This window comes from Lampetra planeri, chromosome 40, assembly GCF_965212315.1.
Source record: "Lampetra planeri chromosome 40, kcLamPlan1.2.h2, whole genome shotgun sequence".
NCBI lineage: Eukaryota > Metazoa > Chordata > Hyperoartia > Petromyzontiformes > Petromyzontidae > Lampetra > Lampetra planeri.
Window position 1 is genome coordinate 5,187,333 of NC_136146.1, and position 140,580 is coordinate 5,327,912.

General features: G+C 56.9%; 4 protein-coding genes across 7 annotated transcripts; 3 read left to right on the forward strand and 1 right to left on the reverse strand.

Annotated features, from left to right (window-relative positions):
* The first annotated feature begins 2,635 nt into the window (after window positions 1-2,635).
* On the forward strand, window positions 2,636-83,302 carry LOC144731775 (receptor-type tyrosine-protein phosphatase gamma-like). Of its 3 annotated transcripts, none has more exons than XM_078612997.1 (31): window positions 2,636-4,245; window positions 13,602-13,706; window positions 43,206-43,385; window positions 44,119-44,267; window positions 46,887-46,982; window positions 50,368-50,434; window positions 56,129-56,286; window positions 57,066-57,210; window positions 60,733-60,950; window positions 61,910-62,039; window positions 62,914-62,969; window positions 66,236-66,485; window positions 67,954-68,136; window positions 69,350-69,661; window positions 70,330-70,459; window positions 70,691-70,782; window positions 71,838-71,929; window positions 72,910-73,006; window positions 73,240-73,322; window positions 74,462-74,596; window positions 75,273-75,407; window positions 76,095-76,273; window positions 76,656-76,791; window positions 77,152-77,328; window positions 77,930-78,023; window positions 78,126-78,202; window positions 78,362-78,490; window positions 78,895-79,041; window positions 79,171-79,313; window positions 79,592-79,727; window positions 80,404-83,302. In XM_078612997.1, exons 1-31 carry the CDS (start codon window positions 4,137-4,139, stop codon window positions 80,542-80,544), a joined length of 4,281 nt encoding a protein of 1,426 aa, XP_078469123.1. In that variant the 5' UTR covers window positions 2,636-4,136; the 3' UTR covers window positions 80,545-83,302. The 3 variants fall into 3 exon arrangements, with proteins under 3 accessions (XP_078469123.1, XP_078469125.1, XP_078469126.1); XM_078612999.1 differs by having other exon boundaries at window positions 76,107-76,273; XM_078613000.1 differs by lacking the exon at window positions 13,602-13,706.
* Window positions 83,303-83,785: 483 nt separating this feature from the next.
* On the reverse strand, window positions 83,786-90,821 carry CEP15 (centrosomal protein 15). The gene is made up of 4 exons (XM_078613001.1): window positions 89,295-90,821; window positions 86,919-87,042; window positions 85,081-85,155; window positions 83,786-84,113 (listed from the first exon to the last, which is right to left on the reverse strand). The coding sequence occupies exons 1-4, from the start codon at window positions 89,345-89,347 to the stop codon at window positions 83,991-83,993; spliced, it is 375 nt and encodes a 124-aa protein (XP_078469127.1). The 5' UTR covers window positions 89,348-90,821; the 3' UTR covers window positions 83,786-83,990.
* Window positions 90,822-93,501: 2,680 nt separating this feature from the next.
* Window positions 93,502-106,228, forward strand: NOL8 (nucleolar protein 8). Its single transcript, XM_078612861.1, is given in 15 exon segments — window positions 93,502-93,743; window positions 96,484-96,546; window positions 96,997-97,023; window positions 97,026-97,074; window positions 97,582-97,750; window positions 98,648-98,716; window positions 99,670-101,019; window positions 101,143-101,334; window positions 101,579-101,666; window positions 102,294-102,414; window positions 103,054-103,331; window positions 104,057-104,174; window positions 104,656-104,720; window positions 105,173-105,255; window positions 105,593-106,228. Coding segments are annotated over 15 exon segments (2,904 nt in total). The 5' UTR covers window positions 93,502-93,577; the 3' UTR covers window positions 105,659-106,228.
* A 3,673-nt stretch (window positions 106,229-109,901) lies between these two features.
* LOC144731777 (uncharacterized) lies at window positions 109,902-137,668 on the forward strand. 2 transcript variants are annotated; one of them, XM_078613002.1, is made up of 14 exons: window positions 109,902-110,763; window positions 121,318-121,375; window positions 121,941-122,032; window positions 123,137-123,293; window positions 124,134-124,223; window positions 125,156-125,218; window positions 125,306-125,448; window positions 126,911-126,985; window positions 128,151-128,253; window positions 129,141-129,260; window positions 130,163-130,238; window positions 130,397-130,964; window positions 132,497-134,893; window positions 135,330-137,668. In XM_078613002.1, exons 1-14 carry the CDS (start codon window positions 110,351-110,353, stop codon window positions 135,424-135,426), a joined length of 4,452 nt encoding a protein of 1,483 aa, XP_078469128.1. In that variant the 5' UTR covers window positions 109,902-110,350; the 3' UTR covers window positions 135,427-137,668. The 2 variants fall into 2 exon arrangements, with proteins under 2 accessions (XP_078469128.1, XP_078469129.1); XM_078613003.1 differs by having other exon boundaries at window positions 110,683-110,763; window positions 121,266-121,375.
* Window positions 137,669-140,580: the final 2,912 nt, after the last annotated feature.

Genomic DNA, 140,580 nt, shown 5'->3' on the forward strand with positions numbered 1-140,580 from the left:
ATGATTCGGGTATAGGATCAGGGTTATAATTAGGGTTAAGTTTAAGGTTTGTGCCGCAGGGTCAAGGATTATGATTCGGGTATAGGATCAGGGTTATAATTAGGTTTACGTTTAAGGTTTGGGCCGCAGGGTCAATGATTATGATTCGGGAATAGGATCAGGGTTATAATTAGGGTTACGTTTAAGGTTTGTGCCGCAGGGTCAAGGTGAGGGTTAAAGTCAAGGTGAGAGAAGCCCTCTCGTCCCCCCAGTCGGAGATGGAGGGTTGCCCTCTGGATGAAGGCCTTCACTGTGCCAAGAGGGGGTTGTTTGACCATACTTCACGAAGCTCGTTATTGTTGGCTGGGGGAAGGGGAGATCGGGCCTCGGTCAGATTCAAATATCACTCACCTCCTGATGTCAGCCATGGCCGGGAATCGAATTCAAGCGGCCGGGTTCATAGCGCAGCGTGCTAACAGTTGCACCACCGCTCTACCCCCCCCCCCCCAATGCCCCCTCGACTCTCTCCTCCCCGCTCACAATCCACCTCCCCCGCCGCCTTCATAATTAATTACAATCGCGCTGATTTACAGCGGCTCCCGATCATAGCGCCTGACGTTATATTTTACACGTAATTGTATTTTACATTTAATAATGTGTTCACGTTTAATACTTAATCACGAGCCAGGTTTAAGCAACACCTGGAGCAGGCTGCCTGCCGTTGCCGGGTTGGAGGAGCTCTGCACGTAGCCGCCACTCACAGCATCTTACCCCTCCACATTAGCACGGAGGGCTACGTAGGGTGCGAAAGAAGTTTAACACACTGTACATACACAGGCATGGGTGAGCTGAGGCGGGGAGTGGGGGGACCCCCCCACGACCCACGACTTCACTTCACTCGAACCGCACCTGGGGGTTATTCTTTGGTTTTTCGGTAAAGTCACGTATAAAGATAAAATAATAAATGAAATAATAGCATACGACGTTTCGATTGCAACACAAGCAATCATCATCAGGTATAAATGGAATAGCAACAAAAAATCTAACCAGAAAACTATAGACAGACATATAAGCAGACAGATATCACCAAGATACATAGAGAGAGTAACACAGGTACAGAGAGGGAGATCGTCTCTGTGTTACTCTCTCTATGTATCTTGGTGATATCTGTCTGCTTATATGTCTGTCTATAGTTTTCTGGTTAGATTTTTTGTTGCTATTTCATTTATACCTGATGATGATTGCTTGTGTTGCAATCGAAACGTCGTATGCTATCATTTAATTTATTATTTTATCTTTATACGTGACTTTACCGAAAAAAACTAAGAATAATTCCTGCAGTCACGAAAGCTCCAAAATTAAGATCGCACCTGGGGGGTCAGATATTCCATTCCCTCTCACCGCATCCGATAGTGTGCCCTGTCAACTACATCATTCCAATCTGTCACCGTCATGTCTGATACAGCTTGTGTCAAGCGCCTCGAGTGAAGGCGCCCTAAGCAGGACCAGCCATGATCGACACACTGCTGGATGAAGGGCTCAACTCACCGCCACCCCTCGCGATGTGACAATCCCCCTGCCCCTGCTCTACACACGAGAGCTGAACTAATTTCTCGGGACGACTGGAGGAGCGTCCACCCTGGAGATGGAGCTTACCTCCTGGTCGAGGAGGAACGACACAATAGTGAAATGTATCGTCCTGTAACGATATTAAAGCCCATTCACGGCCTTGCCAGTACAGCAAATAACAACATTAGACAATCCGCCTCCACATCTCTCAGTTGATGTGCCATGAAGAAGGGCCAATGCCCGAAACGTCACCGATTACATTTTTTATTTTGTTGTGATTCTGCACCCACTGGCCAAAGTAGCTAATTTATGAGCTGAGATGTAGTAACGCGTGGGGTTCATAGAGGTGTTGCCGCTCGCCTCTGCTTATTCGTCTTTGCGTCTCCAATTAAAAGTAATATATGCATCGAGATGTGTATATATCGACGACAACGTGTAATGTTCAGTCGAATTAAAGTTGTGAGCTGGAATTCGGTAGAAGCTTCCGGAGGCGGCAGGTTGGGCCCAAAAAAACTCGCTCCCGCCAAAACCGAAACTTTAGCGCCGCCTTCCGCATCTCCATTGGTCCGCTCGCCACACGTGACCACGAGCAGGTGGGCGAGTCCATCTTGGGCTCGTTAGTAGGGGGGGAGCAAGGGAAGTTTACAAATAATTCTGGATTTGAAGCTTTCGTGACTGCAAGGATTCATAATCTTAGGTTTTTTCGGTAAAGTCACGTAGGTAAAAAATTAATAAAAGTAAAATAAAATATTTTTACCTACGTGACTTTACCGAAAAAACCTAAGAATAAGTTTACAAATAATTAAATCAAGTCGCGTTCACATTCACGCATCGCTGTTTCGTGTACGGTTCGCGCTCCGCGTTCGCAACAAATCTAAAGTAATGATTACTTCCCTTTCAATGATTTGCGATTTTTTTTAAAAAGAAGCTTTATAAACCTTCGTATTATTTGTACGAACTGGAATCTTAGTGGTAATATTCGGGGGCGGGGGGGGGGGGACTATTCGAACCCCCACCACCCCCCGTTTACTGACGGAGTGGACTATGCGAGGGGAGGGGCATCGGGGAAGGGGGCGAGGCCACGAGCGCTCGGGCAGAGCGGAGTGGGAGACCGGGCGCGAGTGATCAGCCCGGGAACCACGGGGACCTCGGAACTACGGGGGCCTCGGAACCACGGGGACCTCGGAACCACGGGGACCTGGGACCACGAGCTCCGGGGACCTGGGGACTCCGGGGATCTGGGGATTACGAGCTCCGGGGATCTGGGACCACGAACTCCGGGGATCTGGTGACTACGAGCTCCTTGGACGCAGAGCTTCGGGGAACTGGGACCACGAGCTCTTTGGCACTGGGGCCACGAGGAGCTGGAGACCACGAGGACCGGGGAACCACGACCTCTGGGGAACCACGTGTCAAGGGGGGCTGGGACCACCACGGGGACCTGTGGACCACAGGGACTTGGGACCTCGAGCATCGGGTACCTGAGCCCACGAGTTCTGGCGACCTGGGACCACGAGGACTTGGATCCAGAAGGGGCCTGGTACTTGAGATCTGGGACCGCGGGTGCTTGTGAGGCCACGCGGATCTGGGGACACGGGTGCCTGGCACAACGACAAGTTGGGACCAAGAGGACGTGGGACCCTGAGGGTCACGGGGGTTACAAGGACCCGGGGTATGTGTAAGACCTGTGACGGAAAAGGAGACTGTGGGTTCTGATCGCTACGGGGACCAGGGTCTGATATTTCTCAGGTCACGGCCCACTGGACCAAAGAGATTGTGGACTGAACAACTTGGGACCCTCATGTCGACATGAGCCGGAAGATCTGGAAATTCTGGAGAGCAAGTACCTGGCACGTGATTTACTAATAACTTAGAAACGTGTAATACAGGTTGGGACATTTTGACTTTTGAAGACCCAAACGACTTTGGAGCTATCGGAAGGACGTGGTCAGCTGGCTCGTGAAGTCCCAGACACCCTGGCAAAGCTGAAGAGCTCGGAGCCTTGACGGCGTGAAGACCTAACTCATAAGGGTTAACGGCGATGCCAATTATCTTCCCAGTAAATCCTCGCCGAGTCTCAAGACTTCATTCGAGGAGGCTCCTGCCACGTTGAGATGTTTGGCCAATCCCACGAGCGATTTGGGATTCGTGTGGCAGAAAATCCACCACCCACGAGGAGGTGACACGACGATTGGCACGGGGATATTCAATAATCCATAGCTTGAGTGTCCATCTCCTGGCCATCTCCTGGCCATCTCCTGGCCATCTTGCAACCGAAGAGTCGAATGACATTCAAATAGCATCGGGAACTATGGAACTAAAAGACCAGGAGCCTTGAAGACTTGGTTACCGAAAAGAAGAGGGAATTTAAACCCTGCAATATTGAGGAGCGTGGAATTGAAAGACCAATAACTTTTTTTTTTAGATCCGTACAACTGGAAAGGCGAAAGAGGATTCGTGACGTGAATTTCCCAGAATCTGGGACCCCTTTGATGGCTTGAGGCCCCCAAAATCGCCGGACGACTTTGGGACCAAAAGCAACGTCTGGTAACCTTTTGAGGAGGAACCCGCTCGGAAGCAACCAGGTGATGATGATGATGCTGCTGCGGGGTTCGGCGGGCAAGGGGACGACGCCGCCGGCTCTCCCGGGACCCCGGCTGCTGGTGGCGGGGCTCATCTTGGCGAGACTCGCGCCGTGTGAGTTGCCATCAGCGGCTGCAGTCCACACACACACACCAAAGATAAACACAAAGACCCCCCCGTGTAGCCTTAGCAGACTGGAGGGCAAGTGCTGTTAGCGAGCACCTTTGAAGGTCGGCACGGCACACGAGGGGTGGCCAGCACCACGCCCGGCCGTGTTTGTTTCCCCAGTGGCGATGTTTACTCATTTGAGGCTGAGTCGACCTAGGGGAGGCCCGGGACCGGTTCAGATAATCGTCACCGGTGTTGGCCGTGAGCGGGAACCGAACACATCCCTTTCTGCACTATGTGATGATGATAGTGGTGATGGTTTTCACCGCTCTATTACTGCTCACTTCGAATGCTGTAGCAACGTTTAGGGCTCGTGGTACGGCTGTTGAGGCTGGAAGTTGTTGTGGTGGAGGTGGGGGAGTTGTGGTGGGGGTGGGGGGTTGTAGTGGGGGGGTTGTGGTGGGGGTGGGGGGGTTGTGGTGGGGGGGTTGTGGTGGGGGTGGGGGGGTTGTGGGGGTGGGTTGTGGCGCAGATTTGTTCCGAGTTGTGGCGTGAGCGTGTCGGTCCCATGGTCGAGTTGCGAGGCCAGGCTCATCATGTTGGTGCATTAGTACGCCCGTTTAGGCCCCCCCCCATGTAGTAGGGCCCCCCCATGTAGTAGGTACGCAACAATCTGTCAACTTGACCCCCCCCCCTCCCTGTACGCATGCGGACTTTCTACCCCCCCCCCCGAATCCTATAGAACGGCCGATATTTAATCCACGCAGAAACGATCAAGGACTAATAATATTGACGCGTTTAAGCAAACGGATAGTCCACCCTGCCGGGATATCTGACTCCTGTGAAGGCCACTGTAGACAAATTATAGGTGCTCACTAACAACACTTGCCCCAACATTTAAGGCTATACGGGGGATCTTTTCCTTTGTAAGTGGGGAGTAGTGGGGCAGTGGTTAGAGCTCGTGGTGGTGGTGGTCTGCAGGCCATGGTGTTGAGGCAGAAGTGTCGTGGTTGTGCTGCGGTGGTTGTGGTGGTTGTGCTGGTTGTGGTTGGTTGTGGTGTTCAGGCTCGGGTGTGCGACGTTGTGCCTAACTGGTGAAGTGTGCTCATGGCTTCGTGTCGATGTTGCGCTGCGGTTGGAGTGTTCAGTCTGGGGTTGGTGTTGACCAAGGGGGGGGGGGGGTGGATGCGAGGGTGTTTGTGTGTGTGGCTGTGTGTGTGTGGCTGTGTGTGTGTGGCTGTGTGTGTGTGGCTGTGTGTGTGTGGCTGTGTGTGTGTGGCTGTGTGTGTGGCTGTGTGTGACTGTGTGTGTGTGGCTGTGTGTGACTGTGTGTATGGCTGTGTGTGTGTGGCTGTGTGTGACTATGTGTGTGTGTGTGGCTATGCAGCTGTGTAGCTGTGTGTGGTGTGTTTGACCCTGTTTATATGGCAGTGTTGTGTGTTTTTGTTTACGTGTTGCTGTGTGTGTGGCTATGTGTGTGTGTGGCTATGCAGCGGTGTGGCTGTGTGTGGTGTGTTTGACCCTGTTTATATGGCAGTGTTGTGTGTTTTTGTTTACGTGTTGCTGTGTGTGTGGCTATGTGTGTGTGGCTATGCAGCTGTGTGGCTGTGTGTGGTGTGTTTGACCCTGTTTATATGGCAGTGTTGTGTGTGTTTGTTTACGTGTTGCTGTGTGTGTGGCTGTAGGGTGTGTTTTTGGCTCTGTGTGTAGCTGTGGCTGTGTGTTTTGCTGTGTGTGTGTGGTGTGTTTGACCTTGTTTATATGGCAGTGTTGTGTGTTTGTGTTTACATGTTGCTGTGTGTGTGGCTGTACGGTGTGTTTTTGGATCTGAGTGTGTTGCTTTGGGGAGCGGTAATGTAGCGGTTAGCGCACTGGGCTATGAATCTGGCGACCCGAGTTAGATTCCCGCTCACGGGCAACAACGGTGACGATTATATTATTTTTACCGGTCCTGGGCCTCCCCTAGGTCGACTCAACCTCAAACGAGTACCTGATGCGGTGTGTAAACATCGCCACTCGGGAGACAAAGGCTGTCGGGCGTGGTGCTGGCCACCCACCCCCTCGTGTGCCGTTCCCGTCTTCATAGGTGCTCCCTAACAACACTTGCCCCAACATTTAAGGCTATACAGGGCCTTTGTAAGTGGGGAGTGGTGGTGCAGTGGTTTGCACACTCCTCCACGAACCCGGCACGCGCGAGTTCGATTCCTGCACACGACCGTGAACAGTCGTGAGCGAATTTTTGAACCGGTCCTGGACCCCTCTCCCCTAGGTCCATTCAGCCATAAAACGAGCGCCTGGCACGGTGTGTCCACAATACTGGGGGGGGGGCAGAGTCGGCCGGACGTGGTTTTGACCGTCCTATTTTCCGTTCCGGCATTAATATGTGCTCGCAAGCAGCACTTGCCCCAATAGTCTGTTTAAAGGCTATCCGGGGGGGGGGATCTATGCCTCCTGTGTCTAAAGTCTGCGGGCAGCAGTGGTTTTAAGGGACTAAGCTGTGAACCCGGTGACGCGTGACATTAATTAAACACCGTCCCTGTGCTCGCGAGCATCCAGGACCTTCTTAGCTGTGGATGGGCAGGCCCGGGTAAAGCTGCGTGGCCACGAATCGGAGCCATTCCGTGTTCACCTTGGGGGTGGCGACAGGGATGTCCTCTGCCACCCTCAGGATACCCTGACTGGGCTTTGCGATGCAGAGGTCCGCCGGTTCAGTCCCCCGGCGAGGCAGATGAAACGATGGCGAAAGTTTGTGAAGTTGCCCACACCGCCTGCGTCCAAGTGGGTGCACCCCAGTTGGTGCGGCGGGGTGAAGGGTGGGTACTCCCTGTGGGAGAAGTTGGGCAAACTACCCTCTAGTCCAGTGCTCTTCATTGCAAGGCCCGTGGCCCACTCGTGGCCTTTAGTGCGGCCCCCGACAATACACAAATTGTGAAAACACACCCCTCCCCATCATCATCCTGCTGTCAAATCCCCAATGGTTTCAAATGTGTGGTGGCCCTCGCATTGATGATGCCTTATCGGCGAAAGTGACCCCCCCCCGCTCGGAAAATTAGTGAAGAACAATGCTGTAGAAGGGGTTCTCTCTCTAGAGCTTCCTCTGCCAGCAGTGGCGTGTGAACAAGCAGTTGCATGGGTTCCTCCAGATAATAAGACACAATGAGGATGATCAATGCCCTGGCGCTGTCAAGGGATGGGCTCCCCGCCCCCCCCCAATGGTTAACTCGTGCTATCGGTGTGTGCTGATCACAAGCTAATTGTTCGCTCCCTCTGAGAAGGAAGGAGTGAGCAGCTGCTAAAACCGGGGGAGCGTGCCGCGAAGAGGTGGGGCGTCATTATCTTCGTCGGCTCCACAAAATAAAAAAACCCAAACACCTCCAGTGGGTTCCCTGTTTCATCTCCCCAGCCGCTCGGCTCCTCCCCCCATTCAGTTGTGGCGGCAGCGCAGCCTTAGACGGGTAACGTGGTGTGGTTTTATGGTAAACTTCACCCCTGCGGGAGACAAAGGTGGCCTGGCGTGGTGCTGGTCACCCTACCCCCTCGTGCGCCGTTCTCGGCCTTGTTAAGTGCTCACGAACACCACTTGCCCCCAACACCCTGTGATGGGCTATACGGGGGCTTTTTTCGATTTAAAACTTTCGTGACTGCAGGGATTCATCTTCTTGGTTCTTTCGGTAAAGTCACGTAGAAGGGAAGTAATAAAATAATAAAAATAAAACATAATGAAATAATTCTCACGACGTTTCGGCCTCTTCACCTGAGGACGGCTGCTTGCGTTGTGGCCGAAACGTCGTGAGAATTATTTTATTATGTTTTATTTTTATTATTTTATTACTTCCCTTCTACGTGACTTTACCGAAAGAACCAAGATGATATACGGGGGCTCTTTGTCTTTTGTGTGTGTGGCTGTGTGTGGCTGAGATGCTTACTAACAGCACTTGCCCCAATAGCCATTGGAGGATCCTCGGGGAACTTTATCTTTGTGTGTTTGGGACTATATATTTTTTTGTGACTGTGTGTGATTGTGTGTGACTGGCTGTGTGTGTAAAACGCTATACGCATAGCTGTGTGTGGCTGACTGTGCGTATGTGATAGTGTGGCTGTGTGTATGTCTCTTATCTGTATGTATGAATATGTGTGTGTGAGAGAGACCGTGTGACTATGTGGCTGTGCTTGTGAGACTACAAGTGTGTCTTTTGTCTGTGTGTAGGTGGAAGTCTGTGTGGGGTGTGGTTAGTGCAACGGTTAGCATGATTTGCAGCGACCCCAGCGACCCGAGTTCGATTCCTGCTCACGGCCAACACCAGTGACGATTATATGAATCAGTCTTGGACCTCCCCTAGGTCGACTTAGCCTCAAATAAGTACCTGGTGTGTTGTGTAAACATTGCTACTGGGGAGACAAAGGCGGCTGGGCATGATGTCGTGCCGGCCTTAATAGGTGCTCGCTAACAGCACATGCCCCAACAGTCTGTTCAGGCTATACGACGGGGGATCTTTGTGTGTGTGTGTGCCAGTCGTTAGATCAACGCGCTACTAATTCCTGCTCTCAGGCAACATCGGTGACAAATATCTAAATTGTTGCTGGGACCTCCGCTCGGTCAACTCGGCCTTAAAGGAATGCCTGGCACGATTCGTATCCATCAGCACTTGGGAAGAAACGAGGGTGAGACAAGGAACGCAGCCAGTCGTGGTGCCAGCAGTACATTCCCCTCGTGTGCCGGCCCTCAGAGGTGTTTGTGAACAACACTCGTCCGTTAAAGGCTACACGGGGGGGAATCTTGGTCCGGGTTACGGAACAGCGCACAAGTGACCGGTTGCGAGAGCTGGCATCTGCGTCGCCACCATCCTGACATTTTAATCCATGGGGTGGAGCGTGTGTTTGGTTGAATTTCACCAATTACCCCTAACGAGCAGTAATTGATGACATGGGCAGCCACTTCCCCTTCTGCCCGGGAGAGGAGTATCTACTCATCAGGCAGCAGTGTGGCAAGGCGGTGGGGGCGCACTGCGTCTCGGCGTTGTTGCTTCCTGAATAGTCGTGCGGAGCAGAGGAACGCGCGGATTAGCGCAGCCCTTCCCTTTTCCTGCGGTACGCGTAGCGCTTGGGGCTACGCGCGACGTCGCCAGGGTGGAGCATGCGGTGTGGCCCGTGGGATTCCTCGTATGCCGTGCTGCTCTGCATCTAATTTGCGGCATCGAATTCTGTACAGTAAATTTTTTTTTTAACTATAAACTAATTTTATTTTACAGGGTAAGGCCTACTGAGCTTATGTAGCTCTTGTTCAGAAGCGACCTGGCCACATATGAGAACTTAATGAAGTGGCTTTTCACGTGGAAATGTATAGCAGCCAAATACTCGAAACGCATGTTGTTTCTAAATGCGGAGAAACATCTACGTGATCACGGGGAGAACATGTGAACTTCAAATATATTGGCGTCAGGGTCGGGATTGAACCCACGACCTCTGGCATACCAGGCGAGGTAGTTAACATTTCGCCACTGGACTTGAAAAAGACAGAATTTGTCCAAGACAGAAAGGCACCCCACAAATAATCCTTGCGCCGTTTGTGTGCTAATCACGTCTGGTAGGGGATTGCACTACGGGCAAAACTTTTGGAAGCTTCTGGATTAGAAAGCGTACTTGGGTTAAAAATGAGTTGTTGTTCAGTGAGTGGGCTAGGGCAGAACGTGTGATGGTTACCCAGAGGTCAAGAGTAATGGCTTAGGGTCATCCAATGGATGGAAAGCGCCCGCAAGAACGTCTTAACCAATGGAGATGGAGCGATGAAATCAGTTCGCGTGCAGGTGCCAGGTGGATCGCCACTATCACAGGATTCGTGAAGTATGGCGGTGGTGGTGGCTCTTGGGTGGAGGGAGGCCTTCATCTGGGAGTTTATTGCCAAAGCAATAAACTCGTGTAGTAATGGGGTTTTCACTTTACCCTGCAGCCACGAGAGGCGCTACCATTCAGAAGAGATTCATGAGGAACTGTGTTCTCTGACGATTCATCGCATTGGGAGGAGGGCGAGAATTCATTAAACTCCTAATGTCAGGAGAGTAAGGGTGTAATTGGCAATTCACTTTAACGATTAAATTGACATTGTGTGTGTGAATCCATAACGAATCTGGGCTGTGTGTGTGCTGGGCAGCGCAACGACACCCATCGTTGTACTGTACTGCGGTTCGATGCTCCTGCGTCGACGCTCATCCCGCCTTTACCAGCAACCCTGCGCTCGCCAAAAAACTCGGCACGTTTGCCAACAAAACTAAACTTTTATTATTTACCAGGTGAAGCTCGCAGTGCTATGAAGAATTAGGGCCGTTGCACGACACGACGGCTGCTGTATATTTTTTCCTTCTCAGACCACACACACGCGGTGGGGTTATTGACGAATGTGCCGAGCGTTATTTTCTTAGGTTTTTTCGGTAAAGTCACGTAGCTAAAAAATAAAAATTAATAAAAGTTAAATAAAAATAAAATAAAAAATCACGACGTTTCGGAGGCAACACAAGCTTCCGTCTTCAGGTGGAACCGTCACAGCACGCTTGCTGTATCAAGTGAGATACAGCAAGCGTGCTGTAAAGATACAGCAATCGTGCTGTGACGGTTCCACCTGAAGACGGAAGCTTGTGTTGTCTCCGAAACGTCGTGGTTTTTTATTTTATTTTTATTTTACTTTTATTAATTTTTATTTTTTAGCTACGTGACTTTACCGAAAAAACCGAAGAATATGAATCCTTGCAGTCACGAAAGCTTCAAATCTATAAGTGCCAAGCATTACCATTGCTTCCCGTGCTTGTGCACGGCTGCCAACGCAGCAGCAGCGCCGTCGCCAAATACAACGGCAGCGTCGAGCGCGGTGAAGTACGGTCAGGTTTACCCCTAAACGACGACCCATGCGCGCGCTGTGCGGTGTGGGGGGGGGGGGCCCTCACCCGGCAGCGGACGGGCAAAGGGGGCGAGCGTGCCAAACGTCTCGGCGCAGAACCCTCGCGAGTGCGGGCCTCGGGACTAGACGGCGAGGCGCTGCCGAGTCAGTCCGGCGCTTCGTCGTCGCCGCCGCCGCCGCTGGAGCGCGCCCCCCCCCCCCCGCCGCACGTCTGCGTGACAAGAGGCAAGTGGGGCAGGTAAAATATGCAGGAGAGTTGCCGTGGAGATGAGACCTATGTAGAGTGGCAGCAGCGGTGCGGGGCTGACCTTGGTTTTGATCTCTCGTTCGCGCGCCGCCACACGCTGTGGCTGTGGGGCTGCTGCAGCTGTCGTTGCTGGTGGTGTTGTTGCTTAACCGGTCCTGGGCCTCCCCTAGGTCGACTCGGTCTCAAATGAGTACCTGGTGCGGTATGTAAATATCGCCACTGGGGAGACGAAGGCGGCCGGGCGTGGTGTTGGCCACCCACCCCCTCGTGTGCTGTGCCGGCCTTCTCTAGGTGCTCGCTAACAGCACTTGCCCCAACAGTCTGTTAAGGCTACACGGGGGATCTTTGGTGCTGGTGTTGCTGGTGGTGTTGCTGCTCTTGTCGCCATGCCTGGTATAAAAGGTGCTCCATTCATTGGCTACCACATTCTGATAAGCTCCCCCCCCCTCTCCTGCCCCCTCAACTTGCATTTAAGGGATTACATCTTGAATCCTTGCCTCACTTGATGCAGCAAATCTGGCTGTGATGGTCCCACCTGATGGCGGAGACTTGTGTTGCCTCCGAAACGTCGTGATTTTTTTTTCTTGTTTTATGTTTATTAATTTTAATTTCATTTTTTACCTACGTGACTTTACCGAAAGAACTAAGAGTAAGGTGCTCACAAACAGTACTTGACCCAAGCTGTCTTTTTGGCTAATTGGCAATTGTTCTCTGTTTTATTTGAGTGTATGTCTGCATATGTGTGTGTGTGTGCGTCTACGTATTTAAATGCGATATTTGTATGTGTACAGTGTTGTATACTTGTGTGTGCGTGTGCTGACCCAGCGTTAAATGAGCGCATGGTGTGTGAACATCAACACTGGGGAGACAAAGGTGGCCGGGCGTATTACTGTCAACCCACCTCCCTGTCAGACTTCATACGTGCTCGATAACAGCACTTGGCCCAACATACTTAAAATGGTTTACGGGGAAGCTTTGTCTTTTAGTCTGTGTGGGAGGCGGTGGTTTGCTGGTGGATTATAGTGTGTTGCACTGTGAACCCGGAAACCCGATTGCTGGCCGTCGCTGTAATATCAGCTGCGAGTGATTTCGGAAACGGACCCGGGACTCCCTTAGGTTGACTTGGCCTGAAATGAGTGTAAACAACAGCACTGGGAAGATGAATACGGCAGGGCGTGGTTCCGAGCGCACCACCCACTCTTGTACTTTGCCAGCCTTAATAGGTGCTCGCTAATAGCACATGCCCCAACATGTTGTTAAAGCCTCGATTGGGGATGTGTTGGTGGAGTGGCGGTGCAGTGCTTAGCGCACAAGGTTAAGAACCCAGCCACATTAGTTCTGTTCCCGGCCACGGCAATTATCAGTGGCGAATAACTCAATTGGAGCGACACAGCCTTACATGAATACTTTGTGGTGTGTATTTATGTCCTACGGTTGGACTAACCCTCGCCATAGGAATGTGGATTTTCCACTACGAGCTGTGCAGGGTTGTAACAGGAGATGCTTCACAAGTGCCTCGATAATTTGATCGGCTAATCACCGTGATGATTTTTTGACTTTTGTACTTTTGAGCTTGTGTGTGTGTGGTGAGCGGTGGCACAGTCGTTATCACACTGCACCATGAAATTGATGATCTGAGTTAAATTTCTCCTCATGACCCATAATAGTGGCACATATTTTATCCAGTCTTGGCCACCCACCCCTCCTGTCCCATTCCAGCCTTCATAGGTGTTGGCCAACAGAATTTTCCCGAACAGTCTGTTCAAGGCCATACAGGGGGTCTTTGTCTTTGTCGCGAGCGTGTTATGTGTGGAGTGATGGCTTGTGCTGTCTGCGTGTGTGCTTACGCCAGTATGTGGTTGTTGTGCATGTGGGTACGTGTCTCATGTGTTGCGTGTCTCTCTTTCAGTTTGTAGGCTCTCTGTTGTCAGTTTATGGGTCTCTGTTTGATTTTATGGATCTCTCTGTGTGAGTCGATAGGGCCCTGTACGACTCTGTAGGTCTCTGTAGAGTCTATCTAATGCCAGATGGTGCAGAGAGACTGTCAGGGTAGAGCTTGGAGGTGGCTGTGCTTCTCCTGTGCTGTGCAGCAGCTGTGGCATCTGGCGGGGAGGGTGCAAACGCGGCGGTCGCGACGAGGTGCGGCGGCGGTGGCACCTCATTGGGGGATCTTTGTCTCTCTCGTGCTGACGAGTGTTTGTTCGTGACCGCGCGTGTGCGCCGCAGGGAGCGACGCGCGTAGCTGCCTGCACAGCAGCACGGGGGAGTACGGCAGCGAGGCGCCTCCCGTGAGCGGTGCCGGCGACGTCGGGGCCTACTGGTCCTACTCCGGTGAGGCACTCCCCCCTGCCCCCCTTTCTCACGTGAACCCATTGTCCCCCGCCCCCTCCCCCCCCCTACTGGACCCACGCACCAGGCAGCACGCAATTAAGTTTGACGTCGATCAGAGACGCCGCTGGGAATGGAAGTGAAGCGCTCAGCTTGGCGGAGGGCACGCATGCCCATCTGTGTGTGTGTGCGTGCGTGCTACTCGCTAACCGCACTTGTCCGAATAGTCTGTTAAGGCTACACGGGGGATTTTTGTCTTTTCTTTGTGTGCCCGTGTGTAATAAGGGACTCGATCCTGGTTCTGTCTCCGTCGTCCTTTATTCGGGTTCTTAAACTTTTCCCGCACGGCCCTCGCTCAGAGCTCTCCCCTTGGCAGCTCCGTAGCTGCCCTCGCTCCCGTAGCCTCCACACCTCTGCAGCTCCGCTGCAGACCCCCTGTGCAGTCCTCCGGCTGCCCTCACTGCAGCTCCATCGCTGCCCTCACTGCAGCTCCACCGCTGCTCGTCGTTCCTCCGTGCTTGGTCACCGCTGGCCGACGGTGCCAAGTCTTACCCTCCGTGTATGTGGCGATCTCGCCACTCCTCGACCTCCGCCATGCGTGGCCTCACTCTAACTCTGTCTCCCACACTCTCCCGTCTCTTCCGGTATCTCTCCCTTAAGACCTCACCCCTCTCTCTCACGTGACCTAACTCCTCCCCCCATGACGTCATATCCGCGAAGCCGTTTACGCCCGCATTACACCACCCTCCCCCGTAGAGAAAATCCAGCCGACCTCGGCTGAACAATAACGAGACAAGTAATGCGAGCGAACACAACCATCACACATTCAAGGACAACGAAGCATACAATCAATATAACAACAACAAACACAACAGTAAAATTTAACGAAATGTAAGGGACTTTGAGCGCGTTCGGGTCGCCGGTCCGTCCCGGATGGGCGGCGGCCCTCCTGCAGACCGGGAACGTGACGGGGTTTTAGGAGCGACAGGATGAAGTCCTCCTGTCGCTATTGGAGGCCCGTCAACGTCCCGGTCCCGTGTCCCTGAAGGCCCAGCGTCGGGGGTGCGTCGCGATCGTGTCTGCGACGGGGTCGGAAGGGCGGCGGGGCTCGGAGTCCCCGCAGCCATGGTAGGCACACCCCGAGCAGAGTCTCCTGTCTCCAGCAATGTCACGGCCGGCTTGTCTGTAAAAGGCACGGCAGGCGCTCTTGCAAGGTCAACAGGCACAGGCAAGGATGAGTCGGCAGCCACAGACCCCGGCAAGGCAACATCGGGAGATGACGCATCGTCTCGAGGGGCCACATATGGTTTCAAGCGCGACGTGTGAACGAACCAACGCCGAGATCCAAACCGAACACGCGCAGACTGTGGGTTGGGAACCTCGATGAGGCGGACCGGCCCTTGCCATGGTTTGTGTAGGTCACCCCACAGAGACGATCACCCCTCTCTGTTACCTGTGTTGCTCCCGCTATGTATCTTGGTGATATCTGTCTGCTAATATGTCTGTCTATAGTTTTCTGGTTAGATTTTATGTCGCTATTTCATTATACCTGATGATGATTGCTTGTGTTGCAATCGAAACGTCGTATTCTATTATTTAATTTAATTTATTATTTTATCTTTAGACGTGACTTAACCGAAAGAACCAAATAATAATGGTTTGTGTAATTTAGGAGAGGTACCTGGCCGCACCTGCGGGCAATGGAGCCAGGCCATGTCCCCCACCTTCCAGGGGCACTCCCCGTTCGAGCGTCGAGCACACCGCTCGTTCCGGGCCTGGGCTTTGGCAGTAGCCATGCGGGGCCCCTCCCGTGCCTCAGTAACCCGGCGAACGGTATCCCGAATGTAATCAGGAAGAGGCTTAGCAGGTCCCCTCACTCCAGTTCCCAACTGCACATCCATTGGCGGCACGTTCTCGCGACCATACATAAGGAAAAACGGCGAATATCCTGTAGCCGCATGTGGCGTCATTCGGTATGCCGAAAGTACCCCAGGGATATGCAAATCCCAATCCGACTGTTTCTCACTCACGGTGTGACACAACATGGCGGACAATGTCCGATTTAGCCGTTCAACCATACCATCCGTTTGCGGATGGTAGGGAGATGTCCGTATCTTTTTAGTTCCAAGAGCCGCGCACACCTCCCCCAACAATTTAGAAGAAAAATTACGGCCTTGGTCTGTGAGGAGCCTCTCCGGCGCCCCCTTGTCCATAACGTACCCGAATAGAAAGGCGTCTGTGATAGACGCCGCTGACTGGTCAGGCAAAGGCCAGGCCATCGGCCAGCGGGAGAGGTACTCTACCCCAACTAGCAAGTATTTATTTCCCTTAGCGGATGGCGGGAAGGGTCCCAAAATGTCCAACGCCACCAATTCGTTAACTCTAGACACCTGAATAGACTGTATGGGCGGCACATATGGTTGTTTAGGTGGTTTTCGCCGGGCACAATCGGGACACGCGCGAACGTGACCGACGACATCCGTTGTCATGCCGTGCCAAAAATAGTCTCGCTGCAGCGTCAATAGGGTCTTCTGCACCCCCAGATGTAAAAGCGTGTCCCCATGCAGAGTCCTAATCAACTCGTACTGCAAGGATGCCGGTACAACCAGACGCCAGCGTTCCTGTAATCCTTCCCTCCACATCAGCAGACCATCGCGGAGAGCGGTTTCCGGCATACCCCCCGTACCCAGTCCCCCACTCTTCTTCGCAGTCCGATTCCGTAACGAGACCAATGAACCATCCATCATTTGTTCCCGAATCCACACAGCCCTTGGAAGATTCAGAATCCCATCAGCCGGTCCCGGCTCCTTTGGAGCTTCAGGCACATCGACCGCCAACGCAACAGGCTGAGGGGGTTGCTGAATCGGCGCACATCTGTGCGTCCCCGACGCGCACGCGCAAGGGGATCGCTGCGACAACCTAGAAAGCGCGTCCGCATTCGCGTGACGCACCCCCTTTCGATGGTGAATTTGGAAGGAAAATTCTTGCAGCGTGTCCAACCACCGCGCCAACTGGCCGGATGGTTGGTCCATCTTAAGAGCATACTGCAAGGCCGCATGATCCGTGCGAACAATAAACGAACGACCGTAGAGATACGGTCGAAATTGGCGGAGAAAGAAAACAATAGCCAAAAGTTCCCTGCGTGTGACGCAGTAGCGAGTTTCTGCGGAAGACAAAACCCGGCTACCATACGCCACCACGCGTTCCACACCACCTTTTGATTGAGACAACACGGCCCCAATGCCCGTGTCACTCGCATCCGTATCCAGAATGAAGGGGTGATCGAAATCAGGATAATCTAACGTCGGTGCCGTAGCCAGTCGATCGCGCAGGCCCTGAAACGCCGCCTCTTCCGGCGGTCCCCAAGCAAATTTCCTTCCTTTACCCGTAAGGAGGTGCAAGGGCCTCGCGATCGTCGCGAAATCCGGAACAAACCTCCGATAGTATGAGGCAAACCCCAAAAAGCGACGTACATCCCCCACCGTGGCCGGGGTCGGCCAGTCACGGACGCATGCTGTCTTGTCCGGATCCGTGGCCACCCCGTCCGCACTTACGATATGCCCCAAATAGTGCACGGACCATTGCAGTAGGTGACATTTCTTAGGCTTAAATTTCAAATTTGCGGAACGCATCCTGGCGAACACCGCCTCCAACCGCAGTAAATGCTCATCAAATGTGCGGCTGAAGACGATAATATCATCTAAATATATCAGACATGTCTCCCACTGCAACCCCGTTAACACCAACTCCATCAACCTTTGAAATGTGGCAGGGTCAGCATTCAGCCCCATCGGAAGACAATTAAATTGGAATAACCCCTGCGGCGTACGGAAAGCAGTCTTCTCCCGCGAGGGCTCGTCAAAGGGAAGCTGCCAGAATTCCGAAGAGAGATCTAGCGTTGAAAATAACTTCGCCCCCGACAAGGCATCGAGGGAGTCGTCCATACGCGGCAGGGGGTACGCATCTGCCACAGACACTTTATTCAACTTACGAAAGTCGACACAAAAGCGCAATTTGCCATCCTTCTTTTTAACCAAAACAACAGGCGCGCCCCATGGGCTGTTAGATGGAGATATTATGTCCGCAGCCAACATGTCATCCACTGCCCCTCGAACCTGATCTCGCTCCGCCGGACTCATCCGATGCGAGTTCAACCGAATAGGGGCAGCGTCCCCTGTGTCAATATGATGGTAAAGCAACGAGGTGCGTCCCAAGTCCAAATCGTCGGAGCTAAACACATCAGAATAACTCAATAATAATTTACGAAGCGCACAACGTTGTTCACCGGAAAGGGAAGAATTTTCCCCACACAATTCGGCGATCCAGCGATTATCAGCGGCACCAGGACCTGAAACACCACTAACCACGACCTGGCTGCCCAGATGATCTTGTGCCATAAACGCCGTAGTGGCATGTGCCACAACCGTACCAGCCGGCACACACACATTCTCGGAACTTCCATTAAGCACCTGCAGAAACGGCTGCTGGTCATGCCGGACAATAGTTTGCGCCCCAACGAGCGCTGCTCCGCCCGTTATAGAGGCGGACGGCGACAACAAAATCCCAATTGCACCCTGACGACCAGGTACAGGCTTCCGATATCGCAAGGGGATAAGCATCTGTGAGCCAGGTGGAATATCAACAGATACCTCGGACAGCGCCTGCACCTGAGCGACCGGAGCAGGTCGCCCCCAGGGAGACGGTAGAAATGTAATTTTTCGGCCACCCGGTAATTCAATGCAGTTTTGATTAATTCGAATTAGAATGGGCATCTTGGCCAGGAAGTCAGTTCCCAACAAGCAAGGAACCGCGAGGGACCTCGAAATTAACACAATTCCCGAGGCCGACACTCCTCCGATAGATATTGTAGCGTCCACCTGGCCCACAATGCCCATGCTACCCCCGTTGGTAGCGACGCAAGAATCGTAAACCGGACGCACGGCCTCAGGTGGGATGTTCAACAGATGGAAAATGACATCCGATATAATGGTCGCGGACGCCCCGGAATCCACTAACACACGTACGTCCACCCGTTGTATAGAACCAGGTACGGTGGACGAACCAGTAGCGGCCGCGACGACCCGCCGTGCCAATTTACGCCGCTGCGTTACCGAGCGACGTGGCCCAGTCGATGGTTTCCCCCCGTTATTAACAACACCCGGATCGCACGACAACGGTGATGAGTGAGGTGTCAAGCCTTGCCGGGTGTCTGGTGCGCACCGACTTGCCTGTCCTGGAGGATCCTTCCGTGGCACGTCCGCTGACGAGGCCTCCTGCTGGGGCGAACCCGGGACGCGGGCCCAGCAGTCCCTGGCGTAATGGCCTTTACGGCTGCAGCGGAAGCAGTCGATGTTGTTACGCCGCGCCGCAGGCACCCCGTCCCGACGCTCCCGTGGCGGTGGCGCAGATCGCGGCCCCGGCGTTCTGCGGGCCGACCACTGCGCAGAGGCGGCTGTCAGCTCCTGCGGGCCCCCCCCGTCAGGAACGTACACCGCCTTCTTGGGATCCCAACCCGCGGCACCTCCCTCGACGATGGGCCCCCCCGTCCACGCCGTGACTTGCTTCCAACGGCGCAGGTTGAACTGGGCATCAAGACATTTAGCGGCCGCCCGGGACGTAAGCTTTTCGTGGCCACACACCGGCATAGGAATCCCCAAATCCCGGGACAGCTCGAGCATCTTACCCAAGATGAGAGGTTCGAGCAGGTCAGGCTCCGTCTCCGGGTATGCAGCCATGGCCAACTCCATTACCGCACCCCTGTATGCCACCGGCGACTCCTCGGGTGCTCGCTGACGTTGAACAAACCGGTGATGAGCATCATCCGGTGGCTCATATGCATCTGCCATCTCGTTGAAAACACCTCAATGTTTTCTTCTTCTCCGCCTTGATGGAGCGGAAGAATCTCACTGACTCGTCATCGAGAAGAGTCGGTAAAACCTCCAACACCTCAGCGTCCATCCACCTCGCTGAGCGTACCGCCGCCAGAAATCTGCAGGCGAAAGCACTCCAATCGCCCCCGATGGAGAATTCTTTGACGGTCGTGAGATGACGACTGCGACTCCTTGTTGCACCGTCCTCCTCCGATGACTCACCAGGCGGCATATTCAAAATGGCGTCGCATCGCCGCGTGTTCAAGATGGCGGCCTCTCGCCGCGGAGAGCGCAAGATGGCGGCTTCCCGCCGTTCTTCTCCTGCCACGCCCAAGATGGCGTCTTCTTGCCGCGTGGTCAATGGCGCCGACAGCGGAGGCAAGGCAGCGACCTGCAGACCTCCATCGGCTCCCCCCAACGCCGTCCTCGGCGTGACGAGCTCGCACAATTGCGCGAGCACGATTTTCAGCGTCTCCAGCTGCGCCGCCATCTGCCTCCATCGCCAATCCGCGTCCACAGGTGCAGACGGGTCCACCGACGCGGCGACCTCTTGGACTCCCGGACCCGCACTTGTTCCCGCACGGATCTCCTCCTCCATCGCAGGTAGGTCGATCGCCCGAGGAAGGTCGTCGTCGTCGGATGTTGTAGCAGACGATGGCGCAGGAATATTCTTTCTTCTGAGCTGTTTTGACATGCCGTTTCACTTCTGACACCAGTGTAATAAGGGACTCGATCCTGGTTCTGTCTCCGTCGTCCTTTATTCGGGTTCTTACACTTTTCCCGCACGGCCCTCGCTCAGAGCTCTCCCTTTGGCAGCTCCGTAGCTGCCCTCGCTCCCGTAGCCTCCACACCTTTGCAGCTCAGCTGCAGACCCCCTGTGCAGTCCTCCGGCTGCCCTCACTGCAGCTCCATCGCTGCCCTCACTGCAGCTCCACCGCTGCTCGTCGTTCCTCCGTGCTTGGTCACCGCTGGCCGACGGTGCCAAGTCTTACCCTCCGTGTATGTGGCGATCTCGCCACTCCTCGACCTCCGCCCTGCGTGGCCTCACTCTAACTCTGTCTCCCACACTCTCCCGTCTCTTCCGGTATCTCTCCCTTAAGACCTCACCCCTCTCTCTCACGTGGCCTAACTCCTCCCCCCATGACGTCATATCCGCGAAGCCGTTTACGCCCGCATTACACGTGTATGCGTGCGTGTGTCGGCGAACCTTTGGCACTTCACGTGGCCTCAAGGTGCACCTAGCCTGGCGATGTCACCGCCATTTAGTGGCAAACGGCAATTGTTGTCGTGCGTGCGGAGAGGCGCGAGCAGGGCGGGGGACACCGCACGGAAAGTGAAAACGTTGCGTATGGCGATGGGCGAGCAGATTAGGGGTGGAGAGTGTCAGCCGGCCGATCGCAAGTGTCCCCACCGTACCGCTCGCCAGCTAGCCAGCCGATCGCCAGTGCCCTCACCGTAATGCTCACCACTAGCAGGCCGATCGCCCGTGCCCTCACCGTAAAGATCACCAACTAGCCGGCCGATCACTAGCTGGGTATGTGGGGGCCCACAGTGAACGTGGTGGGTGTGGGGGGCCCATAGCAGGGTCTGGCGAGTGACTGGGGGGCCTCGGTGGACATGTTGTGGTGTGGGGCCCACACGCGGACCCTGGACAAATCTCGTGAGGTGCGACTGCATCCCAGGTCTCTCGAGCAGAAGCTGCTGCCGCCACCGCCGCCACCACCCCCCCCCCCACTGCCCCCCCCACTGCCCCCCCCACCTTCCGTGCCGCCTCTTTGCAGACCGTGAAGAAGCGCTGACACGACACCAATTAGGGTCTGTGTTTGCCGATCGTTATCAAGCTGATCCGCGGAGCCGGAGCCACCACCTCGTGCTACGGTGGTGAGGGTGGTGGTGGCGGCAGTGAGAGCGGTGAGGGTGGTGTAGGCGAGGGAGCGGGCGGTGTGTGTGGCGAGCGGGTCTGAAGCGGTTAGCGCTACGCTGCGCTACGAATCCAGCGACCCGAGTTCCATTCCCACTCACAGCCAACACCAGTGACGATTATCTGAACCGGTCCTGGGCCTCCCCTAGGTCGACTCAGCCTCAATTGAGTACCGAGTGCGATGTGTAACCATCGCCACTGGGGATACAAAAGCGGCCGGGGTAGTGCTGTCCACGCACGCCCTTCATGTGCCGTTCCGGCCTTCATAGGTGCTCACGAGCAACACTTGCCCCAACAGTCTGTTAGGGCTATATGGGGGATCTTTGTCTTAGCACAGGACAGGTAAAACGAAGAAAATTGTCACAGTAGGGAGCACAGTTGGTGCATCTGTCAGTCATCTCAGGCAGTCAAACTATGGAACCTGGATCTGTCCCGTCACCTGACAGCAGTGAGCCTTCGGTGTGTGCGTGTCACACACGGAGCTGTTAACGCGCTGCGCTAAGAACCTGGCGCCCCGAGTTCGATTCCCGCTCGCGGCCGACACCAGTGACGAATGTCTGAACCGATCCTGGGCCTCGCCTAGGTCGGCTCAGATATAAATGAGCACCTGGTGCGCTGCGCACCACCCGCTCCCGCGCCGTGCCGGCTGTCATCGGTACTCGCCCAGAGCAATTGCCCCACCGGCATGCGTGGGCTACTCGGAGGATCTTTTCTTTTTGTGCCGCGTGGCACGTGGTGGCGGCGACGTGATGAATGGCGGTGCGCCGCTCGCCGTGCCGAGGTCCGTCTTGTCGCTCCCGGCGGCAACGGATTAAACTGCGGGGGAGGGGGTGGAAGGGGGGGGGTGAGGGGAGTGGTGGGGGTCACTGGGTGCAGGCGTAGCTCCCACCCACGCCGTTACTCTATCATACGTCTGTATAACCGGTAACTGCACGAAAACAAAACGGTAAATGCGGTTACCAGTTTGCTGCACGAATGGCAATTGTCGGGTGCGTTGGTTACCGTCGCTCGGGGCTTGCACTGCGGAGGGTGCCGGTTCGAGTCCGTCTCTCGGCGCGGGAGCTGAAACAGTGGGGCTAAATGTGTTGAACGGGTTGCGTTCATTATTGTAATCGGTTACCGGATCCTGACTTCTAGAACCGGTGACCGATTCCAGATTACGTGACTGATTCCGGAATTAGTGAATAAAAATTCCGATTCTTACTTAGGCCCTTCCCCCCTATTAGCCTCCCCATAGCCCTCATCCAGCCCGGTGTGCAATGTCGTCGCGTCCCACCGTCGTCGCGTCCCACCGTCGTCACGTCCCACCGTCGTCGCGTGGCCGCCGCGACCGGTCGACGCCCTGCTCACGGCTCTGCCGTGCGGTGTTTTGTGCGCCATTGTCATTTCCTGTAGACGTTCACAAGTGTGACCTCTCCACGCACACTAATTAACGTGCATGTTTAATCTCGTGCACATCCGCTGACTTGCAGAGCACAGGCGAAGCAGTTTTTTTTTCCTCCTCTCTGTGATTTTGGTCCAGTGTTACCTACCTGTGTGCGATGGTGCAACAATGATTCTCTCTCTACGTTGTTCCCATACCCCACCCTTGACATCACCGCCTGTGCCCGCAGTCCCCCAGCGGGTCGGACGTGCGATGTTGTACGTTAGCGCGGTAATACCGTCGTTAACGCATCCAGACCAGAAGCCTCAATGATGAGTCTTCAAGACACGTTTTCAGGAGGGTCCTGCATGGGCGATGTTTTGCCAGTTCGTTTTTCGGGAGAGCCTGCCTGGCTTGGCGTGAGTGGAAACCGAAGAACCCTGGCCCCCAGTGGCGTTGGGAGTGTCACAAATCTCTGCGTAATCCACGAACCCTAGCCTCCTCCATGTGCTATCTCTCAAGGGACACCTGGTGGCTGGAGGTGCAAGGGGGGTTGAGGAGCACTCCGGCAGGACCCACGTCCCTCCTCACCACCCCTCACTCGTCTCCCGCACTCTCCACCTCCGAGCACACCGCCCTCCCTGCTTCTCACCACCTCCCCCTCTCCCCCTCACTCATCACTTGCACCTATCTGTCTGTTCCCTCCACTTTCGCCTCTGCCCCCCCTCTCCCTCCCCTTTTCACTCTCTCCTCGCTCTCTCGCCTCAACTCTCCGTTCAGTATTACTCTATCTGACTCTTATCTTATTTGTGCTCCCCACCTTCCTCCCTCTTCCTGCGCTCCAGGGTCTGTCTGCCCCCACCATCTTGCTCCCTCCTACTCCTCCCTCCTCTCCTACTCCCACCACCTCCGCACCTTTGCCGATTGCTGATAAGGTGATGCCGCAGGCGCACGTGTGTGTCTGTGTGTTGGCTGCGGGGAGCGTTGGCGCAGTGGTTATTCCTCTGCACTACGAACCTGGCAACTTCATTTTGATCCCCGCCCCACCAATGGCTGAAATTGGTGCTGATTATTTGAACCGGGCATGGGACAGGCATAGGTTGACTCAGCCTTGAAAAAGTTCCTCTTTAGGGGTGTCAACATTGGTTAATGGGGAGGCAAAGGTGCTTGCTAACAGGCTACAAGCGGAGCTTTGTCGCGTGGCCCTGGGAGGTACTAAAATGGCAAATTCATGAAAATACAGACCGGGTCTGGGGGGGGCTGAGTCTGAGGGCATGTGTGTGATGGAGAGTGTGTGTGTGTGTGTGAGGGAGGGTGTGTGTGATGGAGTGTGTGTGTGTGTGTGATGGAGTGTGTGTGTGTAATGGAGAGTGTGTGTGTGAGGGATGAAGGGTGTGTGTGTGAGGGATGGGGAGGGTGTGTGTGTGTGTGAGGAATCGAGCGTGCCTTGACTTTGCATTCGCCCTAAGCCTTTTCCGGCGGCTTTTTCTGCCCCGCGCACCCCTTCCCCACATCTCCCGCCCCAACCAACTTGGCGATAATGGCTGGAGAAATTAATTACGGCGCGTGGAGCTTAATTAAGACATCGGCGCTCGTAAAACCACGGCTCGCAGCCACGACGCCGAGCCTCGCTCCCAATTAGCGACGATGATGCGCGCATGGCGGGTCGGCTCGTTAAGGCGCGGAGATGAATAAAGATGGCGCTCGCCGTCTGCGTGCGTGATTGAGGCCTCGGGGCAGAAGTAGCGGCCCCCCTCCCCTCCCCGTGCGGCGCCAGCGGCAGCTGCCGTTGGGCCCTACTATACCGCCCTCTCTGTACGGGTGTCCGCCCTTAGGTGTGGCTAGAATCCATCTCGGAGAATTAAAAACATCAGTTGGTCTGTCAAGCCACGCAAACATTACTTTTGTATGCAGAGCGGGTGGGAAAGTGCTGCTCCCATGCTGTGTGGATTGAAGGTCACTTGAAGGGACAATATTCGCGATAATAATCGTCGTGTTTAGTTGCGTACAGCGGTGGCGGCGTTCGTGCAGAACGCGTCTCACAATCACGAACCGGAAGGCAGCAGTAGGGCGGTGAGCCGGCGCTACCAACAGTTGCCCAAGCTCTGCAGTCCTCGATACATTAAGATGTTTTCAGCAAATTGTTGAGTGTTCATTATACACGTGTGGAGGAAACTAGAGCACCCGGACAAAACCCACAGGTCCGAGGGGCCAACACTCGATCCCGTACAGAACGGATAGATGGTATTCCGTACTTTTCCGTACCGCCCGCCTTCTCCTAGCGATCCAGGATACGCATCCTCATCGGCGCCCACAGTAAGGGAGTGTGGAACAGATCGATATTAGTCCTCACTTTGCTGTACTGATTTTTGGCGAGCCAGGGTAAGGGCACCCGGACGCCTACGGGAAGGGAGCTTCACAGTAATAGTGGGGCCATCCACCAACCCTCGCCGCTGTCTCCACGACAGCGCTGGACCAGAGCCAGCCATGTGCAGCATCGCCGCCACCGCCCGGGGATCTCAGAGGTAGCTCTGTGATTTCCACTTCTGTGGGCCGTTTTTTGGCAAGGTGGGTTAAACCGCTCGCTGCGAGAGATCCGAATAGATTCTTCGTCCCGAGATGAGACGCTGACATCGCAATCGGGATAAAACTGGGGAAACGTGGAAAATAAATATTTGAAAAAATGATGTCACGCACTCGCCCCCGATCTCTCGGCTTCTCTCACGCTCACCACCCGTCCGCCCCGCACGCTCTCCCCCGTGCGCCCCGTGTGACGGCACAATCAATAATTCACAGCTCGCCCATGAGAGCCATTATTTGTAATAATGCGAGGGGCATTGTAATGTTTTGAGAGGAGGTATTTGTAACAATGAGAGGGACATTGGAACGTTTTGAGAGGAGGTATTTGTAACGCTGTGAGAGAGGCAGTGTAATGGGTTGAGAGCATGTGTCTATAGCAGTGTGAGGGGTATTGTATTGTTTTGAGAGGAGGTATCTGTAACAATATGAGGGGTATTGCAATGTGTTGAGAGGAGGTATTATTGATAGTTACGTGAGAGGTGGTATTCGTAATAATCCTCAGCACCTGAGGGTTTTGCACGGCAATGTGAGCTTAGCCACAGAGCCTCCTCGCGGAGTGTCTCCCTCGCGGAGCCTCCCCGTCGCGGAGCGTCCCCCTCGCGGAGCGTCCCCCTCGTGGAGCGTCCCCCTCGTGGAGCGTCCCCCTCGTGGAGCGTCCCCCTCGTGGAGCGTCCCTCTCGTGGAGCGTCCCTCTCGTGGAGCGTCCCCCTCAGGGAGCATCCTTGCGGAGCGTCCTCCTCGTGGAGCGTCCCTCTCGTGGAGCGTCCCCCTAGTGGAGCGTCCCCCTCGTGGAGTGTCCCTCTCGTGGAGCGTCCACGTTGGGGAGCATCCTCCTTGCGGAGCGTCCTCCACGTGGAGCGTCCCTCTCGTGGAGCGTCCTCCTTGCGGAGCCTCCCCCTAGCGGAGCGTCCCTCTCGTGGAGCGTCCTCCTTGCGGAGCCTCCCCCTCGCGGAGTGTCCCCCTCCCAGAGCTATCGTCACGCGAACAGTCCACATCGATAAACATTCACACTAAGAACGTCTTTGTGTATCTCTATGTAACTTCATGGATCTCTGTCACTCTTTGTGTATCTCTATGTAACTTCATGGATCTCCACGTAAATACGTGGATCTCTATGTATCTTCATGGATCTCTATGTAAATACGTGGATCTCTATGTAAATACGTGTATCTCTATGTAACTCTAACTGCAAGGCACATTAACTGCCAACGACGGTACAGGGCTGTGGTCTTCCTTGTAACAGAGCTTCTTATCTCTATGCGGCCGCCCCAGCTGAGATAAGCCTGAGTCTTGGGGATACGTTTATCTAGCAGCGGATAGACCATGGCTGATGACAATGATGGTGCTGGGGTGACGGGGGGGTGACAGCGCCGCCACCATTGCGGCCCCCACCCACGAAGCTCCTCCCCCCTCCCTCCCCCTTTTCTTCATCCTCATTAAAGCGAAGGGAACCTCACCGTGCCGGCCCTCATCATGTCACTGTTTAACCTGAAACCCTTTAATATTCATACGGGGTAAATATTAATGAGCCGAGCGGGAGGCGCTGCTGGCTGGCATCTGCACTGATTTATCGCTCCCGTCCCTCTCTGCGCCACGCCGCCTCCGCCGCCGAAATACATCTCCCCGCCCGCCGCTCGTTAATTATGCCACGTCCCTGGGTGCTCGCGCTAGGTCGAGCGGTCGGGTGAGGGCAAGGTCATCGAGCCGGAGTCGCGGTTCGAGGTTGTTGGCGTTCGGTGAGGGTCAATGTCGTGGTTCGACAGGGAGCCGAATTAGTGTCACCCGTAGGGGGTAGCGGTGTGTAAGCTGTGTAGGGTGTGCGTGTGAGTGGGTAGAGGTGCGTGTGCGTACGTATGTACGTTGAACTTCTTCCGCACCGAACATAGCCGACCGTGGGTGGAGTCCAGGCTTGGGACTTTCCTCTGCCTTGCACCGACCGCCTCTCTGTCTACTATAACCATGCTCAGAGACTCTCTTAGAGACCCGTACATAGTTTGACGGGATCGGAAATATGGTGTGGGTCGCTGGTAGCCTCGAGTTTGTGGCACGTGACTAGTAGCCACAGCCATGGTGGATGTGGTGTACTGGGAGCAGATCTATTTTTCGGGATCTTGGGAGTTAGGAATAAACTAAAACTCAACTAGAAACTTATTTTTATTTCCCCAGGGAAGCCCCACCGAGCTCTTTTTCAGAAGCAACCTGGCCACAAATGACAGCTCAACGAAGTGGCTTATCATGTGGAAATTTATAGCAGCCAAATACTCTAAATGCATGTTGATTCTAAATGTGGAGGGAAAAACCGGAGGTCCCGGAGAAAAATCCCTGCGGCCACGGGGAGAGAGACACGCAAACTCCAAATATACAGCAGCAGGCGTCAGAATTGGGATCAAACCCACGACCTCCTGTAGACCAGGCGAGGTAGTTAACATCTCCCCACCGAATAAGTGGCATGTGACCAGCAAGAGGTCCACTGGATGTGGTGTGCCTGGAGCTCTTGGCCGTGGGCTTTGCATCCATATCTGGGGCCAGCTCCGCTGGGCAGGTAGCCGTGGGTCCAGACAATGAACAAAAATCTATGGAGCGTATCGATAGCATTTACACATGGGGAGACGCTCCACCGATTTGCTGACGATGCGTGGTCATTACAACAACCGGCGGGAAAGGAATTAGGGAAAGAGAGCCGCTGCGCACAATAGCCTCTTGCTGCCAGGCCGCCACGAGCTCCAAGTCAATAAACCGGAGCAGAACAAAAAGCCCGTGGCCTTGAGAACGTCACGCGGCGCCCACGTGACCCAGCAACGTGGGCTTGGATCATCGCAGGAGCGTGAACGACGGTGGCAAGCCAGCACCGGACAATTATCATTGTCATTCCCGTTGCTCCACTCGTGCACCCAGGAAAGACTCATCGAGTCCCGTGACTCTGTTCGCCAGAACGACCCTGTGCAAGTTGTGGGGGGGGGGGGGCTAATCGTTCTATATAATTTATTATTCCAATTGTGTGATCCTCACATTTGGCAAATTTGGACTGGATGATGACGATTGAGTCCAGGTCGAGGGGTCAGGTGTCTGTCCAGGTTAGCGCGGGTTTGGTTTGTGGTTGTTCGCGTTAAGAGCTGTGAGTCTCGGCGCACTGCCGACTGTGTTTTTGTGTGTACGCTTGACTGCGCAGGGCTTTCACGGTTGTGCTGCATGTGCCGGTCGGTTCCCCGATGAAACTCCGTGGAACAACTGGAAAATGCCTCGGACAGATTGTGTAGTTCGGCCACTCGGGAGCCTCCGCGCGGGTTAAAACGTCGCAGGAAAGAAGTTTCGTCCTCGCTGTGTCGATACGAGCATCCGTCACCGCCGCCGTATTGATGCCAGCCGTCGACACATCTCGAGATATTTGTCAAAACTCGTTATTCTTAAAGCTTGCACTTTTCGCTCATGCGCGAGGCAAGAGAGCTCACACAATGAATGGTTTGATATTCCTGGGCGGTGGAGCGTGGAGCTCAGCAGCAGCTGCCGAGAGAGAGAAAGCGGAGGGGAGGAGGAAGTCTTGAAGAAAAAAAAATATAATAATGCGTCCTGAGCCTTTATCGGAAGAAAGCATGTACGATAGTTTTGTCGGAGCTGTAAACGGTGACCGATTTTGCCGGCTTTGATGCGAGTCCCAGCAGCGGTGGCTGTGACAGTTGTGATGATGGCGGTCGTGACGGTGGTGGGGGGTGATGGCTCTGGTGGCGGCAGCGATGGTGATGGTGGTATCGGCGGCGGGTGATTGTGGTGGTGGCGTTGGTGGCGGTGGCGGCTGTGGTGGCGGTGATGGTGGCAGCAGTGACGGCAGGAACAGTGGCGGCGGCGTCCTGATGACCCGGCAGATGCGCCGTCTCCTGCTGCCGTGAGCGTGTAGCAGTAGCTGGCTAGCGATAACGTCCTTGCGTCTCTGACAAGATCTCCCCGCCATGCCAATTGTTTTTCTTGCTGTCCTCACCGTGAGCTTGGGGAGTCCACAGTTGGGCTCCCCAGGGTCTGTGCTTTGTAGTCGAGGTGCAACGAATTGGGCAAGATTATTTATTGTAAGAACTTGGTAAAAAGAAACGATAATGATGATGATGGGAGGAGGGAATTTTTAAGTGGAGGGAAGAAGCAAAAAGAGAAGCGGTGTGACCTGCAGTGTGGTGAGTGAGTGAGTGAATGAGTGAGTGTATGAGAGGGTGAGCGAGTGAAAGGGCGGGTGAGTGTTGTGAGAGGGTGAGTGAGTGCGTTGTTGTGGCTGATAACAGCCCTCCACCCACGTGGAGGATTCGGTGGAGGACTCTGTGGAAGCGACCGAGTCCCCCACGTGGGTGGAGGACTCAGCTGGGTCGTCCACGCCGGTGGAGGAATAAACGGATGTGGAATTACAAGAGAAGAAAGGAGAGTTTTTAATTGAATCGTGACCCTGAGACGTGACAATGCGAGGCGCCGCCTGCGGGGGGGGGGGGCTCCACGCAGCCCTCCCCCTCTCTGGCTCCCCGGTGGGGTTAATAATCTGCCGTAATTGTACAAAGGAGGGGACTGTGTTTGCCCCAGATGATATCTTACAATTTTAAGATAATGCCGAGCGGGCTGATCCCTTTTTGTCCGCGACGCCGTTTAATTTCCCTCATGGCCGAGCGTGCGCCGTAAAAGCGCTTTGGGGAAAAAAATTAGCGAGAAATTAAAATGAGAAGTGAATTTGGACAACTGTGAGTGAGTGACTGTGTGCGTGCGGGGGGGGGGGGGCTGTGTGTGTGATAAGCCACTGGGTTGAGACGTAATTTGTGGCCTGGTCGCTTATGAAAAATAACTTCATACCTCAGTGGGCTTTACCTGGTAAGATAAAAAAAAAATAGTTTTATTTGTATATTTTTTTAAGTGAATTGTTTACCTCATATTGTATTTTTGTATTGTTGTAACATTCTTACCCCGTGCCCCTACAGAACATGCATGAAAAAGAGCTTTATAGCTCATCGGATTCCTCCAATGTAACTAAATATTCAGATTCTGTAATTCCACCTCCTCGATGGTTGCCAGTCACTAACGCTGTGGTGCGCTGTGAGCGGCGTTGCCATTGGGGGGACGGCTGATACTAACCAGCCGTGGCCCCTCTGGATAGAGTCATCCTGTTGGGTGACTTCAATGCCCAAGTGGGTCATGACGCAGCCACCTGTGCTGGAGTGATTGGAAGGCACGGGCCAGATCAGATCAATAACATCCGCAGGCGGAGGCTTGCAGACTTATGTGCAGCCAAATGAGCTTGTAATCACCAACACGCTGTCCCAACATCATGGATGCATGCCAAGTCCAAGCAAGAACATCTTCTGAATTACATAGTGACGGAACAGCGAAAGTGGGCCCATGTCCACAACACCAAGATCAACGATGGAGTTGATTTTCCCACTAACCATCGGATTGTCAGCGCAACACTGTGGCAGCTGCCTGTCACTCCATATGAAGCTCCGAGTCTTCTCGGCCACAGTTATGCTCTCCCTTCGCTATGCCTGCAACACGTGGACCCCTTTAAAGGAATATATGCGCCAATTTTAAACATTCAGGCTGGCCTGCCTAAGATCCATCCTGGTTTTAACCAGGCTGGTTTGTGTGTGAGGAGCTCACAGGTCCTTGAGAGCTTTGGACACAGTCCCATCGGTGAGCTCTTCTGGCAGGCGAGGCTGTATTGACTGGGTCATGTAGCCCGCATGCTTAGCCACCGCTTGGACACGGCACGAGCTGGAGAAGAGATGGATTGATGCGGTACGGGAGGATGATGACTTGCCAAAGACTGGTACCAGAGGTGTCGAGATCGGCCTTTATGGAGAACCCGACTGGGCAGTTGGAGGGAGTCGTCCTCCAATAATGGAGGATAGAGGAGCAACGCTCACAACAATGAGCAGAGTGCCGGGCTGCTAAAATGCAGCAAGTTGGCACAACAGAGGGCACTGGTGGTGCGTCGGCCAGTCATGTCAGGCAACACCCATGGAAACCGGGTCTGTCCCGTGACCTCCTGTCAGCAGTGAGCCTTTGACACTTGGCGTGTATTCAAAGTACACCTGGCCTGGCAGAAGTGCTGTGGTGACATCGCCGCCACTTCGTTGCGAATTGCGGCTGTCATTGCTGGAGGGGCGGTGTCGGGGGGGTGCTGTGCGTGACCCAACAACTTCCCTTAGCGGGCACCACTTTAGGATGTCGCCCGTAGACCGTGGGGCCTGGGCGTTCAAGTTTGGCCAAACCGGAGCCTGGTCCAGCTCAGTAATTAGAATCACAGTCTGTGTGTGGGTGTGGTTAGGGCGAGGGTGGTGTCTCTCTGGGTTCACTTGATATGCATCTGGTTTGGGTCATGTGTGTGTCATTGTCTAGGGGTTAGAGTTCGGCTAGTGGGTGGCTATGGTTAGGGTGGTGTGTGTCGAGTTAGGGTGGTGTGTGTGTGTGTGTGTCGAGTTAGGGTGGTGTGTGTGTGTGTGTCGAGTTAGGGTGGTGTGTGTGTGTGTAGTTAGGGTGGTGTGTGTGTCGAGTTAGGGTGGTGTGTGTGTGTGTCGAGTTAGGGTGGTGTGTGTGTGTGTGTGTCTAGTTAGGGTGGTGTGTGTGTCTAGTTAGGGTGGTGTGGGGTTAGAGTTTGGGTGGTGTGGGTCTCGTCAGAGGTGGTGTGTTTGTGTGTGGTTAGGGTTAGAATTAGGCTAGTATGTGGTTGTGGTTATGGTGGGCTGTGTGTCTATGGTTAGAATTGTGTATGGTTGTGGTGGTGATAGTTAGGGTGGTGTGTGGTGGGGGTCACCGTCGTGTGTGTTCATGTGGTGGGGGTCACCGTCGTGTGTGTGTTCATGTGGTGGGGGTCACCGTCGTGTGTGTTCATGTGGTGGGGGTCACCGTCGTGCGTGTGTTCATGTGGTGGGGGTCACCGTTGTTCGTGTGTTCATGTGGTGGGGGTCACCGTCGTTCGTGTGTTCATGTGGTGGGGGTCACCGTCGTGCGTGTGTTCATGTGGTAGGGGTCACCGTCGTGCGTGGCGTTCACGTGGTGGGGGTCACCGTCGTGTGTGGCGTTCATGTGTTTTGTCTTTGGACTTGCATACGTGTCGGTATGTCTGCGTTCACGTTCACTGGCGGCTGCGGTTGTGTTTCGGCCCTGCGGCACGCGCGCACGTCCGCTCGTGGTTAATCGTGGTGACCGCCTGGCCGCCGGGGTGGCGGGACAGGCGGACGCGAGGGGGGGGGGCGTGCCCGCGATAAGGAACCCCCAGCTCGTTTTTGTTAAACGCCTCGCTATTTATTTGCCCGCGCGCTTCCTGTGCGAGGCGCTGCCCTTCCTGGCCTCGCTGCCTGTAATCAAAACATCGCATGCGGCGCGATCGTCAATCACGGCGCCGCCCGCCGGCTCGCCCCCCTCCACCAACCAGGCCCCCCACCACCAACCAAGCCCCCCGCCACCAACCAGGCCCCCCTCCATCAACCAGGCCCCCCACCACCAACCAGGCCCCCCACCACCAACCACGCCCCCCACCACCAACCAAGCCCCCCACCACCAACCAGGCCCCCCACCACCAACCAGGCCCCCCACCACCAACCAAGCCCCCCACCACCAACCAGGCCCCCCACCACCAACCAGGCCCCCCACCACCAACCAGGCCCCCCGCCACCAACCAGGCCCCCCGCCACCAACCAGGCCCCCCGCCACCAACCAGGCCCCCCGCCACCAACCAGGCCCCCCACCACCAACCAAGCCCCCCGCCACCAACCAGGCCCCCCACCACCAACCAAGCCCCCCACCACCAAACAGGCCCCCCACCACCAAACAGGCCCCCCGCGTGCCCATGTCGTCGTTTTAGCCCCGCGAGGAGGAACCCTCCTGGGTAGCTACGCCCAGGGATCCCCTACCTCCTCCACCCCCTCGCGACCCCCGTCGCATGTGCTCACACGTCTTGTCCGGACGACTCGGGGTCAAGAGGTCGTTGTGGAGCTTGAGTGTGATGCGACCTCGCAAGTCATCGTTTCCTCCGCTCGACGAATTGGATAGCGTGACGACAGTTGGGGGGTGGGGTGAGTTTGGAGAACGTCTCTCGGCTGTTCCGCGCCCGCACGTGTGCCGCTGGACGAGTGGTGGTGATGGCCGGTGACATCGCCGGCTTCATCAGCTGCGTCGTGCCCGGCTGGGTGTGGCTTGTCGGGGTTTCCAGCTTTCCAGAGGCAGAATATCGACCACAAAACAAGTAGCCGATTTCAATTTTTGAGTCGGCTGTTTTGGTTAACCTGCTACCCGTCCCGTACGGTACTCGTCCTGGCTAGTGGTGTGAGTGCGGGTCCCGTGATGCGAGTTCCGTGATGCGAGTGTGGTTGGGGGGATACAAACCCCTGTACCCACCAACATTGATCCCCACACTCTCCCCCAACTCCTGGACACCTACACCCACTCATCCTTACAACATCGCCGCCACTCAGACACTCACGCCGACACTCACACCGACACTCATCCATACAGTTACCAACTACACCCGGACACTCACCCTTACACTCACCCCTTGCAAACAAAAACACTTGCCCCCACACTCACCCTCACGCTCACCCTGTGAGCAGTGAGGGCAGGGTGGGGGGGGGCTCGAGGGGTCCCCCGTGTGGGAGGCAGCGATGCACATCCCCTTGGCAGTGACTCCCACGGAACTTTGTTTATGTTCGGGGGCTCCTGAGTGGGGTGGAGGCTGTGGGGTGTGGCGGTGGGGGGGGGTTCTGGGATGGTATTAATAGACACAGGGCTTCCTGTCTCTCGCCAGCTCTTGCTGCATGGTAGAGACAGAGGAGGGAGAGAGAGCAGAGAGAGATGGGGGAGGGGAGAGCGAGAGGGGAGAGAGAGTAGAGAGATGGATATGTGAGAGGAGGGGAGAGCGCAGAGAGAGCGAAGAGTAGTGTGGAGAGAGAGCAGCAGAGAGAGGGGAGAGGAGCGGGGAAAGCGAGCACAGAGGGGGGTGAGAGAGAGGTGGGAGAGGTAGAAAGGGAGTAATGTGGAGGGGTGGGGAGTGCAAAGAGAGGGGATGGAGAGAGTGGAGATCTGCGAGAGGGAGAGGGGATATTGGAGAGTGCTGGGACAGGAGAGAGGATGGAGGGAGAGCGATGGAGGGGGGAGCCATCGGCAGCCTCACCGGTGCCTCGTCTCGAGCCGCTGAGTGGGATTGTAGGGGGCGGCAGGTGGGGGGGCCTCTCCCGTGATTTATTATTTTACTTAAAGAGGAAGAGAATATGCAATATACACAGGCACAGACGCTCACTAGACCCAGATCCCCCATGTAGCCTCAACGGACTTTTGGAGAAAGTTCTGTTAACGAGCACCTACACACTCTCACACGCACGCTCGCACAAATGCACGCACACCCTTACACGCACACACACCACGCGCTCATGCGTGCACACGCTCACACGTTCGGCGGTGTGAATTTGGCGGCGAGTGTTTGCCGGTGTGTATTTGGCGGTCTGAATATTATCGTTGTGTGCTGACAGTGTATGGGTGTGTGTGCGCTCGTGTGCGGGGATGGTGGCGCAGCGGTTAACACAACTGCGCTATAAACTCGGCGAACTGTGTTTGATTCATGCTAACGGCCAACATCAGCGGCGAATATCTGAACCAGTCCTGGGCCTCCCCTGGGTGAACTGAGCCTTAAATGTGTACCCATGCACAGTGCGTAAACAGCGCTGGGGAGACCGAGGCGGCCGGACGTGGTGGTCCCGGCCACCCCACCCCCTCGCGTGCCGTGCCGGCCTTCATAGGTGCTACACGCTAACAGCACTTGCCCCCCCCACAGCCTGTCGAGGCGATGGCGGGGCGGATCGTTGTCTGTGGTGTATATTTCACGGTGTGTGTGTACGCGCCGCGTGTTTGCCGATGCGTGTGCCTCATGCAGTGCGCCTCTTGAGTGCGCCGAGCCTTCCCTCTGTGCGCCGCCGCTGCCTCCTCCGCCGGCGCTGTCATGGTTTAATGACCCGTTCGTCTCCCCACTGCTCACCGCAGGCGGTGAATCTCCCGGCTAGCGAGCCGTGAAAAAGGTGGACAATGCCGGTTCGGCGGGGGGTGGGGGTGGGGTGGTGGTGACTGCCGGCTTAGAGCGGTCGGGCTGGCTTCTGATGGATGGCTGCCCCCAGGGAATTGGGTGGCGGTGTAGGCGGTAGCAGTGGTGGTGGTCGTAGAAGTGAAGGTGACGGTTGTGGTGGTGGTGGCGGTCGGTAGTGATGGTGGCGACGGTGATGGTGGTGTCAGTGAAGACGTTGGCGGTGATGGTGGCAGGCTTTGTTCCAGTTGCATTTGCGGTGTGGTTGTTGCGGCAGTGGTGGTGGTCATGGTGGTACGAGTGACGACGAAGGCGGCGGCGTTGGCGATTGTGTTTGCGGTGCGCCCATGGCGGTGGTGCCGGCGGCGGTAGCAGCGGCGGCAGCGCTTGGCACGGCGTGTGGGAACGCGGCCGCGGTGCGGGAGCCTTGAGCCCCCGCGTCTCCATTCCAGCAGCAGCAGCAGCTGTGTGCTGCATTTTCTTTTGTTGGCCATTGGCCGCTCGAGCTTTCGCTAAACGCGGGCTGCGGGCGGAACAAAGCCCTCGGGATTCTGGGGTCTAGGGCGGGGGGGGGCAGCACGGGAGAGGAGCGGAAATGGCAGTTTTCAGAAATATCTCAACTCCCACGGATAATTCTGCCCGTGTTCCCATTTTTTTGCCGTGAATCGTTTGTGCGCCAGTTTAATCTCCCCGCCACGCAGTCGGCCGGAACTGGGCCAATCCCCTGCCTTGGGACGCCGCGCGTTTCTCCCGTCCTCGTTCCCTCCGTCTCTCTCTGCCGCTCAGGTGGGCAGCTCTCGCCTATGTGGCCTCCTCGCCCGACCTCGCCCGACTTCACCGGTCCTCACCCCGCCCCTGTGAGAGGTCGTGGATAATAGGGGGTGAATTTGGCGATGAAGTCCTCTTATCCCTAAAAAATGTAGCGGATCATGGGAAGCCATTCCCCAATGCAGATATTAGGATGAATAGGGGGGTAAGGATAATAGGAGTTTTTGCTTTCCCGACAGCTCCCGCGGATAATAGTGGTTGTGGATCATAGGGGTCACGGATAATCGGGTGAGAAGAGTTGCACGCTTGTAACACTGACAGCCCGACACTCACCTCGCCCATTGAGGGCTAATGGGCACTGGGGGGAGGGTGTGCATCAATTAGCACCTCCCTTGGCAATTCAATTAATAGAGCAGCTCCAGCATTCTTTGTAAATGTCAGGCACGGGGCTGGGGGCTTGCTGAAGCCTGTCTCGACGACATCACAAGTTACGTTCTGACGATTGGAGTCGGGGGAATTAAGAGAATGAACACGAACGCACGGCGAGTCATAACCGTGGCGGAGCCGTAGCGCTTTCGTCCCCCCCCGCGTTGCCCCCCGTTTCCGGGGGTTGCTGTTCGAACCGAGGAGCCGCCCTGGTTGTCGCCGTGCAATTTGGCTACGCGCCGTTCGCCTCATTCGCAGCGGATGTTGAAGATTATCCCCCGGATTTTACAAAAGTTTGAAATTAAAAAAACACGCCAAAAGACTCAATTGGGATTCCAAACGTGCAGCAGCAGCATCAGCAGCATCAGCAGCATCAATCATCGCCCCCTACCGGCAGCAGCCTGATGCCCCAGGTCACTCTTCTTGCAAATGAGACTCATGTCTTGGTCTCTTGAGGTCTCACCGGGTGGAACAAAACCAACCTGAAACTTGATGTCACACTCGCTGGCGACACGGTCGCCGTAACGAGCGACGCAAGGAGGCTGCCGAGCGGCGGTTAGACCATCGCTGATGGCAGTGATGGCAGTGATGGTGACGATGCCAATCGCTCTGCCGGGAAAGTCTCAAGACTGTCATGGCCGGGCCCTGCTTTGGGATGTTTGGACGATGTGGAAAATTAGCGTTTGGCTTCCTGTGGGAGGAGGAGCGGGTCGCGATCACGGGGCAGATATCGGCCGTCATCGCTCCACGTGGCTTGCGCCCCCTCCCCAATGGCGTCAGATCGCGGAAGCTAAGCGGAATTGGGCCTGGTCAGTGCTTGCACGCTTGACTCGTCAGAGCTTTCCAGGTGCTGTAGGTCTGCTCACCTCTCTCTGCGAGGTGTGGGCCAGGAGGTGGTGGTGCTGAGTGTCTCCCCCTCGTGCTACAGCAGCGGGACGCTGGGTCTTCTCCGGGTTCTCCGGTTTCCTCCTCCCACCGCACGAGGCCAAACTCGCGTTCTCGGAATCGTCTTTTTGTCCACACTGGAGGGACGGTCGCTCCCGGGGATCTCGGAGGTAGCTCTGCCATGTCCGCTTCTGCGAGCCGTTCTCGAACGCGGGAGGGCGTGTCGCCGCCGCCTTCGTCTAGTGACGACGCGGCGCTGATTGAGCGATCGGGATAACGGTGGGGGGCTTGGGCCGGGGGGTGGGGGTGTGGTGGGGGGAGGTGGGGCAAGTAAAATAAATAAATAAACAGCTGCCCATGGAGGCGGTGATGCCATCACTCCGCCGCCTCCCGCGGGAGGCAGCTCGTGCGGCGTAAATCAGCGCCGCGCGACCGTGCATCAGGGAGGCCCCCCCCCCCCGCGCGCTCCCACGCAGCAATCGGAGGCGACGCACGCTGTCACTCAGCCCTCGGTGCAACGCACGCACACACACTAAATCCCCCCCTGTAACCTGCACACTCCGGGAGCAAGTGCTGTTCGCGAGCGGCGGTGAAGGCCAGCTCAGCGCGCCTACGAGGGGGTTCGTGTGGCCGGAACCGTACCTGGAACCGCGCCCCGGCCGCCTTTGTCTCCCCAGTGCTAATGGTTACACACTGCAGTAGGCACCCATTTAAGGTTGAGTCAACCTAGGAGAGCCCCAAGGCCAGCATGCACACAAAGCGTGCACACAAATGCACAAGACTGCAAGCCTTCACTCAACACATACAACAAGCACACACACTGATGTAAATATATAGACTGAAACACTCACACAAAGGGCACGTAAGCACAGACTCAGACACACAAGACCACATAAAACACACGTGAAAATTTACACTCGTGAACACATACCATATACAATACCAACCATCACTCAATACAATATCAACCATCACTCGACACACAAACCATAGACAAAGTTCCAACATGTGGCCTTTAACAGACTGTTGGGGCAAGTGCTTTTAGCGAGTAGTTCCTATGAAGGCCACTGCACCAGGTACTTATTTGATACCTAGCGGAGGCCTTGGACTGGTTCAGATAATCGTCACTGGTGTTGAGTGGGAATTGAACTCTGTTCGCCCGGTTTGTATCGCAGTGCGCTAACCGCTACACCACCACTCCCCACTACACCCGCACAGATAAACGCACGGGCGCACGCACGTACGGACAGACGCACGTACATACAGATGTACGTGCGTACGGAACGGGCACGTACGTGCGTGCGGGCCCTAATGGAGTGGACAAGGCGAGGAGAAAAAGGAATGGGTTTGAGATTAATTCCGCGCTGGGGGTTTGTTATCGGGGCGGCAGAGCGCCACTGACAGCGGCCTCCAAATTGTCGGGGTTATCGCTGCGTGCGGTACTCCTCCACGCCGGCGTGTGGTGGTACCGCACCCACGCACGGCCGGCCTGCTGATGATGATGCTGATGCCGCTGCTGCTGATGGTGGTGGTGGCGGCGAAGATCCTGCTGATGCTTCTAATGCTGCTTATGCCAATGCAGATGCTGCTGACGATGATGACGATGTCTATGCTCCTGCTGCTGCTCCTAGAGATGCTGTTGCTAATGCTGCTGCTTGATGACGGTGATGCTTCTGATGATGATGCTAATTGCGCTGCTATTGTTGCTTCCACTGATGATACTGCTCTTTCCACTGCTGATGCTCTTGCTGATTCCGCTGATGCTACTGATGATGATGCTCCTGCTGAAACTGCTGCCTCCCATTACTGCTGCTGCTGTTGACCCTTGGCGTCATCCACCGGACGCGGTGTGGGTGGCGAGCGTGGTGGTGATGGTCGATGGAAAGTTCGGCGAGAATTCATTTGGGACGACTCGCCGTTTGGCCCCGGTTTCGCGACCCTCGCGTTAAACCAACGTTGACTCGCGCGCCGAGCCGACTGCCCGATGACATCTGGCCTTTGAGGCCGATCGTTAATAATTATTAATTAGCGATCTCAACTTGACGAGATCGCCAGGGACACGGAGCGACGGGATTGGCCAAACCGGACGGATCGTCTCAACCGATGGAACCACCGTGAGAGATGGAGGCGGTTTGGGGATGGAGGTGGCCTTTGTCCGACAGTCTGTTGATCACGGCTCGTTACGGTGACTGTCGAGATTTGATGTGTATTGTGCACGCTCACGCAACTGCTCGCAGTCGGCTCGTTTGTTTTGACTCTGAACTTGAAACGACGACGACGGTGAACACGCAAGTCGCGTCCTTTGAGCCAGCAACTCCCTGGCGGTAGCCGATTAACAGAGATTTCACCGCAGGGGCTGGCGTGAGTGGGGCTGGGGTGGCGTGGCTGGAGCGGTGTGGGGCAAGGGGAGCGTGGTGGAGCTAGAGTGGTGGGGCTAAGTGGCAGAGGTGTGGACTCGAGTCATGTGACTTGGACTCGAGTCAGACTCGAGTCATGAATTTGATGACTTGCGACTCGACTTGGACTTGCATAACAATGACTTTGTCCCACCTATGAGATGTGGACTCGAGTCATGTGACTTGGACTCGAGTCAGACTCGAGTCATGAATTTGATGACTTGCGACTCGACTTGGACTTGCATAACAATGACTTTGTCCCACCTCTGCTAAGTGGAGCTGGAGTGTGGTGGGGGTGGTGTGGTAGGGTGAAATGAGGGGGGGGTTGTGTGGTGTGATGGAGTTGGGGGGGGGGCTGGCGTGGGGGTGCGGTGTGGTACGGGCGCCCGATGGCCGAGGCCGTCATCCGGTGGGATTCCTCGTTTGTGTTCCTGTTTTCCGTCGAAGCTAGAAGCAGTGATGGACGGAGATGGAGTGGGGGGGGGGGGCGCTCCCCCCACCCACCCCAACAACCAGACCCCAAAGCCTCAAACACCCCCCCCCAGACCCCACAACGATTCCGAGAGGCTGTCTCGATCCCAGCCACGCGATTGACTGTGGTGGTTCAAGAGTTGAACAGCGAAGCCGGGAGCATTAGCGCAGGCACAATGATCATGATGATGATACGAATCTTTATTTAGAGAACGTCTTCCATGCCAAGAGATTCAAGGACACTAGATAAGTTCAGATAAAACAAACACACTCACAGAGAGAAAATCTGTAAACACACTCATTAAATTATAAGGGGAAGGGGGTTGGGGAATGAATAGAATGATAAAATAATCGTAAGATGCTCAAATACATTTCGGGAGAATTAGGCCCCAAGCCTCGATGCAAAGAGTACTGTAGCCATCACGAGTGCTCTCCGGAGCGGCGAGTACTCACTGCGTACTCACAGAGCCGGTGAGGGCCGTGTGAGCTTCCGCGCGGGCTGGGCCGCGAGTCTCCGTGCGTGGCGGGAGCCTCCTCCCCTCCGAGCCGCGCGTTGACCCCGGGGTTCTGTAATCTGCCACGACGGGGATTCAATATTAGCGCCTCGTTATCAGACCGTGGCCCGCGCCCCGCGCCGACACGCCGTGTGTACCTGCTGGCGCCGAGCTGTGTGCGTGCGGCGCCGCGGTTGTCTCGTGCGGTGTGCTGGGGCCGGCCGGAGTGGTGAGGCCGAGTAGCGTGGAGGGGAGCCGGCTGAAGAGTGTGTTGGGTGGGGAGCGGGACCCTGACAGCGTGATGGGGAGGGATTCGGAGAGTACGGTGGGGCTGGGTAGAGTGGTGGGGATGGGGAGAGAGTGGTGGGGCAGGACAGCGTGGTGGGGATGGGGAGAGAGTGGTGGGGCAGAACAGTGTGGTGGGGCTGGGGAGAGAGTGGTGGGGTAGGCCAGTGTGGTGGGGCTGGGGAGAGAGTGGTGGGGTAGGCCAGTGTGGTGGGGCTGGGGAGAGAGTGGTGGGGCAGGCCAGTGTGGTGGGGCTGGGGAGAGAGTGGTGGGGCAGGCCAGTGTGGTGGGGCTGGGGAGAGAGTGGTGGGGCAGAACAGTGTGGTGGGGCTGGGGAGAGAGTGGTGGGGCAGGACAGTGTGGTGGGGCTGGGGAGAGAGTGGTGGGGCAGAACAGTGTGGTGGGGATGGGGAGAGAGTGGTGGGGCAGAACAGCGTGGTGGGGCTGGGGAGAGAGTGGTGGGGCAGGACAGCGTGGTGGGGCTGGGGAGAGAGTGGTGGGGCAGAACAGTGTGGTGGGGCTGGGGAGAGAGTGGTGGGGCAGAACAGTGTGGTGGGGCTGGGGAGAGAGTGGTGGGGCAGGACAGTGTGGTGGGGATGGGGAGAGTGGTGGGGCAGGACAGTGTGGTGGGGATGGGGAGAGTGGTGGGGCAGGACAGTGTAGTGGGGATGGGGAGAGTGGTGGGGCAGGACAGCGTGGTGGGGCTGGGGAGAGTGTGGTGGGGCAGGACAGCGTGGTGGGGCTGGGGAGAGTGTGGTGGGGCAGAACAGCGTGGTGGGGCTGGGGAGAGAGTGGTGGGGCAGGCCAGTGTGGTGGGGCTGGGGAGAGAGTGGTGGGGCAGGCCAGTGTGGTGGGGCTGGGGAGAGAGTGGTGGGGCAGGACAGTGTGGTGGGGCCGGTATTGCGAGGTGTGGCTGGGGAGCGTGGTGGAGCGAGTGGTTGTGTTTAGCCAGGTGTGCTCGTGTGGTCGATGTGCTCTGGCGTGGCGGTTTGCCGGTGGTGCCGCTGGCCCCATGCCAGGCGGGCGTGGAGTTTGGTTCTGGGAGGTTGACTTTGTTGAACGGGTTTTGTTGTTGATTTTCGGTTCCAGATTAAATTCCGGGTTTGCTGTTGGTGCCGTGCAGAACGCTCACGGCAAGCAGTGGCACTTTACTGCCACGTTCACACTCTTTATGAATACAAATTGCCTTGACTTTTGGGAAACGTTGCGTTTCATTTATTTACAGAAACACGGGTGGACAGGTTCCAACGTGAGCCTATGGGTCTCTATTTGAGTGTATGGGTCTCTATGCAAGTCTATCGGTCTCGGTGGAAGTGAGTGGTAACCGGGCTGAGACTCATCAGCTGGCTGCGCTTGAGACCCCCGGTTTCATCACAGGTTTCATCACAGGTTTAATCACAGGTTTAATCACAGGTTTAATCACAGGTTTAATCACAGGTAATTGCCCAGACCTGGAGTCAAACCCAGAATCTCCGTGGTGTCGGCTCGGCTTCACTGACCCGGCCCGCGCCTTCTCGCTGCACGCCCCTTGGTTCTGGGTGGACGCTTGTCTTGATTTTTTAAAGGAATCGTCCTCTCGTTCAAAGTAGCCGCTGTCCTGGGCCAGCCGCTTCAAATTAAAAGCCCTGATTGCGGAATGGTTTGGCCTCTCCGGACACCGCATTCGCGTGCCGTGAGCCCGTCTCCCCCGTGCCGCGAGATGTTCCTCTCTATCCCATTTGGTTTTCTATCTCGGAGGGGGCAATATGGGCCGTTCCGCATACACACGTGGGGTGGGGGAGGTGCGGGGATGTTTTGTTGTCCTGGTCACAGATGTCACCCCCAGCCGCCAACAGGGCCCCCTAATCCCCTGTCCACCACCGCCCCTCCCCGCTCCTCGCCTTGTTCAACTTGTCATGCTTGCTGTGTCTCCCACTCTCCCATCCTCTCCGCCTCTCTCTCTTTCTCTCTCCCTCACATCCACATGAATTCCTCCCTCCCCCTAACATCTGCAAACCCTCTGTGTCTTCACAGGTGAATTTGGGCCTTTTAATTGGGCCGGAAGTTACCCAGAATGCAACGCATCGCGCCAGTCGCCCATAGACATCTCGACAGTGGCGGCCACACCCAGCGCAGTGCATTCTGGGATGGTACTGGAGGGATGGAAGAGGAGAACACCGCGGCAGCTGCTCCTGAGGAATTCTGGGAAGAGCGGTGAGGCTCAGAGGCATCTCACGGGGAGAGGGAGGAATGAGTGAGAGTCTGTTTTGGGTTGGTGGGGGGAGCGGTAGTGGAGAGATTAGCGCGCTGCACTTCAAACCCAGCGACCCAAGTTCGATTCCCGCTCACGGCCAACACCGGTGACGTCTTATCTGAACCAGCCGTGGGCCTCCCCTAGGTTGACTCAGCCTGAAATAAGTATCTGGTGTGGTGTGTAAACAACGCCGCTGGGGAGACAAAGGCGGTTGGGCGTGGTGTTGGCCACCCACCCCCTCGTGTGCCGTGCCGGCCGTAATTGATGTTCACTAACCGCACTTGCCCCTACAGTCTGTTAAAGGCTATATGAGAGATTGTGTGTGAGTGTGTGAGAGTTTGTGTGAGCACGCCCGAATGACGTGTGACCGCGAGCGCGTGCACACATCGTTCGCACGGGGCGAGGACCAGACGTCCGCCCGTACCGAGAGAGAGAGAGAGCTCCCTAACGGTCTACTTGGTAATGCTCTCTGTCTCGCCTCGTCCCCACCTACAAACCGAGACACGGCGACATGGGACGGTGGGGCATACGGTCTGTGACCCCCGTGTGACCCCTGGCGACCTGTTCCCGGTGCTCGTTGTTGTCATCATTATGATGGTGGTCCGGGGTCCTGATGATTTTGTTCCGGGCCGTGCAGCGGTGTTGCAAATCTCGTGTGCCTTCTTTTGTGACCCCGTGCGACCCCCATGGCAGTGGAGGTGGCGCTGGCGGGGGATTACTTTGTGAGCAGCGGGGCGCTGCCCGGGCGGTTCCGCGCCGCCCAGCTCTCCTTCCACTGGGGGCGCTGCAACGACACGCAAGGCTCGGAGCACCGGCTCGATGGACAGGCCTACCCGCTCGAGGTGGGGGCCGGGCGAGCGGCGGGGGCTAGCAGTGGCTACAGGTTGTGGGGTTAGCAATGGGGGCTGGTGGAATTCTGGTTAGTGGCCGTGGGTCTAGTGGCGGTGGGTCTAGTGGCGGTGGGACGTGGACCAGCAGCAGGGCTGGTGTGCTGCCCGAGGACAGGTAACAAGGAGAGGTCACGGCAGTAACGTGCCTCCCCCCCCCTTCATTTCCTCACCTCCATTTTTCATGAGCTCTGCAGAGCGGGCGGCCGGCTCGGCTCTGAGAGAGAGAGAAATCGATTCCTCACGAACGCTCTGCTCGCTCGCTCACTCTCACACACACCCATCCACACACCCGCTCACACCCCCGCTCACACCCCGCTCGCTCTCATTCACCCGCTCACTCACACACCCGCTCACACACACACTCACATATGCCCCCCACACACGCGCTCACATTCTGTGCTCTCACGCACTCCCGCTTGCTTACAGTCCCGCCCGCCCGTCTGCCTCCAGCTCCTTTAATATTTCATATTGTTCACCGTCGCCGCCTCCCGCTCCTCCCGCTTGTAAACCCTCGTTAACCGCTCGTAACCACGGTGCCGGGCCAGGGGTGACAGCCCAGGCACGGTTATGTCCCCCGTTCTTCTTGTGGCCGCCGAGTGAATGGTTGCTTGCTGGCGTGAGTAGTGCGTTGCGGTTGTGCTGAGTGTGGTGTGTGGGGATGGTGAAGTTGGTCTGTGGGGAGTGTGGGTGGTGGTTTACGTGGCATCTGTTGGCGTGTGGTTGGTGTATGTGGTGTGTCGTGCGGTGAGCGAGGAAAGTGTGTGGTATATGTGTGGTGTACGTGTGGTTTACATGTGGGGAGTGGTGTATTTGTGGTGTGTGGTGTGGTGAGTGAGGAGAGTGTGTGGCATGGTGAGTGAGGAGAGTGTGTGGTGTGGTGAGTGAGGAGAGTGTGTGGTGAGTGAGGAGAGTGTGTGGTGTGGTGAGTGAGGAGAGTGTGTGGTGAGGGGCATGTGGAGGGGACCCGGGGTGTGGCTGTGTATGAAACCATGGCTGCGGATTTTCGTTTCCTCGCATTGTGAATTCATTGGACGGGATCCGCACGAGGGGGGTGTGGGAGGTCGGGCAGCAGCCGGTGGTGCCCAGCGGGGTCCTCAGGGCCCCCCCGTGCTGCGAGTGACGATTCATCGCTTCATCAGTTGACGTGTTCATTCACATACTCTGGCCTCTTTTTCCACTTATGATGCTAGCAGTGGGTCGGGCTACCTGGGTAGTTGGTGGAGCTACTTGGGTAGTGGGTGGAGCTACTTGGGTAGTGGGTGGAGCTACTTGGGTAGTGGGTGGAGCTACTTGGGTAGTGGGTGGAGCTACCTGGGTAGTGGGTGGAGCTACTTGGGTAGTGGGTCGGGCTACCTGGGTAGTGGGTGGAGCTACTTGGGTAGTGGTTGGAGCTACTTGGGTAGTGGGTGGAGCTACTTGGGTAGTGGGTGGAGCTACTTGGGTAGTGGGTGGAGCTACCTGGGCAGTGGGTCGGGCTACCTGGGTAGTTGGTGGAGCTACTTGGGTAGTGGGTGGAGCTACTTGGGTAGTGGGTGGAGCTACTTGGGTAGTGGGTGGAGCTACTTGGGTAGTGGGTGGAGCTACTTGGGTAGTGGGTGGAGCTACTTGGGTAGTGGGTGGAGCTACATGAGTAGTGGGTGGAGCTACTTGGGTAGTGGGTGGAGCTACTTGGGTAGTGGGTGGAGCTACATGAGTAGTGGGTGGAGCTACTTGGGTAGTGGGTGGAGCTACTTGGGTAGTGGGTGGAGCTACTTGGGTAGTGGGTGGAGCTACTTGGGTAGTGGGTGGAGCTACATGGGTAGTGGGTGGAGCTACTTGGGTAGTGGGTGGAGCTACTTGGGTAGTGGGTGGAGCTACATGAGTAGTGGGTGGAGCTACATGGGCAGTGGGTGGAGCTACTTGGGCAGTGGGTGGAGCTACTTGGGTAGTGGGTGGAGCTACTTGGGTAGTGGGTGGAGCTACTTGGGTAGTGGGTGGAGCTACTTGGGTAGTGGGTGGAGCTACATGAGTAGTGGGTGGAGCTACTTGGTTAGTGGGTGGAGCTACTTGGGTAGTGGGCGAGGCCTAGATCACAAATACAGGGACTCCTCTACTTACGAATATTCGACGTACGAACTTTCAGAGATTCGAACAAACCTGTTCTAATATCCAGTTGCCTGTTCAGACCGAGAGTCGTAAGTTCAACCGCCGCGCAATCGATGGCAGTGGTGGCATCTACATCTGCAGAACATGAAGAATCAGTGGCATCTACAGGCGATGATACAACTTTTAAAGCGATTCCCGTGTTTAGTGTACACGCCGTACAACATGTTTGGAATCGACAGGAGTAAAGTTGGACTTGCGAACAAATCGAGTTGTGAACAGACCTCTGGAACCAAACTCGTTCGTAAGTACAGGAGTCGCTGTAGTGATGAGGCCACTCTTTGTGTGGGCAGCGCTTGACTGGGCACGGCTATGTGAAAGTGGGATGGGCCAACCGAGGGAGGGAGGGGTTGCCTTCTCACCACTTGTCCAGGTTGAGCCTCCCAGACGTGTGACGCAGCTTCACTCGCTGCCGTGTGTCTCCTACAGATGCAGGTGCTGCTGTACCGGCCCAACACCTCCCAGAGCCTGGAGCAGGCCATCGCCAGTGGGGACAGCATGGCCGCAATCGCCATCCTCTTCCAGGTGGGGCGGGTAACAGGGTAAAGGGGGAATGAGGTCGTGAGGTGATTGGATGTCTGGGTGAAATCTGACTAGCATGGTTGGCTATGTATGGTGTGAAAGAAATTCAACATATATACATATTTAGTGTTCTTCACAGAGGCACACACTTGACTTGGAGGCAATACGTTTATCATAACACCCCAACAGGGTAACTGCATAAACGTACACTTGGTTAACTAGACCACAACAGGGTAACTACATAACCGGGTCCGTCAGTAACATTCTGACTGACCCACGATGCCGAGCGAAGACCAAAGATCGAAGAGATGTGGCGCCGAGGGTGGATTCCAGAGGACAGCCCCGATGGGGGCTCGGGACTCGGCCTTTATCGGCCCTTCCAGATCCTTCCCCAAGGCTCTGGCCCCTACCTCACGTGTCCTTTTCTCCCCCTTTGGGCCCCCCTTGCCACCTCGTCCGGTCACGTGGCCTCTCGGGGTCACCCAGACTGTCACGTCCTCACCCAACCTCTCTCTCGCTGTCACCAGGACTAGGGTCCCCTTCCATGGCATCCCCACTCTGGGGCCCGAGAGAGGCCCGAGACGCACAGCTCCACTCCTGTGACGGTAGCTGGCGCTAGCCGCCATAGTGACCCCATTTATGTCACTGCACATACATAACCAGCGAGTGAGCTAACTAGTTAGCCAATTAACAGATAACCGGATAGGAGGGTAACAGGGTAATGTGGTGATCGGCTAGTGGGGTAACTTGGTAACAAGGTAACACATAACTGGGTAGTGGGGCTACTGGTGAATGGGGTAACGGGTTGATGAGAACTCGGGTAACAGAGCAACAAGGTAAATCGATGACTGAGCAACTGGGTAATGGAGGTGCATTGCTAAAGGGGTACCTGGGTAATGGGGTAACCTGGTAATCGGGTAACCGGATAATGGAGTACCTTGGTAAAGGGGTACCCAGATAATGGGATAACTGGATTGGCCATTCACTCTCCCCCTCGCAGTTTGTCTCATTTGCGCCGCCCGTCCCGGTCGCTTGGTCCCATCCTGGTGCACCGCACGTCCCGGTTGTACCGCCCCGTCCGCCTGTGTGGCCACTGGCTCTCCTGCTCCCATCCACGCGTGGCGCTAATGGGCTATCGATTCGGCTCTCATTTGTTTGTGTGTGTGCATGCGCAGTGCTTATGTCTTTATGTGCCACCTGTGAGTTATGGCGAGAGGGAGACCGCCGCAGTGGGTGTCTGGGTCAATAGCAATCATAACCACAACCACCACAACAACAACAACTATTACAGGCATTATTTATCCAGGAGAGCCTCGCCGGGTGTCATTGCCAAGGCCACGTCCTATAATGGGGTCCCGAGCCCCAGGCCCCAGGCCGTAGTCAGGGTCAGGGCCTGCTTCTGTAGGATCCCTGTGGAAGCATTTTGCACGGACGGAGCGATACCAGTCCACGCGGCATGGCGTTCGCCAGCGCACACCAGTTCCCCTTGGCCTTGTCATTGTGACGGGTGTTGTTTTGCGTTCTCGCGTTTGCCGTCATCCCAGTTGCGAATGGAGTGCCTCTGCCAACACAAGTTAGCCCTCCGCGGGCTGACCGTCATAGCTGTTGCGCTTCACCACGTTCAGAACCCGCACGCGCGCTGTCAATCCCACAGTGATTAGCGAGAGTTGCTGTCAATTAACTTGGGAAACGTGCGCGGCGCTGATTTAATATCCAATCGCGACTTGTTTAAAACTAAAATTATTGCGCTTGCCGTTTCATAAATATTTAATCAGGAGATCAAATATTTACTGGAATGAAACGGATGGCGATAACAGCCGTTACATAACGGTGTTATGCAAAACGAGCGACGCGTCGATAGTGGGTTGTATATCTGTACAACGTGACCCAGATGGACTGGGTCATCTCATGCACTGCGTCATGCAGCACCACCACACTGCAGGCCACAACAACACACCCGCTCACTCACTCGCCCACTCACACACTAGCTCATTCACTCGCCCCTCCACCACTCACTCGCCCACCCACTTTCTCACCCAGTCACCACACTACAGGTCTCAACGCCTCTCTTTCCATCGTGCCGGTCTGTTTGGGAACCCCCTCCGATCATCGTCTCTTTCCCCCCCACGCTCTCAGAACAGCGACCTCCAACCTCGCTCACTCCAACAATCAAGAGACGGCGTCAACACCCTTCATCTATTGCAACATCCACAGTGCCGGTTGTTGCTGGCCACTTGCCATTTTTGGCCTTCGGGGCCTGTGCTCAGCCACAGGGGGGGATACGACGTTGTTGCGGCGACCCTACGGGGCTGGGCGTGTGTGTGTCTGTCGGCGACCCTACGGGGCTGGGCGTGTGTGTGTGTGTCTGTCGGCGACCCTACGGGGCTGGGCGTGTGTGTGTGTCTGTCGGCGACCCTACGGGGCTGGGCGTGTGTGTGTGTCTGTCGGCGACCCTACGGGGCTGGGCGTGTGTGTGTCTCTCATCCGGACGTGGAGGTCCATGACCTCGAGAGTCTGTGGTGATGGCGGTGGCGGCAGTGCCAGACTCGGCCACGCGGGGAGGTCTGCGACGAGGGGAAATTGTCAAAGACGGCCCCCCGGTGTAATTCCACGCCACTGCTGGTGGAGGGAAGAGGAATGTCGTCGGGGAGAGAGAGGGGGGGCAGGGGAGAGACGGGACCCTTTTCGACACACGGCGAGAGAGAAGCGCACCGGTGTGGGAGGGACGTGGGAGTCCGGGAGATGGACAGCGAGCGAATGTGTCTGTGCGTGCCGTGCGCGTGTCATAACTCAGCCTGAGTGAGCGGACTTGTCACGGGTGTCACCCGCGCGTTGTTCCTCATCGCGAAGCGGGAGACGTTGTTGCCGCATCTCGCCGGCCGGCGCTGTCAGCTGTCGCCCCGGGTCGCGCCGTGCCAACTCCTGCATCTCAAACCGAATTCTCGTCCGGGCATTCCGTATGTCACGCGTGCCACGTGTGTGTGTCACGGTTAGCACGCTGCGATGTGAACCCAACGATCCGAGTTCATTTCCCGCTCAAGGTCAACACCAGTCACGAATATCTGAATCGGTCCTGGGCCTCCCTTAGGTAGACTCAGCCTCAAATGAGTACCTGGTGCGATGTGTAAACATCGCCACTGGGGAGACAAAGGCGGCCGGGCGTGGTTTTGGCTACCCCACCCCCTCGTATGCTGCGTCGGCCTTTATAGGTGCTATCTTACAGCACTTGCTCACAAATAGCATTTGCCCCCTTAGCCTGTGCAGGATATCGAGGCAATCTTTGACCGCGTGTGTGCGTGCGCATGTGTGCACTTGAATACGGTTTCCTTTACCCCATATTGCATACTGCGCGTTTGACCTTTGACCCGTGTGGGTGTTGCTGGTGCAGGTGCGTGATGAGGATAACCCCGCGCTGGACCCCATCACCAATGGGCTGGCGCACGTGGCTCATTACGGTGCGTATCCCTCCGTCGGCATCTCTTGCGTGGCGAGCGACGAGAACTCCTTCCTCCAGTGCCCGGGAGTTATGATAATAACGTAGATATACGTTTGTCCGTCCGTTCGCTTGTTATCCGTCTATCTTTCCATTCCTCCCCACCGTCCGTTCGTTGCTCTGTCCTTAATTGTATCTGTCCAAATTCGTAAATCTTATCAGTTCATCCGTACATCTGGAAATTAAGTGTCTGTCTGTTCATTTGTAAAATTCTATCCCTCGCTCCGTCCGTCGACGATATGAGCATCGAAATCATGCGAGTGTGTGGGGATCAACGTTTTTTTTTCATAGTTGACCTCCTCGGACGACTGGTAGGCCACCGTTGACCGCAGCGTCAAACTTACATTTAGTTGATTCCCGAATGGAGCCCGCACCCTCGTTTATCAAATCACAACGGAGACGGCACTTTATCCTGAATAATATCGTTCGCGAAAGCCCACGCGTTAAAAAATAATTACCGGTCTTATGCGCACAAGTGCAGATTCCGTCCGCTCGGTAGTGAAACGCTGCGCTGACTTCCGGCGGGGGGAGCAGCAGCCTGGTGTGCTCGTCAGAGCCGGGATAGTTAATCTTGTGTCGTTTTTAGCGCAATCGATCATCACTTGTAAATGAAGGAAACGAGTTTAAAGATCGATGGTGGGTTTAGCGCACGGGTGTCGGGTCTCTCTAGCCGGACTGCCTTTTGTTGTTGTAACTTTCTGACCTGCCCCAACCAGACATCTGTGAAGTCGAGCTTCATAGCGGGGGTGCGCACTAGTGCTGCCCCCACTCCCATAGTGCTGCCCCCCGCGTGCTGCCCCCATCCTCGTAGTGCTGCCCTCCCCCCCCCCCACCCGTGGTTACCACGCCGCTCCTGCCCTTCTCTTGCGTCCCTCGTTAATCGTCACGGCAACGTGGGAAAGAGGAGGATCCGTCCCAGCTGCTTCATCCATCTGCTGCCTCCTCCTGTGCCCCTACTTTGGCAGAATTGTCACTTTACCCTTCACACAATGGCCCACACCGCACCCACAACACACCGCTGGTGATCCACACCGCACCATCGACCCACGCCACACCCCACTACGCACCATAGGCCCACACCACACTCCACCATAGACCCACAACCACACCATAGACCCACAACCACACCCCCACACCGCACCATAGACCCACACTCCACACCGCAGTAAACAGGGCGGTTAACAGGTTAATGGGTTAACGGGTTATTGGGTTAACGGGTTATTGGGTTAACGGGTTAACAGGTTAACGGATTAACCGACGCTGCCACGATTTGTGGCGCGCGTCCCATAACCATGCTGCTGCTGCTGCTGCTGCGTGCGTCACTAACGCGCCGCATACGCAGGACCACGGGTCACTCGCTGGCGTGCGACGAGCTCCACTCGCACTCTCACACTCTCACACTCGTGGAGAATCGCTTAATTAGCGTCATGCAGGGTGTGGGGGGGGGGGGGTGGCGGTGAGGTGGGTGGGGGGGGCCACGGGGAGGGGGGGGGGACCGAGCATTGGGGAGAGCGTGGGGACACAGAGGACAGACAAGAAGGGAGCAGAGCAGATGGGAGGGAGCCTTGAGCACAGTAGTGAGTGTACAGGCAGCGGTGAGTGTACAGGCAGTGGTGAGTGTACAGGCAGCGGTGAGTGTACAGGCAGCGGTGAGTGTACAAGCAGTGGTGAGTGTACAGGCAGTGGTGAGTGTATAGGCAGCGGTGAGTGTACAGGCAGCGGTGAGTGTACAAGCAGTGGTGAGTGTACAGGCAGCGGTGAGTGTACAGGCAGCGGTGCGTGTACAGGCAGTAGTGAGTGTACAGGCAGTAGTGAATGTACAGGCAGCAGTGAGTGTACAGGCAGCGGTGAGTGTACAGGCAGCGGTGAGTGTACAGGCAGCAGTGAGTGTACAGGCAGTAGTGAGTGTACAGGCAGTAGTGAGTGTACAGGCAGCGGTGAGTGTACAGGCAGCGGTGAGTGTACAGGCAGCAGTGAGTGTACAGGCAGTAGTGAGTGTACAGGCAGTGGTGAGTGTACAGGCAGCAGTGAGTGTACAGGCAGCGGTGAGTGTACAGGCAGTAGTGAGTGTACAGGCAGTAGTGAGTGTACAGGCAGCGGTGAGTGTACAGGCAGCGGTGAGTGTACAGGCAGCAGTGAGTGTACAGGCAGTAGTGAGTGTACAGGCAGTAGTGAGTGTACAGGCAGCGGTGAGTGTACAGGCAGCGGTGAGTGTACAGGCAGCAGTGAGTGTACAGGCAGTAGTGAGTGTACAGGCAGTAGTGAGTGTACAGGCAGCAGTGAGTGTACAGGCAGTAGTGAGTGTACAGGCAGTGGTGAGTGTACAGGCAGCAGTGAGTGTACAGGCAGCGGTGAGTGTACAGGCAGTAGTGAGTGTACAGGCAGTAGTGAGTGTACAGGCAGCGGTGAGTGTACAGGCAGCGGTGAGTGTACAGGCAGCAGTGAGTGTACAGGCAGTAGTGAGTGTACAGGCAGTAGTGAGTGTACAGGCAGCGGTGAGTGTACAGGCAGCGGTGAGTGTACAGGCAGCAGTGAGTGTACAGGCAGTAGTGAGTGTACAGGCAGTAGTGAGTGTACAGGCAGCAGTGAGTGTACAGGCAGTAGTGAGTGTACAGGCAGTGGTGAGTGTACAGGCAGCAGTGAGTGTACAGGCAGTAGTGAGTGTACAGGCAGTAGTGAGTGTACAGGCAGCGGTGAGTGTACAGGCAGCGGTGAGTGTACAGGCAGCAGTGAGTGTACAGGCAGTAGTGAGTGTACAGGCAGTAGTGAGTGTACAGGCAGCGGTGAGTGTACAGGCAGCGGTGAGTGTACAGGCAGCAGTGAGTGTACAGGCAGTAGTGAGTGTACAGGCAGTAGTGAGTGTACAGGCAGTAGTGAGTGTACAGGCAGTAGTGAGTGTACAGGCAGCAGTGAGTGTACAGGCAGTAGTGAGTGTACAGGCAGCAGTGAATGTACAGGCAGTAGTGAGTGTACAGGCAGCGGTGAGTGTACAGGCAGTAGTGAGTGTACAGGCAGTAGTGAGTGTACAGGCAGCAGTGAGTGTACAGGCAGCGGTGAGTGTACGGGCAGTAGTGAGTGTACGGGCAGCAGTGAGTGTACAGGCGGTGCAACTGCACTGGGGCCCGTGAGCCGTAGGGTCCCGGGCTGTGGGATACAGAGAGGGGGGAGGGGAAACTGTAAATGGGGGGGGGGGGGGGCCCATGGGACTCCACTGCTGGGAGAGAGAGAAGACGTGGGGGAGCTTTGGAAGGAATGTGGTTGGGGAGAGAGGGGATCCTGGTGGGATCCTGGTGGGAGAGAGGGGATCATGGTGGGAGAGAGGGGGATCCTGGTGGGATCCTGGTGGGAGAGAGGGGATCATGGTGGGAGAGAGGGGGATCCTGGTGGGATCCTGGTGGGAGAGAGGGGATCCTGGTGGGATCCTGGTGGGATCCTGGTGGGAGAGAGGGGATCCTGGTGGGATCCTGGTGGGATCCTGGTGGGAGAGAGAGGAGGCACTCGGACCAGGGGTGGTGCAGACCGCCGGTGGAAGGGGGGGGAGCCGCACTCGGCAGAGATGGAGGAGGAAACCGGCTGTGCCGTGGAGGGTGGGGGCACGCGCCGGTTCGGGGTGGAGCGCCGCCGCCGCTGCTGCTGCTGCTGTCCAGCCGGGATTTTCTAACAAAGACACAGAGGGAGGGGGGGGGTAGAGAGAAGGGGGGTGGAGGAGAGAGGGGATGCTGTGAATCCGAAACAGCAGCCGGTACCCGGACGTCAGGGACAACGGCGGGGGGGGGGTGCGCAAGAGCTCGAGCCCACAGAGTAACCCCCCGCGCCCCTCCCCCCATCCCCAGCCCCCCCTCCCCCACCGGCACACGGGGATGGAATGAGACTCATTTGAAGAGCGGTAATTTAAACGTCGTTGGGGGGAGACTGGCGGCGTCGCGTGCCGATCCTCACTCGGGATGCAGCGCCGCGTCGACTCTCGTCCCACGCTCGGTCACACACCGCCCCGCTCAGTCACACACCGCCCGCTCAGTCACACACCGCCCCGCTCAGTCACACACCGCCCCGCTCAGTCACACCCCGCCCCGCTCAGTCACACACCGCCCCGCTCAGTCACACACCGCCCCGCTCAGTCACACCCCGCCCCGCTCAGTCACACACCGCCCCGCTCAGTCACACACCGCCCCGCTCAGTCACACCCCGCCCCGCTCAGTCACACACCGCCCCGCTCAGTCACACACCGCCCCGCTCAGTCACACCCCGCCCCGCTCAGTCACACACCGCCCCGCTCAGTCACACAGCGCCCCGCTCAGTCACACACCGCCCCGCTCAGTCACACACCGCCCCGCTCAGTCACACACCGCCCCGCTCAGTCACACACCGCCCCGCTCAGTCACACACCGCCCCGCTCAGTCACACACCGCCCCGCTCAGTCACACACCGCCCCGCTCAGTCACACACCGCCCCGCTCAGTCACACACCGCCCCGCTCAGTCACACACCGCCCCGCTCAGTCACACACCGCCCCGCTCAGTCACACACCGCCCCGCTCAGTCACACACCGCCCCGCTCAGTCACACACCGCCCCGCTCAGTCACACACCGCCCCGCTCAGTCACACACCGCCCCGCTCGGCTACCCACTCTGACTACCCGCCCCGCTCAGTCACACACCGCCCCGCTCGGCTACCCACTCTCGACTACCCGCCCCGCTCAGTCACACACTGCCTCGCTCGGCTACCCACTCTGACTACCCGCCCCGCTCGACTACCCACTCTTCGGCTTGCCCTCCCACTTACCAGCGCCGTTAATTACCTCAAACGGCGCCCCTTCCCATTTCCCCCCACCTCCCGGTGCCGTTCATCACCGTAATTAGCCCCCCGCTTGTTTTGCACAAATGATTTGTTCCCATTAGGGTGACGGTACGGCCGCCGGATAAGCGGCTCCTCACTGTCCCACGTTGGGCTTCAGTTGGTCCTTGCTGTGGTATGCGTGGTATCTGTGTTGTGTTATGTGTGTTGGGTGTCGTGTGCTGTGCTGTGCGCTGTGCTGTGCGGTATGCGTGGTATCTGTGTTGTGGTCTGTGTGTTGGGTGTCATGTGCTGTGCTGTGCGCTGTGCTGTGCGGTACGTGTGATGTCTGTGCTGCTGTGCCGCAGAATGTGGGCTGTGGTATGATAATAGCCACTGTGGAACTGCTCCCCATACGTCCGTGACAAATATTCCCCGTATAGCCTCAACAGACTGTCGGGGCAAGTGCTGTTTGCGAGCACCTATGAAAGCCAGAACGGCACACGGGGCGGTGCGTGGCCAGCACCACGCCGGCCGCTTTTGTCTCCCCAGTGGCGATGTTTACACACATCACCGGGTACTCATTTGAGGCTGAGTCGACCTAGGGGAGGCCCAGGACAGGTTCAGAATACCGTCACCGGTGTTGGCCGTGAGTGGGAATTGTACTCGTGTCACCAGGTTCGTAGCGGAGTGTGCTAACCACTGCACCACCGATCCCACGATCTCACACACGACGTCAACTCCATGTTGCGCTGCATCCCAGGTGCTTCTGCCACGCGGCACCTAATCCTTCGCGTCGTGACTCTCCCAAAATACATGCCTCCTCCCCTTTCCCCTCTGCTCTCTCTCCCACGCTGCCCCCCACCTCCTCCCCCCGTCGGCAGGCAAGGAGACGCTGATCCCCGCTCTGTCCCCGCGCTCCCTGCTCCCCGCGGAGCTGGGATCCTACCTCAGCTACGAGGGGTCGCTCACGGCGCCGCCCTGCTCCCCGCTCGTCAGCTGGGCCGTCTACAGCCAGCCGGCCTTCATCTCACACGCACAGGTGCGGGCCCACACGCACGCACGCCGCCGCCGCTGGGCTCGCCTGACCCCGGGTCAGAGACGGGGGGCCCACGAGGGGGGAGTTGTCGGTGGCATCACCGGACGGGGTCATCGACGGATCACTTGTGAGGTCGCCAGGGGGGTTACTTGGTGGAGTTACTAGTGGGCTCACTGATGTTTTTCTTTCACCAGGTAAGTCCCACTGAGCTATACAGCTCTTTTTCAGAAGCGACCTGGCCACAAATGATAGCCCAACGAAGTGGCTTATCGCGTGGAAATTTACAGCAGCCAAATACTCAAAACGCGTGTTGATTCTGAATGTGGAGGGAAAACCCAGAGGACCCGGCGAAAAATCCACGTAACCACGGGGAGAGAGACATGCGATCGAACTCCAAACACACAGCAGCAGGCGTCAGGGTCGGGATCGAACCCACGACCTCCTGTATACCAGGCGAAGTAGGTGAGGTCATTGGCGGGGTCACCAATTGGAGTCCATGATGAGGTTATTTGCGGGGTCACCGTGGGGTCACCAATCGGATAACCGGTGGGGTCACGAGTTGTGTCACTGGTGGTGTGCCACGAGTTGTTCTACGAGCGCTGTATGTGCATTGTTTTGTGTGTTCCACGTGTCCCATGTCTCATGTATAATGTGTGCTATGCAATGCTATCCGTAGTGCTATGACATGTACCACGTGTGCCGTGTCTAATGTATCCCATGTACCGTGCGTGCTGTGCTCCTGCCATGCGCATGCCGTGCGCGTGCTGTGCGGCGGAGGGCAGCTGTCCCGTTTCTGTGGAGTGTTCACGGTGGAGTGCGTGGGCTTCAGCAAGGTGGTCGACTACCTGCAGGACAACTACCGGCCCCTGCAGCCCAGCGCCGGCATCGCCATCTACCTCGCCTCGCCCACACACCTCGCCCTGGCAGGTGAGGCTCGCCACACAGGTGTGTGTCTGTACACAGGTGTGTCTGTTCACAGGTGTGTGTCTGTAATCAGGTGTGTGTCTGTACTCAGGTGTGTGTATGTACTCAGGTGTGTGTATGTACTCAGGTGTGTGTCTGTACTCAGGTGTGTGTCTGTACTCAGGTGTGTGTATGTACTCAGGTGTGTGTCTGTACTCAGGTGTGTGTATGTACTCAGGTGTGTGTATGTACTCAGGTGTGTGTCTGTACTCAGGTGTGTGTCTGTACTCAGGTGTGTCTATGTACTCAGGTGTGTGTGTATGTACTCAGGTGTGTGTCTGTACTCAGGTGTGTGTCTGTATTCAGGTGCGTGTCTGTACTCAGGTGTGTGTCTGTACTCAGGTGTGTGTCTGTAATCAGGTGTGTGTCTGTAATCAGGTGTGTGTATGTACTCAGGTGTGTGTATGTACTCAGGTGTGTGTATGTACTCAGGTGTGTGTCTGTACTCAGGTGTGTCTGTACTCAGGTGTGTGTCTGTACTCAGGTGTGTGTCTGTACTCAGGTGTGTGTATGTACTCAGGTGTGTGTCTGTACTCAGGTGTGTGTATGTACACAGGTGTGTGTATGTACTCAGGTGTGTGTATGTACTCAGGTGTGTGTCTGTACTCAGGTGTGTGTCTGTTCACAGGTGTGTGTCTGTACTCAGGTGTGTGTCTGTACTCAGGTGTGTGTATGTACTCAGGTGTATGTCTGTACTCAGGTGTGTGTATGTACTCAGGTGTGTGTCTGTACTCAGGTGTGTGTATGTACACAGGTGTGTGTATGTACACAGGTGTGTGTGTGTTCCTAGGTGTGTGTATGTACTCAGGTGTGTGTCTGTTCACAGGTGTGTGTGTGTACACAGGTGTGTGTATGTACTCAGGTGTGTGTCTGTTCACAGGTGTGTGTGTGTACACAGGTGTGTGTATGTACTCAGGTGTGTGTATGTACTCAGGTGTGTGTATGTACACAGGTGTGTGTATGTACTCAGGTGTGTGTATGTACTCAGGTGTGTGTCTGTACTCAGGTGTGTGTCTGTTCACAGGTGTGTGTCTGTACTCAGGTGTGTGTCTGTACTCAGGTGTGTGTATGTACTCAGGTGTGTGTCTGTTCACAGGTGTGTGTCTGTACTCAGGTGTGTGTATGTACTCAGGTGTGTGTATGTACTCAGGTGTGTGTATGTACTCAGGTGTGTGTCTGTACTCAGGTGTGTGTATGTACACAGGTGTGTGTATGTACTCAGGTGTGTGTATGTACTCAGGTGTGTGTCTGTACTCAGGTGTGTGTATGTACTCAGGTGTGTGTATGTACTCAGGTGTGTGTATGTACTCAGGTGTGTGTCTGTACTCAGGTGTGTGTCTGTTCACAGGTGTGTGTCTGTACTCAGGTGTGTGTATGTACTCAGGTGTGTGTCTGTACTCAGGTGTGTGTATGTACTCAGGTGTGTGTCTGTACTCAGGTGTGTGTCTGTACTCAGGTGTGTGTCTGTACTCAGGTGTGTGTATGTACTCAGGTGTGTGTCTGTACTCAGGTGTGTGTATGTACTCAGGTGTGTGTGTATGTACTCAGGTGTGTGTATGTACACAGGTGTGTGTGTTCCTAGGTGTGTGTCTGTTCACAGGTGTGTGTATGTACTCAGGTGTGTGTATGTACTCAGGTGTGTGTCTGTACTCAGGTGTGTGTCTGTACTCAGGTGTGTGTCTGTACTCAGGTGTGTGTCTGTAATCAGGTGTGTGTCTGTACTCAGGTGTGTGTATGTACACAGGTGTGTGTCTGCTCACAGGTGTGTGTCTGTTCACAGGTGCGTGTCTGTTCACAGGTGTGTGTGTTCCTAGGTGTGTGTCTGTTCACAGGTGTGTGTCTGCACACAGCTGAGGCCCAGTGGTCTCACTCGTCCGGCCAGTACCTTCGCAGAGTGATCCTCGCAGAAAAGCTCCTGACTCGGCGACGTGATTGGACACTTGTTTTTTCCTGCTGCGTGGCACCTTGGCCTGGTGGCGGTGGTGGTGGCGGTGGTGGTGGCGGTGCTGGTACTGGCCGCGGTGGTGCTGGCGACTGCTTTGAGCGGGTTTTGTCGCGAGCGCCGGGCCAGGGAAGGGGTTAAGTCTGACCGTGGTGGATACATTAGCGTCAGACGGGCAGAAGCCAGATAGATGTCGTTAGGGAGCGAATGTCAGGATTCGCAGATTAGCGACGCTCCTGCCACACGCACACAGACACAAAGATTCCCCGTGTAACCTCAACAGACTGTAGGGGCAAGTGTTGTTTGCGAGCACCTACGAAGAGGTGTGTGGCCAGAAGGGGTGGTTGGCCAGTTCCACATGTGTAGACATGTGGTAACAAAGACAAAGATCTCCCGAATAGCCTTGAACAGACTGTTGGGGCAAGTGCTGTTAGCGAGCACCTATGAAGGCCGGCACAGCACACGAGGGGGTGGGGTAGCCAGTACAATTTAAGGCTGAGTGTACTCAAAACCGGCTCAGATATTCGTCGCCGGTGTTGGCGGACGTGAGTGTGAATCGAACTTGGGTCATCAGGTTCATAGCTCAGTGCGCTAACCACTGCGCCACCGCTCTTCATACACACACACACGTACACACAGACAGTTGACCCCTGCTCCTCTTTGCACGAGCCGTGCGCGGGTCGGGGCACACGTGCTTCTGACAGCTGACTGGCACGTTCCTTTGAAGAATTTTAATTGGAGGCATTTGCACACGTCTTGCTGGTGGTGAGGGTGGGGGCGTCGTGGGTGGTGGAGTGGAGCGGGCAGCCTGGGGCTATACTGGCCAAGTTGCCGAGCGCGATGGGGGTGGGAGGTGGCGGTGGCGGTGATAAGGGCGGTGGAGGTTTTAGCTGTGGTGTGGGGGCACTGCCGGTGGTGATGGTGGGTGCGGTGTTGGTAGCGGAGTACTGTGGTGTGCATAGCCTCCCCCCCCCCCCCCCCGTGTGTAATCATGCCACCTGCTCTCCCGTGGCGACCCGGCGTGTCAGTCGGCGTGTGCCGGGGTTTGGTAATGAGATGCGAGGTCGCGGTGTTTGCTCTCTGGACGCGTCACGATTCCCGCCCCCCGAGCGGTTTCATTAATTACCACGATCAGGGTCACCACTTGGTGAAGCGCTCGATTCCCCCCCGGAAGCGTAACCATCGACAGCTATGGATTCCTCCGTCTGGCGACTCAACGCCGGCAGTACAGCCACGTTGCTGGCATTACAGCCGGAGTGAAATCTGGTGAAGGGGGGGGGGGGGGTTGGGGTTGGAAATGCATCTTTAAAGAAATTAAATTTTCACACTCGTACTGTTCACGCCACTCGTCGTGAGTGGGGCTGACAGTAATTGGCGGTGGCGGTCGCGGCGGTGGCGGTCGCGGCGGCGGCGGTAGCATTGGCGGTAGCGACGGGGCTGGCCGTGGTGAGCGGTAGAGGCGGCGGTGGCAGTGAGTGTTGAATTCCGCCCGGGCGGCCCGTGGTTCACCACAATTGCGGCGTTTGGCGGTTGTGTCGTGGCAGAGTGCAGCACCGTGCCGGACGGGCTGCGCGTCGAGCGGATCGACGGCGACGAGCGGTCGGCTGCCGGCAAGGGGTCGGGGATCGCCGCAACCCTGCGCGTGACCTGGGCTCGACCCCGCGAGCTCTCGGCCAATCCCATCGAGCGCTACGCGGTGACGTACTCGCACGGGGCGAGCCAGGAGGAGGAGGAGCGGCTGACAGACGGAGACCAGGACACGGTGAGGGCGGCGGTGTTAGGGGGGAAGCCGTTTGACGGCGCGCGAGAGCCGGCAGTGCCGAGCGAGGTCCTGGGTTCGAATCCGAGGGTCGGCAGCAGCCCACGCACGGTGGAACTGAGCGCAGTCGTCGGCGTCTGCGTGGAGAATCTCGGCAGCAAACCGAGCGAACGAGGCAACGCGCCTCCCGTCGCACACCTGTCCCTGCACACAAAGCGCCGTCGTACCGATTGGAGCGTTGAGCCAACGCTGCGGAAGTTACACACTCGCAGAAGGCCCTCTGGCTGATGGGATGTGTACAAAGACAAATGTGTGTTTTACTGAATGTGCGGGGACAGATACGTGAAGGAGTCGGCATATTGTCTGTTGCTGATTCACTGGAATTAAACTGTGTGGGGGAGATGACGAACTCGGTCACCGTCCCTTATCCCCGCTCGTTATTTTCCGTGAAGAGGGTTGTAATTGAAACTGCGGATGGCGCAGCTGCGAATGAAGCAATCGCGAGCGGCGCTTTCTCGGCGATGAAGCGCTCGCCCCACCGGTGGAGATTCCACTTCACATTGGCCCCCAACACTACTCCTGCTGTTGCTGCTTCTGCTGCTGCTGCTGCCACTTGGTGATCTGGGGGCTCACTGCCCACCCCCGCACAGCCCCACGCACGGTCCGACCCGCCTGTGGCAGGGTCATCATCTCCTCCGCGCATGGGAAATATCAGTCAATGCAGACACAGCGCAGTGTTCCACTGATCCTGTGTGCATTTATAATGTGTATGTCTCCCCTTTGTGTGTGCATAATGTGTATGTGTCTATATATAATTGCGTGTGTATATCATGTGTGCATGTGTGTATGTGTATATTAAATGTGTTTGTCTCTTTGTGTTTGCATAATGTGTGCGTGTATAATGTGTGCGTGCATAGTGTGTACAATACGTGTGTGTGTGTGTGCGTTGTGTGCTGCGGTAGGGCGTGGTGCTGCGCGACTTGAGCGCCGGCGCCGTCAACCAGATCCGCGTGCGCTCCGTGTGCGAGGGCGGCGTGCGCAGCGCTCCCAGCGACCCCGTCTCTTTCCCCCCACGCACCGCCGACCCCGACGGTAACGCGACGCGTCACGGTACAACGTCACGCTGCACGTGGCTACGCCTCTGATCCAGCGGCGAGGGTTGCAGGGTCACACGCAGACTTCGTCGCGGAACTCCGATTTCCCCGTGGGCGTCGAGGAGGCAATACAGCAAGTGTGGACTAATCTCGTGGTGCTACGGGACAGCGTCACCCATCGCACGCATGCGTTTTCTGTGGGTGCTTCGGTTTCCTCCCACGTGTAAACGTGAATTGGCCGACACACCTTCATACGTAGAGGACCGCAGAGCTTGGAGGGAGGGGTGGAATCTCGCACCTCTCCTCCTCGCGCCTCTGAGTCGCACTCTCTCTGCGAGAGCGAGCGGATACTGTGCGGCGTCGTTCCAGGTCGAGATCGTTATTGTAATGACAACGATATGAAACGCCGTGATACAGAGCGGCACGACGTGATACGTCAAGACGACGTACACAATACGACGCAACACGACGCGATGCGAAACAATGACACGGCGCGGTATGACGTGGCACGTGACAGCGGTACGCGCCGCCACACGACGCCGCTCGATCGGCAGCATCGTTACACGCGACGACGCTACGGCGTTGGTGCCGCGACGTTACGCTGCACCGCGCTGCGTGAGACGCAGCGGGAAGCGATCCGGTGCGGCACGACACAACCCGCTCTGCACGCGCGTCCATATAGAGACACATAGTACGCACAACAGGATAGGACGCAGCGCGAACCAACAAGACGTGACGGGACGAGACACACTCGCGCGACGAAGAGCGCCCTGCCGGAGGCAGCGGATCCGGCGCCGTGACCACTCGGCATCGATCGTGACCTCTCGGCATCGATCGTGACCCCGACCACGCGGCCGTGTCGTGTCCCGCAGGCTCGGCGAGCAGCGGTCGGGGCGTCCTCTCCTCGTCCTCCTCCCCGGCGAACTGGGTACGTCTGTTCGCTCCTCGCTCCCAGCTCACCCTCGCTCCTCGCTCCCAGCTCACCCTCGCTCCCAGCTCACCCTCGCTCCCAGCTCACCCTCGCTGCTCGCTCCTCGCTCCCAGCTCACCCTCGCTCCTCGCTCCCAGCTCACCCTCGCTCCTCGCTCCCAGCTCACCCTCGCTCCCAGCTCACCCTCGCTCCCAGCTCCCAGCTCACCCTCGCTCCTCGCTCCCAGCTCACCTTCTCTCCCAGCTCACCCTCGCTCCCAGCTCACCCTCGCTGCTCGCTCCTCGCTCCTCGCTCCACCACTGCGGCCCAATACAGCATGGGGGTGAAGCTGCGATTGGCCCATCGCACGTGCGCACTGTTTGTGGAAAGTAATTTGTAATTTTCTGCTCCAATGAGCATCGAGGCTGCGCTCGTCTCCTGTTCACAAGTTCTCGGTTGAAGTAGATTTTGTTTACCTCGGTGAGAACTCACGAGACCAGGATAGAGGAGTCTCATTTGTGAGAGTGAGTGAGTGAGTGAATGGGTGGGTGCGTGAGAGAGAGGATGGGAGAAACGGTGGGTGAGTGAGTGGGTGAGATTGGGGAATGGAAGAAATGGTGGATGAGTGGTTAAATGATTGAGTGAGTTAGATAGATTTTGTGTGACGAGGGCCATGAGGAAGAGCGATCCAGACGGCATCTGAAAGCGCACGATGCAGTGACCGATGCAGTTTACATAATTGTAAATAATGAATAATTGTACCGCATCGCAGGATCGCGGTAGGTGTCGGCGGCGTGGGGAGGCCTTCATTCAGCAGTGTATTGGCCATGGCTACTCAGCTTTTACAACAACCAAAGTTCCATCGATAAAGCGATAATTTCAATTTGAACGTTTTAATAATGTCATCGTACGTCGCGTACCGACGTGAAAACGATGTCACGCGACGTCGCCTTTGACTGGAACAGCAAGGGAATACCGCCGCGGACGTCTGAAGATTTTCGTTGGTGACGGCTCGACTTTGTCCGCGTGTAGTTCTGCGATGTCCGCTTCCACGCGGGCCCTTCCCCGACACGGATGGGCCGCGCTGCCCCGTGAGGAGTTCTGAACGGATTCTTCGTCTTGTGGCGGCGCGACGCCACGGTAGATGTGGGGGTGGGGTGGGGGGATGAGGGATAGAGGAGACCGTGAGGATGTGATGATAACCACGGTGACGAGGCCAGGAGGTGTGGTGAGAGCGCGGTCGAGTGAGGTGAGGATGCAGTTTGGACCGTGGGTTACGTGGCGAGGACCGTGGCGCGAATACGGTTGAGAAAATGCGGTTACCCCCCCCCCCCCATTCCAGGAGGCTGGTGAGAATGCGGTTGATGCCGCTGTGGAAATTGGCAGGCGTGACGGCGGCGGAGGCGGCGGCGGAGGCGGTGGCGGCGGTGGCGGTGTGAGCGTCGGATGTGTTGATGCGCCGTGGTTTTAATTTTCACCTCTCGCTAATGTCTCCGCGCCGAGCCGAGGGGCGGCCACTCGGCCCCTAATGCTTCACACCTGCCAAGCGGGTTGCCGTGGCAACGCTCCGGGGCCGGGGAGGGGGTTCGCTGTAGGGCCCGCTACTGATATGACACAGCCCCCCCCCCCACCTGGTTGTAATGAATTCATTGTTTCTTTATGATTAAGAACGGCACCGGGCATCTGGAAAATCGTCACGGCATGCGGACGGCTGGCACCGCGCTTGCTTCTGGGACAAACTTTCCATGCAATTGGCACGGCCATTATGGAACTTACCGGGGGATGATGCGGGCACTATTATTACGTGTCTGATTACGGATTGCTCCACGCGGCCATTATGTGTCCTTTTATAACAGCTCACTCGCTCTCCACTTCTTGCCGTTTCTCCCATGCTAGACCGAGTAGTCTAAAGAGTTTCTGCTGTCAGCCCGGCCACCATGGACTGCACAAACACGAAAAAACTCATCGTATTAAGTTTGGTTTTGCATTTTAATTTGATCCTTATGGCGGTACCCCAGGGCACTATTTTCCCCAGGGGTGTACTTCACTCCGCGACTGGGGTACCAATCAATCCGAAATCAGTGCCACTCCGCGATGTCGAAACGCAGCGAGGACGATGGCGCCGAAACCCCGAACGCTCGCGGTACGCACCGCGGTGGTGCGTCGTGAGTACAGCTCGTCGAGACGAGTCGATTGCCGCATCGCCGACCATCAACAGACTAACAGTGACTGCATCACGGACATTGTGCGAGAGCCGGGGTTAAGGTTAATTTGTGTAAATTCCATCGCTGGGATTTTAAATAACGGTTTGACTGTCATGCGACATACATTACTCAGTGTGGCAGGGGCGAGCGGAGGGATCGCAAGAGGTAGCTCTGCGTTTTCCGCTTCTGCGGGGCGTTTGCTTACACAGGAGTGTGATGCACCGCTTCGAGCTTCGAGTGTGAACGGATTTGTCGCTTATGACGCGCGCCGATAATGCGATCGGGATAACCCCCCGGGGAGGTGGGGGGGTGGGGAAACTAAAATAAATGAAAATTTAAAAAAATTGATTCTTTCAGCAAACGATAATTATGATTTAGCGATCACGAAGGAAGCCGTGGCTGTGTTTCCCAGACCCGGGCTGAAAATATTTAGCTGTAGGGGCGCTGAGCGTGTGCTTGTGCGTCAGCCCAGTTGGGTGACGTGCGGTGTCATTTTTAGACATTTATTAAATTTCGACGGGGACACCGGCCAACAGCAGCTCTCGACTCGATTTCAACGACGTCACGGGGAGGGCTCAAACGTGAAGTGGGTGGCACGGAGCCGCATTGCGGTTCACGAACCACCGGATAATAATAACCAGGGCGTCCCGCCGGAACGGAACCGCGAGAACGACCTACCGCCGGGCCGCGTGAAAATCATAAAAAACCCCTGGGGTGGCAGAAATGCCTTGGCGTAAACGTGGCCCTCCACGGCCCGGTTGGCGTGCCTTGGCTGCCCCCTCGTGGCGAGGCGAGCCGACCGCCCTGCCTGGTGCTCTCCAGGGGAGCCGGCCTGTCTACCGATTAATTACTCAAGCAATCAATCACCCGTCGGATTTCCTCCCCTCGCCCCTCCACTCATTTCCCGTCCCTCCCCTATCCCTTCGTAACCTCTAAGTACTCTCTATTGCGGTCGCTCATTCCTCTCTCTTCTATCACCTTTTTCTTTACTATGTCCAGCGCCTTGAATGAAGGCGCTCTATAAATCAAATTGTAAGCGATTAAATCGTTACTAGTTAGGGGACCCCGTGTGCTCCGCAGGTCACCATGGAAACGCGAGGCACGGCGGCAGGACCGCCTGCGGGCAACGGCAGTGCCGCCCCCTCTCCTGGCGCAGCGGGAGATGCTGGCAATTCCCCCCCGTCCTCCGCCGCGCCCCATTGGTTGGTTCCGGCGGCCGCGACCACGCCCGTGCCGGTGACGGCAACTGCGGTGCTCCCCCCGCGGAGCAGCGCAGCCCCCACCCCCGCGGTCCCTGTTACGACCGGCAGCGCCGCGACAACCGGAGGAGGTGGGTGACGTCAGCTGGACCGGCCGAGAGGTCACGGGGTCACTGGCCAGCAGTTTCCGGGTCGCGTTCGATGCGACGTCTGTCGAGGTGTCTGGGTGGCCGTGTCGGAGACGCTGAGCCAGTGCCGCTGAGATCCTGGGGCTGAAATCCGATTTCGTTCGCCCAACCATTCTCCAGCGCAGCCCTCTAGTGTAGCGAGTCCTCGGATCACATCCGATGATTTCGACACTGACGGCTCAAGTTTGGCCGAGTGTAGTTCTGCGATATCCGCTTCCCTGGGCCCTTCCCTGACACGGAGGGGTTACGCTGCCCTGCGAGGAGACCCACAGACTTGCGTGGAGACCCTGAGGCTTGCAGAGAGACCCACAGACTTGCGTGGAGGCCCATAAGGCTTGCAGAGAGACCCACAGACTTGCGTGGAGACCCAGAGGCTTGCAGAGAGACCAATAGACTTGCGTGGAGACCCAGAGGCTTGCAGAGAGACCCACAGACTTGCGTGGAGACCCAGAGGCTTGCAGAGAGACCAATAGACTTGCGTGGAGACCCAGAGGCTTGCAGAGAGACCAATAGACTTGCGTGGAGACCCAGAGGCTTGCAGAGAGACCAATAGACTTGCGTGGAGACCCAGAGGCTTGCAGAGAGACCAATAGACTTGCATGGAGACCCTGAGGCTTGCAGAGAGACCAATAGACTTGCGTGGAGACCCAGAGGCTTGCAGAGAGACCAATAGACTTGCGTGGAGACCCAGAGGCTTGCAGAGAGACCAATAGACTTGCATGGAGACCCAGAGGCTTGCAGAGAGACCAATAGACTTGCATGGAGACCCAGAGGCTTGCAGAGAGACCAATAGACTTGCGTGGAGACCCTGAGGCTTGCAGAGAGACCAATAGACTTGCATGGAGACCCTGAGGCTTGCAGAGAGACCAATAGACTTGCATGGAGACCCAGAGGCTTGCAGAGAGACCAATAGACTTGCGTGGAGACCCTGAGGCTTGCAGAGAGACCAATAGACTTGCGTGGAGACCCAACGTGACGCCAAGAGATCCAATTTAAAGATGGAGCGCCTCTCACCAACCACGCCAGAGTGATTTACACGCCGTCCCAAGGCAACCGTCCCATCGACAGAGAAACTCGAGTCGCGAAGAAGATGGGGTGAGAAGGGTAGTCGGGGAAGTGAAACACGGGAGAGGAGAGAGAGAGAGAGCAACGCCGCGGACCTCACCCCAGGATCAAGCAACCAGGGCCCAGGCCCAATAGCAACAGCGTTTGAGCTGCAAGGTGACTCTGTATGACCGGGTGAGGACTCGTGAGACCAGCGTAGAGGAGTCTCATTCGCAAGATGAGTGACCTGGGGTCACCTCGGTGACAATAGCAAAACAAATACAGGAACAACGATGAAAGAAATGGAAATCGGCGCATCGCCAAGCATTGCCGCCCGTGGATGTGACCGGTGATTGTGCGTACCCAGGGACCGCAACTGCGTGGGTCGCCGTGACGACCGCATCCCGGTCCTCGCCTCCTCCCCACCCCCGGAGCCCGACGCCTCCCACGCGGAGCGGCGCGACCACGGCGACGGGGGGGCGCCGGGGGGGCACCACGCGCGGCACGGCCTCTGCATTGGCGCCGGCATGGAGCAGCCCCACCGCCACGGGTGAGCCGCACCGCACCGAGGGTGAGCCACACCGTGGGTGAGCCACACCGAGGGTGAGAGCAACACCGAGGGCGAGCCACAGCACCTCACCCCAGTAACACGCACGCCTCACTCCCGTCGCCAAGGCTTTCTGTGGAAGTTCCCAGATAACCTTCGTTCAGCGGGAGGTCCTCATTCTCTTCTGCTTCCACCAGAGTCGGGAACTCCATTCCCCCCGCTGCTCAGGCTGTCCACTCCCTGCGTCTGTTCAAGTCCAGACTCAAGACTTCCTCTGCTGCTGCTGCTGCTGCCTTTGACGGACTTCCTCTCTTTGCCATAGACTCCCATAGAGACCCATAGACTCCCATAGAGACCCATAGACTCCCATAAAGACCCATAGACTCCCATAGAGACCCATAGACTCCCATAGAGACCCTTAGACTCCCATAGAGACCCTTAGACTCACATAGAGACCCATAGACTCACATGGAGACCCTTAGACTCACATAGAGGCCCATAGACTCTATGCCTCGGTCTCTATAAAATGAACATGGCCACTGTCTCTATGCAGAATCTGGATAGAGGCCGATCTATAAACTTCCCGGAGGGCGGGGGGGCTCTCAAGATTGAAAGCGTTTTAATTCGGGCCCTGCATTAATAATAATAATAAAAAAACATTAAACATTTACTTTTGCAAACGTCAATACCCTACCAATTTCCAATTATTGGATCTCAAGTCAGTAGGGGAGGGAGGGGGATGAGGGGTTTATCTCCCCCCCCCCCCCACTTGGACCTTCCACTGCGTCTTGAGCCGAGGTCGCGTCGGAGGTGGCAAGGTGGCGCCGCAGTGGAGACGCACGTAGCCCACGGCAACCAGGGCCTGGGTTCGATTCGCGACCATGACGTTTGTACGTTCTCTCGCCCTGTTCTGCGTGGGTTTCCTCCGTGTTCTCCGGGTTTCTCCTCCCGTAGCTAAACCCACACACACAGTGGAACCCCCAGAACATCCCAATGCTAAGAAATCACCGACAGATCACTCCGTTGGGATCACACAGCAGCAGCAGCAATGACGTCACCCCCCTTTACCGCAAAAACTTGGCAAGGCCCTCCTGAAAAAGAGTATTGAGGCTCCGTGACGCTCTCCCGGGTAAACGAGCGCGAGCATGATGATAACAATAGCAACGATAATGATTTAAATCCACATTGTGCCTTGCGTTGTCGTGGTCATCGTCAGCCCCGTCGGCGAACACCACGGAGGCCGCGGCGGGGCCTGGCGTGACGGACAGAGGAGAAGGGGGCAGTGGCGGCGGCGGCGTCTCTGTTCCCGCAGCGCTGCCCACCACTCCCCGGCCTGCGCTGGTCGGCACCGTTGCCGCCAACGCCACCCTCGCCACCCTCGCCGCCAACGCCACACTCGCCACCCTCGCCACCGTCGGCGTCGCCCGCGGCGACCGCGGCGACCGCAGGATGTGGGCGACCGCCGCCGTTCCGGACCCCGGGGTTCGGAACGGCACTGAGCGCGCCGGCGGAGGGCGCACTCGTGCAGGTGTGGGTGCCGTCCGTCTCCGGCGAGTGTGTGTGTGTATGAGAGTGTGTGTGTGTATGGGAGTGTGTGTGTGTATGGGAGTGTGTGTGTGTATGGGAGTGTGTGTGTATGGGAGTGTGTGTGTATGGGAGTGTGTGTGTGTGTGTGAGAGTGTGCGTGTATGAGTGTGTGTGTGTATGAGAGTGTGTGCGTGTGTGTGAGAGTGTGCGTGTATGAGTGTGTGTGTGTATGAGAGTGTGTGTGTGTGTGTGCGTATGTGCATGTGTCTTCGTGTGTGGGGTAGTCGTGGGAAGTGGTGGCGTAGCGGTTAGTGCGTTGCGCCATGACGATTATCTGAACCGGTCCTGGGTCTCCCCTAGGTCGACTCAGCCTTGAATGAGTTCCTAGTACAGTGTGTAAACATCGCCACTAGGGAGATAAAGGCGCCTGGGCACGGTACTGGCCACCCACCCCCTTGGGTACCGTTCGGCTCTTCATAGGTGTCCGTTAACAGCACTTGCCCCAAGTCTGTTGAGGCTATACGGGGGATCTTTGTCTTTGTGTGGGGTAGTGTGGTGCTGTATGGTGCAGTACTGTGTTGTTGTGTGGTTCTCTACGGTGCAGTGCTGTGTTGTGGCATATGGTGCGATGTTGTATGGTGCGGTGCGGTGCTTTGTGGTGCGGTGCAGGCATGGTGAACGAGTCCCACGAAGGCCTGGCTCGTGGCCCCATCACCGACTGGAAGATTCCGCTGATGATCGTGTCGGCGCTTACCTGCGTGTGCCTGGCGCTGCTGCTGTCCATCCTCGTGTACTGGAGGTACTGGCACCCACGCACAGCCAGAGAGACAGAGATGGAGAGAGACGCAGAGAGAGGGGGAGTGACGGTGACATGCGGTGCGGTGTGGGGTGCTCTGTGGTGATGCTGTACAATACTGTGCGGTGTGGTGGTGACATGCGGTGTTGTGTAGTGGTGCGGTGTGGTGGTGCGCTGTGGTAATGTGTGGTGGTGCGGTGTGGTGTGGTGGTGATGTGCCGTGTTGTGCCACAGGAAGTGTTTTCAGACGGCGCACTTCTACGTGGAGGACAGCAGCTCTCCACGCGTGGTGCCACCTTCTGGCCTCCCCGCAATCCCCATCCCCGGTGAGCACGCACACAGCGCACACAACAACAACAACATCAACAACAGCTGACATTCACCACCAAGTGGCGGCGACATCACCACGGAAATTGTGCCAGGCTAGATGCACGTTGAGGTCGTCACGTGAAGTGTGGAAGGCTTGCTGGTCGGAGGTCACGGGACAAACCCAGATATCATTTTCTACGAGCCTTTTGCCCATCCAAGGACGGGTGTATTGCAGTAAATCTGAAACTTGCAAGCGAAAAGCAGACCGCGACGTGATATTCATTGCATCAATTCGTGTGCAATTTGTAAGGCCGCGGTGACACAGACCTATTTCATTTAAAGGTTATAATCCTGACTTAAAGCTTTCGTGACTGCAGGAATTCATTCTCTTTGGGTCGTTCGGTAAAGTCACGTAGATAGAAAAATTTAAAAAAAATCACGACGTTTCGATCGCGACACGAGAAATCGTCTTCAGGTGAAAAAATACAGCGAGCTACTGTGCGCCTGCTGTATTTTATACCTACGTGACTTTACTGAAAGACCCAACGAGTAAAGGTGATAATCCCTTGTTCATCATGACGTCCTTTTTACTGTGATGCCTCAACAGCGTTACGGTGATCGCGTGACGTGAGGGTTCTGCCTGCGTAGTGAGGGTTGTAAGTTGACGCTGAGGAGGGGGGAGGAGGCGCCTCGCCCCCCCATGTGGAGTGACGTCAGCTGCTAATTAATATTAATGAGGGGGGGGGGGGTCCATGTGGAGGACGTCACTTGTTCATGAGTATTAATGAGGGGGGCTGGCCGATGTGGAGTGACGTCACGCGCGGGACACACAGACATGCTTGGCTCATTATCGTAGTCAATTCATCCACATGACAACACACCGCATCATGGTATAGCGTTTAAAACATCAGCACTGGGGAGACAAAGGCGGCCAGGCGTGGTGCTGTCCCCACCACCCGCTCTTTGCACTGTGGCGCCCTTCACAGGTGCTCGCTGTACAGCACTTGACCCGGCAGGCTGTTGAGGCTATCAGGGGGATCTTTGTCTTTGTGTGTGTGCGTGTGGTGTGTAGAGGACGGCGAGGCGCTGCCAGTGAAGCTCTTTGCCCGACACGTCGGGGAGATGCACGAGGGTGCCCTGCACAGCTTCAGCCAGGAGTTTGAGGTCAGGTCAACAGAGTCAGGGGGTCAGAGGCTGATTGAGAACAGGGAGTCGACAACCAAAATAACAAGCAGACCCTTTTTATTTCAAATTTGGTACAAAACTCAATATTTCAAGAGCCGCCAATGCATGTGAATACACACATACATACACAAAGACAAAGACCCCCTGTATAGCCTGTAACAGACTGTTGGGGCAAGTGCTGTTAGCGAACACCTATGAAGGCCGGAACGGTACACGTAGGAGAGGCCCAGGACCGGTTCAGGTAATCGTCACTGGTGGTGTTGGTCGTGAGCGGGAATCGAACCCGGGTCGCCGGGTTTGTAGCGCAGTGTGCTAACATACTCCCCATACACACATACATACTCACATACATACTCCCCATACACACACACATACCTACATACATACACACACACATACATACACACACACATACATACACACACACATACATACACACACACATACTTCCCATACACACATACCTACACAAATACACACATACATACATACACACGAAACGTCACGAAGCAGTCGGTAAAGAGCTGCAGGTTGCCGTCCCAAAAGCCGGGTGTCCGTCCCAGAATGTCACGCGCTTTAAGTCGGGGCCCACATTAATAATATAAGCAGTCGATGTGTTTGTCTCCGGTAAATATCAATAATGAAACACCGATATCCCGGGTCTCTAGGTGGGAGCGATCGCCCCCATTGCTTCTCCCCCCCCTCGCCTCACTCCAATAGCTAAAAAAAACCCACGCAGTGTAATCGGTATCGGCCAAAACATCCCAATGCTGAAAAATCGCCTGCAGATCACTGACTTGGTGTTCACGCAGCATCAGCGTCCCCCTACTGTGCAAACATGGCAGGACCCTCCTGAAGAAGAGTCTTGAGACTCGGCGAGGGTTTTACGGGTAAAACAAGCGTAGCGGTAACAAGAACAACAATAATGATTCGGCTAGTGTTGTGGCCGTCCCCCGCAGGAGGTGCAGCGCTGCACGGCGGACCTGGGAATCACGGCGGAGCACTCGAACCACCCGGAGAACAAGCACAAGAACCGCTACGTCAACATCGTCGCCTGTACGGCTCCTACCGCACCCCCCCTCGCACCACACCACGTGCGCACAAACACACAGACACAGAGCCCCCGCGTAGCCCACGCGGGCCGTTGGGGCAAGTGCCGTCGGCGAGCACCTTACGAAGGCCGCCACGGCACACCCTGTATGTGTGCGTGTTGAACTTATTTCGAACCGTACGTATCCGATCGTGTTAATCGGAGGTGCGTGTCTGTGTGCGCGTGTCGCATCGCTCAGACGACCACAGCCGCGTGCGTCTGCGTCCGCTCCCGGGAAAGGATTCAAAGCACAGCGACTACATCAACGCCAACTACGTGGACGTGAGCACCACACTGCCACCGTCACCACCACCACTGCCGTCACCGCCACCATCACCACCACCACTGCCGTCACCGCCACCATCACCACCACTGCTGCGACCATCACTGCCACTACCACCTTGGTCAGGGGCTGAGAGTTCATTACCTCACCTGGAGAGCCAACGAAGCCCGGCTTGACCGCTTGTGGCTGCTAGGAGAGTTCACCGACTTCACATGCACACTCTGGTGGGGGGCTGTGGGGTTGGAGGGCTGGGGTCAGTAAGTGTCGCCCGCTCAGTAAGTGTCGCCACTCAGTAAGTGTCGCCACTCAGTAAGTGTCGCCACTCAGTAAGTGTCGCCCGCTCAGTAAGTGTCGCCCGCTCAGTAAGTGTCGCCACTCAGTAAGTGTCGCCACTCAGTAAGTGTCGCCACTCAGTAAGTGTCGCCACTCAGTAAGTGTCGCCATTTAGTAAGTGTCGCCACTCAGTAAGTGTCGCACGCTCAGTAAGTGTCGCCACTCAGTAAGTGTCGCCACTCAGTAAGTGTCGCATGCTCTCGTAGAGAGAGGACGACTCCGAGGCGCCAGCAGGAGGAACCACAGATGAGCAGGCAAGGCAGACGCCACACAGTGAGCTGGCACAAGCTCTACTGATCTCTCTATACGTAGGCATTTTAAGCCAATCAATGAGTGCTCACATGCGGGAGGAAACGGGAGCGCCCGATGACAGGTACCGGCGGTGTCAAGATCGGCCTCTGTGGAGGAGGAGGCTCGTGAATGACGCTCCTGGGCAGTGCGAGGCAGTCACCCTCCAGCAACAGCGGAGGAGCGACGCTCGCAACGAGCGGAGAGCCGGGCGGATAAAACGCCGCGAGTTTGCACAGTAAGGGCACAGGTGGTGCATCTGTCAGTCTTTGCATTTGGTCTACCCATGGTACCTGGGTCTGACCTGCGACCACCTCCTGCCAGCAGCGAGAGTCGTCCACACTCCACCTGAAGGCCTCCAAGTGCAACCTAGCCTGGCACAAGCGCCGTGGTGGTGTCACCACCACCAACGGGTTGCGAATGACGCTGTGTACGATCCACACGGGCCCACGGGCTTGGCTACACCGGGGCGGGGGTGTCCCTCTTGTCTCCGTGGCGGCGTTGTGCCGCCGTGCAGGGCTACAACCGGCAGAAGGCCTACATCGCGGCCCAGGGACCCCTCAAGGCCACGTTTGCCGACTTCTGGAGAATGGTCTGGGAGCAGAACACGGGCGTCATCGTGATGATCACCAATCTCGTCGAGAAGGGTCGGGTGCGTCTCTGCTTTACGAGTCTCATTGTGTGGCCGGCAACACGACAACTCCGGCGTCACGTGTGTGTCTGTACACACGTGTGTCTGTACACGTGTGTGCTTGTGTGTGTGTGTTTGTACAAGTGCGTGTACACACGTGCGTAGTGTAGCGGTTAGCGCGCTGCGCTACGAACCCAGAGACCCGAGTTAAATTCCCACTCACAGCCAACACCAGTGACGATTATCTGAACCGGTTATGGGCTTCAAATGAGTACCTGCTGCGGTGTGTAAACATCGGCACTAGGGAGACAAAGGTGGCCGTGCGTGGTGCTGGCCACCCACCCCTTCGTGTGCCGTGCCGGCCTTCATAGGTGCTCGCTAACAGCACTTGCCCCAACAGTTTATTAAGGCGGGGGGGGGGGGGGGGGGTCTTTGTCTTTGTGCACACGTGTGCTCGTGTATGTCGAGAGCGGTGGCACGACATCGATGACGGATATCTGAGCCTCCCCTAAGTCGACGCAGCCTTGACGATGCGACGATGTGACGTGTGCTGCGTGTGCTGCGTGTGCTGCGTGTGCTGCGTGTGCTGCGTGTGCTGCGTGTGCTGCGTGTGCTGCGTGTGCTGCGTGTGCTGCGTGTGCTGCGTGTGCTGCGTGTGCTGCGTGTGCTGCGTGTGCTGCGTGTGCTGCGTGTGCAGCGCAAGTGCGACCAGTACTGGCCGTCGGAGAACAACGAGGAGTACGGGAACATCCTGGTAACGCTCAAGAGCACCCGCACGCTCGCCTGCTACACTGTGCGCCACTTCACTATCCGCAACACCAAGCTGCGCAAGGTGCGTCCCGTGTCTCTCTCCCGTCCGTGTCTCGATCGCGTGCGTGGCGATGCCGTGTAGAATACGTGTTGTGAGTGCTGTGAGTGTTGTGAGTGCTGTGAGTGTTGTGAGTGTTGTGAGTGCTGTGAGTGTTGTGAGTGTTGTGAGTGCTGTGAGTGTTGTGAGCTGTGGTACGGGGGACCGGTGGCACATTGGTTGGATCACTGCGATTCCCGCTCACGGTCACCAACACCAGTGACGACTTTCTGAACCGGTCCTGGGCCTCTCCTGGTGCGATGTGTAAACGTCGCCACAAGTGATTGAAAGGTGGCAGGCGTGGTGCTGGCCCCCACCCCCTATTGTGCCGTGCCGGACTTCATAGGTGCTCGCTTAACTGTCCTTGCTCAAACAGTCTGTTAAAGGCTACACGGGGTATCTCTGTCTTGGTGGTAATTTGATTGGGTGTGCTGTGGTGATCCGTTACAGTGCATGTAAACAAAATACACACACGTATCTCGGGCTGTAAGAATCGATATGAATCAATCGTGTACATTTGTGTATATTGTCGCACGTGTGTGCGGTCGCGCGTGTCCTCGCACACGTCCGTGTGTTTGCATCGTGGCGCGCGCGCATCACACACCCCGCACCACCGCACCCCCACCACCGCCCGCCCACCCGCCCCCCCTCACCTCCCTGTGTGCGGCACAGGGCACGTCGCAGAAGAGCTCTGCCCGCGGCCGTCAGAACGAGCGGCTCGTGGTGCAGTTCCACTACACGCAGTGGCCCGACATGGGCACGCCGGACTACGCGCTGCCCGTGCTCACCTTCGTCCGCAAGTCCTCGGCCACGCGCACCGACCTCATGGGCCCCGTCGTCGTCCACTGCAGGTGCTCGCGCCAACGGTGCCCCCCGGCGGCTGCCGTGGCGGCGCCGGCTCTGGCATGAGCCGACGCGTCCGCCCACACGGGTTCACGAGCTCGTCGGTCCGTCCCACGGTGTTGGGGCCGCGGTGACCGACGAGCGGTTTGGTCGGGGTTCCGGGTTCGCGCGATCGGGGCCAGAGGTCGGGCGATTGCGGGCGGCGAGGAGTCGCACGCCCAGAGCGAGGGTTCGCGTGGTTTGGTTATCGGGGAGAGGGGTCATCGTGGTGTGGCCGTGGTTAGGGGTGGGGGATGAGGGGTCAATCGTTAAGGTCGAAGGAGGGTTGACGCCATTCAGGTGGTCGGTCACGTGTGCTCGCGTAACTGAGGCGTCGTGTCGCGGGCGCAGCGCGGGCGTTGGCCGCACAGGGACCTACATCGTCCTCGACTCCATGCTGCAGCAGATCCGGGACTCGGGCACCGTCAACGTGCTGGGGTTCCTCAAGCACATCCGCACGCAGCGCAACTACCTGGTGCAGACAGAGGTATGCGCACGCACGTGCGCGCACACAAAGACAAAGACCCGGTGTAGCCTTAACAGCCTGTTGGAGGCCCAGGGCCGATTCAGATAATCGTCACTAGTGTTGACCTTGAGCGGGAACTGAACCTGGGTCACTGGATTTGTAGCGCAGCGCGCTAACCGCTGCGCCACCACTCCACACGCACTCAAAACGTGCACACACGGCGTGGACCATGGGGGCCGCCTACCCCACCCCGCTGACCCCGCACGGCTGTGTCTGCGACCATTGCACTGGCCCCTGTATCACCGCTGTTCTGTCCTCCCCCACCCTGCCCTGCTGCCCCCTCTCGCTGCCCCTCTTGCTGACCCCGTGCTGCCCCCGCAGGAGCAGTACACATTTATCCACGAGTCGCTGCTGGAGGCGGTGCTGACGGGCGAGACGGAGGTGGCCCCGGGCCAGCTCCATGCCTACTACACCTCCATCCTGTCGCCCGCGGCAACCGACGTGACACGGCCCGTTGTCACGGCGACCGAGAACACCCACCTTGAGAAGCAGTTCCGCGTGCGTGCCCCCCTCCTGCGGTCGCCATGGAAATCCTGGCCGACCTTGTCGTTTGCTTTGTTTACCTTTATAAACACAACAAAATAAGCAAGCAATCGCATCCTTCTTCGGATGCCTGCCTGCCCCTCCACGTAAACAAAAGTATTTTTAACACATCCCGACAGCTACATGAAATTCTAGATTTGAAGTTTTCGTGACTGCAAGGATCCATAATACTCTTTGTTTTTTTCGGTTAAGTCACATAGGTAAAAAATATAAAATATAATTTTTATTTATTTTATATTTTTTACCTACGTGACTTAACCGAAAAAACCAAAGAGCTACATGAAACTTGTGGGAGTGCATAATTTCGGCAGCATCTGTTGCGTAAGTCAATGGTGACTGGGCAGAGAGCGTCATATCACTCTGCTTGAGAACCCAGTTTAATGGCAGGCGGCTGCCTCTGTTCAAACGCGCGATTTCAGACTTGCGAGCCGCCCGGCCCCCTCCCGAAGAGTGGACGGCATCGTGCCATCGCACTCGTGGTCGGGACCGGCAGACACCTCGCTCACCATGCACCCGCCTCCCCCCTGCTCCGCCCCCCCCCACCATGTTCCTGCAGCTTGTGACGCAGTGCTCTGTGCGGCAGTCGGAATTCTTCAGCGCCACAAAACACTGCAACAAGGAGAAGAACCGCAACTCCTCCATCGTGCCAGGTGCGATGCGCTGGGCAGGGTCTGCACGCCGTCGTCGCTATCGTCGCTCTCGTCGTAGTTGTGTCGCTGACGTGTCCCGGCTGTTGTGTCTGCGCCCCACAGTGGAGCGATCGCGAGTCGGCCTCTCGTCGCTGTCCGGACTGGAGGGCACAGACTACATCAACGCCTCCTACATCACGGTACGCGTCCCCGACATCGACACCACGGTACCGCACGGCCATCGCGTCTCCACCGTCATCGCTCGCCCGTCACTTCTTTCCCGTCACCGCTGCCCCGTCGCATGTTGCGTGTGTTCGCTGTGTGCGTGTGCTGTGCACGCGCTGTGCGTGCGTCCGCAGGGCTATTACCGCAGCAACGAGTTCATCGTGACGCAGCACCCTCTGCCTCACACAACGCGAGACTTCTGGAGGATGATCTGGGACCACAACGCGCAGATCATCGTCATGCTGCCCGACGGGCAGGGCCTGGTGCGTGACCGTGTGTGTGTGACGTCACCTTCGCTTGATGGCGAATGGAGGGTGTTGGTGTGCGTGTGCGTGTGGGGAGCGGTGGTGCAGCGGTGAGCGCGCTGTGCTACAAACCCTGGTGACCCGAGTTCGATTCCCGCTCACTGTCAGCAATGCTGACGATTATCTGGACCGTTCCTGGGCCTCCCCTAGGTCGACTCAGCCTCACAAATGAGTACCTGGTGCGGTGTGTAAACGTCGGCACTGGAGAGACAAAGGAGGCCACTCGTGGTGTTGGTCACCCACCCCCTCGTGTACTGTGCCGGCCTTCACAGGTGCTCGCCAACAGCACTTGCCTAAACAACCTGTTAAAAGGCTCTCCGGTGGGTGGGGGGGGTCTTTGTGTGTATGTGTGCGTGTGTCAGGCGGAGGATGAGAGTGTGTACTGGCCGGGCCGTGAGGAAGCCATGAACTGCGATGACTTCACGGTGACGCTGATCAACGAGGACCGGCTGTGCCTGGCTAACGAGGAGCAGCTCGTGATCCACGACTTCATTCTGGAGGCCACACAGGCGCGTATACGCACACGTACGCGCGTGCCCGCGCACACACGCACGCATGTACACACGCACGCACGCACATACATGCTTTGTCTTTGTGTGACGAGGTGTGTGTGTGTGTGCGCGCCACGGTGTTTGCAGGACGACTACGTGCTGGAGGTGCGGCACTACCAGTGCCCACGGTGGCCAGACACGGAGGGGCCCCTGAGCAACGCCTTCGAGATTATCAACGTGATCCGCGAGGAGGCGGCGACGCGCGACGGCCCCACCATCCTGCACGACGAGTGAGCCGACCGCACCGCCGCCCCCCCCCACACTGAACCCCCCCCCCCCTTAGCCCCACACTTAACCCTCTTACCCTAACCCATAGCCCCTCATGTAATACACCGCTCTACCACACTCATCTCCCACACCGCAAACCCTTAGACCCTACAGCAGCTGCGGGATCTGCCATTGGTAGCGATGAGGTGCGGCGGTGGCAGCATCACAACTTGCGGTACGGTGACGCTCAGAAAGTTTTGCCCCTGTGACAAGTGCCTGGCGCCTGCCTGCGTGCGTGCAGATTTGGCGGCGTGTCGGCCGGCACGTTCTGCGCGCTCACGACGTTGCTGCACCAGCTGGAGGAGCAGGAATCCGTGGACGTGTTCCAGGTCTGCAAGATGGTGAACCTGATGCGGCCCGGCGTCTTCACCGACATCGTGAGTGCCGGCGCGATGGCTCACGCCTCCCCCGCCCCTCGGTCGACTCGACTCGGCCTCAATGGAGTACCTGGTGCGGTGTGCAAACTTCGCCACGAGAGAGACAAAGGCGACGGGGCGTTATGCTGGCCACCCACCCCCTTGTGTTCCGTGCCGACCTTGAATAAATAGGTGCTCGGCAACAGCACTTTCCCCAACAGTGTTAAGGCTCCACGGGGGATATTTGTCTTTGTCGTTGTCATTAGCTGTTGCATCCGTGACGTCATTGTTTTCTCTCTTTCATGTCTTTCATGTCTTTCATGTGTTTCTTCTCTCCCTATCTTCTTTCCCCAGTCTTCACGCTTGGGATGTTAAGAATGTCGGTGGCTTTGTGTGCCATTTGAGTGACTAATGCATGCAAATCCCACCCTCCCATCCTTGGAATTGGCTTCGTCGTAAAACCGCCGCGAGGATGAAGCGGCGCGCGTCAACGCGACCGCAGCGCGTCACCTTCACCGCGTCACCTTCACCGCGTGCGCACCGCGTTAACCCCCTTCACGGTGAAGTGTGGGCAGCGTGAAGGCTGGCGCCGGCTCGAGCGGCGAGTGGGATCTCTCCGGCCTCTCACTCGTTCTCTCGCTCCGTCGCCCTCCTCCCCTTCCACCCCTCGCTCGCCTTGTGCCCCCGCCCCCCACAGGAACAATACCACTTTGTGTACCGCGCGGCGCTGAGCCTGATCGGCACGCGGGAGGACGGCGGCATGGCGAGCGAGCGCAATGGCTCGGCAGGCGCGGGGGAAGAGGCGGACGGCGCCGAGAGCACCGAGTCGCTCGTGTGATTGGGAAAGGAGGGGAGGGGGGGGGGCACAGGGCGGGGGGGGGGGGGCCTCAGGGTCTGCTGGGGCGACCTGAAGAGCAGCAAGAGGGATCTGGGAACCAGGGACCAGAGCCCAGGGGGACCGAGTCCAGGGGAGATGAGACCCAGGGCCAAAAGGTGTTGTACCCAGGGCCAGGTGTAAATATAGATGAGACTTCAGACCAGGGCTGATGGTACCCGAGACCAGGACAGTTATGAATAGGTCCTGGGACCAGCGGGACTCGGTCAATGGGAAATCAGATTCCGGGGGACAGGGACCCTGGCCCAGGGAGAATGAGACCTGTGTCTGTGAGAGCTGTGGACCAGGTCCATTAGGGAGGGGGATTTTGAAGTAGGTTGCTAGATTCAGGCACAATCTAGGCCAGGGGTCGGCAACCAAAATAACAAGAAGAGCCATTTCTTTCCAATTCGGTACAAAATTCAGTATTTCAAGAGCCGCAATGCATCTGAGTACATACTGTACATACGTACATATCGTCAAGATGCAGCCCGTAAAGAGCCGCATGCGGCTCCGGAGCCGTAGGTTGCCGACCCCTGATCTAGGCGATGTCCATTGCCGTGGCATATACACCAACGAACAAAGCACCCAACAACATCAAAGACCACTTCTACAAGTCTCTGGAACAGTTGCGAAACGTCACAAAACCACGGGACCTCATCATGTGCTTCGGAGATTTCAATGCAGTCTCTGGCACTTCTAGAGACGGTCTCCGGAACGTGATCGGCCCACGTGACAGCGGCATCTCCAATGATGACTCGGAAAGGCACCTGCATTTCTGTGCAGGAAATGGGCTTCGAAAATGTGGTTCTTGGTTGCAGCGCCGCACCATTGTCCAGCAGCCGCACAGAAAGAAATCGACCATATATATATACTCATCAACTCCAGGTGGAAAGCTCTGCAAACTTGCACGGTTTACTGGAGCATGGAGTTCAACACGGATCGGCCCAGTTATTAAAACTATCGGTATCGGACTGAAACGATTGTCCGGCAGGATTATTGTCTCCGTCTTCCCGCTACAACATCAACAAACTTTAAAGACCCGGCATTCAAACAGCAATTCATAGTCACCATTAACAACCAATTGTTAGCCCTCCAAAACGAATGGCTGACAGACTGGGACCAGCTTCGAGACTCCGTCAACAATGCCGCCCAAGACCTGCCTTGGAATGCGTAGCAATATCAAAAAAGAGAGTGGATCAGTGACGACGCGTGGAGCCTAATTGACGAGAAACGCAAAGCACGGCATGCAGGGTCTGACCAACACTACAAGCAACTGAGAAGGCAATGTAAGAACCAGATCTGGGGACGACCGCCAGAGATGGGCAAATGAGAAAGCTGCGGCCGCAGAGCAAGAACTCGCGAATGGCCAAGTCAGAGATGCGTTTTGCCAACTTCAGAGAGCCCAACCATGGACTCGAGTGGCCTCTCGTGGCCTCTCGTGGCCTCTCGTGGTCAGCGATAGGAGGCAAACAATGAGTCCTTTGGAAATAACTCGACTCTCAGCTGCTGAATCGCCCTCCATCGTGGGTGTGTTGTACAGCATGGTGCCATAAAGGGGTGAAGATTATTTTTTTTATTCATGCTATTTTGTTCAGTCTCGAAACAAAATCGAGTCCACACAGTTGTTTCACGTTTACAAAATAAAGCCACTGTTAGTGGACAAACACAAGCAGCCACGAGGAACCAGGCAGCTGGTGGTGTGTGCACCAGGACAGTTAGGAGCTGCCTATGATACATACACACACCCTGATACACAGACGGGTGCACACACCGTGATACACACACACACATTTATTGATATATACACACACACATCATACACACACACCATGAGCTATACACACACACACGTTGCTACACACATACCCTATAGGTTGGGAGACCACGTAAAATGTGAGCGGTTCACCCACAGGTCACAGGACAGACCCAGATGTCACGGGTTGACTGTGATGACTGATAGATGCACCACCCGTGCTCCCACTGTGCCAACAAACGCACCACCCAACACGCTCGCACACACTGCCATGCATACGTGCCAAGATGCGTGAGCTGAGGTTGCCTACCTGAACAAATCGCTGGGGCTGGGAGGAGGGAATCGCTCACTCTGCTGCCTTGTGCAGCCGCAGTAGGCCTCTTGTGTCTGCTTCTCTGGGCTCGTTAACAAATTGAGCTCGCTCTGCACGTGACCAGGAACAAAGGGAAACTCAAGAAAAAGTGCCTCTGGGAGGCGGGAGGGGGGGGGATTGGGGGGGGAGGAGGCGCTGGCCTGGAGCCTCCTGCTTAGTGATTGCAGTGGTGTTCACATGAACCACTCGGTTGCTCGCAAAAGAAAAGCGCTCTCTCATACACCCAGAGGTCCTGGGCAATCAGGGAGGGATTTGTGGGTTCGGGGACAGGACGAGGGGTTAATCAGGGGTTACCAGAACCCAGGGACAGGGGGTTTGTGGGTTGGGGGGGCGGTGGTGGGACCTATGGGCAGGGTGGTCTCGTGTTTTCTCGTGCAATAATCAAAACGTAAACCAACTCCATTCCACTCCTGTGAATGCCCGGCCCGCGTCGCCCGCGTCGTGTCAACGTTCACGTTCTTTCTTTTTTATTATTATCGACGAAACTCGCTATAACTTTTTTCCAGTTTGTAATTAAGCATCTTCATAATCTAGCCATATTTATGAGCGTGTTTAAACATGTTCACAATAAAGGAACATTCTATTTCATCACACCTGGCGGCTTGGTGGTCAGTGCTGCGACCGTGCGAAAGTTAGGGGGTGGGGGGGGGGGGTAGGGCTCAAGCGAGTGGCACGTCCAGCTCGAGGCGGGGGGGGGGGCAAATGGTTTTCCTACTACCACAAGAGTAAACGCTGAAGGCCGCCAGGCCCTGCAACGACTCGCACACTGTGACTGCATTGCCCGCTCGTGCAAGCGGCTGCCACCAGAAGGGGCACTCGAGGTCTGCCCTTGACGGCATCTGGCCGACTTGTCCACACTTGGCAGGACATCTGGGAAGAGGGAGATGGGAATCGTCCACACTTGACCCCAGCATGCGTGACCTGCCTGCCGAGCCACCACCCGCAGTGGGGTCGCTATTTAAGCTGCTGGCTGGAACAGAGGCGGCGGGGTGTGAGTTGAGAAACGTGATCACAGTTTCGACTGCCACGCTGGGAGATCTAACCGACGGCCTGTGGATACTATCCAGAGTACTCAGTTGGAAGTAAATTGCCACGTTTATTTACTGATTTACCTGCAAATGATTTCATTGGGGAAAATCGCACGTCGCTGATGCCGAGTGCAGACTATTCGTCTGTGGAACACGGCGCGCTTGTGGATCGCCTTCGTGCTATCAGAATGTCGCGAATGCCAAATGTACACGAAGTGTTTGTGTTTATTGTTGTGGTTGGTGGGGGGGGGGGTCAAGCGTTGCCCTGTGGGGCGGGGGGGGCATCGCCCTCAGCCCGAGTGGAGGCCTCGTCGGGGCTGTGCAGGACGCCTTCCCAGTCCGGCAGGAGGCGCTCCACCGACGCCCAGTACCTGCACTGCGACACAGACAGAGACCCCCCATATAGCCTCTAACGTGCTGTTGGGGCAAGTGCTGTCAGTCAGCACCTGTTAAGGCCGGCACAGCACCGCGACGGGGGTTAGTGGCCAATCACCACGCCCGACCATCTTCGTCTCCCCAGTGCTGATGTTGACACACTAGGTACTCGGTTAAGACTGAGTTGACCTAGAGGAGGCTCGGGACCGGGTCAGATATTTGTCACCGATGATGGCTGTGAGCGGGAATATAACTCGGGTCGCCAGGTTCGTGGCGCGGTGCACGAACCAACACACAACCGCTCCCCTGTGTACTGCAACACGCACGTACGTACACACACGTACACACACACACGTGCAGACACGCGTACACACACACACGTGCAGACACGCGTACACACACACACGTGCAGACACACGTACACACACATGTACACACGCGCACACGTACACACACGTGCAGACACACGTACACACACACACGTACACACGTGCACACACACGTACACACACGTGCACACACGTACGTACGTAGATTTTTTGCGTTAACACAGTTGCTGAGCACAGGACGAAAATGTCAAAGTGGCGGCCAGCAAGCGACAGCACCCATCAGACCATGGCCCACACAGCACTGAGCCACTGTGAACTCTGAAAATGCACTGGAGGCATCGAAGCAAGTCCACCGCACATCGAGTAAAGCCAATTCAATGCCGCGGCCCAATGTGAGCATACACACACACAGCTCTGAAATGCCAATCACGCGGCCATATCCACGACCAATAACAAACTCGAGGGAAGAGTTCACAGTCGGACAGAGGGAAGTGTAACACGGGTAAATTTCGCCACGGGCTCACCATTACCCGCAGTACTCCTCACCCTTACCTGGAGGACCCCTCCTCACCTCACCCTCACCTGCAGGACCCCTCCTCACCTGCAGGACCCCTCCTCACCTCGCACTCACTCGCTCACCTGCTGGGTGAGGATGTCTGCGCGGGACGAAGCGTCAATACGTGTCTTCAGACGATGCTCTGCTGCGTCCACAGCCTAAAGGACAGGAGGGCAGTGACCGATTGGGACTGGCAGTGTGTGTGGTGTAGCTGTGTTTAGCGAGCTGTGTGTGTGTGGTGTAGCTGTGTCTGGCGGTGTGTGTGTGTGTGGTGTAGCTGTGTCTGGCTGTGTGTGTAGCTGTGTATGTGTGTAGCTATGTCTGGCTGTGTGTGTGTGGTGTAGCTGTGTGTGTGGTGGAGCTGTGTTTAGCGGTATGTGTGTGGTGTAGCTGTGTCTGGCGATATGTGTGTGTAGCTGTGTGTCTGGCGGTATGTGTGTGTAGCTGTGTCTGGCAGTGTGTGTGGTGTAGCTGTGTGTGTGTGGTGTCGCTGTGTCTGGCGGTATGTGTGTGGTGTAGCTGTGTGTGTGGTGTAGTTGTGTGTGTGGTGTCGCTGTGTCTGGCTGTGTGTGTGTAGCTGTGTGTGTGGTGTAGCTGTGTCTGGCTGTGTGTGGGTGTAGCTGTGTGTGTGGTGTAGCTGTGTCTGGCTGTGTGTGGGTGTAGCTGTGTGTGTGGTGTACCTGTGTCTGGCTGTGTGTGTGTGGTGTAGCTGTGTGTGTGTCTGGCTGTGTGTGCGGTGTCGCTGTGTCTGGCGGTATTTGTGTGTGTAGCTTTAGGAGCACATCCACAAATCACTCTCTTAATTCCATCAACAAGGTAACTTGCAGCACCACACCTATTGCCATTCTTCAGAGTAAGAATGGTGTGATTCCATACGACCTCCAGAAATAGGTTTGCTGAGCATTTCTGTGAGGTCTTGGGAGAGGGGAAACCCTTCAACTCGGAGAACACGGGGCAAGGTGGAGGAGACTCCACCGCTGAGCCTGGAGCGCGTGCTACAAAGACGTGGGGGGGGGGGGGGCTCCACCACAACAAAAAAGTGCCTACCTACCGAGGTGTTTTATGTCATAAAACACTCCCGCCTCCACTCCCCCCGAGTGACGGGGCAGTCGTGGGGAGAGTGGAGAGAGCTCTTTGTACCTGGGAAGGGTGCTTGTGGCCACGCTCAGCGGCGGAGGTCTCGTTGGCGCCGTCACGCTGCGTGCTCGTTACCTGGCCGTTACCTGGCCGTTACCTGGCCTGTCGCTCCGTACGAAGCTTCCCCTGGTCTTCTCGGCCACGGTTATTTCCTCCATTATTATTTGTGAAACGTGGAGCCCTTTAAAGTAACACCCGTGCCGTTTCTCAACATTCAGGCTCGCCTGCCTACCATCCATCCCGGATTTAACCAGACTGGATTGTGTGAGCGGCTCGCAGCTTTGTGAGAGATCTGGACACGGTCCCATTGATGAGCTCCTTGCAGGCGAGGAGGCTGGGTCATGTCGCCCACACGCCCAGCGGCCGGATCCCCAAGCAGCTGCTGCTCGGCCGGATCGAGGGGGCTAAACGGGCGCGGCACGGGCTAGAGAAGAGACGGAGTGATGTGGTACAGGAGGACGTGGAGCTGGGTGGACTTGTCAAAGACCGGTACCAGCGGTGTCAAGATCGGCCTCTGTGGAGGGAGGCTCGTGAAGGAGGCTACTGGTCGATTGGAGGCAATCGCCATTCAGTATCAACGGAGGGCAGTTGAGTGACGCTCACAACAACGAGCAGAGCGCCGCGCGGCTAAAGCACAGCGAGTTGGCACAGGTGCGGCATCTGCCAGTCATCTCGATCAACCCATGGCACCTGGGCCTGTCCCGTGACCTCCTGCCAGCAGCCAGATCCTTCCACACTTCACGTCGCCTCAAGGTGCACCCAGCCTGGCACGAGCGCGTCCCACCTGCAGCATGGCGCACCTCTTGGCCGCCGCCGCCTCGGCCGCCTCGAGGGCGCGGGGGAGGCCCTCGGCGCGCGAGTCGGAGAGGCGCTCCGCGGCCCTCAGCGCCACCGCCCGGCGCGCCAGGCTGGTCACGCGGGGGGGGGGGGGGTGAGGTCATAGGGGTGAGGTCATAGGGGTGAGGTCACGGGGCGTGAGGATGAGGTCAGGGGGAGTGATGTTGAGGGGGGGGGGTGATGGTGAGGTCACGAGGTAGGGAGTGAGGTGGGGGGGTGAGGGGGAGTGAGGGTGAGGTTGTGGGGGGGGTGATGGTGAGGGGGAGTGAGGGTGAGGTTGTGGGGGGGGTGATGGTGAGTGAGGGTGAGGTTGTGGGGGGGGTGATGGTGAGGGGGAGTGAGGGTGAGGTTGGGGGGGGGGTGATGGTGAGTGAGGGTGAGGTTGTGGGGGGGGTGATGGTGAGGGGGAGTGAGGGTGAGGTTGGGGGGGGGTGATGGTGAGTGAGGGTGAGGTTGTGGGGGGGGTGATGGTGAGGGGGAGTGAGGGTGAGGTTGGGGGGGGGGTGATGGTGAGTGAGGGTGAGGTTGTGGGGGGGGGTGATGGTGAGGGGGAGTGAGGGTGAGGTTGGGGGGGGGGGTGATGGTGAGTGAGGGTGAGGTTGTGGGGGGGGGGTGATGGTGAGGGGGAGTGAGGGTGAGGTTGGGGGGGGGTGATGGTGAGTGAGGGTGAGGTTGTGGGGGGGGTGATGGTGAGGGGGAGTGAGGGTGAGGTTGGGGGGGGGGGGTGATGGTGAGGGGGAGTGAGGGTGAGGTTGTGGGGGGGGTGATGGTGAGGGGGAGTGAGGGTGAGGTTGTGGGGGGGGTGATGGTGAGTGAGGGTGAGGTTGTGGGGGGGGTGATGGTGAGGGGGAGTGAGGGTGAGGTTGGGGGGGGGGGTGATGGTGAGTGAGGGTGAGGTTGTGGGGGGGGTGATGGTGAGGGGGAGTGAGGGTGAGGTTGGGGGGGGGGTGATGGTGAGTGAGGGTGAGGTTGTGGGGGGGGGTGATGGTGAGGGGGAGTGAGGGTGAGGTTGGGGGGGGGTGATGGTGAGTGAGGGTGAGGTTGTGGGGGGGGTGATGGTGAGGGGGAGTGAGGGTGAGGTTGGGGGGGGGTGATGGTGAGTGAGGGTGAGGTTGTGGGGGGGGTGATGGTGAGGGGGAGTGAGGGTGAGGTTGGGGGGGGGTGATGGTGAGTGAGGGTGAGGTTGTGGGGGGGGGTGATGGTGAGGGGGAGTGAGGGTGAGGTTGGGGGGGGGGGGTGATGGTGAGTGAGGGTGAGGTTGTGGGGGGGGTGATGGTGAGGGGGAGTGAGGGTGAGGTTGGGGGGGGGGGTGATGGTGAGGGGGAGTGAGGGTGAGGTTGTGGGGGGGGTGATGGTGAGGGGGAGTGATGGTGAGGTTGGGGGGGGGGGTGTGATGGTGAGTGAGGGTGAGGTTGTGGGGGGGGTGATGGTGAGGGGGAGTGAGGGTGAGGTTGTGGGGGGGGTGATGGTGAGTGAGGGTGAGGTTGTGGGGGGGGTGATGGTGAGGGGGAGTGAGGGTGAGGTTGGGGGGGGGGTGATGGTGAGTGAGGGTGAGGTTGTGGGGGGGGTGATGGTGAGGGGGAGTGAGGGTGAGGTTGGGGGGGGGGTGATGGTGAGTGAGGGTGAGGTTGTGGGGGGGGTGATGGTGAGGGGGAGTGAGGTGAGGTTGGGGGGGGGGTGATGGTGAGGGGGAGTGAGGGTGAGGTTGGGGGGGGGTGATGGTGAGTGAGGTTGTGGGGGGGGGTGATGGTGAGGGGGAGTGAGGGTGAGGTTGGGGGGGGGGTGATGGTGAGTGAGGGTGAGGTTGTGGGGGGGGGTGATGGTGAGGGGGAGTGAGGGTGAGGTTGGGGGGGGGGTGATGGTGAGGGGGAGTGAGGGTGAGGTTGTGGGGGGGGTGATGGTGAGGGGGAGTGAGGGTGAGGTTGGGGGGGGGTGATGGTGAGTGAGGGTGAGGTTGTGGGGGGGGGGTGATGGTGAGGGGGAGTGAGGTTGGAGGGGGGGGGGGTGATGGGGAGTGAGGGTGAGGTTGAGGGGGGGTGATGGGGAGTGAGGGGGAGGTTGGGGTGGGGGGGGTGATGGTGAGGGGGAGTGAGGGTGAGGTTGGGGGGGGTGATGGTGAGGTCACGGGGTGGGGAGTGAGGGTGAGGTGGGGGGGGAGTGAGGGTGAGGTTGGGGGGGGGGGGGTGAGGGTGAGCTGGGGGGGTGACGGTGAGGTGATGGGGGTGAGGTAACGGGGGGGTCAAGGTGAGGTCACGGCAGTATGAGGTCAAGGGGTGATGGTGAGGTGACGGTGGTGAAGTGGTGAGGTCACGTTGACCCTTACATCTCCTCGTGCTGTTGGTTCAGCGCCATCTCCTCCGCCAGCCGTGACGTCATGTCTGTGTTGTGTCCGTGTTGTTGTCGACGTTCGTGGTGTTGTTGTCCGTGCTGTTAATGTCCGCTTTGTTGCTGTTAGTGTTGCTAATGTCTGTGCTGTTGTGAGTGCTGTTAATGTCTTGTGTTCGTGTTGTTAATATTCTTGCTTTTAATGTTTGCGTTGTTAATTTTGTTGTTAGTGGTGCTAATGTGAGTTTTGTTAATGTCTGTGTTGTGAGTGTTGATGTTTAGTGTTGTGAGTGTTGTTGTGAGTGTTGTGAGTGTTGATGTTTAGTGTTATGAGTGTTGTTGTGAGTGTTTATGTTTAGTGTTGTGAGTGTTGATGTTTAGTGTTGTGAGTGTTGTTGTGAGTGTTGTTAGTGTTGATGTGAGTGTTGTGAGTGTTGTTGTGAGTGTTGTGAGTGTTGATTTTTAGTGTTGTGAGTGTTTGCTTAGTGTTGTGAGTGTTGTGAGTGTGTTGTGAGTGTTGATGTGAGTGTTGTGAGTGTTGTTGTGAGTGTTGTGAGTGTTGATGTTTAGTGTTGTGAGTGTTGTTGTGAGTGTGTGTTGGAGTGTTGATGTTTAGTGTTGTGAGTGTTGTTGTGAGTGTTGTGAGTGTTGATTTTAGTGTTGTGAGTGTTTGTTTAGTGTTGTGAGTGTTGTGAGTGTTGATGTGAGTGTTGTGAGTATTGTTGTGAGTGTTGTGAGTGTTGTTGTGAGTGTTGTGAGTGTTGTGAGTGTTGTTGTGAGTGTTGATGTTTAGTGTTGTGAGTATTGTTGTGAGTGTTGAGTGTTGATGTTTAGTGTTGTGAGTGTTGATGTTTAGTGTTGTGAGTGTTGATGTTTAGTGTTGTGAGTGTTGATGTTTAGTGTTGTGAGTGTTGATGTTTAGTGTTGTGAGTGTTGATGTTTAGTGTTGTGAGTGTTGTTGTTTAGTGTTGTGAGTGTTGATGTTTAGTGTTGTGAGTGTTGTTGTGAGTGTTGATGTTTAGTGTTGTGAGTGTTGTTGTGAGTGTTGATGTTTAGTGTTGTTAGTGTTGATGTTTAGTGTTGTGAGTGTTGTGAGTGTTGATGTTTAGTGTTGTGAGTGTTGATGTTTAGTGTTGTGAGTGTTGTTGTTTAGTGTTGTGAGTGTTGATGTTTAGTGTTGTGAGTGTTGATGTTTAGTGTTGTGAGTGTTGTTGTTTAGTGTTGTGAGTGTTGATGTTTAGTGTTGTGAGTGTTGATGTTTAGTGTTGTGAGTGTTGTTGTGAGTGTTGTGAGTGTTGTGAGTGTTGTGAGTGTTGATGTTTAGTGTTGTGAGTGTTGTTGTGAGTGTTGTGAGTGTTGTTGTGAGTGTTGTGAGTGTTGATGTTTAGTGTTGTTAGTGTTGATGTTGTTCGCGCCGTTGTTTGCATCCTCCGGGCCGCGCCGTTGACTCGGTCGCCGTGGAGACGGAATCGCCGGGGCGATCCAATACGAGCCGTCGATTCAGACCGCCCCAGCGATCCCCGCAGCAGCAGTCTCACGCAGCAGCAGCAGTCTCACGCAGCACGCAGCAGTCTCACGCAGCAGCAGTCTCACGCAGCAGCAGTCTCACGCAGCAGCAGCAGTCTCACGCAGCACGCAGCAGTCTCACGCAGCAGCAGCAGTCTCACGCAGCAGCAGCAGTCTCACGCAGCACGCAGCAGTCTCACGCAGCACGCAGCAGTCTCACGCAGCAGCAGCAGTCTCACGCAGCAGCAGCAGTCTCACGCAGCACGCAGCTCCATCACGCAGCAGTCTCACGCAGCAGCAGCAGTCTCACGCAGCACGCAGTAGTCTCACGCAGCACGCAGCAGTCTCACGCAGCAGCAGCAGCAGTCTCACGCAGCACGCAGCTCCATCACGCAGCAGTCTCACGCAGCAGCAGCAGTCTCACGCAGCACGCAGCAGTCTCACGCAGCACGCAGCTCCATCACGCAGCAGTCTCACGCAGCACGCAGCAGTCTCACGCAGCAGCAGCAGGTCTCACGCAGCACGCAGCAGTCTCACGCAGCACGCAGCAGTCTCACGCAGCAGTCTCACGCAGCACGCAGCAGTCTCACGCAGCACGCAGCAGTCTCACGCAGCACGCAGCAGTCTCACGCAGCACGCAGCAGTCTCACGCAGCACGCAGCAGTCTCACGCAGCAGCAGTCTCCCGCAGCAGCAGCAGTCTCCCGCAGCACGCAGCAGTCTCACGCAGCACGCAGCAGTCTCACGCAGCAGCAGTCTCACGCAGCACGCAGCAGTCTCACGCAGCACGCAGCAGTCTCACGCAGCAGCAGTCTCCCGCAGCAGCAGCAGCAGTCTCCCGCAGCACGCAGCAGTCTCACGCAGCACGCAGCAGTCTCACGCAGCAGCAGTCTCCCGCAGCACGCAGCAGTCTTACGCAGCAGCAGCAGTCTCACGCAGCAGTCTCACGCAGCAGCAGTCTCACGCAGCACGCAGCAGTCTCACGCAGCAGCAGCAGTCTCACGCAGCAGTCTCACGCAGCACGCAGCAGTCTCACGCAGCACGCAGCAGTCTCACGCAGCACGCAGCAGTCTCACGACGTGCGCAGCTCCGTGCCCCGCGCAGCTGCGAGGAGCGCACGAGCGAACACAAAGTCCCCCCCCACCACCACCACCATTCGCGAACGCGACAACGCAACGGGGAAGCAACGCATCACGGGCGAGAGACGCGAATAAAGAATCGATTCTTGGTGGTGAACTTGGCACCACGTGCTCTCTGTGTGTGTGTGTGTGCCATGATAAAGGGTCATTGCCCGTCGCGTCGCCTTTATTTCTCTCTTCCTTTCAAGACCACGCGCGGGCGTGCAGAGTTAGCGTCGTCGTCGTTTTTGCAGCAGCAGCAGCAGCATCGCCGCCACTGCACGCGTGGTTCCTACTCATCAGCAGCGCAAGCAGCAGTCGGGAGTGGTGTCAACATTGAAGTGTCTCATCATCATCGGCAGCAGAAGCAGCAGGGTCGGGCTCGCTTGAATCCCTGCCGACGAGTTGGCAGCAAGTTTGTAGGCGAGCATCCTTTTACCATGCGGGGGGGGGGGGGGACGGAGTTGGACGCCAAGTCGTGGAGTAGTTTCGCAACTCAAAATAACGACGGGGCGCTCTTGCAAGAGAATATTGAATCGTGACTAACACAAGAGCCATCCCCGAATTGGGACAAAGGTCCTCTTGTCTGTAAGATCTGGGCGGCTCGCCGGCAATGATTCGCAACCAGAGCCTGGCTGCGATGAATTGACACTCGAGTTTCAGTCTCGTTTGGTTCGTCTGTCATCAACGCCGCTTAAATTGCTGTCCATGAAGGGTTTTTGTTGCGTTACATCGCGTCAATGTGTCACGAACCTGCCACCACCGACACTGCCAATTAGCGAGGGGTTGGCACGTAAAGTACCAATTCGTTACTTGAGCTCAAGTTCAAGTTCATTTATTAGGTATAGCCCTGTGAGCCATTCGGCTCTTGAATCGGGTGCAACCGCAACAAACAAAAACACATGAACAAAAAAACATCTTAAAGTGAATATGTGACTAAGTGCAAACAGAAAATCCAAGAAAAGACTGCAAAATATTGCAGAAAAAAAACACCGTACACCAACGCTGTGTGCAAAAATCCCAGTGGGATGCAAGTCAAACAACAACAACCATAAGACAACTTATAACTGGTACTCAAATAGTAAATGTGAGTTTACTCTCCGACACACCGGCGTGCTTAGTGACTAATTGCATGGCTGTCAACCCGTACGGTTTAGCCGAATTCTTGTACAGGGCAATTGAGTCTTCAAGTCCATACTACACACAGCCGTTCCAATACCGGCAACACAATGTCATTGTGTCCTCTTTGTTTGTGTTTCTCCCTTGTGATTGGGGCTTCGTAGGAGGAGCGCTGAGATTTATAATGGCACGGGGTGACCACAATGTGAATTGTTCTGTAACAAGGGCTCGACGTTTCGTTCACGTGACAAACCTTACTCATTGTCTGTGTCGGGTGGTGGGTTAACGACACATTTCTACTTCCGCGATATAACCCAACGAAATAAACATTTAGCATGGATTATAACAACAACTACAACAACTATAACAACAGCAATAGTCGCCGGCTGCAGGCTGACTCGGGGCGTGACACGTGACCCGCCGCCCTGCGTGGGCCACGTGACTTCCTCTTCCGGTCTGGGCCTCACGTGACTTCCTCTTCCGGTCTTGGCCCCACGTGGTCGGCTCGAGCCGCTGGGGATCAGCGATCGAGGGGTGAGATGGGGACCCGCGTCGAGGGGGCCCGGGAGACGCCGGGGGAGACGTCGCGCCGCGTGTTCGTGGGCGGCCTCGTGGCGAGCGTGCGGCCCGAGGAGCTGCGGCGCCGCTTCGAGGCGTTCGGGGCCGTGGGGGACGTGGCGGTGAAGACGCGGAGCGACGAGACGGGTGAGGGGGGGGTGAGAGAGTGAGGGGGGTGAGTGAGAGAGTGAGGGGGGTGAGTGAGTGAGGGGGGTGAGTGAGGGGGATGAGTGAGTGAGTGGGTGAGGGAGGGGGGTGAGTGAGTGAGGGGAGTGAGTGAGGGGGATGAGTGAGGGGGGGGTGAGTGAGGGGGATGAGTGAGTGAGTGGGTGAGGGGGGGGGGATGAGTGAGGGGGGTGAGAGAGTGAGGGGGGTGAGTGAGTGAGGGGGGTGAGTGAGGGGGATGAGTGAGTGAGTGGGTGAGGGAGGGGGGTGAGTGAGTGAGGGGAGTGAGTGAGGGGGATGAGTGAGGGGGGGGTGAGTGAGGGGGATGAGTGAGTGAGTGGGTGAGGGGGGGGGGATGAGTGAGGGGGGTGAGTGAGTGAGGGGGGTGAGTGAGTGAGTGAGGGGAGTGAGTGAGGGGGGTGAATGAGGGGGATGAGTGAGTGAGTGGGTGAGGGGGGGGGGGATGAGTGAGGGGGGTGAGTGAGTGAGGGGGGTGAGTGAGTGAGGGGGGTGAGTGAGTGAGGGGGGTGAGTGAGTGAGGGGGGTGAGTGAGAGAGGGGGGTGAGTGAGAGAGGGGGGTGAGTGAGAGAGGGGGGTGAGTGAGTGAGGGGGGTGAGTGAGTGAGGGGGGTGAGTGGGTGAGTGAGTGAGTGAGGGGGGTGAGTGAGTGAGGGGGGTGAGTGAGGGGGATGAGTGAGTGAGTGGGTGAGGGAGGGGGGTGAGTGAGTGAGGGGAGTGAGTGAGGGGGATGAGTGAGGGGGGGGTGAGTGAGGGGGATGAGTGAGTGAGTGGGTGAGGGGGGGGGGATGAGTGAGGGGGGTGAGAGAGTGAGGGGGGTGAGTGAGTGAGGGGGGTGAGTGAGGGGGATGAGTGAGTGAGTGGGTGAGGGAGGGGGGTGAGTGAGTGAGGGGAGTGAGTGAGGGGGATGAGTGAGGGGGGGTGAGTGAGGGGGATGAGTGAGTGAGTGGGTGAGGGGGGGGGGATGAGTGAGGGGGGTGAGTGAGTGAGGGGGGTGAGTGAGTGAGTGAGTGAGGGGAGTGAGTGAGGGGGGTGAATGAGGGGGATGAGTGAGTGAGTGGGTGAGGGGGGGGGGGATGAGTGAGGGGGGTGAGTGAGTGAGGGGGGTGAGTGAGTGAGGGGGGTGAGTGAGTGAGGGGGTGAGTGAGTGAGGGGGGTGAGTGAGAGAGGGGGGTGAGTGAGAGAGGGGGGTGAGTGAGTGAGGGGGGTGAGTGAGTGAGGGGGGTGAGTGAGTGAGGGGGGTGAGTGGGTGAGTGAGTGAGTGAGGGGGGTGAGTGAGTGAGGGGGGTGAGTGAGTGAGGGGGGTGAGTGAGTGGGGGGGGGGTGAGTGAGGGGGGGAGAGTGAGTGAGTGAGGGGGGGGAGTGAGTGAGTGAGGGGGGTGAGTGAGTGAGTGTGGGGGGTGGTGAGTGAGTGAGAGTGAGGGGGGTGAGTGAGTAAGTGAGTGAGTGATGTGAGGGGGGTGAGTGAGTGAGAGAGGGGGGTGAGTGAGTGAGGGGGGTGAGTGAGTGAGGGGGGTGAGTGAGTGAGGGGGGTGAGTGAGTGAGTGAGGGGGGTGAGTGAGTGAGGGGGGTGAGTGAGTGAGGGGGGTGAGTGAGGGGGGTGAGTGAGTGAGGGGGGAGCTGAGTGAGTGGGGGGGGGGTGAGTGAGTGGGGGGGGGGGTGAGTGAGTGGGGGGAGGGGGTGAGTGAGTGGGGGGGGGGGGTGAGTGAGGGGGGGGAGTGAGTGAGTGAGGGGGGTGAGTGAGTGCTGTGTGGGGGGTGAGTAAGTGAGGGGGGTGAGGGGGGTGAGTGACGTGTAGTGAGTGTGGGGGGTGAGTGAGTGAGGGGGCAGAGTGAGCTGGAGTGAGGGGGGTGAGTGGGTTAGTGAGGGGGGTGAATGAGGGGGGGTTAAGGTGAAGGGGGGGATGTGGAAGTGTGAAGGGATGAGGGACTGGGACATGGGGAGGTGAGGGATGTGATGAGGAGACGATGAGTTGAGGTTGAGATGAAGTGAGGAGAACGGTGATGCAGGCAGGGTGAGGAGTCTAGTCGGAGGGTTGTTGGTAATAACGAGGTAAATGTGGTGAGGCGTGAGGTGCGGGAAGAGGGTTGAGGGGAAGCGAAGGGCGACAGGGGTGGTGAGTGAGTTGGTGAGGTGGAGGAGTAAATGAACGAGTGAGGAGGACGCGTCACGGCGAGGAGGAGGGATGGCGACCGGTGGTCAAGACTCACGCCAGAGTGCCAGCCAGAGGAGGAACGTTCCCATCAGCTGACCGCCGCGGAGATGGAGCGGCGAAGTCAGCTCTTGTAACCCCGCGCTCCGCTGGGTTGTATCGCAGGACCGTGAGAGATGGCGACAGCTTGGGGAGGTCTTAATCCAGCAGTGCATAGAACATGGCTGACGGTGGTATTGAATGAGGACCTTAGTGTGTGTTTGGGGAGGGATGGCTCGGCGGTATGCGCGCTGCGCTGTGAGCCCGGCGCCCCGACTTCCATTCCCGCTCTTGATGATCTGAGCCGGTTTTGGGGCCTCCAATTGGTGGACTCGGCCTCAAATGAATATCCGGTATGGTGCGTAAACATCCCCACTAGGGAGACAAAGGCGGCCGGGCATGGACACCCGCTACCGCCTCGTGTGCCATGCCGGCCGTCATAGGTGCTCGCTAACAGCACTTGCTCCCCCAGTCTGTTAAGGCTACACGGGGTACCTTTGTCTTTGTGTTGCAGGCACTCCCATCAAGACGTTCGCCTACGTGAACCTGCAGGCGAGTGACGCCGAGCTTCGGAAGTGTAAGGGAGAGTGCTTTGCAGAAGGGCCGTTGCCCGAAACGTCACATATTGTCTGCTTTTCCTTAAATCCTCAAAGCGTTCTTGATAAATGTGCCGAGTGTTGTCGAGGAGTGAGAAGAGTGAATGAGTGAGCGAGGCTATGACCACATGTGTGAGTGAATCATGATTACTATGCTTGCTTTGCGCAGAAAGCTTCACCGATTATTTTTAAGAGGGTGACTCCGAGTGCTTCCGCGTGTGTTGCGTGTCGTGCCGTCGTGTGGCCATGTGTTGTGTCACGTCGTGCCTCTGTGTTGTTTTCACTCCTCCTGGTGGTAGTTGTGCTGCGGCGCAGTTGTGGCGTGGTTGTGATGTGGTTGTGGCTGCGACATGGTTGTGATGCGGTTGCGGTGGTGACGCGGTTATAGCCGCAACGCGGTTGTGGTTGTGACTTGGATGTGTCTCCTCCAGGCTTCTCGGTGCTCAACCACACCAAGTGGAAGGGGGTACCCTGCAGCTGGAGCTCGCCAAGGAGAGCTTCCTGCAGCGGTGAGCAAGTCATCGGATTACTCCGTGAACCCGGACCTGTAATCTGTTATCAGCAGTGGCGGCGGGTTAACTTCAAACCATTCCAGCGGCGTGGCTGCGTGTTACAGGAGCTCTGCGTTCATTTGAACTATCTACGTGGTGCGGGGTAACACAAAGATAAATATGCTCTGTGTAGCCTTAACAGACTGTTGGGGCAAGTCCCATTTGCGAGCACCTACGAAGACCGGTACAGTACACGAGTGGGGGTGGATGGCCGGCACCATGCCCGGCCACCTTCTTTATCTCGCCAGTGTTAAAGTTTACGCGGCGCGATAGGACTAGCGCACCTCCGATTAGCACGGTTTGGCTGCGTACGCTGCGAAATAATTTCAACATACATCCACGCATAGGGGAGGCGCAGGACCGGTCATGTTGATGACTTGGGTCACTCGTGCAAGTGAGACTATCCTGGTCTCCTGAGTGCCCACCTGCATCGTCTACTCCTCACACCCCCCCCCCTTCCCTCAGGCTGGAGAAGGAGCGAGCGGAACGCGCGGTGGCGAAGGAGGAGGAGGTGGGGGCCGCGGGGGGTGGGGGCCCAGTGAACCCTCCCCTCCTGGTGGCGCTCAACGCCGCCGGCGCCGCCAACTTCCACATGCGCGGTGTCGTCCCGGGCACCGAGGTGCCGGGGGTTCCGGTACGGCGCCAGCTCGCTCGCCCTATCGCTCTCCACGTCCGTCAACCCCTCGCTCGCTCACTGGCTCGCTCAACCCTCGTTTACCCACTCGCTCACCCGCCTCTCACTCCCTCGCTCGCTCAACCCTCGCTTACCCACTCGCTCACCCGTCGCTCACTCCCTCGCTCGCTCAACCCTCGCTTACCCACTCGCTCACCCGTCGCTCACTCCCTCGCTCGCTCAACCCTCGCTTACCCACTCGCTCACCCGTCGCTCACTCCCTCGCTCGCTCAACCCTCGCTTACCCACTCGCTCACCCGTCACTCACTCCCTCGCTCGCTCAACCTCGTTTACCCACTCGCTCACCCGTCACTCACTCCCTCGCTCGCTCAACCTCGTTTACCCACTCGCTCACCCGCCTCTCACTCCCTCGCTCGCTCAACCTCGTTTACCCACTCGCTCACCCGCCTCTCACTCCCTCGCTCGCTCAACCTCGTTTACCCACTCGCTCACCCGCCTCTCACTCCCTCGCTCGCTCAACCTCGCTTACCCACTCGCTCACCCGTCACTCACTCCCTCGCTCGCTCAACCTCGTTTACCCACTCGCTCACCCGCCTCTCACTCCCTCGCTCGCTCAACCCTCGCTTACCCACTCGCTCACCCGCCTCTCACTCCCTCGCTCGCTCAACCTCGTTTACCCACTCGCTCACCCGTCGCTCACTCCCTCGCTCGCTCAACCCTCGCTTACCCACTCGCTCACCCGTCGCTCACTCCCTCGCTTGCTCGCTCAACCCTCGCTTACCGTTGGGTGAGTGTGTGTGGTTGGGTGACTGTGAGTGTGGTTGAGTGACTGAGTGTGTGTGGTTGGTCTTGTTTAGTGACTGTGTGTGGTTTGTGTGGTTGGGTGGTTGGTTCCAGGACTGGGTGGTGAGCAAGTTTGGGAGAGTGCTGCCCATCGTGAAGGTGAGAAGAAAAGACAAAAAGAAAATATCCTTCACTGCGTCGACGACCGGAGACCTGTGTCTCCACGTGTCTCTGTGTGTCTCCACATGTCTCTGTGTGTCTTCACGTGTCTCTGTGTGTCTCCAGGTGTCTCTGTGTGTCTCCTGTCTCCAAGTGTCTCTTGGTGTGTTTGTGTATCTTCCGTCTTCCAGTGTATCTCTTACCGTGTGTGTTTGTCTCCGAGTGTCTCTTGGTGTCTCCTTGTTTCTCTGAATGCCGATGTGTGTCTCCAAGTGTCTCCGTGTGTCTCCTTCTGTCTCTGAGTGTGTCCTTGCGTCCTGTCTTGTATCCATGTTGAACATTGCAGATATGAGCAGCTGAAACAGCTGCACATACCGCAATGTCTCAGCTTTCTAGCCATGCAATGGCGCTGGCTGTCAGCTGGTGAATCGCTCTAATGCCACCATTCAGAACCAAGAGACTCGCAGAGACCCACAGAATCACACCGAGACACATGTACTCACACAGAGACCCATAGACTCGCACATAGACTCGCACAGATACCCATAGACTATCTCTGCATGTCACTGTGTTTCTGCATGTCACTGTGTCTGTGTGTCACTGTGTCTGTGTGTCACTGTGTCTATGTGTGTCACTGTGTCCCTAGATGTCTCTTTAAAAGCTACTCGTAGCTTACATCCATTTATCATCTGCTGCTAGATGAAGGCCTCCACATGCCGTGTCCGTCACGGGAGTTGTTGGTCAGTGTGGATTTCTCTGCCCAAAACCCCTGCTTTGCCAGCGTGGTTTGTGGTTAGGGTTAGCATTAGCAATTAGGGTTAGCGGTTAGGGTTAGTGGTTAGGGTTCACGGTTACGGTAAACGGTTAGGGTTAAGTGGTCAGTGTTAGTGGTTGGGGTGAGGGTTAGCGGATAGGGTTTGCGGTCCGGGTTTGGGACCGTGGCCAAGCCGTTCCGCCCTTGACTCCTCCGTGCTCACGTCATCCGGTACGACCCGTCCAAATTCTGCCACAACCTCAAGCGCCTGGCGGCGCCGGAAGCTGACGCCCCCCCCACGCCGGTGAGCCAGCTCACCTGGCAGCTCCACGATGACCGCGACGGCGACGACGAGAAGAAGAAGAAGAAAAAGACGAAGCGGCCAGAACGGCCGCCCGCTGCCCGACGCGACGCCGCGGCGACACCGAAGTCGGCGTCGCGCAACAACCGCGGCGGCGCCGGCGCCCGTGGCAACGGCGCCGAATCCGACGAGGCGGACTCGGGAGAGGAGCTGGCGCGCATGGTGGAGGCGGCGGCGCAGGCGGAGGAGCGGCCGCGGCAGCGCCGCCTGCGTGACGACGGCGACCAGGAGCTGGAGGTGGTGCCCGTCGGGTTTGTGCCCTCGCGGCCCCGCGCCGGCGACGCGAGCGACGGCGACGATTCCGACGGCGAGGAGGGCGGTTTTGTACGGTTGCCGCGGGCGACGGAACGTGATGTTGTCGCCGTGGCGACCGGGGAAGCGCGGGCTGCCGCGTTACCCCGGCCGACCCCGAAACGCGGAGCTACTCCAGGCACTGCCGGAGCGGAGGGGAAGAAGCGGAAACGCGTTGGGAAGAGTTGCCCACATTGCAGCAAGGAGTTAGCGGAGGAGGAGGATGATGATCATGAGGAGGATGAGGAGGATGAGGAGGAGGATGAGGAGTATGCGAAAATGATGCAGGGCTGCTACCGCCTCGAGATGAGCCTTGACGACCTCCGCGCGGCCGTCTCGGGGTCTCAGGGGGGTGGCCCCGACGACGACCCCAGCGACCGTGACGACGACCCCAGCGACCGCAACAAACTCAACGGCCCGGAGCGTGAACCCCGAGTGGCGGAGCCAGAGCCAAAGCGTGGAGCGCCGACTCCGGGAGGAAGTTCCACCACCCGCAGTAGCAGCAAAAAAAAACTGAAACGTGATTCTGTGGACAGGGACGTTGACGAGGTGCGTGACGAGGAGGGACGGCACAGCTCTCGGCCGCCCCTGTTCCTCGGCACGCGCTGGCTGTTCGCAGACACTCGGGACGGCGGCGGTGGCAGAGGAGGGGGACCTCGGGAGATTGGACCGGCCGGGTCGCCCGCTCGCCCGGCACCGGGAGATGAAGATGAGAGCGGCCGGGGAGCGGGCGACGAGGAGGAGGATGTGCAGGAGGAGAAGCAGGAGGAGGAGGTTTTGTGTCGCAAATCTAAAAGCAAGAAGAGGAAGAAGGTAGAGAAGGAGGTGGTGGAGGAGGAAGAGGAGGAGGAGGTGGAGGAGAACGCTTTGTATTGCAAAATCAACAGCAAAACAAAGAAGAAAAAGAAGAAAGAAGAGGAGGAGGAGGAGGAGGTGGAGGACGAGGAGGAGGTGGAGGAGGAGGTGGAGGAGGTGGAGGAGGAGGTGGAGGAGGAGGTGGAGGAGGAGGTGGAGGAGGAGGAGGTGGAGGAGGAGGTGGAGGAGGAGGTGGAGGAGGAGGTGGAGGAGGAGGTGGAGGTGGAGAGCGTGTGTCACAAAACCAAGAAGAAAAAGAAGAGGAAGCAAGCAAAGGATGAGGTCGAGGAGAGGGATCACAAGGAGTTCGCGGGGTCGCGACCCCAGGAGGAGGAGGGGCAGGAAGAGGCGGCCATGGCAAGGCCGGGTCGTGTCGTCAAGGTAACACCCCCTCACCTCTTCCCCTGCTCATCCCCCTCATCCTCTAACCTCCTCACCCCCTCACCTGCTCCCTCATTGCTCACCTCACCCTGTCACCTCCTCCGCTCACCCCCTTTATTCTCTAACCTCCTCACACGCTCACCTCTTCCTCACCTCGCCTCCTCTCTCGTTCACCACCTCACCCCTCACCTCCTCTCCCGTTGACCACCTCACCAAGTGCCGCTGTCGCCTCCTCACCCCGCAGACCGGGTTTGGAGAGGACGAGCGCTTCCGTCTGGACGGGAGGTTTGAAGACGACGACAACGACGAGGGGCCGCAGGGGGGCGGTGACGGTGAGGATGACCGCCCACTCCTTCCTCACCGCGCTCACCCCTCGTCCCTCTTGCTCACCCCTCGTCCCTCGCTCACTTGTTCCCCACCCCTCACTCCCTCCTTGCCCCCTTTTTTAATTCCTTTCCTCGCTCTCCTCTCGCTCGTTCCCCAACCTCCTCACTCACCACCCCTCTGCTCATTCCTTCCCTCGGTCGTTCCCTCACCCCCTCGCTCACCTCTCTCCCACTCCTTCCCTCTCTCCATTGCTCACCCCGTGTTTATGGCGGTTTCATCATTGACACCATCACCCTGCCACAGTGTGTGCGTGTGTGAATGTGTGCACGTGCGTTTGTGTGCGTGTGTCTGCATGTGTGTGTGAGTGTGGGTGGGTGTGGGTGTGAGTGTGTGCGTATGTGTGCGTGCGTCTGCGAGTGTGTGAATGTGCGTGCGTGTGTGTGTGTGTGTGTGCGTGCGTGTGTGTGTGAGTGTGCGTGTGTGCATGCGTGCGTCTGTGTGTGTGCGCGTGTGCGTGCGTCTGCATGTGTGTTACTGACCCGCCCCTACTCGACATCTGTGGAAAAGAGCTTCATGGCTCATGAGATTCCTCGTAAGTTGAAATGAAGATTCTGGTTCTGTGTGCGCGTCAGGTGTGGAGACACCAGGGGGCTCGCAGCTGAAGCAGCCCAAGAGTGGGGGGCTCGGGAAGGGGGCCGTGCCCCCAGCCGCCTCCCAGCAGCAGCCAAAGGGGGCCAAGCGCACCACCCTCAGGTGGCCACCGCACACGCACACACACGCACACACACACAGCACACACACGCACACACACGCACACACGCACACACACACAGCACACACAGCACGCACGCGCTCACACACAGCACACACACACACGCACACACGCACACACACACAGCACACACACAGCACACACAGCACGCACGCGCTCACACACAGCACACACGCGCGCGCACACGCACTCACACACAGCACACACAGCGCACGCACGCACACACACACAGCACACACACGCCCACACACACGTATTTCGGTACACACACACGCTCACACACACACACACACGTATATATGTACACGCATACAGACACGTACGCACGTACACACACGTATGCACGTACACACACGCACGTACACGCACGCACGTACACACACGCACGTACACGTATGTACGTGCACGCACACACGCACTCACGTCGACTCGGCCTTGAATGAGTGCCTGGTGCATGTGTAAACATCAGCACTGGAGAGACAAAGGAGGCCGAAAGTGATTCTGGCCACAACGACCCTCATGTGTGGCATGCCGGCCTTCATAGGTGCTCGCTAATAGCACTTGCCCCACCAGTCGGTTAAAGGCTACGCGGGGGATCTTTGTCTGTGGTGTGCGAGCAGCAAGGCAGAGCGGAGGCAGCGCCGCGAGGAGGAGAGGTGGGGGCCGCCGGTCTCCGCAGACACCTACTACCACGTGACCTCCGACCTCAAGCAGCTGTTTGGCGGGGGGCAGGAGGAGAAGCGGGAGGAGAAGGGGGCCGTGGACGAGGGCCCCCCCCCAACCCAGTTTGCGTTTGAATTCCTCTCGGGGGGCTCCGGATCAACGGAGGCTCGGGAGCAGGGCGGCTTTTCCTTCTGCTTCTCCGTTCCGGAGGGAGCTCGGGAACTCGTTCCGGCCGGTACGCCTGCTCGCCCGCTCACTCGCCCCCACGCACTCGCCCACTCACTCGCCCGCTCACTCGACCCCACGCGCTCGCCCGCTCACTCGCCCGCTCACTCGACCCCACGCGCTCGCCCGCTCACTCGCCCGCTCACTCGCCCCCACGCACTCGCCCGCTCACTCGCCCGCTCACTCGACCCCACGCGCTCGCCCGCTCACTCGCCCGCTCACTCGACCCCACGCGCTCGCCCGCTCACTCGCCCGCTCACTCGCCCCCCACGCACTCGCCCGCTCACTCGCCCGCTCACTCGCCCGCTCACTCGACCCCACGCGCTCGCACCGCTCACTCGCCCGCTCACTCGCCCCCACGCACTCGCCCGCTCACTCGCCCACTCACTCGACCCCACGCGCTCGCCCGCTCACTCGCCCGCTCACTCGCCCCCACGCACTCGCCCGCTCACTCGCCCGCTCACTCGACCCCACGCGCTCGCCCGCTCACTCGCCCGCTCACTCGACCCCACGCACTCGCCCGCTCACTCGCCCCCACGCACTCGCCCCCACGCACTCGCCCGCTCACTCGCTCCCACGCACTCGCCCGCTCACTCGCCCCCACGCACTCGCCCGCTCACTCGCCCCCACGGACTCGCCCGCTCACTCGCCCCCACGCACTCGCCCGCTCACTCGCCCACTGACCCCAACGCCTCTCGCTGGCTTGCCCACCGACTTGCGCCTCTCCGTTGCCAGGAGACCGGAAGTCGGTTCCGTTTCAACCGGATGGGAGTTTCCACGACAGCAGCTCGGAAGAGGAGGAGCAGGACGAGGTGGAGGAAGAAAAGGAGGTGGAGGGGGCAGGGAAGCTCGGGTACGGTGGAATGTAGTGAAGTGCGGGCGTCGTGTTGCTCCTCATTTATTCACTCGGCACAACCCGGCTCGGTGGTGTAGGGTAACGCGGTGAGCGAGCGCCTTGCGTCTGTGTGTCTCGCCGTGTCTCCCCGTGTCTCACCGTGTCTCACCGTGTCTCGCTTCGTCTCTCGCCGTGTCTCACCGTGTCCCGCCGTATCTCACCATGTCTCCCCGTGTCTCGCCGTGTTTCGCCGTGTCTCCCCGTGTCTCCCCGTGTCTCACCGTGTCTCCCCGTGTCTCACCGTGTCTCGCCTCGTCTCTCGCCGTGTCTCACCGTGTCCCGCCGTGTCTCACCATGTCTCCCCGTGTCTCGCCGTGTCTCCCCGTGTCTCCCCGTGTCTCACCGTGTCTCCCCGTGTCTCACCGTGTCTCACCGTGTCTCACCGTGTCTCGCCTCGTCTCTCGCCGTGTCTCACCGTGTCTCGCCGTGTCTCCCCCAGGTCTCTCTCGACTGCATCAGGACTCAAATGTTTCTTCTTCACGAAGGACGACGCAAGGCTCACGGGTGAGGGGTGCACAACACTCGCTCCCCCTTGGCAATACCACACTCACCCTCACCACACCCACGTCTTATACGCTGATGTTAATCACACTCACCCCTCACCACATTCGCCTCTCACGCTCGCCCTCATGACGCTCACCTCAAACCTACGAGGTAAGGTAGTTTGCGCACTGCACTGAACCCGACGACCCAAGTTCGATTCCCGCTCACGACCAACGTTAGTTACGGTCATCTCAACTGGCCCTGTGCCTCCCTTGGATCAACTCGGCCTCAAATCAGTACCTGGTGCAGTGTTTAAACATCAGCACTGGGGAGACAAAGGCGGCCGGGGCCTGGCGCTGTCCACACCACCCTCTCGTGGCACCGTGCCAACCTTCCATCGGTGCTCACTCGCAGCACTTTTCCGAAAGTCTCTCAAGGCTATAGGGGGGATCTTTGTCTTTGTGTGCATGCAGAAGGCCCGCAGTCGTTCTGTCGGAGCGAGGCGATGGAGCAAGTGAGGGACGGCTGGGAGGAGATGCGAGCCAACCTCAGACAGGTGAGCGCTCACCAGAGCCACATCGCCTCCTGACCCTCACCCCTAACCCAGCCAAAGGCTCTCGGGTCTGACCTGTGACCCCTTGAACCGTGACCTCCGTGCGTGACGCCCCGTGAGCGGTGTAAAATGCAAGGTTATCTGACCAGCTGGCTCGGCAGCAGCGGAGTGAGCGGCTAACAAATTCAAATCCTGGTTTGGAGGATTTGAACTTTGTGGACAACCAAGTCTCACATGGGTTGTCCACTGTAGTCTGCGCTCCTTCAACGGAGGAGCAAAACCACGACACAAACGCTCTGTGCCCTCCCTTCTGTCGCCCCCCATGCTCTCTCTGCTGCAGGATTACCGCAAGAAGCACAAGGACGCCATTCGCAAGAGTCGCACCAAGCCTGGCACTGCTAAGTAGCCGGCATGGGGGGCGCCGTGGGAGGACACGGGGTGGACACGGGATGGACACGGGGTGGACATGGGGTGGACACGGGGTGGACACCTCGCGACGCGTGGACACCTCGCGACGCGTGGACACCTCGCGACGCGTGGACACCTCGCGACGCGTGGACACCTCGCGACGCGTGGACACCTCGCGACGCGTGGACACCTCGCAACGCGTGCACCGTGTATTTTCCATAATAGAGGTGCTTTGGGTTAGATCGCATAAATATATAATTGTGTCGTTAAACCCGCCACCACCCGACACAGCCAATTAGTAAGGGTTGTCACGTAAACAACGTGGCAGCTAGCTTCATCAGGCGACAGCCAGATTTGTGGAGAAGTCCATCTGTTTCATTCCTTGTAGAGGCCTTTACATGACAACCCTTATTAATTGGCTGTGTCGGGTAGTGGCCGGCTGAACGACACATTTTTATATTTCCGCGATCTAACTCAAAAAACCTGAATTATGGATGATATTGGTCACGAAAGAGCTACGTGTTAAAATGACCGTGTATATTTTTAATAAACAACGATATTTGATGTATTTTTATTTCCTGCCCTCCCCCCCCGCACCGAGTCTGCGCTATGAGTGCTATGACATGAGATCAAGAACCCATTCAACCCACGGAAGCGGATATTGCAGAGCTACCTCCAAGGCCCCGCTCTGCACTTGACGTCTGGTCCACAGAAGAGGCGGCGGCTCATTCCCACCCCCCAGTTTGACTGCCACAGGATGACGCAAGTCATCCTATTGCAGTCAAACTGGTATCGTTCATTCTTAGGGTTGGAATTTTGACAAATTAAGCACGGCACAAATAATTTTTAATGTGATGCATATTTTTTGGGCGACCGGGCCGAGACCATCATCAACTTGCTGCACTTGACAAGACGGTTTAATCACCAAGGCTGCCGGGATTCTGAACCCGGGTATTTCGGCGGTCCCAGCGCAACGTCTCGGAGCGGCGGGGCCACGTCCGCAACGGAGTGGGAGAAGCGGGGCAAGGGTAGCAGCCATGCCCTCCGAGCTGGGGTTGGTAACGATGCGCGTGGATGAATCGATTTAAGTCGGTTTCTTCCACCGGGACCGTGGTTGTAACAGCCAGTCTAAGATGTGTGACCAATGAGACGGACACAACGCAATGGTGATGGCGATGATGGTTGGGCTGCGGCGGAGCAGACGGGAAACGAGACAAACGAGGGTTCTCCAATCGCAGATCGCGCACCGCAGCAAGTCGTCAAGTCTCCGCAGTTGGCTCGATCGTGGTGGGAGAGGACGGGCGGTCCGGATATCATTAAAAAAACACGGATAATGCAAATCACGTCCTTTTAAAATTGAACGCGTGCGCGTAATAACTTCTATTTTGAATGAATACGTTAAAAAAGACGCGTTCATTTACCGATGCGTCGTCTTATTTCTTGGCTGCTCAGACGAGTTTGTCGCTTTGACGTTTGCTGTCACGTGGGCACCGAGTTGCTAATCCTCGACGAGAGAGGAGCAGCGCCTATATACAGCATGGTTGTATTTTGGCAGTTTCATCACCGATCCTATGATAAATCCGTCCACAATACAATTGAGACTTCAACGTAACCTAAGAAATCCTTGGGTCGGGTATTGATGTTACTTTCTGACCCGCCCCTACTGGACAGCTGTGATAAGGAGCTTCATAGCTCGTCAGATTCCTCCAGGATAAATAGAAGATTGTATTTCTAATTACCAATTTCAGTGCACCTTCCTCGATTGTGTGGTGCCACGACCGCGGAGCCACTCCGCAAGCGCTGCGACTCCCCCTAGCCCCGCACTGAAGGCGCACGCGCCGCACACGCACACACGGAGTGTCCCGGCGGGGGGTCGCCCGGCACCACGGGTTTTCATCCAAAGGGCCCCTAGAGGGGAAGTTCCGCGGTTTCCCGGTGCCAGGAGATTGGCCGACCCCCCCAGGACAACTCACATTGCGGCCCCCCCAGGACAACTCACATTGCGGCCCCCCCAGGACAACTCACATTGCGGCCCCGCTAAATTGACTTAAACATGTTATGGGCGCAGAGAAGCGCACCGGGCTAATCGCAATGAGACGCTCACAGCAGCGGGGAGGGGCCGGGGTGAAATATCACGCGAGCGGCGCAGACGAGGAGGTGGGAGGGAAATCCCTGCGCACACCGCGGGTTTGTATTTGGCAGCCGGGCGGCCACTCGGGGTAAACCGGCGGAGTCGGGGGTAAAGAATGCGGGCGCGGAGACAATGAGCCCGGGGGAGAGCGTCACGTGATGCCCGAGGTAACGGCAGCGAAACGTTTGAAAGTCAAAAGGTAAGCGCACGATTGGCTGCGCAGGGCATGAAAAGGGGAACCCGAAACGGTTCAGGGGTCTTCCGATCTCCGGCCGCTTGGTGACCGACTCCCTCCCTGCCTCCTCGACGCAAGCGAGTGCCGCCACGAGACAGCGCCAGAGGCGAGGTTCTCTCCCATCTCCGTCCTCTCTCCGCGTCCGTGCGACGCCGCGAGAGCGGCCGCGAGGTGCGTCGCAGGGCGCGTGGGTAACTGGGGGATTGCGGAGTCGCAGGATCGGCTCTGATCGCAGAATATCTCCTACGGGCAGTGCAAAGTTTTTGCGCCGCGAATAAAAACATTAGCACAGAGCTTCGGCGCAGTGCTTGTGACTTGCGTGTGGAGCAGCTGCGTGGGGGCCGAGCCGCAGCCCGAGCGCTCGTTAGAATGTAATCGCCTGCAGGGGCGCGCGTGTTCGCGCAGCGGCTGTCGCGTCAGCGGTGGTGCGTGTGGTGTGTGCGTGGTGCGTGCGTGGTTTGTGTGTGTGTGGTGTGATGTGTGTGTAGTGTGATGTGTGTGTGGTGCGTGTGGTGTGTGCGTGGTGTGTGTGTGGTTTGTGTGTGTGTGGTGTGATGTGTGTGTGGTGCGTATGTGTGTGCTGTGTGTGTGCTGTGTGTGCGTGGTGTGTGTGCTGTGTGTGGTCCGTGTGTGCTGTGTGTGTGTTGTGTGTGTGCTGTGTATGTGTTGTGTGTGTGTTGTGTGTGTGCTGTGTGTGCTGTGTGTGTGTTGTGTGTGTGCTGTGTGTGTGCTGTGTGTGTGTTGTGTGTGTGCTGTGTGTGCTGTGTGTGTGGTGCGTGTGGTGTGTGTGCTGTGTGTGGTGTGTGTGCTGTGTGTGGTCCGTGTGTGTTGTGTGTGTGCTGTGTGTGCTGTGTGTGCTGTGTGTGTGTTGTGTGTGTGCTGTGTGTGTGCTGTGTGTGTGTTGTGTGTGTGCTGTGTGTGCTGTGTGTGTGGTGCGTGTGGTGTGTGTGCTGTGTGTGGTGTGTGTGCTGTGTGTGGTCCGTGTGTGTGCTGTGTGTGCTGTGTGTGTGTTGTGTATGGCGTAACCCCGCGCGGCGGTGAGCCAGCACTTTAGCGATGTCCCTCAGAGGGGGGGGCGATCGACGCGGTGGAGGAGGAGGGAGTGGAGAAGGAGGGGGTGGACGTCGCCCCCCACAATTGCACCAATTCTTGTGCACCATTCCAGTGCCCTCGTGACCTCTGGCTCAAAGGCGCTATACAAGTGGACATTATTGTTGTTCATTAGAATATTTTTAACTTGGAAAAATATTTTCGTGATGATACGAGGCCTCTCGTTTCCTAACGTTGTTGCCCGGGGTGTCAGCTGACGCATCGCGATTGAGCCACGCGCACAGCGAGCTGAGGGGTGCCAGGGGGTCAGGGTCGGGGTCAGGGTCGGGGTCAGGGTCGGGGTGTGGCCGTGAGCTGCGCTGCGTCCCCTGCCAGCGACGCTGATGCGGGATGGTGACAGCGAGAGGCATCACGTGATGCGGGATGGTGACAGCATCCCGCACCACGTGATGCGGGATGGTGACAGCATCCCGCACCACGTGATGCCTCTCGCTGTCACCATCCCGCATCACGTGGTGCGGGATGGTGACAGCGAGAGGCTTGAGGGAGGGTCGTGACGCAGCACGCGAGCTGCATCACGTGATGCGGCACTGGTCCCGGTGCAGTGCACCGAATTCAGTGCGCCAATTCCATTGCTCGGAATACGGCGCACCGGGTCCCACTTCACAGAGGCACCTGCCTCGTGCACCGATTCCAGGGCGCCGATTCCAGGGCACCAAATCGATTGCAGTCGCTGCATTGCACCAACTCCAATGCACCGATTCCAGTGCGCGGACGCCGATGCTTTGACCACCACCGGCACCCGATGCGCTCCGACCCCTCGCACCGCTCCGCGTGCGGCCACCCAGTGGCCACCCAGTGGCGCCCGCGGTGCCAGTAAAAACGCGCGGTGCAGTTGCATTGCGGGGCAGATCGCAGCACCACGGCCCCCACCCCACGCACCCCGCACGCAGCCAGACCATCACGCACCACCACTCCACGCAGCCCGACCACAACCACCACCACCACGCACCACAACCACCACCACCACGCCCCTCTCCCCTACGCAGCACGACCACAACCACGCACCCCCCACCACGCCCCCACGCAGCCCGACCACCACGCTCCGCCCCACGCGTGTCCGCACGCGCGTAGCGACGCGCCGTCTCGGAGGCAGCTAACGGGGACGCCGCCGCCGCCGCCGCCTCCTCCCGCGTCTCTCCCCTCGCACCTCCAGCCGCCCCGGTCGTCTCCTCGCCCCGCCAGCCCGAGGAGGAGGAGGAGGAGCCGCCGCCATGAACTACCTGCGCCGGCGGCTGTCGGACAGCGGCTTCGCGGGCAGCCTCCCCAACGGGTACCTGCCCGACCTGCAGCGGCCCCAGCAGCAGCAGCAGCAGGGCGCGCCGCCGGGCAAGGTGGACGCCGCCGCCGCCCATCAGCAGCAGCAGCAGCAACAGCAGCAGCAGCAACAGCAGCAGCAGCAGCAACAGCAGCAGCAACAGCAGCAACAGCAGCAGCAGCAGAAGCAGCAGCCCGCCGCCGCCGCGGGCTTCCTGAGCGCCCTGTCGTCGTCGCTGTCGCACGCCGTGAAGAGCACCGCCGCGGGGCTCATCGGGGGGGAGGCGGCGGCCGCGGCCTCCCCCGGCGAGGAGGGGAAGTCGGCGAGGACGAAGATCCTGCTCGTCATCGACGATGGCACCACCGAGTGGTGAGTGCTGCTGCTGCTGCTGGTGGTGGTGCTGCTGCTGCTGCTGGTGCTGCTGCTGGTGCTAGTGGTGCTGGTGGTGGTGCTGCTGCTAGTGGTGCTGCTGCTGGTGGTGCTGCTGCTGGTGCTGCTGCTGGTGCTGCTCCTGGTGGTGCTGGTGGTGCTGCTGCTGGTGCTGCTGGTGCTGCTGCTGGTGCTGCTGGTGCTGGTGGTGAGTGCTGCTGGTGCTGCTGGTGGTGCTGCTGGTGGTGCTGGTGCTGCTGGTGGTGGTGCTGCTGGTGCTGCTGGTGCTGGTGGTGCTGCTGGTGCTGCTGGTGCTAGTGGTGCTGGTGGTGCTGCTGGTGGTGCTGGTGGTGCTGCTGCTGCTCCTGGTGGTGCTGGTGCTGCTGGTGGTGGTGGTGGTGCTGCTGGTGCTGCTGGTGCTGGTGGTGCTGGTGGTGCTGCTGGTGCTGGTGGTGCTGGTGCTGCTCCTGGTGGTGCTGCTGGTGCTGGTGGTGCTGGTGCTGCTCCTGGTGGTGCTGGTGCTGCTGGTGGTGGTGCTGGTGGTGCTGCTGGTGCTGCTGGTGCTGCTGGTGGTGCTGGTGGTGCTGCTGCTGGTGCTGCTGGTGCTGCTGGTGCTGCTGGTGGTGCTGGTGGTGCTGCTGCTGCTGCTGGTGCTGCTGCTGGTGCTGGTGGCACTCGCCGCACGTTGATGGGCATCGTCGTTGCCGTGTTTTCGACAGCAGCAAGCAGCAGCATCATCAGCATCAACACCATCAGCATCATCATCATTAGATCCATCATCAGCAGCATTAGCAGCATTAGCAGCAGCTAGCGCTGATGCAAAGTGCCATCGTCATCAATAGCTGATGCATCATTATCATCATCATCAGTCGCATTCGCTGATGCTGATGCTCGTGTCATCAGCAGCTGAAGCAGTACCAGCTTTTGCTGATGCTTATTCGAGTGTCATCATCATCAGCAGCCAATGCAGTATCAGCAGCTGCATTAGTGGCATCAACAGCTGCTGCAGGTAAAAGTGCCATCATCCGCTCACGCATCAGCAGCAGCAGCTGCAGCATCAGCAGCTGCTGCTGATGCTCGTGTCATCATCATCATCAGTTGTCATGGGTGTGATCACATTCACCATTGGCGACAGGAGTAATCGGCTACAACAACTGATGCATTAGCGCCAGGCGTTGCAGCAGTGCCATCGTCAGCATCGATCATTGGAATCGACTTCTGTAGCAGCTGTGGCGTTAGCAGCAGCAGCAGCAACAGCAGCAGCAGATCCATCGGTATCAGCAGCAACAGCAGCAGCAGCAGATCCATCGGTATCAGCTGCAACAGCAGCAGCTGCAGTGTCGCCATCATTCATCAGCATCAACAGCTGCTGCAGCAGCAGCAGCTATTGATGCAGCAGCAGCAGCAGTAGCTGCTGCAACAGCAGCAGCATCAGCATATTTCGATTTAACAACCGCAGTTACAGGAATATTCCGAGCATTATAATTGCCGGCAGCGGCGTAATAAGCAGGAGCTGCAGCATCAGCAGCATCGTAATCGGCAGCGGTGGATTGCATGGGGCAGCATCTGTAGCGGCAGCAGCGGTGGTAGCACCGTCAGCAGAACGGTTCGTCTGCATAAGTAGCAGCAATCCCAGAAGCAACAAAATCATAATCACTATCATCATCATTACCATCACCACTACCATCATCACCACCACCACGTCCATCATCACGTCCATCACCATCACCACCACGTTCATCATCACCACCACCACATTCATCATCACCACCACCACCACCACCACATTCATCACCATCACCACCACCACATTCATCACCATCACCACCACCACATTCATCACCACCACATTCATCACCACCACGTTCATCATCACCACCACCACATTCATCATCACCATCACCACCACCACCACATTCATCACCATCACCACCACATTCATCACCATCACCACCACCACCACATTCATCATCACCATCACCACCACCACATTCATCACCATCACCACCACCACCACCACCACATTCATCACCATCACCACCACCACATTCATCACCACCACATTCATCACCATCACCACCACCACATTCATCACCATCACCACCACCACATTCATCACCATCACCACCACCACCACATTCATCACCATCACCACCACCACCACATTCATCACCATCATCACCACCACATTCATCACCACCACATTCATCACCATCACCACCACCACCACATTCATCACCATCACCACCACATTCATCACCACCACATTCATCACCACCACATTCATCACCATCACCACCACCACATTCATCACCACCACATTCATCACCATCACCACCACCACCACATTCATCACCATCACCACCACCACCACATTCATCACCACCACATTCATCACCACCACATTCATCACCACCACATTCATCACCACCACATTCATCACCATCACCACCACCACATTCATCACCACCACATTCATCACTATCACCACCACCACCACCACATTCATCACCATCACCACCACCACCACCACATTCATCACCACCACATTCATCACCACCACATTCATCACCACCACATTCATCACCATCACCACCACCACCACATTCATCACCACCACATTCATCACCACCACCACCACATTCATCACCATCACCACCACCACATTCATCACCACCACATTCATCACCACCACATTCATCACCACCACCACATTCATCACCACCACCACATTCATCACCACCACCACATTCATCACCACCACATTCATCACCACCACATTCATCACTATCACCACCACCACCACATTCATCACCACCACCACCACATTCATCACCACCACATTCATCACCACCACATTCATCACCACCACATTCATCACCACCACATTCATCACCACCACATTCATCACCATCACCACCACCACATTCATCACCACCACATTCATCACCATCACCACCACCACATTCATCACCATCACCACCACCACCACATTCATCACCACCACATTCATCACCACCACATTCATCACCACCACATTCATCACCATCATCACCACCACATTCATCACCATCACCACCACCACCACCACCACCACATTCATCACCATCACCACCACATTCATCACCACCACATTCATCACCATCACCACCACATTCATCACCACCACATTCATCACCACCACCACCACATTCATCACCACCACATTCATCACCACCACATTCATCACCACCACATTCATCACCATCACCACCATCACATTCATCACCACCACATTCATCACCACCATCACCACCACCACATTCATCACCACCACATTCATCACCACCATCACCACCACCACATTCATCACCACCACATTCATCCTCGCTGCGACGGAGCCGCCCTCAGCCACCACGATGTACGAGCCGTGAGGCCGTGAGGCCGTGGTGGTGGTGGTGGCAGCAGCAGCAGCGGCAGCAGCAGCGCCCTGCCACGCTACTGACGACCTCTCTGCGCTGCGGTGCCGCGTGGCGAGGGGTGGACCACCCCCACCCCCCCACCCCCCCACCCGCCCACCCCCCCACCCCCCGAGTTCAATTCCCGCTCACGGCCACCAACGCCGGTGACGATTATACCATCTACTCGAGGTCGACTCGTGCCCGGTGCGGTGTGTGAACGTCGTCACTGGGGAGACAAAGGCGGCCGGCCGTGGTGCTGGCCACCCACCCCCTCGTGTGCCGTGTCGGCCTTCGTAGGTGCTGCTCGCTAACAGCACTTGGCCCTCCAGTCTGTTGAGGCTACACGGGGGGTCTTTGTGTATCTGAGAGGCGCGAGTCGCGTGTTGTGTTCGCCTCTCGTTTGTGGGCGCAGTTGCACGTGATAGATGAGAGTGTAACGCGTCTCTTGAGGTCAGCAAGGTTGTTGTTGTTGTTATGTAAGAGCCTGGGGTAGGAGGGAGACGACGACGATGATGATGATGGGAGAGGGAATTCCAATGTGGGAAGAAGCAAAAAGGGTGGGTGAGTGTTGTTGTTGTGACCTGCAGTGTGGTGAGTGAGTTGGTGAGTGGCCTGCAGTGTGGTGAGTAGGTGTGGTGAGTGAGTGAGTGGGTGAGTGTTGTTGTGACCTGCAGTGTGGTGAGTGAATTGGTGAGTGGCCTGCAGTGAGTGTGGTGAGTGAGTGGGTGAGTGTTGTTGTGACCTGTAGTGTAGTGGGTGAGTGTGTGTGTTGTGTCTGTTTTGTGTGTGTGTGAAGTGTGTAGTTGTGTGTGGTGCGTGTGTAGTGTGTTGCGTAGTGTGCTGTGTGTGTTGTGTGTGTATGGTGCGTGTGTAGTGTGTTGCGTAGTGTGCTGTGTGTGTGTGTGTGCGTGTGTAGTGTGCTGTGTGTGTTGTGTGTGTGTGGTGCGTGTGTAGTGTGCTGTGTGTGTTGTGTGTGTGTGGTCCGTGTGTAGTGTGTTGCGTAGTGTGCTGTGTGTGTGGTGCGTGTGTAGTGTGCTGTGTGTTGTGTGTGTGTGGTGCGTGTGTAGTGTGTTGCGTAGTGTGCTGTGTGTGTTGTGTGTGTTGTGTGTGCGTGTGTAGTGTGTTGCGTAGTGTGCTGTGTGTGTGTGGTGCGTGTGTAGTGTGTTGCGTAGTGTGCTGTGTGTTGTGTGTGGTGCGTGTGTAGTGTGTTGTGTGTGTGGTGCGTGTGTAGTGTGTTGCGTAGTGTGCTGTGTGTGTTGTGTGTGTGTGGTGCGTGTGTAGTGTGTTGTGTGTGTGTGGTGCGTGTGTTGTGTGTTGCGTAGTGTGCTGTGTGTGTGGTGCGTGTGTAGTGTGCTGTGTGTGTTGTGTGTGTGTGGTCCGTGTGTAGTGTGTTGCGTAGTGTGTTGTGTGTGTGTGGTGCGTGTGTAGTGTGTTGCGTAGTGTGCTGTGTGTGTGGTGCGTGTGTAGTGTGCTGTGTGTTGTGTGTGTGTGGTGCGTGTGTAGTGTGTTGCGTAGTGTGCTGTGTGTGTGGTGCGTGTGTAGTGTGCTGTGTGTGTTGTGTGTGTGTGGTGCGTGTGTAGTGTGTTGCGTAGTGTGCTGTGTGTGTGGTGCGTGTGTAGTGTGCTGTGTGTGTTGTGTGTGTGTGGTCCGTGTGTAGTGTGTTGCGTAGTGTGCTGTGTGTGTGTGGTGCGTGTGTAGTGTGCTGTGTGTGTTGTGTGTGTGTGGTGCGTGTGTAGTGTGTTGCGTAGTGTGCTGTGTGTGTGGTGCGTGTGTAGTGTGCTGTGTGTGTTGTGTGTGTGTGGTCCGTGTGTAGTGTGTTGCGTAGTGTGCTGTGTGTGTGTGGTGCGTGTGTAGTGTGTTGCGTAGTGTGTTGTGTGTGTGGTGCGTGTGTAGTGTGCTGTGTGTTGTGTGTGTGTGGTGCGTGTGTAGTGTGTTGCGTAGTGTGCTGTGTGTGTTGTGTGTGCGTGGTGCGTGTGTAGTGTGTTGCGTAGTGTGCTGTGTGTGTTGTGTGTGTGGTGCGTGTGTAGTGTGTTGCGTAGTGTGTTGTGTGTGTGGTGCGTGTGTAGTGTGCTGTGTGTTGTGTGTGTGTGGTGCGTGTGTAGTGTGTTGCGTAGTGTGTTGTGTGTGTGGTGCGTGTGTAGTGTGCTGTGTGTTGTGTGTGTGGTGCGTGTGTAGTGTGTTGCGTAGTGTGCTGTGTGTGGTGCTGGTGTTGAGTGCAGGCCACGTCTCCTCGGCCCTGGCGCCTTCAGCCGCAAGCAATGAATTAAACAGCGGCCAGTGCATGAATGATTAAATATAGGATTCGAATGAATCAAGGAACGATACAAAGGAACGATTGCATGGCCATATGTGAATAAATGCGAAATGGGTAAGAATGCACGGTGTGAATTCATTCGTAAGATTGAATTCCAGATGGAAACAAATTAATGGACGATTGGAATTCTGTATGGCAATTAATGGATACATGATCTGATTGGGAATTCATTTATGAGAATTAATGCATGCACGATGGGAATGAACGAAAGTATGAAAATAAATGCATGATGTGAATTAATAAATGCATGAGAATGAATGAGAGATGAAAATGTATGAAATCATGAAAATTAACGCATGATACGCATTAATGGATGTTGGAAAATTAATGTGTGGACAAAAATGGAATCGGTGCAGAGATTAAAGAAAAAGTAATGAATCTACATAAATAATTGACAGATCAAATTCATGAACGAATTCATGAATATGATAAATGCACCGTTCAGGTTGTGAATGAATGACTAATTGAATGCACGAGGCAGTGAAATCACGAGGTCGAGGGTGAATGATTGCCACGGATGCTGTCGTCAGAAGTGAATGTTCATTTTCAAAGTTCATTTATTTCAAAGTTCATTTATTAGGTATAGCCCTGTGAGCAATTCGGCTCTTGAATCGGGTACAACCGCAACAAACAAAAACATGAACAAGAAAACAAATTAAAGTGACTAAGTGCACACAGAAAATCCAAGAAAAGACAGCAAAATATTGCAGAAAAAAATCACCGTACACCAACCCTGTGCAAATATCCCAGTGGGATGCAAGTCAAACAACAACAACAACCACAAGACAACTTAGATTAAGGCCATCAGTCTAACTCTGTACAACAACAAACAAACATGGCCAAACCAAAAAACTTTGAATGAATGCAAGGGACAGAGTGAAGAGTGAGACGGTGAATGCGTCAAGAGGAGTCATGCAGGTCGGCTCTGTGCGTGTGTGGAGGCGAGGGTTGGTGGATCACGCAGACAATCTGCGACAACTGCCAACATCTACTGGGCTACGAGGAGGCGGTACAGAAAGTTGATCCGTGAATCCATCTGTGCGGAGCTCTGAGTGTCGCCCCCTTGTGTATCGCGGTGCGGTGCTGGGTATTCTCCGCGCTGTCCGGTTCCCACCTCCCACACGAGGCCAAGCAGCTCTCTGCTACCAGTCGAATTCGTGGCCAAGAGATCCCAACGGTAGCAGGGCCTGCCTGTAAAACGAGTCTTGAGACTCCATGAGGCTGTCCTGCGTGTATATGGGACGCCACGGTGGTGGTGAGGTGTTAACTACCTCGCCTTGGTCTACAGGAGGTCGTGGGCTCGATCCCCACCCTGGCACCTGCTGTATATTTGTAGTTTGCGTGTCTCTCTTCCCGTGGTCGCGTGGATTTTTCTCCGGGTCCTCCGGTTTTTCCCTCCACATTTAGAATCAACACGCGTTCAGAGTATTTGGCTGCTGCTCTAAATGTCCACGTGATGGTGATGGCGAGCCACTTGGTGGAGCTGTCATTTGTGGCCAGGTCACTTCTGAGAAGAGCTACATAGCTCAGTGGGGCCTTGCCTGGTAAAGTAAAAATAGTTTTAATGTATATTGGGCAACAGACTAGCGAGTGTGCTGTGTTCTCTGAGTGAGGGTGAGGGTGTGAGGAGAACACGAGGGAGGGGAGTGTGGATGATGGAGTGTGGTATGAGGAATAGCACGAGTTTGTCCGACCGTGAGGGTCGGTGAACGAGTGCGAGTGAGCGAGTGTGAGTGAGTGAGTGAGTGTGAGTGAGCGAGAGTGAGTGAGCGGGTGAGCGAGTGTGAGCGAGTGAGCGAGTGTGAGTGAGAGTGCGTGAGTGAGTGAGCCACCGTGGATGAGAGAGTACGTGAGTGTGAGTGAGTGAGCGAGTGTGAGTGAGAGTGCGTGAGTGAGCCACGGTGGATGAGAGAGTACGTGAGTGAGAGTGAGTGAGCGAGTGTGAGTGAGAGTGCGTGAGTGAGTGAGCCACCGTGGATGAGAGAGTACGTGAGTGAGCGAGTGTGAGTGAGTGAGTGTGAGTGAGTGAGTGAGCGAGTGAGAGTGCGTGAGTGAGTGAGTGAGTGTGAGTGAGCGAGTGTGAGTGAGTGTGAGTGAGTGAGTGTGAGTGAGAGTGCGTGAGTGAGTGAGCCACCGTGGATGAGAGAGTACGTGAGTGAGAGTGAGTGAGTGAGCGAGTGTGAGTGAGAGTGCGTGAGTGAGTGAGCCACCGTGGATGAGAGAGTACGTGAGTGAGAGTGAGTGAGCGAGTGTGAGTGAGAGTGCGTGAGTGAGCCACGGTGGATGAGAGAGTACGTGAGTGAGAGTGAGTGAGCGAGTGTGAGTGAGAGTGCGTGAGTGAGTGAGCCACCGTGGATGAGAGAGTGCGTGAGTGAGCGAGTGTGAGTGAGTGAGTGTGAGTGAGTGAGCGAGTGAGAGTGCGTGAGTGAGTGAGTGTGAGTGAGCGAGTGTGAGTGAGTGTGAGTGAGAGTGAGTGAGTGTGAGTGAGAGTGCGTGAGTGAGTGAGCCACCGTGGATGAGAGAGTACGTGAGTGAGAGTGAGTGAGTGAGCGAGTGAGCGAGTGTGAGTGAGAGTGCGTGAGTGAGTGAGCCACCGTGGATGACAGAGTACGTGAGTGAGAGTGAGTGAGTGAGCGAGTGTGAGTGAGAGTGCGTGAGTGAGTGAGCCACCGTGGATGACAGAGTACGTGAGTGAGCGAGTGTGAGTGAGAGTACGCGAGTGAGTGAGCGAGTGTGAGTGAGCGAGTGTGAGTGAGCGAGTGTGAGTGAGCGAGTGTGAGTGAGTGAGTGAGCGAGTGTGAGTGAGTGAGTGAGCGAGTGTGAGTGAGCGAGTGTGAGTGAGTGAGCGAGTGTGAGTGAGTGAGTGAGCGTGTTACATCATGCCCCGCTCGACGTGTCTCTGCCTTCCCGTAGCCCGAGCGTGGTTGCTAGACGACGGACCGGTTCCCATGGCAACGCGGTGATGGCTCGGCTCGTTAAGAGGCAGCACCTCGTGATAGTTCACGATGGACGCGGCGGCGACAACCAAACGCCGCCGCCGCCACCAAGTCACAGCGCAAAGGTTTTCCAAGCAAAATTCGCCGTTCAAAAACCCAACGAGTTTTGTACCATCAGCTTTGAGAATGTGTGGGTGGCCACTAGGAGGTGGAGCACGAGGAGGAAGACGGAGGGTGGAACGGTGGCCACGCTGCTGGGCAGTGTGGGACCCGGCGACTCCCGCTCACTGCCCCAACATTGGTGATGAATATCTGAACCGGTTATGGGCCTCCCCTAGGTAGACTTAGCCGTAAATGAGTACCTGGTATGGTGAAAAATAAAAATGAGCATTGGGGAGACAAAGGCGGCTGTGCGTGGTGCTGGCCACCCACCCCCCTCGTGTACCGTGACCGGCATTATAGGTGCTCGCTAACGCCACTTGCCTAAAAGTCTGTTTCAGGCTACACGTGAGCTGTTTGTCTTCTTCTGTGTAGTTTATTCATTGGTGTGTGTGTGTGTGCGTGCGTGTTTCTGTATGTACGTGCAGAGTGTATTGTGAAGGAGTGATAATGGTCGGTTTGAGGCGTGTGGTTGAAGTGTCGGCACATATCGGGCGACCTCACAGTCGCTGAAAAGGCCCCAAATTACTCTCGTGTGTGTGGGTGGGGTGGGGGGGTGTCACTGGAGGCCATGGTGACCTGCAGTGGTGGAGAGCATGTGGATTATTACGTGACGGACAGAGTCACCGGTTTGAAACGTGCACAAAGCTGAAATGCACCGTGACCATCATCCCAGAGTGCGAGTCAGTATATGCTGAGTATTGTACGTCCGACACCATCATATATAACCACAACACGGTCGTCTATAACGCTGTGTGCAGCCTTCGTGGATGATTCTAGATTTGAAGCTTTCGTGACTGCAAGGATTCATATTCTTAGGTTTTTCGGTAAAGTCACGTAGGTAAAAAAATTAAAATTAATAAAAGTAAAATAAAACAAAATAAAAAATCACGACGTTTCAGAAGCAACACAAGCCTCCGTCTTCAGGTGGAACCGTCACAGCCACGACAGCTGTATCAAGTAAATGAGAGATTACAAGAGCTACCACTCCGTATATATAATGGTTGAGGGGGGAAGGGCCAGGAACGGCACACTTTTTATTAATATGGTAAGGTAAGGCTTAAGACTAAGAATAGACTGCATAACAAAGGACTGAGCCTTTGTTATGGAGAGGTGCGGTTTGTAACTAACACCGAGCATACATAACAAAAGTGTGAAAAAAGAAAGCAAGTAAAAACTAAAACTGGTAAAACAACAAACTGGCTGTCTATCAATAACCTGTAATAGTTGTCTGTCAAATAAGATGGTCCAAATAAGTGTAGTTACATCTTTTTTGCATGGTTAATCACATCTTTCCAATGATTACTCAGTTTGTAACCCTCATCACGGTTGAAATTATATGTAAAACTTAAAATAAATAATATATATAAAATAATATATAATGGGTGACGTTTCAGGGCAATGGCTCTTCTGAAAGTGCTGATGGTTTGAGCCTCGTCACCAATGTCTGCTCAAACGTCTGTCTGATTCTCGCTGGGATAGTGAACAAATCGTCTTGTACACGTCTCAATCATTCGTGTCAGTGGGTGTCTGCATCGGTCCTGGGCTTCCCCGAGATCGACTCGTCCATGAATTAGTTCTCGGTGCGTCGTGTTAAAACATTATCACTGGGGAGACAAAGGTGCTGCTTGCTAACAGCACTTGCCCCAACAGCCTTTCAAGGCTATATGGGGGATCTCTGTCTTTGTGGTGTGTGTGTGTGCAGGGTGCGTCTCTTTCGAGGGAAGAAGATTTTACAGGACCATGACATCGTGGTGGAACAGGTGGGAGCAGGGAAGGGGGGGGGGGCTAAGCGTGGGGGTGCGCTGATGATGATGATGATGGTAGTTCTATTGCTGCTGATGATGATTCTGATGTTGATTGCATTGGTTTTGCCGACGCCTATGATCAAATCAGCCCAGAATGTGCCCCAGTCCCGGCAGGTCTCAGAAACTAAGCAGGTTTGAGCCTGGTTAGCCCCTGGATGGGCGACCGCCACCTTGCATGGCAGGTGCGGGAGGCTGCTCCCTAGCGACATTGACAGCAGCAACATCCATTGCGTTGTACTGTACTTCTCTGCTCCGACATCAATGCTCCCCGCCTCCACCAACCCGCACTATAACTCCTACGACCCGTGCGGCGTGGGCAGGCCCTCATCCAGCAGTGGATAAACAAACACGTGCGTGCCACAGCCTGACCAATCGCCACCCCTAGCCCCTACCCAACCGCAGCCCGAACCATTGCCGGGCTGTGCTCTGACGAAGCCGCGATAGTGACACTGCGTGAAGGTGCCGTGATGGTGCCGTGACGCTGTCTGCGATGGTGACGCGATGTCCCCGACTCCCCCAGGCCGAGTTTGGAGACATCGGGTTGGTGGCGCAGTCCGGGGAGCCGTGCGTCGTCACCGTGAGACAAAGCCACAACCTCCGGCAGCCGAGCAGGTGAGGAGCTCGCTCCACCCTGGGGCTGCCTCCACCCTGGGGCTGCCTCCACCCCGGGGCTGCCTCCACCCCAGGTTGCCTCCACCCCGGGGTTGCCTCCACACCAGGGCTGCCTCCACCCTGGGGTTGCCTCCACCCCAGGTTGCCTCCACCCCGGGGTTGCCTCCACCCCGGGGCTGCCTCCACCCTGGGGCTGCCTCCACCCCAGGTTGCCTCCACCCCAGGTTGCCTCCACCCCAGGTTGCCTCCACCCTGGGGCTGCCTCCACCCCAGGTTGCCTCCACCCCGGGGTTGCCTCCACCCTGGGGTTGCCTCCACCCCAGGTTGCCTCCACCCTGGGGCTGCCTCCACCCCAGGTTGCCTCCACCCCGGGGTTGCCTCCACCCTGGGGCTGCCTCCACCCCAGGTTGCCTCCACCCCAGGTTGCCTCCACCCTGGGGCTGCCTCCACCCCAGGTTGCCTCCACCCCGGGGTTGCCTCCAACCTGGGGCTGCCTCCACCCCAGGTTGCCTCCACCCTGAGGCTGCCTCCACCCTGGGGCTGCCTCCACCCCAGGTTGCCTCCACCCCAGGTTGCCTCCACCCTGGGGCTGCCTCCACCCCAGGTTGCCTCCACCCCGGGGTTGCCTCCACCCTGGGGCTGCCTCCACCCTGGGGCTGCCTCCACCCCAGGTTGCCTCCACCCCAGGTTGCCTCCACCCTGGGGCTGCCTCCACCCCAGGTTGCCTCCACCCCGGGGTTGCCTCCACCCTGGGGCTGCCTCCACCCCAGGTTGCCTCCACCCTGGGGCTGCCTCCACCCCAGGTTGCCTCCACCCCGGGGTTGCCTCCACCCTGGGACTGCCTCCACCCCAGGTTGCCTCCACCCCAGGTTGCCTCCTCTATGGGGCTAACGCCACGTAGGCACGACCTCCTCCGTGGGGGCTACCACGAACTTGGGGCTACATCCTGCCCAGGACTACCTTCATCACAGGGTTACTTCCAACTTGGTATGACCTGGGACTACATCCTGGAGCTGGCCACACCACCCCCTCGTGTACCGTGCCGTCTCTTTAAAGGCTGTACGGGGGGGGGGGGGCCTTTGTCTCTGTGTGCGTTGTCCGCAGGTCGTTTGTGCCGGATTTTGTCCTCATTCGGCAGCACGTGTGCGACGGTGGGCGGGGCCAGGATTTCCGCTCGCTGCTGATTGGCCTGCAGTTTGGGGGTGTGGCCTCGCTCAACTCCCTCTCGTCCATCTACCACTTCTGTGACCGACCCTGGGTGGTGAGTCTCCACGCCGCGTCATCATTAGCAGCAGCAGCAGCACCAACATCACCATCAGCGTCACTCAAAATCTGCTTCACACACTGAGGTCTCGGAACTGTTACACAGCCTCACGTCGGTTCTCTACTGTTGCCCTTTCGGTGTTGAACTCTTTATCTCTTTGCACGTCCGCGACATCAAATGCACTCCGACTTTCAAGAAACATCGAAAGGCCTCGATCTGCCTGGGTCAGGCTTTCGAGCAGCCCTGAGCTTGGCTCTGCGCCTCTGAGTTGTTGACTTGTCTGCAAAATCTGGAACGTTATGATTTCATTATTATCATCATCAGCAGCAGCAACGGCCACATCAGCAGCGACACCAGCAACAACTCGAGCATATGAGCAAAAACATCAGCAGCAGCATCAAGATCAGCAATGTCATGTTTTGAAACGTAAACATCAACTTTAGCATAATCAGCAATATCATCATCAGCAACATTAACATTAGAAACATCATCATCAGCAACTTTAACAACATCAGAAACATCATCATCAGCAACATTAACAACATCAGAAACATCATCATCAGCAACATTAACAACATCAGAAACATCATCATCAGTCACAGTGATATTTGAACCGCTTCTGTTCCTTCGCCAAGTCGACTCGGCCTTAAATGAGCACGTACATCGTGCGGCGGTGTAGATGTAAAGTCATCATCACTGGGGAGACAAAGGTGGCCGGGTGCGGTGCTGGTATACGTCAGCCCCATGTGTGGACATGTAGGTGTTGTTCATAGCTGCTTGCCTAACAGCATTTGCTCATAAGTCCTTTGCCTCAATCTTTGTGGTTGTCGGTGACAGTTTGCTCAGCTGATCGGGGTGAGGAGAAAGCTGGGGGGAGAAGCGTTTCCTCTCATCACCCAGGCCTTCTACCCGGACCACAGCGCCATGGTGACTCGCCAACCCACAGAGCCACGCACCCTCTAGTATAGACACGGAACCGGACACACGGCCACACAGAAAGCATGGACACGTACGCATACATAAACACGTGTACGCACACTTATGTAGTGGGTTCTATGGAGGCGCACACTTGAACTTGGAGGCAACGCGTTTATTACACGACCCCAACAGGGTAACTACATGAACGTACACTGGTTAACTATACCACAACAGGGTAACTACGTGAACGTACACTGGTTAACTGGACCACAACAGGGTCAACTACATAACCGGGTCAGTCGGCTAACACACTGCCTGACCCACAATGCCGAGCGTGAAGACCGAGGACTGAAGAGACGTAGCGCCGACGGGTTCCATTTCCGCAGACAGCCGCCATCGCTCTCGAGAGCTCCCTTTCACGCTCCCGAGAGGCGTGGCCTCGCCCTCGGCCACGCCCCCTTCTGGATCTCACCAGAAGGTTCTCGACCGAGCACCACGTGTCCCTCAAGCCACCCTTTGGGCCCCTTGGTAACCCTGTCCCCGTCACGTGCCCTCTCGTGTTCTCCCAGACTGTCACGTCCTCACTTGCCCTCTCTCTGACTGTCACCAGAACCGTGCCCCCTGGGGCAGCAGCTTCCACGCCATTCCCACTCAGGTGCCAGGGAGAGACTCAAGATGCACACTTACACTCCTGTGACAGCAGCTGGCGCTCAGCGCCCTCGTGACTCCATGTACGTCACTACGCTTAGACACGCGTAGCGACTGACATACAGACCCACAGTTATGTACTCGCACACGCACAGACATACAAAGACAACAACAACTGCCTTTCACCACTAATTGGCGGTGACGTCACCACGGCGCTTGTGCCATGCTAGGTGCACTTTTGAGGCCGTGTGAAGGTGTGCGTGCGAGTATACAGTGTGGCCTATGCATCCCAGGTGAGCACTCAGGAGCTACCGGCGGTAGTCAAGATGGGACACACACACGGCGGCCTCGGCAAGGTGAGCACCTCACCACACTCTCACCACACTCTCACCACACTCACTGACGACGATGATGTCGATGACGATGATGATGTTGGTCGGCAGGTGAGAGCGGAGAGCCACGGGGGGTTACAGGAGCTGCCGGGGCTGCTGTCGCTGGTGCGTGCGTACGCCACCGCCGAACCGTACCTGGAGGCCAAGTATGACGTGCTGGTCTACAAGATCGGGGCGGCCTACCGTGCGTTCATGTGAGCGCTAACCCTACCCCTAACATTACCGTGCGTTCATGTGAGCGCTAACCCTACCCCTAACACTAACCCTACCGTGCGTTCATGTGAGCGCTAACCCTACCCCTAACACTAACATTACCGTGCGTTCATGTGAGCGCTAACCCTACCCCTAACACTAACCCTACCGTGCGTTCATGTGAGCGCTAACCCTACCCCTAACATTACCGTGCGTTAATGTGAGCGCTAACCCTAACACTAACATTACCATGCGTTCATGTGAGCGCTAACCCTACCCCTAACACTAACATTACTGCGTGTTCATGTGAGCGCTAACCCTTCCGTGCGTTCATGTGAGCGCTAACCTTACCCCTAACACTACCCCTACCGCATTTTCACGTGAGCGCTACCCCAACAACACGAGCAGTTTTTGTGGTTGTGCTTTGGTTGTGCCATGTTATGATGCAGTGTTGTGCTGTGCTGTGTTGCGCTGTGTTGTGTTGCGCTGTGCTGTGTTGCGCTGTGCTGTGTTGTGCTGTGCTGTGTTGTGCTGTGCAGTGTTGCGCTGTGTTGTGTTGTGCTGTGTTGTGCTGTGCTGTGTTGCGCTGTGCAGTGTTGCGCTGTGCAGTGTTGTGCTGTGTTGTTGCGCTGTGCTGTGTTGCGCTGTGCTGTGTTGCGCTGTGCTGTGTTGCGCTGTGTTGTGTTGTGCTGTGTTGTTGCGCTGTGCTGTGTTGCGCTGTGCTGTGTTGCGCTGTGCTGTGTTGCGCTGTGTTGTGTTGTGCTGTGTTGTTGCGCTGTGCTGTGTTGCGCTGTGCTGTGTTGCGCTGTGCTGTGTTGTGCTGTGCTGTGTTGCGCTGTGCTGTGTTGCGCTGTGCAGTGTTGTGCTGTGTTGTTGCGCTGTGCTGTGTTGCGCTGTGCTGTGTTGTGCTGTGCTGTGTTGTGCTGTGCTGTGTTGCGCTGTGTTGTGTTGTGCTGTGTTGCGCTGTACCGTTGTTGTGTTGTGCTGTGTTGCGCTGTGCTGTGTTGCGCTGTGCTGTGTTGTGCTGTGCTGTGTTGCGCTGTGCTGTGTTGCGCTGTGCTGTGTTGTGCTGTGCTGTGTTGCGCTGTGCTGTGTTGTGTTGCGCTGTGGTTGTGTTGCACTGTACTGTTGTTGCGTTGCGCTGTGTTGTGCTGTTCTGTGTTGCACTGTACTGTTGTTGTGTTGTGCTGTGGTTGTGTTGCGCTGTGGTTGTGTTGCACTGTACTGTTGTTGTGTTGTGCTGTGCTGTGTTGTGTTATGTTGCACTGTACTGTTGTTGTGTTGTGCTGTGTTGTGCTGTGTTATGTTGCACTGTGTTGTGCTGTGCTGTGTTGCGCTGTACCGTTGTTGTGTTGCACTGTGCTGTGTTGCTCTGCACTGTTGTTGTGTTGTGCTGTGCTGTGTTGCGCTGCGGTTGTGTTGCTCCTTGCTGATGGGGCGCACGTCCCTGCGTGACGCCTACAGGAGGACATCCATGTCTGGCAGCTGGAAATCCAACACGGGCTCTGCCATGGTCCAGCAGATCGCGATGACGGACAGGTGTGATGCAGAGACACACGGAGACACGCACAGGGACGCACGGACACAAAGACAAAGAGGGACACGCAAAGGGACACACACAGCGACCCACACAGCAACACACAGAGATATACACACAGCGACACACAGAGATATACACACAGCGACACACAGAGATATACACACAGCGACACACAGAGATATACACACAGCGACACACAGAGATATACACACAGCGACACACAGAGATATACACACAGCGACACACAGAGATATACACACAGCGACACACAGAGATATACACACAGCGACACACAGAGATATACACACAGCGACACACAGAGATATACACACAGCGACACACAGAGATATACACACAGCGACACACAGAGATATACACACAGCGACACACAGAGATATACACACAGCGACACACAGAGATATACACACAGCGACACACAGAGATATACACACAGGGACACACAGAGATATACACACAGCGACACACAGAGATATACACACAGCGACACACAGAGATATACACACAGCGACACACAGAGATATACACACAGCGACACACAGAGATATACACACAGCGACACACAGAGATATACACACAGCGACACACAGAGATATACACACAGCGACACACAGAGATATACACACAGCGACACACAGAGATATACACACAGCGACACACAGAGATATACACACAGCGACACACAGAGATATACACACAGCGACACACAGAGATATACACACAGCGACACACAGAGATATACACACAGCGACACACAGAGATATACACACAGCGACACACAGAGATATACACACAGCGACACACAGAGATATACACACAGCGACACACAGAGATATACACACAGCGACACACAGAGATATACACACAGCGACACACAGAGATATACACACAGGATTCCCACTCGCAGCCAACATGAGGGAATTATATCCCAAAATGTCCTGGGCCCCTCCCCTAGGTCAACTCGGCCTTAAACGAGTACCTGCTGCGGCGTGTACAACACATCATCGTTGGCGGGCATGGCGCTGGCCACGTCATCCCTTCCCCGTGCACCGTGCCGGCCTTCATAGGTGCCGCTCACTTTCAGAGCACTTGCCCCAACAGCCTGCGTGGGCTACACAGGGGACCTTTGTCTGTGTGGTGGCGCAGGTACCGCGTGTGGGTGGACGCGTGCGCCCAGCTGTTTGGCGGGCTGCACGTGTGCGCCGTCAAGGCGGTGCACGCCAAGGACGGCCGCGACTACATCATCGACGTGAGCGCTGCTGCTGCCGCCATCACCACTGTACCACCACCACCACCACATCATCGCCTTCACCACTACACCACCAACACCACCACTATACCATCACCACTGTACCACCACCACCACCACATCATCGCCTTCACCACACCAACACCATCACCACTGTATCATCATCATCACCACCACCACCACCACATCATCGCCTTCACCACACCAACACACCATCACCACTATACCATCACCACCACCACCACATCATCGCCTTTACCACTACACCACCAACACCACCACTATATCATCATCACCACCACCACATCATCGCCTTCACCACACCAACACCATCACCACTATACCATCACTGTCGGTACCAACATCATCGCCATCACCACTACATGGAAAGGGCGCTATATAATTCCGAAATAGAATAGAAGCACACCATTGGCTTCACCACCGCCATACCACCGCTATCACTGCTATCACCGCTATCACTACTATGTCACGATATCGTCATGGTCATCACGACTACATCACCACTATATCATCACCATCACCACGACATGACGGCCATCTTCACCACTACATCACAATCGGCTCTACATCAACACTACATCACCGCATCAAAAGCACAACATAACCACCATCATAATCATCACCACCATCACCAGCATCACGACAGTCACCATGAATACCACCATTATCATCATCGTCACAACCATCATTACCATCGATCATAACCACCATTACCATCGTCACAACTATACTACCATCACCAGCATCATGCTACTAGGATCACCACTACCCTCATCATCACCATCACCATTCCTTCCCGAGTCCCTCACCCCTCGCTCACTCGACCCCTGACTGCTGGGTCCGTGACCCCTGACCCCGCTGGGCAGGTGATGGACGGCTCGGTGCCGCTGGTCGGGGAGACGCGGGAAGAGGACGAGCGACTCATCGCGCAGCTCGTCACCTCCTCCTGGGAGGCCCTGCTAACCCACCAGCGCGCGCACGCACAGGTGAGGGTGACACCTCCATCGCCACCACCACCATCATTTTATTGTCGTCACCACCTACATCATCATCGCCACCCTCATTATCACCACTCTCCCCACTTTCATCATCATCATCATCATCACCACAATCATCACCACAATCATCATCATCATCACCACAATCATCATCATCACCACAATCATCATCATCACCACAATCATCATCATCACCACAATCATCACCATCACCATCAACATCATCATGTCGAGCACCTCTCTTTGGCCTTCGTGCCGCCAACCCCCCCGCGTGGCAGAACAGAAGAGCGGCCGCCCGTGCCCAAAGCCGGACTCCCATCATCATCATCATCGCGAGCGCTGCGAGCATTCACCCATGTCCAATCCCACCGCCCCTCACACCGCGCTCGTGACTTGGTTCAGAGCGCTCGGGTTGGGGTTGAACGGGCAATGGAGTTGGTCTCCACGAGTCTGGCGACCAGGGCGCTGGGTGGTAGCGCAGTGGCAACGCTCGTGTCGCGGCGAAAAGGGCCTGGGTTCAATTCCCAATTCGGGTGCCTTCCTGTGTGGAGTTTGTGTGTTCTGCCCCTGTTCTAGACAGTGTGTGAGTGAGTTTGTGAGTGAGTGGAGTTTATGTGTTCTGCCCCTGTTCTAGAGAGTGTGTGAGTGAGTGAGTTTGTGAGTCAGTGGAGTTTGTATGGACTCTCTCTGTCTGCTCTGCGGTTTCCTCCCATAGCAAAATAACATAAAAACACAATGTCATTGATATTGGCCAAACATCCCAATTTAGCAGCACCCTCCCGAAAACAAGTCTTCAGACTCGGAGTGCCTTTCCTGGGTAAATAATTATTACACTTATTATAATTATTATCCTAATGATGAGTCATGTGACACGGCTGATCCCGTTCCAGGGCAGCACCACAGACGGCCCGGACGACCCCAAGCCTCCGGCCCAGGGCTGCCTGCAGTACATCCTGGACTGTAACGGTGAGAGCCTTGCAGCCGCCCCACTGCTCGGGACCTATCCTCGCTTCTCCTCCCTGCCTTGCCCTGCACCTGCCCTGCCCTGCCCTGTCCTGCCCTGCACCTGCCCTGCCCCTGCCCTGCCCTTCTGACGAGGTGCCTCGCCTCCCTTGTGTCCTCAGGGTCGCAGGGCACGACTGAGACTGACAAGGCCGGGCAGCAGCAGCAGCAACAGCAGCAGCGAGTACAGGCAGCCCAGCCACAACCCTCGGGCCAGACGCCACCAAAACCACAGCCACAGCCTGTTCAGCCACAACAGAAGCAACAGTCTCAGGTGGGTCAGCCACAACCCAAGCCACAACAACAGCCGGGGCAGCCACAACCGAAGCCACAACAACAGCCGGGGCAGCCACAACCTAAACAGCAACAGCCGGTGCAGCCACAACTGAAACTACAACAACAGCCTGGGCAACCGCAACCCAAGCCACAACAACAGCCAGGCCAGCCACAACAGAAACCACAAGCACAACTGGGGCAGCCACAACAACAACCTGGGCAGCCACAACCGAAAGCACAACCGCAACCTGTCCAGCCACAACCAAAGCCACAGTCATCACCCCCTGCACAACCACAACCACAGCCACAAGCTCCACCGCAGCAACAACCTGGGCCGCCACAACCGAAACCACAACCCGCTCAGGCACAGCCTAAACTACAGCCCGTGGGTCACTCTGCACAGCCACTAGCCAGGTGAGGCTGTGTGTGGTGTTGCACTCTGTGTGTGTTGCCGTTGTAGTGTTGTGTTATGTGTTCACACACCTGTCAACCCATTATCAGTGCCCTAGCTGATTACAGACCAATTCAGACCTTATTGGTTACCCCGTGCCCTTATACATCTCAACGCTCATCCTACAACGTCTCATCACAAGGGAGAAACACAAACAAATAGACACAAACATTGTTGCCCGTATTGAAGCGGCTGTACGTCGCATGGACCTGAACTCAATTTCCCTGTACAATAATAAACCATGTGGGTTGACAGGTTTGCGTTCATCAGGTTTGCGTAGAGTGCTCGTGAACAGCACTTGCCCTAACAGTCTGTTGAGGCTATTATGGGGGATCTTTGTCTTTGCTATTGAGCAATATCTCAACCAGTTCTCGGTATCCCCTGGGTCAGTGACTCGGCTTTACACATGAGCATGGGGTCCAAGTACAAAGAATGCTCGTAAAATGCAGCAGGCTGCGTTTGTACCGGGCTCCCTAAATGCCACCGCGTGAAACATGATTTTATCTGTAGGATCGTAAATCTAGGGGCGGGGCGGCGGGGATTACAAAATCACTGCCACTGTTCTAGCCAATGAGCTGCTGGGAAGATGACCCCCAAGCAGACATGGCCGCCGTAACATCACCCACGCGGCCGTGGGAATCCACTCGGCGCTGTCCAGGGGGACCGTGTCGAGTTTCACGCGGAGTGACGATCCGCGAGTGTCCACGTGTTTGGCCCATACGGCTACAGCGCCATCCACTTTTAGCGCTCGTCAACCGAGGCTCCGACCTCGGTGTACGAGCGCTACAATAGCTCCCTGCGTCCGCCTGCGACAACGCTCGTTAACAATGGCCCAATGTCACAGCTTTACTTATGATCCAACCGAGTTTAATTGGTAAATATTGCTTGATTGCTGAATAGTTTGTCTGTTGTTACTCAGTGGCTAATATTAGTTTCACTCTTCATTTTCCTATTTAAAAACTCGGTCATCAAAAAACTATGCAGTCTCCAACTTTTATTCTTTGCGCTGTCTCTCTCCTGGCCTCTATTCACATGCCGTGAAGAAGGGCCATTGCCCGAAACGTCACCTGTCATATTAACATTTGTATATATCAAGGTCGCACCATAAGCGCACAGTGCAGTTGACGAACATATCGAGTTTTGTTGTTTAGTGTGAAGTTGTTTAGTGTGAAGTCGCGATGCCCTGAGGAGAAATCTGAGTTATAAAAACCAGCGTGAAACAGATTAATCTTGACCGTCTCGGTGAGGACGTCATGACACGTGGTCTAGGTGATGACGTCACGACACGTGGTCTAGGTGGTGACGTCTCGACACGTGGTCTACGTGGTGACGTCACGACACGTGGTCTAGGTGGTGACGTCATGACACGCGCAACATCGCGAGGCACCGGGCGACGTCGCGTCGGAACGGAACGTCGCCGGCCGGAGGGCAACGCGCGCTGGGGAAAGCGTCGTAGAGAATCCGTGCGTACGCCCGAGTCTCTTCTTCCTCGCAGACCGGTGGTCGTACAGCAGCAGAAGCCGCAAGACGGGGCCCGCCCCGAGCCCCCCCAGGCCCGGGCCCCGGGACAGGCGGCCCAGAAGTGGAAGGCGGTGGGGGGCGCGGGAGCCGCGGGGGGGCCGCCCGCGGCGGCGGCGGCGTCCTCCGGCGGGGGCCGGGGCCCCCATCCTAGGACCCAGGGGGAGGGGTCGAGCCCCCCGCCCCAAGCCGCGCAATCGGGCGGCGCTCCCCCGCCGTCCGGGGCGGCCCAGGCCCCCCACGGGCCGCAGGGCGAAGGGGGGCCGGCGGCTCGACGGGCGGCCGGCGGAGGGCAACGCCAGACGGCGCCGCCGCAGCCGACGGGGGGGACGCAGCAGCGGCAGCAGCAGCAGGCGCAAGCCACCGGGTCCACCTCCGGTGAGGAGGCGAGCGACCCCAACGTGAGCCAGCGCTTCGTCGGCGATGGCGCTCCGTCCGAGAAGCAGATGGCGCTGCACCAACAGCCGCAGCAGCCGCAGCAGCAGCAACAGCAGCAACAGCCGCAGCAGCTGCAGCAGCAGCCATATCAGAAGCAGCAGCAGCAGCAGGTGGTAGGGTTGGCTGGAGGGCAGCAGGGCAGCCGTACAGCACCAGCCGTGGGTCAGAGGTCACGCACGCAGTCCCACTCGGAGCAGGCAGGGTCACCCGTTCCGCAGTGGAGTGGGGTGAGACAAGGGTCGGCGCCCGGGCCAGTGCCGGGGTCGGCACCCGAATCGGCGCCGGGATCGGCGCCGGGGTCAGGCCCGGGGTCGCCCCAGCATCAGAGGTCGGCGGCCGGACCCGGCTCGCCACAGCAGGGGAAAGCTCGCAGCCGCTCAGTGCAGGGTGCGGCGCAGGCGGATGTGGCCGCGCCGGCACCACCATCGCCGCAAAAGCAGCGAGCGGAGAGCACGGGCTCGGACAGACGCGGCGATCTCATCAGAGCACCCTCCCCGCAGCAGCAGCAGCAGTCACCGGTCCCACAAGCAAAACTACAGCAGCAGCAGTCACCGGTCCCACAAGCAAAACTACAGCAGCAGCAGCAGTCACCGGTCCCACAAGCAAAACTACAGCAGCAGCAGCAGTCACCGGTCCCACAAGCAAAACTACAGCAGCAGCAGCAGTCACCGGTCCCACAAGCAAAATTACAGCAGCAGCAGCAGCAGCCTCAAGCGCAGGCACAGGGGCGGCCGACCTGGGTGTCACAGGAATCGGGGAGCCGCGGCGGTGTGATTGGGGAGCAGCGCGCAGTCGCCCTGTCGGACTACCAGCCGCAGCAGCCGCAGCAGCCGCAGCAGCCGCAGCAGCCGCAGCAGCAGCAGCAGCAGCAGCCGCAGCAGCCACAGCAGCAGCAGCAGCACGGCCAGCCATCACTCTACCAACATGACAGTCGGCAGCCGTTTAACGAGCTGGACAGTCACCATCATCATCAACAGCAGCCGCAGCCATCTGTGAGCGAGCATCAGGCCACCCAGAGCCAGAGCCGGTCCAAGGGCCCGTCCCCCCAGGCGTCCCCGCCACCCCACCAGCCACGGGAGAGGCCCCAGCCCGGAGTGCTCGCCCAGCGGAGGTGGCCCCCCGAGCAGGCGCCAGGCACGGGGCCTGTCCTGCAGCCGCAGCAGCAGCAGCCGCAGCAGCAGCCGCAGCAGCAGCCGCAGCAGCAGCCGCCGCAGCCATCGGGGCCCGTGGCGAGCCAGAGAGGCCCCACCGCTGAGCCCCTGCCGAGCCCCCAGGCCCGGCGGCACGGTCCCTCCGCGCAGCCGTCTCCTCCCCCGCAGCAGAGGGCCTCCGGGGAGCGGTCCCGCGGACCCCCTCCACCGCTCCAGCCCAAGCCGGCCGAGCTGGCCGCGAGGCCCGACCGGGGCCCGCCCGCTGCGGGAACGCCGGAGAGGATCGCGTCCAGAGGCCCGCCGGGCCAGCCCCGCCCCGCGGAGGGCGGCGGGGAGGCCCAGGGTAGGCCGCGTCTGCCCCCGAAGCCGAGCGAGCTGGCCGCTCAGCCGCCGTCGCCTCGGCCGCAGCAGAAGGCCGGCGGCTACGCAGCGCCGCAGCAGCAGCAGCAGCAGGTGTCTCCACAGCTGCAGCAGAGGCCGGTGTCGACCCAACAGCCGCAAGGGCCCTCCTCCTCCCCAGTGCCCGCACAGCGGCCACGCAACCCGTCGGTGTCTCCCGACCACCAGAGGGGCCCCGCTGGGAGAGCCCCGGTTGCGGCACAGAGGGCCGCTTCCGTGGCCCAGGCGCCCGCACCGTCGGCACCCACGCAGCAGCAGCAGCCGCAGCAGCAGCAGCAGCCGCAGCAGCAGCAACCACAGCAGCAGCAGCCACAGCAGCAGCCACAGCAGCAGCAGCAGCCACAGCAGCAGCAGCAGCCGCAAGAATCGGCGCCCCAACCGCTCGGGTGAGTGGGCAGTGGGGTTGGCGCAGGTGAGATGTTGCTGCTGTTGTATCTGTGCTCGTGTGTTTGTGCATGCGTGCGTATGAATGTGTGGATGTATGCGTGTTTGTGTATCTCTACATGCGGGTTTATATACACATGTGTGCACATGTGTGTGTGCAGGGAGCGGTAGTGTAGCGGTTAGCGTACCACGCTTCTAATCCAGCGACCTGAGTTCGATTCCCGCTCCCATAACAGCGACGCATATTTGAACTGGTCCTGGGCCTTCCCTGGGTGTGGTGGGTAAACATCAGCACTGGGGAGACAAAGGCGGCCGGGCGTGGTGCTGGCCACCTACCGCCTCGCGTGCCGTGCCGGCCTTCGTAGGTGCTCGCTTACGGCACTTGCTCCGATAGTCCGTTAAAGACTACTCGGGGGATCTTTGTCTTTGTGTGTGCAGCTCATCTGGTGACCCCCAGCCGGGCCAGGAGCAGACCGAGAACTGGCCTCCCATTCGCAACATCCGCAAGTCCTTCGCTTCCTTCTTCCTCGACTGAAGCATGCGATCGCACGACACGGCCACACTACCGCACGCACCGCACGCACCGCACGCACCGCACGCACCGACACAGCCAGGCACGCTGCACCACACGTGTCTAAACCCCCATTGCACCGGCCCCACCCAGGTTCCGTCTCACCACCTCGGTCACCCTGCCTCATATCCACGACCTGATCTCAGCACCCGGCACACACGTCCAGTATACATTTCACTGTGGCTGTGGCTACTTGGTCACGTGCTAACTATTCCAGTCTACCAACGACCCATAACATATTTCTGCACACCAGTACACCGCATCCAGTACACCGCATCCAGTACACCGCATCCAGTACACCTATCGCTATGGCGGTGGCTACTACTAGTCACGTGCTACCTACTCCAGTCTACCGGTAACCCAGAAAATATTTAGTTTGACATGAATTCCTGCTCACCTCCCTCCCTCCACGACGACCCAAGCCACCTCCCTCTCAAGGGAGAATGCTGGTGGCGTTGTCTTGCGGGTGGGAGGGAGGTGTGGACCGGTGGTGGCCACTTGAAGGGATCTCAGAGGTAACTCTGTGATATCTTCTTCCGGGGGCCCGTCGTCCAAGCCGAAGGCTTGTTGCCGCTCTGTGAGAGAGTCCCAAACGGATTCGTCATTTCCAGGATTTCTGACCGTGAGCATTTGCAGCGAGCAATGACGAGCACAAGCGCCCCGGGCGCGCGTCGCCGCCGCCCGGCGACCGCGACCTCCCGTGACCCCACGGGTCACCCGGCCGTGACCCTACGGGTAACCCGGCCGTGACCCCACGGGTCACGTGGCCGTGACCCCACGGGACACGTGGCCGTGGCCACGAGCGAGCGCCCGCCCGTTTGCGCCCGTGGGGCTGGGCGGGCGACCCACGCTTATCCGTTCTTTAGCCGTGCCGTGATCCCGTCAAGTGCCGTGACCCCGTGTCGCCGTTACTCCTGCGCCGTGGGCGTGCACGCGCCTGTACGCGTGTAGGCGTGTGTGTAGGTGTGTACATGTGTAGGTGTGTAGGTGTGTGTGTGTACGTGTGCATGCGTGTTCTCCCGTGTGGGCAGTGCTGCAGGTTGGGGCGACGTCGTGGTCCAATTTGAAAACATATAAAATGGCTGCCACAACATTGGGGTGCTTCTGCTGCCGCGGTGTGGGGCGGACAACACACCGGACCTGCAATCCAGAGGTCACCGGTTCAGCTTGATTTGACCTCCCGGTGCGGCGGTTGAAGCAACGGAGCAAGTTTCTTAATTCCGCTCGCCTCTGTTCATGCATGCGCGTCCATGGCAGCACCACAGTCGCCTTGCACCACGGCGCGGGTGAAAGTGTCCTCCCCGAGTATGTCCAACGCCCTGCGGTAGTTTGAGCACTTTTCCCTTGTCACGTGGGGGGGCGGGGGGGTGGCAGCACCCCCACGATGAACATCGATGGCAAAGCCGGAGGGAAAGTGCTGAACCCCCCCTTCCCACCCCTAATGTCACTTGAAGAGATCTTGGAAGTAGCTCTGTCGTGTCCGCTTCTGCGGTACCGTGATACACCGAGGGCCGCGCTGTTTTGCGAAAGATCCGAACGGATTCTTCATCTCGTGACGACACAACGCCGGTAGCAGTGATCGGGATCACATTTGGGGGGGGGGGGGAAATGCAAATGTGGAGGGACATCTGTGGAAAAAGAGCCGCTTAGCTCGTCGGATTCCTCCAGGATAAATAAAGATCGCGACTCTGATTGGTGTAGGCGCAGCTATGCTCCAGGGAAAATCCGCTCGATGACGCCTCCAATCGTTGCCCACGTCTCAGAGTTTGTGGGCAGAGCCCCGGCCTCGTGGCCGCCTGAGACGACGTCGGCCCGAGCCAGTGCGGCACTGCCCCCGCGTGCCGTGCGCGTCGCGGCTCCCCCTTTGGGTTCCCCGGCGTCGGCCGGGCGGCCGAGCACAGGTGCTTGGCCAGGTGAGGTCGACTGAGTCGTGGGCCACGTGTTCACTGGCGGGCTGCAGGCTCCGTGGTGGTGGAGTTGGGGGCGCCTTGTCAAGTTGATGGGATACGTAGTTGAGCTCGGTGACCGCGTGCAGCTGGGAGAGGGTTTCATGGTTGAGTTGGGAGTTCTTTTAGTGGAGCTCGCGATCCATGGTGGACTTAAATATTACGGGGGGTGAGTGGTCGACTTAGGGGGTGAGTGGTGGACTTAGGGGTGAGTGGTGGAGTTAGGGGTGAGTGGTGGAGTTAGGGGTGAGTGGTGGAGTTAGGGGTGAGTGGTGTCAAGGGGGTGAGAGGGTGCATGGTGGTGTCAAGGGGGTGGGGGGGGGGTATGGTGGTGTTCAGGGGGTAGGGGTGCGTACGTGTTGGTGGTGGTGATGTCAGTGTCCGGAGATTTGAGTCCGCGAACGTTGGGACCGCAGAAGGAATGGAACCTCCTCCTCCTCCTCCGCACCGGCGCGTTGCCTGCGTGTCGATCACCCCCGGCGAGTGCGCATGCGTCAACGTATTGACGTCTTGTTATTGTTGTGTGCGTGAGTTTCCTCGTGCCTGTGAATGTAATTAATCGGCGTGAGTGTAACTTATTGATCACTGTGAGTGTAACGTATTGATTGGTGTGAGCGTAAACGTATCGATGATCACCGCGCGAACACTGTTATCGACGATGGTGGTGGGCACGAGTCACGAGTCCACGTGTTTGATGGATGCGTCTCGGTGTGTTGGTTAATGCGGCGGTTCGCGCGGACCTGGCGACCCGAGTTCAATTCCCACGAACAACCACCAGTGACGATTGTCTGAACCGGTCCCGAGGACCTCCCCAAAGGCGAACTCAGCCTCGGATGAGTGCATCGTGCGATGTGTAAAAACATCGGCACTGGGAAGACAAAGGCGGCCTGGCGTGGGGTTGGCTACCCACTCCCTCGTGTGCCGTGCCGGCCTTCATAGGTCCTCGCTAACAGCACTTGCCCCTACAGTCTGTGAAGGCTAGACGGGGGATCTTTATCACGCATCACTCCGAGCCTGTTGCCGTGTGTGGGTTGACCTGGCGCCTCTGTCCTTTATTTATTGAGTTGTCATTGACTGAGGAACGCCGGCTCCGTTTCGACTCCAGGATCCTGGGCCTCTTCATTTGGCACTTGAGTGGATGATGGCGATGATGATGCTGTGGCCTGGGTTATGATGATGATGATGTGGGCTGGAATGTGATGATGATTCACTAGCTGTTATGGTAATGATGGTAAAGTTGGTGATACGAGCCGCGTTGTGATGGTCCTGATGATGGGGCTGGGGCTTATAACGGTAATGACGGGGCCCTGCTTGTGATGGTAATGAATGAGGGCCACGTTGAGATGTGAGTGGAGGGATTCAGGTTCCGGTGGTGTTGATGGCTTTGGCCATGGTGATCAGGCTGCATTGTGACGATGGTGATGGCGCTTGTGATGTTTATGAAGATGGGACCCGGGTCAATCTTGGTGCCCGGGTGTTGATGGTGGTGATGGGACATGGATTACGGTATTGATGATGATAGTGGTTTATATACATCATACGGCCCATGTAATGATGATGATGGATAATTTGAGTTGATGATAGTTCAGTTGTGATTGTGATGATGGAAATCGGGTTACTATGATAATTGATACAGATGATGAGGCCCATCTAATGATTCATGATAACGATCATGGTTCCGTTGTCATGATGATTACATGATTCAGTTGTGATAATGTTGCCTGGATTACGATAATGATGGGACACGGGTTACCATTATGACTGATATAAGTGATGATGATGGTTCAAATGATGATGGTTCAGTTGTGGTAGTAATGATGATAATGATTCAGTGGTGGTGATGATGGTGTTGATTACGATGGTTGAGTGGTGGTGGTGGTGATGGTGTTGATTATGATGGTTGAGTGGTGGTGGTGATGGTGTTGATGATAATGATTCAGTGGTGGTGGTGATGGTGTTGATTATGATGGTTGAGTGGTGGTGGTGATGGTGTTGATGATAATGATTCAGTGGTGGTGGTGATGGTGTTGATTATGATGGTTGAGTGGTGGTGGTGATGGTGTTGATTATGATGGTTCATTGGTGGTGGTGATGGTATTGATTATGATGGTTCACTGGTGGTGGTGATGGTGTTGATGATAATGGTTCAGTTGTGGTGGTGATGGTGTTGATTATGATGGTTCACTGGTGGTGGTGATGGTGTTGATGGTGTTGATTATGATGGTTCACTGGTGGTGGTGATGGTGTTGATGATAATGGTTCAGTTGTGGTGGTGATGGTGTTGATTATGATGGTTGAGTGGTGGTGTTGATGATGTTGATTACGATGGTGCACTGGTGGTGGTGATGGTGTTGATGGTGTTGATTATGATGGTTCACTGGTGGTGGTGATGGTGTTGATGATAATGGTTCAGTTGTGGTGGTGATGACGATGTTGAAGCCACGGGCCCTGCTGTCCGAATCGTTGTGCCCGAGTCGATTCCGCCACGTGCTCACACGCGGCTCATTGTGATTGGTGAATGATTATAAGTAGCGCGATTTAGAAGTAGTTCATTAGTCGTTAGCTGTTGGTTAATTGCTCGTTCGCTGTGGGTTAGTCATTACCTGTGCGTGTTGGTTGCTCAGTCGCTGTGGGTCACGTGATTGTTCATTACTGGCGGCTCATTGCACCGTGAATGTGGGTTGGTGATTGCCCAGTCGCCGTGTTAGTTCTAGATTAGCTGCGCGTTGTTGTTAACTGCTCATTAGCTATGGGGCAATTGGCTCTGGGTGAATTGCTCATTAGCTGTGGGTTAATTCTTCATTAGCTGCGAGTTCATTGCTCCATGATCTATGGGTTGTCAATGGCTCAACAGATCTGGGTTAATTGCTCATTAGCTGTTGAACAATTCCTCATCTGTGAGTTAATTGCTCATTAGCGGTGGGTTGCTGTGATTTGACTGTGAAAAATAAAACTGCGAGAGACACCTGATGACTATTTGTTTGGGAGCAAGAGAGAACCCCACCATCATCACAACCCTCACCATCACAATCATCAACACAACCACCATCATCACAACCGTCACCTCAGATTAGCACGGTTGCCTACGTACGGTGCGAAAGAGGTTCTGCATACATCACAATAATCAACAATCACCATAACCATTATCACAACGATCATCACAATAACCACA

What these genes read in the sequence shown, in the direction of transcription:
- CEP15 (XM_078613001.1), bottom strand. Translation starts at nt 89,347, where the DNA reads ATGACGTCACGGCTGGCGGAGGAGATGGCGCTGAACCAACAGCACGAG. An exon ending in AGAGGTGCGCCATGCTGCAG is followed by an intron (nt 85,156 to 86,918) that starts GTGGGACGCGCT and finishes CCTGTCCTTTAG; the next exon opens with GCTGTGGACGCAGCAGAGCA. An exon ending in CAGACATCCTCACCCAGCAG is followed by an intron (nt 84,114 to 85,080) that starts GTGAGCGAGTGA and finishes TCTGTGTCGCAG; the next exon opens with TGCAGGTACTGGGCGTCGGT.
- LOC144731777 (XM_078613002.1), top strand. Translation starts at nt 110,351, where the DNA reads ATGAACTACCTGCGCCGGCGGCTGTCGGACAGCGGCTTCGCGGGCAGC. An exon ending in ATGACATCGTGGTGGAACAG is followed by an intron (nt 121,376 to 121,940) that starts GTGGGAGCAGGG and finishes CGACTCCCCCAG; the next exon opens with GCCGAGTTTGGAGACATCGG. An exon ending in ACCAGCGCGCGCACGCACAG is followed by an intron (nt 129,261 to 130,162) that starts GTGAGGGTGACA and finishes ATCCCGTTCCAG; the next exon opens with GGCAGCACCACAGACGGCCC.
- LOC144731775 (XM_078612997.1), top strand. Translation starts at nt 4,137, where the DNA reads ATGATGATGATGCTGCTGCGGGGTTCGGCGGGCAAGGGGACGACGCCG. An exon ending in CAGACGGAGACCAGGACACG is followed by an intron (nt 60,951 to 61,909) that starts GTGAGGGCGGCG and finishes GTGCTGCGGTAG; the next exon opens with GGCGTGGTGCTGCGCGACTT. An exon ending in CCGGCGTCTTCACCGACATC is followed by an intron (nt 79,728 to 80,403) that starts GTGAGTGCCGGC and finishes CGCCCCCCACAG; the next exon opens with GAACAATACCACTTTGTGTA.